The sequence below is a fragment of the Primulina tabacum genome, chromosome 9 (assembly GCF_025594145.1).
Source record: "Primulina tabacum isolate GXHZ01 chromosome 9, ASM2559414v2, whole genome shotgun sequence".
In the NCBI taxonomy this organism is placed as follows: Eukaryota; Viridiplantae; Streptophyta; class Magnoliopsida; order Lamiales; family Gesneriaceae; genus Primulina; species Primulina tabacum.
The window spans coordinates 34018283-34133445 of record NC_134558.1 but is presented as its reverse complement, the minus strand read 5'-3'; the positions used below and the strand labels follow the sequence as shown (position 1 = coordinate 34133445).

At 33.8% G+C, this 115163-nt stretch overlaps 10 protein-coding genes, 1 long non-coding RNA gene and 1 pseudogene across 17 annotated transcripts in view; 5 read left to right on the top strand and 7 right to left on the bottom strand.

Moving 5' to 3' along the window:
* Positions 1-1129: 1129 nt before the first annotated feature.
* Positions 1130-2886, top strand: LOC142555392 (uncharacterized). Its single transcript, XM_075666238.1, has one exon. It carries the CDS (start codon positions 1371-1373, stop codon positions 2670-2672), a length of 1302 nt encoding a protein of 433 aa, XP_075522353.1. The 5' UTR covers positions 1130-1370; the 3' UTR covers positions 2673-2886.
* Positions 2887-3318: 432 nt separating this feature from the next.
* Positions 3319-6189, bottom strand: LOC142555391 (nudix hydrolase 25-like). Its single transcript, XM_075666237.1, has 6 exons — positions 5934-6189; positions 5077-5127; positions 4270-4362; positions 4031-4125; positions 3715-3826; positions 3319-3634 (listed from the first exon to the last, which is right to left on the bottom strand). Exons 1-6 carry the CDS (start codon positions 5997-5999, stop codon positions 3533-3535), a joined length of 519 nt encoding a protein of 172 aa, XP_075522352.1. The 5' UTR covers positions 6000-6189; the 3' UTR covers positions 3319-3532.
* A 6811-nt stretch (positions 6190-13000) lies between these two features.
* Positions 13001-15594, bottom strand: LOC142556601 (uncharacterized). The gene is made up of 4 exons (XM_075668069.1): positions 15213-15594; positions 14810-15124; positions 14152-14234; positions 13001-13639 (listed from the first exon to the last, which is right to left on the bottom strand). Exons 1-4 carry the CDS (start codon positions 15418-15420, stop codon positions 13223-13225), a joined length of 1023 nt encoding a protein of 340 aa, XP_075524184.1. The 5' UTR covers positions 15421-15594; the 3' UTR covers positions 13001-13222.
* An 8376-nt stretch (positions 15595-23970) lies between these two features.
* On the bottom strand, positions 23971-29070 carry LOC142555390 (uncharacterized). The gene is made up of 3 exons (XR_012822393.1): positions 28539-29070; positions 24283-24547; positions 23971-24190 (listed from the first exon to the last, which is right to left on the bottom strand). It is a non-coding gene; the product is annotated as an uncharacterized LOC142555390 (long non-coding RNA).
* Positions 24556-28431, bottom strand: LOC142556380 (ABC transporter F family member 4-like; annotated as a pseudogene).
* Positions 29071-29215: 145 nt separating the features above from the next.
* On the top strand, positions 29216-34065 carry LOC142555389 (uncharacterized). 2 transcript variants are annotated; one of them, XM_075666235.1, is made up of 7 exons: positions 29218-29813; positions 30888-31151; positions 31990-32506; positions 32673-32872; positions 32989-33101; positions 33181-33321; positions 33784-34065. In XM_075666235.1, exons 1-7 carry the CDS (start codon positions 29283-29285, stop codon positions 33860-33862), a joined length of 1845 nt encoding a protein of 614 aa, XP_075522350.1. In that variant the 5' UTR covers positions 29218-29282; the 3' UTR covers positions 33863-34065. The 2 variants fall into 2 exon arrangements, with proteins under 2 accessions (XP_075522349.1, XP_075522350.1); XM_075666234.1 differs by lacking the exon at positions 33784-34065 and having other exon boundaries at positions 29216-29813; positions 33181-33769.
* A 1218-nt stretch (positions 34066-35283) lies between these two features.
* LOC142555387 (putative F-box protein At2g36090) lies at positions 35284-36718 on the top strand. 2 transcript variants are annotated; one of them, XM_075666233.1, is made up of 2 exons: positions 35285-35764; positions 35875-36718. In XM_075666233.1, exons 1-2 carry the CDS (start codon positions 35686-35688, stop codon positions 36714-36716), a joined length of 921 nt encoding a protein of 306 aa, XP_075522348.1. In that variant the 5' UTR covers positions 35285-35685; the 3' UTR covers positions 36717-36718. The 2 variants fall into 2 exon arrangements, with proteins under 2 accessions (XP_075522347.1, XP_075522348.1); XM_075666232.1 differs by having other exon boundaries at positions 35284-36718.
* LOC142555386 (DEAD-box ATP-dependent RNA helicase 45-like) lies at positions 36223-41733 on the bottom strand. 3 transcript variants are annotated; one of them, XR_012822391.1, is made up of 5 exons: positions 41591-41733; positions 37965-41400; positions 37723-37755; positions 37510-37544; positions 36223-36360 (listed from the first exon to the last, which is right to left on the bottom strand). XR_012822391.1 is itself a non-coding variant. In XM_075666231.1 (2 exons), exon 2 carries the CDS (start codon positions 41328-41330, stop codon positions 37992-37994), a length of 3339 nt encoding a protein of 1112 aa, XP_075522346.1. In that variant the 5' UTR covers positions 41331-41400; positions 41591-41733; the 3' UTR covers positions 37843-37991. The 3 variants fall into 3 exon arrangements, 1 of the variants encoding a protein (XP_075522346.1); XR_012822392.1 differs by lacking the exon at positions 37723-37755; XM_075666231.1 differs by lacking the exons at positions 36223-36360; positions 37510-37544; positions 37723-37755 and having other exon boundaries at positions 37843-41400.
* Positions 41734-48479: 6746 nt separating this feature from the next.
* LOC142555385 (sugar transport protein 10-like) lies at positions 48480-50516 on the top strand. The gene is made up of 2 exons (XM_075666230.1): positions 48480-48894; positions 48980-50516. Exons 1-2 carry the CDS (start codon positions 48759-48761, stop codon positions 50401-50403), a joined length of 1560 nt encoding a protein of 519 aa, XP_075522345.1. The 5' UTR covers positions 48480-48758; the 3' UTR covers positions 50404-50516.
* Positions 50517-58723: 8207 nt separating this feature from the next.
* LOC142555384 (ATP-dependent DNA helicase homolog RECG1, chloroplastic/mitochondrial) lies at positions 58724-73417 on the top strand. Of its 3 annotated transcripts, none has more exons than XM_075666228.1 (17): positions 58724-58929; positions 59475-59557; positions 59647-59743; positions 60910-61458; positions 61537-61649; positions 62965-63199; positions 63728-63891; positions 64872-64953; positions 66198-66287; positions 66917-67054; positions 69083-69154; positions 69240-69392; positions 69468-69611; positions 70509-70667; positions 70955-71038; positions 72205-72777; positions 73138-73417. In XM_075666228.1, the coding sequence occupies exons 1-17, from the start codon at positions 58891-58893 to the stop codon at positions 73228-73230; spliced, it is 2868 nt and encodes a 955-aa protein (XP_075522343.1). In that variant the 5' UTR covers positions 58724-58890; the 3' UTR covers positions 73231-73417. The 3 variants fall into 3 exon arrangements, with proteins under 3 accessions (XP_075522343.1, XP_075522342.1, XP_075522344.1); XM_075666227.1 differs by having other exon boundaries at positions 66917-67150; XM_075666229.1 differs by lacking the exons at positions 58724-58929; positions 59475-59557 and having other exon boundaries at positions 60917-61458; positions 66917-67150.
* A 31178-nt stretch (positions 73418-104595) lies between these two features.
* On the bottom strand, positions 104596-106742 carry LOC142555383 (uncharacterized). The gene is made up of 5 exons (XM_075666224.1): positions 106378-106742; positions 106173-106260; positions 105973-106052; positions 105712-105768; positions 104596-105039 (listed from the first exon to the last, which is right to left on the bottom strand). Exons 1-5 carry the CDS (start codon positions 106477-106479, stop codon positions 104857-104859), a joined length of 510 nt encoding a protein of 169 aa, XP_075522339.1. The 5' UTR covers positions 106480-106742; the 3' UTR covers positions 104596-104856.
* A 2203-nt stretch (positions 106743-108945) lies between these two features.
* The window catches only part of LOC142555382 (uncharacterized), a 6759-nt gene continuing 541 nt past the window's right edge, over positions 108946-115163 (bottom strand). Inside the window, exon 2 of the mRNA XM_075666223.1 lies at positions 108946-109567. Within this exon, the coding sequence (XP_075522338.1) occupies positions 109121-109567 (447 nt within the window). The 3' untranslated portion in view covers positions 108946-109120. The remainder of the gene's footprint in view (positions 109568-115163) is intronic.

Genomic DNA, 115163 nt, shown 5'->3' with positions numbered 1-115163 from the left:
GAAGCTCCGCACGTTCATTTTTCCCTATTTTATGCCCCATGGAAGTGAGTTGGGCAAATAGAGTATTTAGTGTATTAATATGGTCGGTCATCGATGAAGATTCTGCCAATCCGAGTATAAAGTCTTATCTTTAGGAAAATCATGTTGTGTAGTGACTTGACCTCGTATATCTTTGTCATAGTATCCCAGATAACTTTTGTTGTTTTTATCTCAGAGATACTTGACAATACTTCGTCTGCTATAGTCAAATGTAAATTAGCAACAACATTATCATTCATCTCATTCCACTTTCCATCGTCCGTAATTTCCACCGCTCTATCTCCAATAGCCACCAAGCAATTCTCCTTTTTTAAAATTGCTTGTATCTTTATTTTTCACAGCATAAAATTGCTTCCGTTGAACTTTGCTATCTCGTACCTGCCCGCCATTATGTCTACAACAATTTTAGTAGACTGGACAAAATAATCCTGCCTTAATAAAAAAGCTGAAAAAAAATCTTTATGATGTGGAAGATCAGTCTAGGCTGCAACCACAGAGCATACTCAGAATTTTAAGAAATTTTAAACCAAGGCTCTTATACCACTTGTTGGTCCCACGTGCGAAATTTGAGATAATAAAGCCCGAAAATAAAGAATAAACTGGACACCGAGATTTACGTGGAAAACCCCTAAAAATTATTAGGATAAAAACCACGGACAAGATGAAAAGAATTCCACTATAATATTTTACGGTGTACAACTCATTCACTGTGTTTCCAAAGAGAACACAAACTGTCTTAATACAGGAGAACAAAACACATCACAAATATTATAAACTAAGCACTCAAATGCTTATAAGATGAGAAAAAACTCGAAGAAAAGATGATTTCAGAATGAAGGAGGGAGCTCTATTTATAGAGCCCCTTGTCCATTAAACGCGTCTTCAGTTTTCTGAATTATTAATCAAACCTACATTTTTATTCAACCAATCATATTTTCTTTTGTCAAACCTGTGTGCTGCAATTAATGCATAATTGTCGACAAAAATATATCAAAATTGTATACAACATGTGGAAGTCTTTATTGATAAACATGAAGATTGACACGATTGAAGAAATCATTGCAATATATATACACATATACATACACTTACGTGCCATGAAATTTCCAATGCAACCGAATTGTTGTACAAGTTCCTACATTTCCGTGGATAACTTCAGCATATCAAAACAAATCACAGCAGAATTTTTCACGTCTCTTTTTGCTTGTTAACAAGCAATATAATAATCACGTTAATTTCGCTGTATAACGTTTCGACTTGAATCATCGAACCACGTCAAAGATAATTTACTCGGTGGAAGGAAAAAATTCATATATTTCCTAGATTCAGACATGCCATCCACGGATTCTTCATCTTTTCTCGATTATAATCTGAAACACCCGAGTGATCATGGCCATCTTGAGAGGTTACTGCAATCCGCCAGTCCATTCCTTCGGGAAGAGCTCGAAACAGTCGACGCCAACCTCCCTCGTCTGATATCGGTGTTGCGTGCCGCCGGAGCTGGCGAGTGCTGGCACAAGCACGGCAGCTTCCTCCACCACCTACTCGGCGTTTACCGCATACTCAAGCTGTGGGGCGCCCCTGATTCAGTCTGCCTTTGTGGTCTGTTCCATTCCGCCTACTCGAACTCGTACGTAAACCTTGCTATATTCCCCCCTTCCTCTGCTGGCAGAGACACCGTTCGGGGTCACGTTGGCGACGCCGCGGAGCGACTGATTCATCTTTTCTGCATTGTTCCCCGTCAGGAACTGATTCATGACTTTCTCCTCTTCAAATACACTGATTCGGAACTCGTCGAACACCTTAAACTGTCTGAGATCTCTCTCAAAAAGATTAACGAAGGAGAAGAAGTAGAGGAAGAAGAGTGCTGGAGGGTGAAACTGCAGTCCCTTTTGCCTGCACAAGGCATAAATGTGAAGCACATCAAAACAGGTGAAGATGTGTTGGTGTCAAGGAGAGTGGTTGCCGTATTTCTTCTGATGACAATAGCAGATTTCAGCGAACAATTGTTCAGTTTCCAGGATATGCTATTCGAAAATTCGGACGGCCGGCTCGAGTTCACTGGCAACAATACTGTCCTATCTTTGTGGCCAGCTGATGGGAAGCCTGGACTGTGGATGAATTCCACATCAAGAATGGCTGCAATTTACACCCTGATTGTCCGGGAAGAAGAAATGATCAAACAAATGAGTGGCTCTAAATATGAATCTTCACCTAGAGATGAGGACTTGGAACTTGTAATTCCACCAGTTTTTGAGGGCTGTACAAGAATTCTCGACGCAAGTGAGCAGATTGTTGCGAGAGATTTGTACTGGGAAGCCATCTGCAGTGATGGGAAAATGGAACTTGAGAAAGTGGAGGAGTTGCTGTTGGGATGCGTGGAGAAGAACCCTTTTGTAGGTGAAGCTCATATAGTCTTAGGACAGGTTTATTTGGGGATGAAGCGGTTCGAGGCTGCTGAGGCCGCGGCCCAGAGAGGGCTGCGATTGATTGTAGAGTGGGGAAGTCCATGGGATAAGAGGATATCCTGGCAGGGATGGATAGCTTGGGGACGAGTGCTGCTGATGAAGGCTAAGGAGAATGCGTGGCCGGACAATCCTTGGGGGATTCTCAACTTGGGACTTGTCAAGTGAAATTTGCCCATCCATCCAAGTGTCTAAGCCAACAAATTAAGATGTTTTTAGTGACTTGTTAAAAGATTTGTGCTTTTTGGTGAGTTTGGTTTTGAATTACTTGTTTATCACAAGTTAAATAAGTTTCTAATCAGTTACCTCTCTATATTTTTGTATATGCTGTGGCTTATAAAGTTGGCAACTTGTGAGAAATCATAACGTGGTTTCGTGTTCATTCTACGCTTAAATTTAAAAGTTCACACTATTTCACATGACTTCTCATTCAATTCAATATGAGATCTCTGGCAACTTCACGTGAAGGAGTCACGAGTAGACGTCGACAAAATAAGTTTTACCCAAAAGTAACTTTTTTTGGCAATAACGAAATTGCCAAAGTCCTACCATGTATGGCATTCTGCATAATTGCTTCAAGGAAAGGTCTCCCGAATTGTACATTCCTTTTATGATTTATTGACCTTTTTTACTCGTTTCCCGCAACTCCCTTAGCTGGTCACTCTCGGTGACTTCATGACAGCAAGAAGAAAAAAGCAATGATAACAAGATAGAGTGAGTATTAAAATTGTCCACTGGCAAAGAAAGATTTTCAAAACATTTGTTGTTTGCTCAAATATGATCTGGGAAATTTAATAAGAAAGCGACTCTTCGATTTGATCGTCCAACAAAAACGAAGTGACATTCCACTAGGAACAACAACCAAATCTCGACGTTTGAGTCACATTTACATTTACAAGCCAATTACATGATAAAAAAAAAACATCAAAAGAAGAACTGATAAATTACACATTTTTTACGTATTAAAGCCAAACTTAATTTACCTTGAAAAAGGAAGAAAAAAGGTGCAAATCATAGATACTATTTGTTCACCACTTAGTTGAATAGCATTTTGTAGCTCTTCCTGCACTGAGGTGAGGCTGGAAGGTTTTCATGACTTCCTCATATGTTGGTCTCTTGTAATCTACTGCCTGAAACAGGCATAGTATACACATAAATTCGTTAAACTCCGCTTACATATTTGATTCCTAATAAAATGGGTAATGATTACCTGCTCGACTACTTCCTCAGGGAGAGCCCATTTCCATTCTGAGAATTCAGGGTCGGTTTCACCAGTTGCTAAGTTAATCTCACTCTCATCACCTCCAAATCTCATAAGAAACCTGTGGAATCGTCAAAGTATAGCCGGTGCTAAAAATATTCACTTGGAGTTAGTGGAAAGTCTTTGATTAGCTTCTGACCAGAGTCTTAGATATCAAACTTGTTGTATAGTAAAAGCCACAGGCTTCAATAGAAATATATATCCCAGCAAATAAGAAATGTATACTCGATTTTTTCGTACTTATTGATGCAAAGCATACACTGACCATTTTTGAGCCTGCCCATGCCATTCTCCGCCCCAAAGACGATTCACTTTGGCTTTCACAGCAGGTGGGAAGTCGTATGTCAACCATTCTGGAACCTGAAAATTCATAAATCCAAATATGCATGAATATATTGGTTGTGTAATGCTGATTGTAAATCTATGTATTCGTGGTATATATTTTTTTGAAGGAGTATTCGTCAACGTTTTCTGGTGAAAAGAAACTAAATTAGACAGACAGACCTCTGCTATTATTTCAGCAGAAACTACTCCTGTTTCTTCCTTTAATTCTCTAATTGCAGCAGACTTTGGGTCCTCACCTTCTTCAATACCACCCTGAACAAAAAGATCATAGAGGCATAAAATCTTGAAGACATATATCTAGAATGACACATTAGATGCAAGCGTCTATTTCATCTATTCATTTTCAAAACAATCATAGTTATTAGAGGCGGAGAGCATAATAAAGCGCATTGGTAGTATGGTACTTCTTAGGCGCAACAGAATCTATTCATATATTCGTTTTTAAAACAATCATAGTTATTAGAGGCAGAGAGCATAATAAAGCGCATTGGTAGTATGGTACTTCTTAGGCGCAAGGTTCAAGACACGGCACTCTGTACACTCCTTATCAAAAAGATGCGCGCGGAGCATATTATTTTAAGATTGAATTTTAAACCCATGCTTGATAATAAAACAGATACTCTTTACTCCATAAAGGATCTCATTTCGCTTTGGGATACCTATTCTTACGTTAAGCCTTTGATGCGTACCAATGTGTGTGATTCACAACCAAGGCACAAGCTTCGTGGGAGGGTTGAGCCTCGATTTGTGTCTAGGCAACTATGAATAAATCAACCTATTATCATAAGTCGGACTCTTTCCATGCAAATAGCAAGCGAAACACTACAACCGTTGAACATAAAATAATCAACTACAAAGAGTGGAGTTGGATATCAAATCCAAAGTAAAACATCACCAATTGAGGACGAATGAGATGTATGACATAGAAACAACGGATCATAATCTATCAAACAAACAATGCAGCACCTGAGGCATCTGCCATGCTCCCGGAACATTCAATCTAGAAGCCACGAACACCTGAAAACCATTAACAAATGTTTTAGCAACTAGCTCACTACATTTTCCCGACAGAGAACACAGTCTTAACAGATACAACACTAAATCTGAGGATTATAATGCCCGATAGCAGATCCGGGCTAGAAGGAAAGAACTTGATAATATACTAGTAAATACAGTACTATAATTGATACTCGGTTGGTTGCATTATATCATCTACTATCTATTTTAGTTAATTACTGCATACAAATTGTTTCCTAATTGTCCTTGAGTGGCATGATTCATATGTATACTCTAGTTCAAAAAGCTACTATTGTAAAAACCAAAATCATATTAAATTCACGATTCCCATTTAAATTCATCCCTCGAACTAAACAAAGAAGAGAGAGAACAAGCACTCCAGCATATTACAGTGAGTTAACACACACACACACACACACAAAACATTAAAAGGCGCTCTTCTGAAACTTCAGAAATATAGTAAGTGGTGAACAAAAGCGAAACCTATGCAAGATGGCTTTTCCATCGCTATCAAAGAATTAACTAGAAGCAGTAAAAGGTTGACTTTTGTTAATTAGAGGAAAAATAATACAAATCCTTGCTTGAAAATTGTTCAATGAGAAACATATATATACATATAAAAGATTCGCCACCCTTCGATTACACTGACTAATCGAACAAAACCCAGAAAAAAGAAATCATTTATCATCACAGAAACGAAACAAAAAATCCAACAAGATCAGAATAAAAACCAACACACAACAAACCAAATCGATAAACCAATTTCTTTTCCTCTCGAAAAACCAACGAACGCCCGAGTTTCTTACCATATTATCATCATTGATGAGACAGACTCCGACGTTGGGGCGGTAACCCGGAGGCAGACCCTCCATTGATTTTGCTAGTTCTTTTTTTATTTTCTTTTGAAAAATGAAATTGGTTTGAACTTTGAACGATAGAATTTTGTTGGGGGGGTGAATGCAAAACCAAATCACTATCAGAATATAACTTTTAGCTGAAAGTCAAACACATTCATATGTATGTATGAGTTGGGATGAGGTGATGATGACGAGGTGCGTGTGTTTGTGTGTTGTCTCTCTCTTATCGTGCGCCTCCAAGTCCAAACCTTTGGCATTTTCTACAGTAATGTCTGATGAGGAGGGGCCCTGGCCTATCCATTCGTACAGATGGATTACTCGGTTGTGAATAAAAAATATTATTTCCAGTGATTTATATATTCAATATTTGAAATATAATAAAATAAGATTATTCTTGCCATATTTTCTGTTTTTATTTATATTTTAATTGAAAATAATTAAATAAAATATAGAAGAGAAAATGGGAAATATTGTTAATGATAGGTCAATCTTACATTGAGGGTGATATTCAATTATATTTATTCAGTTCTCATAAGTGAGATATAAAAAAATTTATGCACCTCATGTGTAAGAATAAATATTAATTATTGAATTAGTAAATATCTCGAGCGATCGTCTCAAAAATCTATTTTCGTGAGATGAATCGATTTGATCTATGTTTAAAGTGAAAAGTAATACATTTGACATAAAAATAATAAATTTTTATAAATAGAGTCAAGTAAGAGATTTGTCTCTAAAAAACAGACCGTGAGACAATCTCATATGATTTTTTGTGTTGTTGAATATATATATATTTTAGGCCAATACCCCGAAGATGGTTGAACTCGATTTCATGAAAGGTATGTATAACAAGATATTGTTGTGAATTAAATCATGTCAACGTCGTGAATTTTTTTTATTATTATTTTTGGTGAGTCAAAATGTCGAGTTATCTCCTTGTATTGTATTTTTTTTCCCATCATAGAAAATTGGATATAATATATTTCTTTACAATAAACCTTAATAAAATTATGGATTCTTAAACTTGATCAATGATGTGATAGAATAAAATTATTAAAAATTAAATAGGGATGATTTAATTTTTTTAAAACTTTAAAGAGTATGTCTCATGTGATGCGTTCTTATAGATCTATGTCTGTATGACGAATCGATTTGGACCATATCTGTAGTGAAATGTAATACATTTAACATAAAAAACTTTATTTTTTTTCCAGTGACAAGTCGAGTTTCAGGGCACGTTTGGTTAAAACGATGAGATTATTGAATTATTATTAAACAAATAAAGTGTATGATTAAGAAATTTGATTATTAGTATTTGGGTTTGGCATGGGTTTATTCACCCTACTTTAGTGAAACGTAGTCCATTTGGCAGGAGATTGAGAGTGTGTATATAAAAACACACCGTGGGTTTATGTAAAAACATACCAAACGCTGGTTTAGCTTAGGGGAAAAAAAAGACCACAATCACTTTGAATTTGTTGGTGTACCGTTTTCTTGTATATAAAGAACAACGTAAGTTTAAAAATCGTGTTTTGACGATCAAAACTCCCTTAAGCGTCAGTATGATTTAAGTCATTCATATGATGTTTAAAATAATTTATCTTTGCGTATTTAACACGTCGGCTCCAACTATTCCGGATTTTAAACGGTACGACGAATAGATATACTAAATCTTCATATTTCTAATTAGGTTCGCGACCAGAAATTGTATCATTTGTATAGATCGCACTAGAGATCTATACGAAATTTGTTTCGAGAATAGATCGTTGAAATCTAAAATTTCGACAGTCTACGGCAATAGCAAGACGACGATACAGTGGAAGATGGTCGACTGAATCCTTAGAAGGAGGTGGTCGAATTTTGTGAGGAGAGAGTTTTGTGGGAAAAAAAATGATATTAAAGTTTTGTTATTTCATATACCTTTTAATAAAAATATTTATAAATTTTAATTATTAATTCAATCATTACTCTTCTGAATCGAAATACTATATTTCATTATTCAAAAACACTCATCTATATATTTCTTATTCTTGAAAATATCATCCATAATTAAATTATTAGAAATTTTTTATAGTACAATATATACACACACACGTATATACATATACAAATGTATATATTTATGGTTAAAATTAAATAATTTTATTTAATTACTCAATTAATTATTAATTAATATATTCTATAATCTTATAGAATGTTTAATAAGAATTTTTACTTTGTAGTCAATACTACTATTTGTTATTCAATTATTATATTCTAAATTTACTAATAAAAAAACTGTGAACTTATTATAATACGTATCGATAACCAGACATTATCGTTGTATAGAGGGTATAAATCTCGTTCACATAATAAAATTTGAAAATTTCAAATGACAAAATTTCAGCTGATCCATTTTTGCCATCTGTCAGTTTTGTAAACCTCTTCGCTAAAACAAACGGTTTCACTGTATCACTTAATTAGGAGTTAATCTAGCTTGCACAACTTCCATTAAACAAAATCAATTTATAAACTATTTTTATAAGCAATTGTTTTGATCGCCATCAAACTACAGTCGCAAAATTTAACTCCTTTAATTTTATTATATCAATGAGAACACATAATCCAATACTTGTGTGAATTTTAATGATTCAGAAATACAAGTAGTAGTTGGTTCACGACTTCATGTGATTCAGAGCAATATTGGTTCCTATTCGGATTACTCCAATTAGTCACTTTTTTCATCAACCCCTTGATAAAAATGTCAGAACTGAAGTTTGATTGCACCCATCAGATTATGATAAAAGTTTATAGGATGATCACCTCATGATCCCCAAGTTATCACTGATAGTGCATGCAAGAACCTTCAGTCATTGTTAGTGTACAGTACGATCTTTTCAACTCATATATACTAATCGAATCTGTAACCATTGGTATATCGAGAGCTGCAAACTAATTCAATAACGATGTGATGTATCTTTGAGTAATAATAGTGATATTATATGTGCAATTGAGGAAACCTCTTTCCAAAATGCATGTCTTACCGTGCCAGAGATTTTTTAAATTATTAACTTATCATACCACATATAATATCTTCACCCATAGGTGATAGGTGAATACTCGACAACGATATATGTATTTCGAAACTTGACCCAACTTCGCCACCCGATAATCCTCAATAAAGTCGGTAAACAGATCAAAGTGCATTCTAGTACGCAAAGTCTCCACGTTTTCCCCGTCAAAGGACTAATGATGTAGAACCATAATCACGAACTTTTCCACTCGACAAATGGTACAAATAAATTAAATAATATAATTGGATAAAATCCTAAAATATTATTACATAAATTTTTTTTTACATACAAGTCAATAAAGCCTAAACTACAAATCAGCTCGTCGGGTCAAATAAAAAAGTTAAGTTAGCAATTTCCCAACCCATTTTATTTTCAGGCTGGACCACGCTACCAAATAGGACTCATCTTACTAACTTGTTTTTTTGACAGTTTTATCTCTTAGCAGGCGAAGATCCACTGAAAATACTTTTTCTTTGGTGAAAATACTTGTTTATTTATTTTGATAACAAACATATATAGGAAAATTTTAGGTGTATATTTAGGTTACATCAATCTTAAATTTTACACTTCATATTACAAAACTAACATTTTATTTTTTATTTCCTATTATCCGAAAAAATATCATCTCGAGTGTAATCTTAAATACATGTCTAATATCAATATATATATATATATATATATATATATGTGTGTGTATATATATATATATTATATAATGGACATGATAGAGATGAAGATATGCATTACATGATTGTGGAAAGTGGGAGAAAAATTTAAATATTTTCAAGTGGGGAAAAGTTATGGCATAGAAAAAGGAGGGGTTGACTTTTGAACCCTTCGAGAGTGGAACGAAGCATCTAACATTATAATTAATAATGCTATATTTAGTTATTTAAATAATATTATGTACAATTCAGGTGCCTCCAGTTCTGAAAATTATACTTTTGCTTGATTTCTTATTTGTTTCGGTTGTCACACTATTATTATATATATATATATATATAATATATTTAAAATTATAATTGGTATTTGATAAACTTCGAACAATTTAATTTAGCAAAATAAATATAGATATCTAAAGATTTTTTTGAATGGTACTTAAAAAAATAATAAGAAAAGAGTAAAATTAAATGATAAATGGTAGAAAAATTTAGAGCAAAATTTTTTATATAATCATTACAATATAAATAATTTTAAATATAAATAAATAAATAGATAAAAAATGTGTGTAAATAGTTTCCATGAATTGGTTGGGCTTTTGGGCTTTGAATGACAAGAGCCCAAACAAACACTGCTTTACATACTTCAACATCAAATATATTTTCATACCTAAGATACTAGACACCTGGAATAATATTCTCAACGATGAAAATTGTATTTATTTTTTGAAGGCATAAAGTACACCAACAATTCAGCACATATGTGTGAAACAGTGATATTATACAACTCTTTATCAAAATTTGTAACTGAAGATAATAACACAACACAAATATTTTAAATCACATGATATCTCAAATGTCATGGTTTCTCCGTAAAAATATTAATGTTTTCTAACAATCATATTCTCGATAGTTGCATTTCTTGAGATCCATATGAATCAAACACATGAACTTGACTCTCATATCAATTGGAAGATTAAATGTTTGTCATTGTATTAAAAGTTTTAGCTGATGATAACGGTGCAACTCAAATATTTTAAACTGATTATCAGGTCAAACGCCGCGTTTATGTCGCTTTCTCAACAAGAAAATTATTGACTCACAGTAAACATAAATTTAAAATGATATGTTATTTTAAATAAATTTGAAATATTGACAATTTTTTTCCTTTAAAATAACATTTAAGTTATATAAAACCAACATGAGACGGTATGGTAGAGTCAATTTTGTGAGACGAAACTCTATCTCAACCCAATCATGAAAAAATATTATTTTATATGTTAAAAGTTTTAATTTTCACTTTTAATATGAATCAAGTTGATCCTTCTGATGAAAATAAAATCATGAAATCATCTTACAATATATCTAATAAGTTAAAAGAGTAAATATGAGTTATCTTAAAAAAAATGAGAAGAAAATAATTCATTACCGAGGGAAGAGAATAGCGATGATATCATGAGTCGGGTTTAAAATAGGTTAGTCCGGAATCCGGTCAATCGGGTGCAGGGCGGTTTAATGAAATTTAAACCTGCCTTATATTTATATCTATATTTATATGTTATATATATTAATAATATATATATTTTTATTATATTGAATAATGAATGCTTTGGTCCTTAAATTTTGTTAAAATATTTTAATATTTACTAAATATTTTAATTGGGTAGTGATTAAAATTTTAAAAATAATACTATTTTAAGCGAATCCAACCCATATTTGATCCGTGAGGTTCTGGAATGGGACGAGTCTTGAATTTAGCCAAATCCAATTCAGATCTGTCTCGTTGCCATCTCTAGAATAAGAAATGAAGATTATTTAAGGAAAAATAGAAAAAAAATGTCACTGTTGAGAATTTTTTACTTAATAATAATGTTTTCATAATCGGATCGGGAATCGAACTGATTTATCTTGAAAAATGATTCAATCGGTTCGACGATCAGAACGAAAAACCATATATCATATAAAATAATAATAATATAATATCATAAATAATATATTTAAATTATAAAGATTTTAAATGTTTATATAAATAATAAAAATATATATTTATAAACATACTGTTGGGTGCAATAATTGTCCATACTTGGTAGAGCGATCAAACCGTGATGCTTGAGCTGCTGTGCGGTTTAAAAGATTTGAGTTGCACCATTACTACTAGCTATAGCTTTTGGTAAAGCGACAAACACTCAGTCCTACAATTGACATCAGAGCCAAGATCATAGGTTCGATTCCCATTGATTTCACGGAGTGCAAATATTGGGAGGGAGATTGTTGGGTGCAATAATTGTCCCTACTTGGTAGAGCGATCGAACCGTGGTGCTTGAGCTGCTGTGTGGTTTAAAAGATTTGAGTCGCACCATTACTACTAGCTATAGCTTTTGGTAAAGCAACAAGCGCTCGGTCCTACAATTGGTATCAGAGCCAAGATCATGGGTTCGATTCTCATTGATTGCGAGGAATACAATTATTGGGAGGGAGATTGTTGGGTGCAATAATTGTCAATGCTTGGTAGAGCGATCGAACTGTAGTGCTTGGGCTGCTATGCGGTTTAAAAGATTTGAGTTGTATCATTACTACTAGCTATAACTTTTGGTAAAGCGGCAAGCGCTCGGTCCTACATATACATATAAGATGTATATAAATATACAAATTTTTTTAACTAAAATTTTAAAAATAAGTAACTATATACATATAATCAAAATATTAATTATAAATATATATTTTTTTAAAAAATAAATTAAATAAATTATATCATTAATAAAATAATATTTTTAACTCTAATCCCAAATAATCGCTTATATATATAACAAAATATTAAATTTAATATTTAAAAATGTAATTTTCAAAAAAAGTAAAAAAAAATCAGAAAACGATTCAACCGGCTCATAGTTGGTTCAACCGGTTTTGGATTGAGTTTGACCGGTTTTGACAGTTAAAATGATTTTCTGTGTCTTTTAGACCGGATTTGTCATCAGTTCCGATCGAACTTGTCGGTCTCCGGTTCTTAAAACACTACTTAATACTAGTGTCTTTAGTAAGTGCGTGCATATATATTAAATAATTTTAGCGTTAAATAATTTTTGGGTAAAAAATATAAAGATTATTTTAAAATATTTTTTCAACAAATGAATTTTTTCAATAATTTCTATGTTACAAAAATAAATTTTCACCCATGTGAAATTATTTTTTTGGGGCAAATTTTGGATTGTTCCAAAAATACAAGTAAATCTACCATTTTTATTATATTATCATAATTTAAATTTCAAACGGGTAATAAATGCACTGGTCAGTTCATTTATTTCAAAGACGATCAAGTGCTGTTATTTGTACATTCTACATATTGCCCTTACAACATAGCACAAACCCAAACAACAACATAGCCAAAATGTCACATCTTTTCTAACTACTCTCCAAACTGTTTATGCCTTGACTCAGAACATGACCGGCCAATCCAAAACATCGACCCGTTATCTAAAACAACATTTCAAAGGACACGAACATCAGATAAAAATCGAAAACCCCGTTATTAATTTTTCGGCGGAAGGAACTCGTAAAACTCGTTAGGAGCGAATGCCATCCCTATGCTCGAACCATCGTTATAAATTTCTTCCTCATCGTTAATCTCTTCCTCGGTGGTGCGTAGGGTGCTCGAACCATGGCTCTTAATCGGAAACAGCAGGAGAGTTTGGTTCCTAATCTCATCATCTTTGGGAGGCAATAATAAGCTGATATTTATTAGGTTCAAGGGCTTTTCATTTTCTTGACCTGGATTAGTATCTTCTGAAATAACAACATTTTTATTTATAACATTATCAGTACTGTTGTTAGAAGGGATGCAAGAAGATAGGTCCAATTGCCAGCAAGTTTGTTCATTCTTTGCCCGTTGCTGCAATCCCCTCTGATCCAATCTTGTCCATTCTGCTGCATGCAAAGACACAGAATCCTGAAAAGGGTACAAAATTAAATTCAATGTATTATAAAAAATAAAAAAGCTGAGTGAATTTTACACTTTGTCCCACACATTCTAACCCTTTTAAATAGCAACAGACCCAACAGAAAGCATACAATGTAGCTTTTTAGACCTATTCTTTCCTCCATCGTACAAACCCCACTTTTCTTTTCTTTTCTGTATTTTTCTTTCGTTTTGGCATTCATTCGTTTGACCTTCGTACAATTTAATAATCTCATAATAATGCTTCTGGTCTTGTCTTGTAAGTACGCAGTACCCTTTTCTTAACCAAGTCAGAAGTTGAGTTTTGTGCAATCTTATTGATAAAATATTACAATAGACATGCTAGATATATCCTAAGGTACAGGTGCGATTGAGCTGTCTGGATCAAGGTTACCTATCATATCATATAATTAGTCAAATAAAAAGGAAACAAACTAAAAATTTACTTTAAAATATTTGGAAATTCTGCTAATTTTTAATGATAAATGTGTTATATAGTGTACCTGGGAGGGCGTGCCGCTGTCGTTTGAGAAGGTACTGCATTGCTTTTTAACATGGTGCAATTCAGTATTTTCTCGGCTGCATCCTGCAAACAAATTAAGTTGGTACTGATTAATTGTTTTTTTTAATTAAAAAATGGCTATCTATATATTAAATGTCATCAATAATTTTATTATCATGGAAATTTCCTCTATAATGAATATTGATATACTGAATATGAGCTTACATGCAGTTTCACTGATAATTCGATGCTAGAACAATGAGGTAGATAATAGAGAACGTGATAACGTGTAATGCGGAGTCCATAACCAATATATAAATTACACTTTTGACTCTATACATTGATGACCAACAATCTATCAGATACATTAAAATTCATTAACCAAAACTTTAACCAATCAATTTAAGTTTTGAGCTTCACTATATCGTATAATTATTTACATATAAGATCGTATAATCGAAATTGACCGAACTTTCTAGTTTTACAACCAATGACCCAAAAACAGTTAACATGAGTTTATATATTTTTCTAGTGAATCCCATATGACCCAAATAATCGAAGGCAGAGTTAGGATTAGGACAGTGCACTTACGGTAACAAGAACCTATACTAAAGATATAGGTAAAAACCCACAAAAAGGTAACAATATGCAGGATTTACCTGTTTGTTGGACTTCGATGGCATCAGCATGATGTGACATTTTACCGGCATGCAACTCAAGCTGACGTCGTTTCTTTTGCCTCTCCCTGGCTTTATGATTTTGAAACCAGTAAAATACATTCTTGCCTTCGATTTTACCAAATCTTCTCAACTTTGCTGCGATATGTTGTATCTGTTGAGCCGATGGAGTTCTGATCCCGCGCCTGTAGAGTTCTTCAAGCGCCTGCAGTTGCTCCGGCGTCGGGTTCCATCTCGGGCTCACCAATGGAACCCTATTGATTTCCCTTTTCATCCCATAGTCGCTCAGCTCGCAACCTAAGATTAAATTATTATATTCTAAATGAATCATGCATGTTTAAGAATTGTTAAAATTATATGAAAAATAACTCTAAACTTTGCATACTTATGGGTTGGCTCCAGGCAATGATATTTGTGTTGTTGGTGCAACAACAAGAACTTGGCAGCGCAGAAAATACACAATTCATCGTCGTGGTGGCGGCGGCGGCGGCGGCGGCGGTTATTGGTCTTGGAATTAGAGGTCGCAGCTTCCGCCCGATCGATACCTTTAAATCTTTGACATGTTCATGATCATCACAATCTACCATCCACATGTTACGTGTCGTTCTTGTAAATTTGTGGGAGGTTTAGGTGCTAAAATGAATAGGATGGGTTGGTTAAAACTATGCGTGTAACTCTATATATATATACTCTATATATATATATATATATAGAGGTTGCTATTAAAGTTAGATCTTCAAGGCCAACATTTATGGACAGTAGGGCCTAATTTCTGAAATCGAGAGATAAAGACATAATAAGTTAACAGAGACGAAGAACGCAGATTGAGAAAACGAGAGGGAGTGATTTTCTTGGTTTTATAATAAAGAAAACAGTTGGGGGGAAAAACTATAAGAATTTATACAATCATTTAGTGAGAGTCATCTCCATAGTTAATTAATATGTTTCAATTACCATAACCTCTATAAATCTCATCATATGACAGAGAAATAATACGATTCGTTCATCTTCTAACAAATCAATCCATCGTAATCTCAACACTCTCGCGCTTTAACACGCAAGTTCAACTTTATATAATACGGGTTTTATTAATTAGTATTTTTTTTTCCCACTTTTCGAACGAAAACAGTTGACCAAAGTTGGTGTAACGGTTATAGAGAGGGGGGAAGGGAAAGGACTAAGCAAGGGGGACAAAGAATTGAATAGAAATGAAGATGGGGGGAGGCGTGAAATCGTGGGAGAATTTGTGTGAGTTAAAAAAGCGACGTGACAATGATGAGATGGTGTCATGGCGACATTCATTGTCTGTTGGAATTGGTAATTTATTTACCTTTTTACACTCAAAGTGACTGCTCACTCTCGAACAAGGCCCCTACGTAGTACTATCACACACCCCTTTCTATATTCTTCTCATTCCATTCTGCCCTTTCTCTGTCCCTCGCCTCTCTCTTCATACAATCAAAATTACAGTACGGACACCCAATTATGATCTTGGTCTCCAACTTTTTCACCTTTTTGATTTGTCAATAAAACTGTGGGGGAATATCACGATATTCGGTCTATTCACTACTTCGGTTTTGTCAAATTTCTGTATTATGTTTTTTTTTTTTCCTGTTGTTATTTTAATCATTTTTTACGAACATAATATTGATGTGATGTTTATGCGATATTGGAACCAACGTATTTGGTTTATGCTCATCCCGATGGACTCATTTTTTTCATCGGATCCGGGTAGAGACCAAAGATCACCATGGATAGAAATAAATGGATTCCAAAGATTTTGAGCAAATCCAGGGGTCTTCGATCTTAAGATCAAAGAGTTCTTTCAGTTTCTAGTAAGAATGAATGTATTTCTATTATTATGAAATTTATAAATGAAATAGTTATCCGTGTTTGGCGAAGTGGGTGAACGCACTCGTGATAATTTCTTAAATGAATTTGGGATAAAATCCCATGCTATTATCTTAGGTTTTAACCAAATAGTGCTAACTTTTTGCTCAAGTCTCGAACTCGATGTTCTAAAAGGCAATAGACCAAAGACTACTCATCGCCTAGTGTCTAGACGATTTTTAATTTTCATATGAATATAATTTTTTCTTGTTTATCTCCATATTTTTCCAATGATTCATCCATATTGAATTCAAACTCAAAATGAATGTCATATTCATTATCTCTATCGATATAAATTGATTAAAAAATATGCAGAGAAGTTTTAAAAGTAAAAATTCTATATATTAAATTAGGTGGCCGTCTAAGCGGATTTTGAACTGCCTGAGCAGGCGATTTTTTTAAAAACACACAAAGATATCGCATTTCTAAAAATAAGGCAGTGGACCGTTGTCCGATGCCTAGACAATCACCTTTTAATACACTGCTCGAACCATCTAACTTTGTTTACGACTTCGGTTGTTGTAAAAAAAAAAAAACTTAGAAATCTATGAAATTAACCCCTGAAATGTGGACATACAAACAAGAGTACTTAACTCAGCGAAGAAATTGATGGTTTCGGTCTGCATTTTAAAATATTTTAGTTAAATATTACTAACAACTATAGCTTTGGACAAACTGACAAGCGTTTTATCATATAGTGATATGTACGGAACAATCGAAAATACTAGTTGATTCAAAGATCTCACACAATTGCCATAAAACTTTGGTAATGTTTTGAATATTTCAATCTAGGTATGTTATTAGACCGGATCAGATCAGATTAAACTAATTCCAGATTTCCAGACGATGAAAGTTAACTAATATTTGTATGATATCAGAAATGGTCTGATATTAATTTATCGGATCGTGAGTGTAACTCAATCCATAACTGAGATCGAATGAAGCTGGATTGAAATCAGATTAGATCAGACTAAGACCAAACTATAATCAATATTTTTTAAAATCATTATTGAAATCAGACTATGATCCATTTTTAAGCAACTCAATCTGATTTATTATTAGTGTTGAATTCGATTCAACTCGTGTGACGCATTGGATTCCATCGACACACGAAATTGTGTCTACTTGAGAGAATTAACGAGTCATTATTTATTACAACATTGATGTTTCACACGGATGCGACGAATTCTGTTTCTCGAGTGAAACTGTTCGACCATTTAATCGTATTTTTTCTGACCCCAACAAACTCGATTTACATTATTACATTATTGTACAATTTCCCCCGTGCATTTATAAACTCCGAGTGACTCTACAAAAAATAGCCACCCACAGGTGTATGATTAATGGTAGTTGGATATGGTTGTAATCATAGTCTCAATTTATTACAAATTAGTAAATATATATGCTCATGTAGGACCGACATAAAGTTTTTCGTTTTACCAAAATCTATAGCAGCATGTTGTGATAATCGTGCAATTCAAATTTTTAAAAACTCTGTAATAACCTAAATAACACCACGTGCAGAGATGATTATTACTGAGGGTGAGAGTAAACTGAATCGAACCGAACAACTGGTGTGGATTGGATTTTAGTTGAACACAGTTTGGATTGAATTTAAATTTAACAAAATCTAAAAAATGGGTTTTGTTGGGTGCAATAATTGTCCTTGTTTGGTAGAACGATCAAACCGTGGTACTTGAGCTGCTGTGCGGATTAAAAGATTTGAGTTGCATCATTACCACCAGCTATAGCTTTTGGTAAAGCGGCAAGCGCTCGGTCTTACAATTGGTATCAGAGCTAAAGTCATGAGTTCGATTCCCATTGATTGCAAGGAGTGCAATTATTGCGATCGAACCGTGGTGCTTGAGCTGCTGTGAACTTTAAAAGATTTGAGTTGTACCATTACCACCAGCTATAGTTTTTGGTAAAACGGTAAGCGCTACATGTTTGGTTCAAAGTTAGAATTTCGAATTATTCAAATTAAAGTTGAATGGATATAGAAGGTACATATCTCTCATCTTTAGAAAGGTGATGGACGTGGTTAATTTTTTTTTAAAGATGACAAATTTAATGTCGAGGATTTATCTTCGATTTTCGTTATCACCATTCTAACCGAATACAATCTAATCTAAATGGGAAACTAAATCTGTAGTGTCATTATAATATTAAAATTTTTAATATCTATACATGCATTAAAATTTATCTTTTTTTAATAATAGCTACTTTAGAAAGAAAATTTAAAATATGTTTAAATTTTCAAAAATTGAAATTAATTATATATCCGAACCGAACTAAAACCAAGCTTCGGTTCGGTTCGGTTTTTAATTATCAATTGTTTGGTTTTGTTTAAAATTTTGACAAACCAATAATTTTAGTTTGATTCGAGTTTTTAAGATAAATCGAACTCATCCGACTTTACTCGCTCCTAAATTTATTACACTGTAAAATGCACGTCATGGATGTAAAAAATAGCTTTTTCCATAATTCTATCGTACTGAGCATTTTTTTTTAAAATAGAGATTATATAAAAAATAATAACTTTACAGATAAGTAAGAATGTAAACAGTTATTTATGTTATACGAAAATAGTTTAAAATATATTTTTTATAATTACTTATTTTGTAAACAACACATGTATTTCATAATTAAGTAGGTCTTTTGTGAGACGGTCTTACAAATCTTTATTTATGAGACGAGTCAACCTTACCGATATTCACAGTAAAAAGTAATACTCTTATCATAAAAAGTAATATTTTTTCATCGATGACCCAAATAAGATATCTGTCTCACAAAATACGACCTGTGAGACCGTCTCACACAAATTTTTGACTTCATTAATTACTTATTTTTATATAAATTGACGAGCTATAAATATATAAATTTGCGTAGATTTCATATTTGATAGCCTAAATCAGACTTACTATATGCATGGTTAAGATTCGCAATCTTAATTAGGAAAAGTGAACATGAAATAATAGCAGCATTGAAAATATGAATCAAAATTATATATCCAACCAATAAATTCAGTGGGGAATTGTATTTATGTGGCAATATTATTGAAGAATTATTATTTCTGACACAAATTTATTATTATCAAATCATCTCCACTCGTGCATCAACTTTTATTCGGCTGATGTCCTCATCATCATTTATATATTTGAACTAATTTTTAGACCTACCTCCAATATCAGCCACTAAAATTAAATAAAACTATCCTTTCCGCATTTAAATGCGAAATACATTAAATATTTATACACGCAATGCTTTAATTAATATTCGATTGATCATATACCATATTGTATACTTTATACGGAAAATTACAATTTAACTCGACGTGTAGTGTTTGGTTTTAATCCAGTAACTTGGGATTTTTTTATTTTGGTTTATTGTTTGGGCTAAAAGACAATAACGAATATTGTTTATCTGATATAGATGTTTTTCTATGTAACTCAAATAGCGAGAATAAACTTATATTACACACATCAAAATAAATCTAAACAAAACAAACGAGAAAAATAAGGAAAAAGACATAATAATTCAAAATGAGAGGAAAAAAGCTTCTTGTTTCTTTTATTTTTGTTTAGATATATTTAATTTGTAAAATATATGTTTTACTCTCGCTATATCAGTCATGTATGAGACTATTTGTTCCAAATAAGCAATAGTGATATATTTAGTGGTTTTGGATGAATAAAGACCAAAAAGATTATAAATCATTAAATGAAGCCAAACATCGACAAGTTACATGAATAAAACAAAAAACATACCAACTTACATTACCAAACCTGTAATTTTCCCTTCTAATTTCTATATACAAATGCCTTATTTAAACACAGAAGGTTGTAATTTACATGTTTTTCATTTTTCGTCACGTTGTTGGTCAATTTGTGACATTAGTTCTTTAATTTGAAATTTATGATCATTGTCATTTTTCATTAAAGTACTGACGTGATATCGAAAATTATGACATACGGATGAACATTGACGATAGGTCCGCTGCCATGTCAGGAGCACTCTAGGGAAAAAAGATTGAAAAATTGACTGGGTAACGTTACCAAGAAATAAAAACCGTGCAAATTAGGGGACAAAAAATTGTAACATATTCCCAAATATAATTCTTTTTTTTTTTTTTTTGCGTAGGCATATAAAACAAACAGATAACCAGAAGTAACACGCGTTTGAAGACAATTAATATTAGTTTTTGATTGCTTTATGAGTTTGAATTATATTGAGAAGAAGGACGTTCCAGGAATCATGGCCGGGTCAAAATGACATCGTCATGCATGTGACTGAACCCATAATATCAGGAGACATAGCTTATATTACACTTAATTATGCCTCTCTGTTTTGTCAAAATCTCACTTTAGCTTAATTCTTTGTAAGTTTGTGAACAAAAATGACTGAGAATGAAAGAAAGGGAAGGAGAGAAACAAGAAATATTGCTATGTTTTTTCTGGGGTTTTTATTATTTAACACAGAATTTTATTTATCATCATTTGCAGAAGAGGGCAGTTTAAGATGGCCGCCACCGGCGATGAGAACCCGCCGCTTCTTTAGCACGGCGGAGCGCAATGCAAGAGCCTCAAGTACTCCATCAGATATGTTTTACGAAGAGAAGAGATTTTCACACACAGGCCCTAACCCTCTTCACAACTGATCAGTGACAAAATGATAAGAATCTTTGATGCCATGCAAGCTTTATAATTAATTAATCATTATTTTCTTTTTGCGTTTGTTTAATTTAATTTCTGAAATTTTAGAATTAATTGCTACACGGTTACTGGTTTACTGCATGTCGTTTATCTACTCAATTACTCGTTTCTTTTCAAGCATCTTCAAGTGTTAAAGATACCGCGAACCCTACTAATTAAGAAGGCCACCAACTTCTCATGCATTTGTAAGATTTTCTAGCGGACAGTTTTAAATAATTCAATATATACTTCTATGGACGTGCATTTTTTTTTATCGTATATATTTGTCACTCGGCGATTTTGGTTATCTATGTTGTCGAATTTCAACGTTTTCGAGTTTAGAAATTATTCATACCTGAAGTTGATATGATATCGATGTGCTTTCGATATGACGCTGACATGTGTAATATCACAACAACACTCTCGATACAAAAAATGACAAAAATTGAAAGATAATACCTGACTTTGGCTGAAATTTGATAATACAGATGACCAAAATCACAAAGAACTAAAATTTGCCATTTTTATTATCTACTAAAGTTATCGATTCTATATGTTTGTAGAACATTATATCTTTCGAAAAAATGATATATGCCAAAATGTATCTTAAATCGAGTAAAATAGAGTAACATGAACTGCTATATTGTCATGACAGACCCATTAACCCACGGGAGAAATTCTATATATGATTATGTGACAGTATTGGTTATATTTTATCAGATAAAAAGTAATGTGGCTATAAGTTATCCAATAAAAGTAAAAAACAATTAAGATCAAAGAGTGAGGTAATTAATCAACATGGATAATTCATTAATTAGAAACTAAAAATATACGTGTTTGAGTGAAAGTTCATAGCTCGTGGGAAATTGCCTCGACCTAGCGCGGCTCCCGAGTTTTTCATTACCAATTTTCGAGTAAGTTTCTCGTAAAATGGTTTTACGGATCCATATTTGTGAGATGAGTCGAAATGATCCATATTTATAGTAAAGATAATACTTTTAACATAAAAAATAATATTTTTTCATAAGCCAGATCATGTTGGATATTCATATCACAAAATTGACTCGTGAGATAATCTCATATGAATTTTTGTGTTTCTTTATTCATACGTTGAATAAGGAGTAAATTAAATTACATTTTGGTACACAAACTATTGATAAATCGACAAAATTGGTATATGAACTATTGCAAATCAGGGATATAAAAATCGGCCAAAATCCCGAACCATCCTAAATCCCATCCATTCCCGCCCGAAAATACCCCCGTGGCGGTTTTCCCAAACCGAGTTGTCAGGATTTTTCTCGCCACAATCAATGTCGGGAGAGAGACCGGGCATATAATTTCCACACGATGGTATTCCCGTCCCAATCCAAATTTTTAACATACATATTAATAAAAAAAATTTAATACTGTTTTTAAGTTTTAAATATTTTTGACGCTTTTCTACCTCAACAAAGTTCCCGGATGACACCACCATTGTTCTTCTTCATTATTTGATAATTTTGTCGAGTATGAGATTATGAGAAAAAATATTCTCAGTTCTTATCGAGATGAGGATCGGGTTAGTAGGGTTACGAAACAGGTACCTATCCCGATCCACCCCTATTATAAATGACTATCCGGCACATCATCAAACTAAAAACTCAAATTCGAGCTTAATATAAATTGCTCAAGTCAAATTATTGTTATTAAATAGATTAAAATTTAAAAAATAAATTAAATTTATATTATAATAAATAAGTATCATACTTTGTGTAAAAATGTTAGGATTATGAACTAATAAATTATGTATTCAATCATAATATATTTTAAAAATATTTATAAATATATAATGAAATGATATATTTTTTCTCTATCCATATTTTAGTATTATGGTTATATATCAATAAAATTAAATTAAAACTCAATAAATAAATCATATACACCACTAATTAGTTTTTTAAATGGTTTTCAACTTTCATGTTGAACATTTTTCTGATTTTTTAATGAATCAATACCATATGTAAAAAATCTAAAATGGAGATTGTTGTTGTTTCATTGTCAGATAACAATATCTATGGGTTTCAAAGACAAATATTTATTTAATTATATTTCAATTATATATGTGATTTATTTGTTGACTTGTAATTTTATTAATATATAAATATAATAATATAACATTGAAAATAAAAATAATATTATTTTCTTAAATATGTATAAATATTTTTAAAATATATTATATTTGGCCATATTTTTATCTATTAATAATATTGTACTATACAATAATTTTAATACAAAGACTATAATAACTTATCATAATATATTTTTTAAACGTTCTTTTTTTTTTTACAAAAAAATAATCAATAAAATGATTCTCACAAGGAAACCCCAAAAAACTCAAAATCCATACTATTATATAAAGAATCTCTCAAGCCGATATCTTTTGTTTACCAAATTATCCTTACACCAACATTTTTTCTCAAAATTGTCATTGTAATTTATTTTCAATATCAGCTCTCTCAAATTTGCACTACGACCTCTCATTAATTTCTACGATTATAAAAAAACCGTACATGCACGTACCACATGCGTGGGTGCACTAGTATCAATAAAAATTTTCAATCCTCTTTGGGGCATAACACATGTACAGCCTAAGTGTTTTTCTGATTATCTCAAGTCCCACTATAAACACCAATCATCTTCATAGTTTTCAACTGATGAAACATGAAATCAGAAGACAACTTTCTATACCAAAAAATCCAAAATCACAATCTCTTGTTGCAGCTAATGAAGACGAGGAATCCTACAGTTCAAAAAACGAACATTTTCAACTACTTTATCCACCGATGTCAAAAGAAAATTTAGCATGTGAAGTTGCTCACAGAGATTTGTAACTCTCAGAGATTTGTAACTCTAGCAAATTTGTGGAGTTCTCAATTAGTTGAAGCACAAGGAACACACCTCTTTTGTCTCAATAAACTTTAAATGGTGATCGGTTAATGGATTCCATCCCCGACCATTACCGATACTCAAATACCGACAATAGAAGAGACAGTGAGTTCAAATTTACAAAGCAAATTACAGTAAATCATTTACTAGAAAATATGTCAGGCAATATCTTACTTCTGTGAAGTATATATGCCCAAAAAGCCTCTGAAACCTGGGAACACCACCAAGAAATTTATTAAGGTTGCACCCTGCCAGAACTACGTTCAAATTGCTCAGCAACAGATACAGCAGCCACATTTTGGGTGTTAGCAAGACATATATCCTTGTCTCACCTTCTAATATCAAGTATTTAAATTTTGGACAGACAGCTCTAAGCCATCAAAGTACAACAATGTCAGACTCTCGAGAAGATGAAAACTTGAAATCAGAAGAGGGGATTAAGACTCGGTGAACATTAATTGAAGTATTTCAAACACAAAAATCCTTTAAAGTTTTGAAGGAGTTGGGTGTAGATGTAAGCTAGCTAATACAGAAATTATACAGAAAATATCATGCCGATAATCTTTTATAAAAAATATACCTATGATATGCACCAAATCAATCATCAACCTCTGCATGCTCTGATTTCCTTGATAAGTTCCTCCTTGTACTCCTAAAACGTGCCTGGGAAAAACTCAGCAGTTCCATTCTCCACCACCCATATTTCACTTCTTTCTTCATCTTCACAAACACATGATATAAGCCGAGAGTCGTGACTGACTAGGACAACACCGCCAGTGAACTCATCGAGTGCATCTGCTAATGCATCAATACTTTGCATATCCAAATGAATAGTTGGCTCATCTAAAAGCAGAATATGAGGCGTAGACATGGATATGGAAGTGAAAACCACACGGACTTTCTGCCCCCCTGATAGTTTAACAATCGGGGTTAGATGGTTGTGGCTGGGAAGTCTGAACTTTCCAAGCGTCGCACGAACAGCGTCCTGTTTGCCGAGTCCCTCTTGATCGGGATGGAGGCGAAGAAGATACTGAACTGGTGTTTCATCCATTGTCCAGAGATCCACAAAATGCTGGGAGTATCGACCAATCCTCAATTTTTTTACTCCTCCTCACTTCACCTGTTGTTGGAACCAAATCCCCAGCAAGAAGGTTGAGCAGGGTAGATTTCCCAGCTCCATTGGGCCCTAGAATTGCCACACGAGTCCCCATATCAATACCAGCACCCACATTGGAGAGCTTGAAATCTTCTCGATTTGGATAGCTGAAAGTGACTTCAATTAGCTGCAACAGTGGTGGTGTCAGCTCAGTGGGTTCAGGAAAATGAAACTCCAGTGTAATCTCCATTTCTGAGGGGCTTCAGGAAGAGGCTCATCTTAGTCAATCTTGCTTTCACCCTTGTTCTTAGAAGCTTCCTTGGAAGCGGCAAATTTGGCTTTATCTTTTACCTATTCTTGCTGAATCCGACTCCCAGGTCTCTTAGCAGCTCTAATGGTTAGAGTAGATGTCCTGAAAGCCAAATGTTGGCTAGAGAATTTATTAGCTCAAGTGTAATAAACAATCTTTATTTTAATATAATTTACTTTTTAATGGTTTCATTTTAATTTATCTGTACACTCTTGCAATCAGCATAGATAAAATCCTTGATTATGCTTTAATACAAATGAATCGTAATTCGATGTTGAAACTCATTTGTAAACACTGCATATTCTAAATTCGTTCCTAGTCGATTCAGCCGCCTAAAATAAGGATAAAGGCCGCTTGAACTCGAGACTAGCATCTGTGATGTTGTGTACTGTGTTTCTTGTTAAGGGCATAGAGATGCCCAAACATGCAGATGGATAGTCATATGATGATTATACCGAACAATCCTCCCTCGGAATTTCCAAGTGGTTATCATTCATCGAGAGGATAAGTCCGTGGTTATGATTGTACACCATTAGTCCTTACGACCCGGGACAACACTGAGGTTCTATATGCTAGGGCTGTGCTTTGACTCATTTGCCGGCTCCAGGAGAGTCATCAGGTGGCGATTGCGACACATATAGGAGCCAATGCATTGTAGTCGGGGATTCACCGCTCACCTACGGGTGTGGATATCCTGTGTGATATTATGAAATAATAGTGCATGAATCTCTTGCCAGAGTATGAGATGTACGTTAGAGAAGGAGTTCTCAAATACTACACGCGTTGCCACTATTATAGTTATCACATAGTTATCGAATTATTATGCAACCCTCGATAAACCAATGATTGCAGATTCGATCGGCATATATGAGATGAAGGGACCGTACTGTACGTAATCATAATCGACTGATTCTTGCAGGCACTATCAGTGATACCTAGGGGATCATGGGGCGATGCTACTAAATGCTCTTACCATGATCCGATAGGTGCAATCAGAAATGAGTTCTGACATTCTTAATCAAGGTGTTGATGAAAAGAATGTGGCTAACTAGGGTAAGCCCGAATAAGAATAAATGTTATTCTGAATCACAAAGAGTTGTGAACCCACGGCTAGCTGTATCCTTGAATCATTGACGGTCACACAAGCACTGGATCGTTTGTTCTCGTTGAGAGAATAAATTCAAGGAGTTGAATTTATATTATGATATAGTAAATTCAAGGAGTTGAATTTATGATAACTAAAATTTGAGAAAATAAATTCAAGGAATTGAATTTATGAGATAGTAAATTCAAGAAGTTGAATTTATGAAATTTTGAGAGAATAAATTCAAGGAGTTGAATTTATAAAATTTGATAATTTAATTTATTAAACTCAAAAGTTGGGTTCATTAAATATTAAATTTTGGAGGTGATAAATTTAAAGAGTTGAATTTATAATTTAAATAATAAATTCAAATGTTGAATTTATAATAAATTTAATTAATTAAGCTCAAAATTTGAGTTGATTAAATATTAAATTAAAATTGGTGGGAAGTATATTTAATGAGCTTGTAGGAGTACAAGTCCAACATACTTAATAATTAAAGTTTAATGGACTTTGATTAAATTAATTAAACTAATTGGACTAGCCCGATTAATCAATCAAGCCCATTAATGTTAATTATATGTATTAGGTCATGTGTTAATTATAAATAAGTGAGAAGTCAAAAACCCTAGCCACCACAACCTCACAATTTTCAAAAAATTGGTCTCTCTCCTCCTCAAAATTTTTGGCCCTCTCCTTTTGGAAAAAGGGTTGAGCTGTCTCTCTTAATTTTCTCTCCAACGTTAAAATTTATTCCAAATTTTCTAGTGCAATTTGGAAGATGATCAAACAATCTAGTCGTGGACCCGATTAAAAGAAAAAGAAAGGAGTCTCTTGAAGAAAGTTCGTAGGGATTCATCAAGAGCTAGACCCGTCATAACGGATTAGTTGGAGCCTATTAATTTAATCACCAAAAGGTATAAAATTATTACGCCCTCTGAATGTTGATTCAATAAATCATACGAGTACTCAAACAAATATATTTTGATTGTCAAAATAAAATAAAAATTTTTAAACTTCCGTTGCATTTTGGGCACGAGAAAACTGAGATCCAACATTAACCTGTTTGTCATAAACCTCAAACTTCTTGTTCATAACCACTTTCAAAAGCTTCAAAATTTCCACGATAAAAATGGAGTTTCAAGCCATAAAGATGAATGATTTCACCGCAGCATTCTTAAAAAGTTCTTTCCCACGACCAGCATCAGAGAAGTTATCAATAGTTATATCTTTAACATTGGTGTCTGCATCATCATCACCATCAAGTACAGAAGCTCGACTGCCAATCACAACAGTGTAAAGGCATCATGATCATCATTAAGGGCCTCATGTTTAGCAAATTCAGTAGCCTGAGCAGCAATCACGTCCTTCTTTTCTCGTTTCTTCAAATCTTTTTCAGCAAAATCGAGTCTTGTAGAAGTTCTATTTTGTCTACTTGGCTGTTTATTTGTCTCATTGAGCTCCAGCTGCTCCTCATCATCTTCCTCCTCCGAGGAAGGAAGATCGATGTCATCGGTGTAAGTACATAAAACAAACGAGGTTTTAAGTATATCGATTTCATAAAAAGCATGCAAATTTCATAAAAGTTAACCATTCAAATTTCATAATGACCAATATCGAAAATGACCAATATAGGAAATTTATGAAATAGTTAACCATTCAAATTTCATAAAACAAACGAGGTTTCAAGTATATAAAACAAAAAAATTTACCTCGCAAGAATCGAGTTTGGTTGGAAAGTTATGCCTTTGGTTTGGGCAAAACCGTGAAGAGAATCAGAGCGATGAACAGAGATCGATTTTCTTGTTGGGGCAATACATCGGGCCTATTTTGAGTGTTGTTTAAGTCCAACAATAAAATAATAATAATTTAAATTTGAAATTGAAAGTAAACCAAATAAGAATTATTTTTTAATATATAAAAATGTATACGATTTTACCGATTTTTTAAAATTCAACAAATGACTAAACCGAATTGTGGGGAAAAGCGATGACCGCAATGAGAGCGGCACAGACGAGCGGCCACGGCAGGGGGATGATCGACAACGCCGACACGGAAGAGCGGCACGAACAAGCGGGGGGCGGTGGATGTTTTAAGTCGGAGATGAGGGACAACATGGTAAATTCATTAATTAGAAACTTAAATATATAATTAACTTGATATATAATTAATTAGTACAAAATTAATTTTTTAAAGTTTAATTGCTAAAAATGAAGTTTATATGACAGGAAAACATTTCTGGGAATCAAAACGTGGGATTACGAGATAAAAATCTTCATGCATTTTGGAACCTTGTAGGCAGATATTTTCTTAGTTTTTGGCTAGAATTTATGATATGTAAATGTAGGGTTCTAATTAATCCATTTACAAAAAATCTTATCTTGTCAACTTCTTGCTTGAGTGCTCTAAAATCTTTGAAATGGTTCCAGAGCGCCAAAACCATTTGCATATCATCAATGGCAGCTTCTTCATCCACGACGACGCTCCAAACCCTGAAATTCCATTCATTTACCAAAGTCAAAACACTTCATCACTCAAACACCAAGTTCCCGTTTTCTTCGACGAAATTCCCGCCATCCCTTTCAGTTTCGTGCTCCATAGCTTCAGGGTTCAATGAAGTGGTGGCGGATGAAGAAGTGGAGAAGATCAAGAGATTGCAGAACGGTTCCGACATACGTGGGGTGGCCTTGGAAGGCGAGAAGGGGAGGACAGTCGACCTCACGCCACCTGCTATGGAGGCCATAGGGGAGAGCTTCGGGGAGTGGCTGACCGCTCAGCTTGAGAGGAGCGAGTGCGGAGAAGCCGCGTTGGCCGTTAGGGTGTCTGTCGGGCGGGATCCGAGAATATCGGGGGCCGCGTTGAGTGTGGGTTTGTTCGCCGGACTTGGTAGGGCGGGATGTGCAATATTTGACATGGGACTTGCGACCACGCCGGCTTGCTTCATGAGCACCGTGCTGCCTCCATTTCTCTACGATGCTTCCATAATGGTTAGGCATTGGATAGAGATTCTTTCTTTTTCTTTTTCTTTTTCACATGCACTCGATATATTTCACATAAATCCACCGTAATTTTCTATCATTTGATTGCCCCATATATGAGACAAAATGATTGAGATACTAAAATAATATTGTTTGATGAATTATTCAATTGGCTAATACAAGAAATATCGGATTAATATAAATAAAGAATTGGACGAAATTATATTTATGTCATATAATTTCGATCAATTCACATTTTTAGTCTACTGATTTATTATTTTTTTTCTATTTTAATCATTTTTCATCATGTTGATAAAATGACACCTGAAAATGATGATTTATCTTGGGACATTGCCGACATCTAACACTCAAATAAAAATAACTAAAATTGAGTTGAGACTTGAGAGTGTGATAGTTGACTAATTAACATATAAAAAGACCAAAATGAAAATAATATAAAATACATGATCAAAAGTATAATTTTTCCTAATGTCGAGACAACCAAATCACGTCGAGTAGATCTCTTGTGAGACGGTCTCACGAATCTTTATCTGTGAGACGGGTTATCGATATTCAAAATAAAAAATAATACTCTTAGTAAAAAGTAGGCAAAAACTTGTGTGAGACGGTCTCAAGGGTCGTATTTTATGAGACAGATATCTTATTTTGATCATTCATGAAAAAATATTACTTTTTATGCTAAGAGTATTAATTTTTATTGTGAATATCGGTAGGGTTGACTCGTTTCACAGATAAAGATTCGTGAGACCGTCTCACAAAAATCTATTCTTAGAATAAAAAGTAATATTTTTCATGGATGATCCAAATAAGAGATCTCACATAAGTTTTTGCCAATCACGTCATAAAATTTTTCTTTTATGACCCTTCTTATATCTCATAATAAAAATTTATCAAGGCAATGAAATTTCCATTTCTTCACGATTTATTAGAGTTCTTAATCATATGAAAATCTTTTAATTTCAATTGACTTTCGCAATTCTCCAGTCCATGAGTTGCAATATTTCTTTATTTATGAGAAAGAAACAAATAAAATCAACTATTAATTGTCAATTGTATGCACAGATGACAGCATCCCACTTGCCATACACACGAAATGGATTGAAATTCTTCACCAAGAAAGGAGGCCTCACATCGCCACAAGTGGAGGAGATATGCGACGGGGCTGCCCGGAAATATGCGAACCGATCCGCCAAAGTGTCGACGTTGCTTCGGATCCTGCCCACGAGAGTCGATTTCATGAGTACGTACGCGAACCATCTGCGAGAAATCATCAAGCAAAAGGTCAATCATCCCTTGCATTATGACACTCCTCTTCAAGGATTTAAGGTACGTACGTGAGTGTCTCTTGTCTTGTATAATTTTCAAAAAAAATAATGTCACGATTATTTCATTTTAATTACTACACAGATTAATTATTTTTAATGTTCATATAATTTTAAGTTAGGGTTCTGAAAATATTTAATCTTTTTTTTTTGGATTTCTGAGTTATATATATTATATGTAAAGATCAAATTTTAATTTGTTCTCATTTAAGCCCTTTTAGTATTTCACCAACTTAATTTAATTCACATTCTGTTTTATAATTATAATAATTCTACATGTTTATTATATTAATATCCATTCGTAGTAATTTATAATCAATTTTTTCGGATATTGTTATATGGATTATTTTAATTTTTTGTTATTTCTACTGAAATATATATTAATATAGACTTTTCCAATTTAAGTATAAAACATGTTAGTTATTATAAAAAAAATGAATCAAGTTAATTATTTCTTTTATTTTATTTAAAAAAACACAATAAATAAAGATAAAACAAAGATTAAAGAAGTTTTCATCCATTTTATTTAATTTTTTTAAAATAAAAATTTTGTTTGTCTCCTATATTTTTGTTTTTTTATTATGTTAAATTTCAATTTCAGTACGAGTACTATACATTTAGAATTTTGACAATTTAAGTTTTATGGAAGGTGCAGATTCGACAGTAAGATCGACTTCAGCGTCACGTCAGAAAAATGACTAATATTGTTAAAAAAAAAAAGGACACTAAGAATAAAATTGGACCAAAATCGTAAAATGTTTAGACCTAAAATACAATTTCACAACAAAATCTCAATGGACACTTAGCTTGTTTATGCTGATCGAAGATACTAACAAATGCAGATAATTGTAAACGCTGGAAATGGATCAGGAGGCTTCTTCACATGGGATGTCCTCGACAAGCTTGGAGCAGACACATTTGGCTCACTTCATCTCACCCCAGATGGAATGTTCCCAAATCACATTCCTAATCCAGAGGACAAAACGGCCATGGCCTTAACACGAGCTGCAGTGATCGAAAACAACGCTGATCTCGGGGTTGTCTTTGATACAGACGTTGATCGTAGCGGTGTGGTTGACAGAGAAGGAAATCCCGTCAATGGAGACAAGCTTATTGCTCTTATGTCCTCCATTGTGCTGAAGGAGCACCCGAGCACGACTATCGTGACCGATGCACGTACAAGCATGGCGTTGACACGGTTTATCACGGAAAGAGGAGGGCTTCATTGCTTGTATAGAGTTGGCTATAGGAATGTGATTGATAAGGGGGTTCAGCTTAATAAGGATGGAATTGAGACTCATCTTATGATGGAAACTTCAGGCCATGGTGCCCTTAAGGAGAATCATTTTCTTGATGATGGTAAATCTTTGATTCTTTTACATCCATGGGATTTATGTTGATAAAACGAAGATCATCTTCTTGAGAATCAAGAACAAGTCGTTTTGTCATATTTTCTCTGATAAATTACATTGACAAGACTTCTATTGTGGGTTGTTGATTTCATATCGAGCCTGTCTGTGTTCAGGTGCTTATATGGTCGTAAAAATTATCATTGAAATGGTTATAATGAAGCTTGAAGGATCAAATAAAGGCATTGGGAGTTTAATAGAAGATTTGGAAGAGCCATTGGAATCAGTGGAGTTGAGAATAAACATTGTTACAGAGCCTAGGTACGCCAAGGCAAAAGGTTCTGAGGTCATTGAGGTGTTCAGGAACTACGTTGAGGTATGTAAATGCATTTGGTCCCTCTTAATTCCTTGGAAATAGCTAGCAACTCCACGAAAGCAATAATAACGACGACGACAATCACGGTCAATAATGACAACAAATATATGATCTAGGAAGGAAGGTTAGAAGGTTTTGCACTGGATTCTTGTGGAGACTGTTGGGTGAGTGAAGGGTGCCTCGTGGACTCCAACGACACTCCGCTTCCGATTGATGCCCATATGTACAGGTATATATATATCCATTCAAACTACCAATCTCAAATAACAACACGAAAAGCATACTTGTTCTCACTTGGATATATATAGGGCCAAAGTTTCGGATTCAGGAGGAGAAGAAAGTGGTTGGATACACCTCAGACAGAGCATTCACAACCCAAATATAGCTGTTAATTTGCAGTCCATGATCCCGGGAGGTTGCCAGTCCATGACCAAAACTCTGAGAGATAAGTATGAATACCACTACTCTATCATAAATACTTGGATAAAACATGTGAACACGAGGATATCATTCGAGGAAGGGGGACAACACTAGGCCAGCATGGTAGTATGGTTTGTCTTCCATTATAGACTGGATTGATATGCATACTCTGAATACTGATAAAACAGATTAAACCAATCCGAAACAGACCGCCGTGAGCGAAAAGGGTGGAATAACATTGGGATTTTCATATTGGTTTTACGATAAAATGTGAAGTGACTAGTAAGTTCAAGAGGCTAGCTCTCCCAACTGTGATCTAGTTTTCTTGATTTTGGTTCAAAAATTTCCAGATAAAAGTAACTTTCTCAGAATATAAGATCTAGTCTCGTAGAATATATTAATGAATTCCATTTTTTTTAATCCAAACTCAACTTTTTATAGATATTTTATTTCTCATAGCGTCTCACTTATTTTTTTGCCTGTATTGGCAGGTTTCTTGTAGACAGTGGGTTACACAAATTTCTTGACATTTCTCAAATTGACAAGTACGCGAGAGATGGGAAGATATGAAGACATGAAGAGGAGATGCGAATAAAAGGAAAATACACATGTATATATATCACAAGTTTGCATTAAGATTTTCTTTTATAGTTTCATTATTTCGCAAATATAGAATAACATGTTAGATATTGAGTTGTAGAATTTATATCTCTTTTGTAAACTTTTCGCATGTCGATAAAATCCTTCCTGTTCAATAATTCTTTTATATTGCACTTGGATCGATTGATTTGATTTGGAAGGAAAAAATTGATGGAAAAGTTTCTAACGTCACACATCTCGGACGTATTTGAAATTGCATAATTTGATATGGAATGAATTTGAAATTTACTTCAATTTTATCTATTCTAACAAGTCAACGAATTTGAAATCAATAGATCTGAATTTCGATTATTATCTTCGTTTGAAAAAAAATTTCAGGAGCCTTATGATCAACAATGGTTATTAGTATGACATAGTGCTCCTCAATTTCGTTTTGGGATTTCTGAGAGTGGGGCATCAAAGAGGAATGAATACAAGTAAATTCAGTTTTATCTAAAATAAATAAAAAAAATTCGATTTTCGTTTCGGTTTCCTATTTTCCTGTTCTCTGGGCTGATTTAAACCGAAGCTTAAACTTTCTTAAATAAAAAAGAGAAATTATTTTTTTCCCTTTTCTAAAAAATATCAAGTAAAATTCTAAAAAAATTAGATTTTTTTTTAATGATAGTTAGGATTTCCACTCATTTGCATAACATCAGTTGATTTTAAATCACTAAACAATAAACATAGTCAAATCTACCAACCTGTCTAAGTCTATTTTGGTATCTTCCCCAAACTTATCCCCAAAAATTGGACGGTTTAGGTAGTGTGGGCTATCCGCACTTGGGCGTGCCAAACATAATGCGAGGACTACTTCTTAGTCATATATCACACATTGATGGCAATTAATGGATCAAAGGGGCTATTTTCTCCTACTATAAAAACCATAACTAGATAAATAAATAGTAAATTATGAGTAGGCAGATAAAATGTGATTCAAATATTGTGAATAAGGTTCGAACCATGTATCGATCGAGCATGATTGAATAAGGTTCGAACCATGCATCGATCGAGCATGACTCGAGTCGAGTCGAATCCATAAGTGGAACATTTTTTCAGGAAAAATAAGATATTGAACAGCTTTATCTTGTATTATTTGAAATAATGATTTAGAAATAGTATTTGCATGGACATAACATATATACGAGCTCAGAATTATTTAAATACTATTCGATATGGATACCTAATTTTTATTTTTACATATAATGTAATTTGCACGAACGCATACAAAGTTTGTTTAGTTGGGATGATGAGATTTGATAGATAAATAATATCATAATTATTATTAAAATATTTGTGTAACACAATGAAATATTATTCATGAACAGCAAGATGTTTGATTTAATTGTATTATTAATCTCATCAAACCAATCAAACAAAATAGATAATAAAAATGACATGCAGATTTTCACAAATATAATGATTCGTACAATAAAAAATATTAATTTCTCAAGACCTAAACTTTTTTATTTATTTATTGTAACTGAATATTAAATGCTCTCGCAAAACCCCGAATATTAGTCACCCTAATATGATTTTCAGCAGCCGCGCCAGAATTCAATATGCAAGTTTTCGGCCAAACCTCTAAGTTCATTTAATTTACTTGATCCCTACACTTGATAAAACCAATCCCAAGTCCCAAAGTTGTTCCAAATGCAGATATCTATAGCTCTATCATAACATGAAGAAGTCGGATCGGAATTGCTTCAAGGGGGTGAACAGGGACGCTTTAATAGAAATCATGTCTAGACTTGATGGGTTCACCCTCGCATCCGTGGCCTCTACTTGTAACGACCTCCGGGAAGCAGCCGGAGAAGAAGTCTTATGGAAAGAGTTCTGTTACAACACGTGGCCCTCGACATCAGCCATAAAAACAGCAAGTTTCAAGTGTTTGTACACCGATGCTTTTCCATTGATTTTGTACGAGGAAGGGAGAAGTGAAGTATCTCAACAACAAATGACTTCTGAGAGCACACCGCCAGATTCGTCTTTATGGTCATCTCCTAGTGGTTTCACTTCACTAGTGGACATATATTACAAGGGCCATTGCATTTTCTCTAAAGTTGTAGATGGCATGACCGCGAGGAATGAATCTGAGACTTCCGAGTGTTTTAAAAGGTTTTTGTGCTACCCCTTTTCACTGGACTTGCTGGGCATTGGACGTTTCGAAACATCTGATCGTGTTTTTTATCAAAATTTAGGTATCATGGAGGACGACACAACGAACTCACTATTAGCTGCTTTCACCGGATACAATAGAAGAGGAGGCATATGCTCTGACATTGCACAAAATATACAGCTAAGCTGGATTCTGTGGAATGCAAGGACAGGAAGAGCTGTAAACATATCGAGCTGGAAACCCCGATCCATCTGCAGGAATAACCCTTTTGTTCATGAAGATTTTTCTCTTTGTTTCGGTTGTATTGTACCTGCAAAGGACAGTTCAATAACGCACAAACTAACCGAATTCGAGATAACGGTAAAATGCAAGCTGCTGATAGAACAAGGATGCATAACATGGAAGGAAATTAGCCTAATAATGAAGGACATTGATGGGTCACATCTCAATGGCCAGCAAAGTATGAAAGCATTCAATCGTGCTCTCATTTGCTCCCGCAGTATCAACCATAGCAGAGTGGAAAAGGGATATCAGCATTTTCAAAACCAGAAAATACTACATAGATTAAAGATTGACCGAGAGGAACTGATATCTAATTTACTGTCCGCAACGGTAGCCATTGCATCACTCCTTGGCATTTGCTACGCTTGTGGCACACTATTGTAGCCTATTTTAAGTTTGTTAACAAAAGAACTAGGCTTCAACTGTACACCAAATCCCAAGAACCAGAAATTTGCAGCATACAACTAAATCTGTCATTTGAGATCTTGTTTCTGCCTACTATTAATGGCAATTATTTGGTTAAGGTCACGACTTAATCCGTATAGCTGAATTTAATCTTTGGTTACGTGATGAATATAAATCCATTTGTGAAAATACAAGTCTTCAATGTTTTCTAGTTGTTCATTGAAATAAAAATAGTGAAATTTAACTTTTGTAGCAAATCATAGGTCTGACAACAACAAAAAACGATGGCTTTGGTAGAAAACACACCTCTTCAACTTTCACTTGTACCTTCAAATATGTAATCTTTAAAGAGACTTGCCTCAACTTTGAAAAAGATATAAATGGTAACGCAACGCAAGAGCTTTATAACCAGTACCTAAAGAAACTATATTGAAGTTTCTAGCCAACAAAATGTTTCAAGCCAGACGGGTCTTATCATATCAATTTTCAAGAATTTGAGTATTTTACAGGTTGCAATAAATTCACATGCTTCAATCTTCGTCTACAACTCTTTTTGGCGGTTTGAACTTCTTCGAATGGAATTTACCAATTCAAACTGGGATATAATTCCATATGAACTGTAATATCCTTCTAATGGAACTACCAATTCAAACTGTAATATAATTCAATTCAAACGGTAATATCTTGGAATACGTATGTCACGATATCACATTCTTAAACACGCATAAATAATGTTTCCACAATATACCAACTAAGCTGGGAGATAATTTACCTGTTGCACCAGCAATGACTAACCATTCGGAGTACCTACACAGTAGTAAGCCAGCAAAGTAAAAATTTTGAGATTGGATAATTGATTAGAAGTGTCATCAACATTGCATTTACTGCTTTGAAAATGCGATCAAGGCCGGTGAAACTTAACCACAGACCCCCAATAAGGTTCCATTTTCCAATAAGAAACAAAAAAAATATCAAAGTTTCTTACCAGAAAACAGACTGATTAGATTCAGCAGTCAACCTATCGATGCCATGAAATTCAATTGCATAAGAAACTACGGCCAAGTTTTTTATTCTTAAAAGGGGAGAAAGCCAAAATACCAGAAAATAAGGAATTCTCACAGTAAAGAATCTATTAAAATTCTGTAATAGGAGCTAAAGTACAAGTGGCGACCAATGACACCAATCAGCCTCAATTCAAAAAGCCCAATGGAAAAAAGAAAATCTGACCAGCATCTGGGCCAGCAAAACATGCCCTTAGACGACAGAATACCGGCCCGGTTGTGCTGATCCTGGAAGCGATAATGCATGAGAAGTGATATCCTCCAAGGCACGCTTGAGTTCTGCTTTTGCCCTCTTGACAGATTGTTCAGTGGGGCCTTCAATGAACAAGTAGAGTTTTCTATTCCCTGGTCCAGCAACCCTGCCTGGAGGAAAGTATTGTCCTCTGGTGGTAATAGCGGCCCCGGTCCAGTCAGAGATTGGGCCGAGAGTTTCCTTGTGTGTCACCTTCCATCGAGCATTTTGAGGAAAATCATTTATCTCCAACTCTGCTTCATAGTGTTCAGGCATGGCATCAGCATGAATCTTTGCCAGGTTATGCTGTAAATTCATGGCAGCTGCCAGAGCTGCTGCCCTAGCTGCCGCATCATTGCTGGTAACGGGAAGTCCAGGCCCGTGGACCGCTGCAGATACGCCAGGAATAGCCAAACCAAGAACACCAGGCAAAGAAACAGGCAATCCACTATTTGGAATGAGCTGAGCTCCTGAGACAGGTGTTGGGGCTGGAGCAGTATTTGCTTTGGTAGCAGCGGCAAAAGCAGCAGCCTGGGCGAGGACAGCTTGGTGAGAAATGTCGCCACCTGCTTTTCTCACTCCTTCATCTTCATCTTCTGAGTCTGATTTATCTTCCTCAAACCCATATTCTTTAGCCTGTGCTTTCTTCGCAGCCTTCCTAACTTCATCCTCCTCTTCATTGAATTTAAAACCGCTACCACCATAACCAGTTCCATGGGCTTGCTCAAGCCCCTGATTAACCTTTGCCATAAACCCATTCGCAAGGGCCTTAAGATCATCAGGAACACTCTGTTCAGATAATTCTAGGGCTTTTACAAGATCTGGTGCATATCTTGCATCTTCCTCAGATATAAACGTGATAGCACAACCTCTTCTACCAGCCCGTCCTGTTCTACCAACACGATGAACATAGTCTTCGTAATGATTAGGAACATCAAAGTTAATAACTAGTTCAAGCTCCTTCACATCTAAACCTCTAGCAGCAATACTTGTAGCAACCAATAAATTGCACACATTGCTTTTAAAATCTGCAATAGTGGATTCGCGATCTGTCTGATCCTTTGCCCCATGAAGTGAGAGACATGGATACCCAGATCTAATCAAATCTTTGAACAAAGCATCACATTTGTCTTGTGTATGGACAAATATTAACATCTTTCCTTTCTCGTACCATTCTCCAAGTAATTCTAGCAGTCTAAGGAACCTATCACTTTCAGGTCTCACCTCAACAAGTTGGGTTATATCCTTGTTCACAACACTTCTCCCACCTACCTGTATTTCAACAGGTTTATTCAACACTTTGCGTGCCAAAATTTCAACTTGACGTGGGAAAGTGGCAGAAAAGAGCACAGTTTGCCGATCTGGTCGTGTATTTTGGACAATTCTAGTAATCTGAGGTTCAAAACCCATATCAAACATTCGATCAGCTTCATCCATGACCAAGTAAGTGACACGACGCAAATTTGTAATCTTACCACCACTGGTGCATAGAATGTCGATCATTCTACCAGGAGTACAAACAACAATCTCAGCGCCTCGTTTCAAGTCACTAATTTGCTGGGCTACCCCAGAACCTCCATATACAGGCACACAGCTGAGAGCCATCACCTTCGCAAACTTCCTGATATCACTGTGGATTTGTTGTACAAGCTCTCTTGTGGGAGCCATAATGAGACCGATTGGGCCATCTCCAGGCATCAATGGAGATTGGTCCTTGATATGTCTCAACATGGGCAGAACAAATGCTAGCGTTTTGCCAGAGCCTGTTTTAGCAATACCAATGCAGTCTCGACCACTCATTATGATAGGCAAGGCCTGAGCTTGAATAGGCATTGGCTTGTCATAATTCATTTTCTTAATGGTATCCAGTATTTTAGTCGATAACCCTGTTTGATGCCAAGTTTTAACTGGTTTTGGGACATCCTTCCCATGTATCTTCAGTTCCAGTTCTTTACTATATGCTGTGCCCTCTTCGGAAGTCACCCTATTAATTTCCTTCACTTCAATGTAAAAATTCTTCCGAAAGGAAGGATAATCAATTTTTGAATGGTCAACTATAGAGAGCTTCTCGACTTTAGTCTTCTTCACCCGTTTCATGAATTCTTCATCATTTTCATCTTCTTGAGGATCTTCATCATATTTGAGATCTCCATAATCTGAATCAGAATCTTCTCCAGGAATTATTCTTCCCATAGTTTTAGTCGTACCTTTTTTAGATTGAACAGAGTTTTGTTTTCCAGTTGTTTGAGCCACATCAGGATCCAAGTTGTTGGAAGACTCCACTGCATTGTGTAGCCTCTCAACTTCTGGCAACACCATAGAATTCATAAAAGCATCTAACGGATCAATTTCATCATCCTCATCAACATGATCATTATCACTCAGCAATGCAGGTGTGGACACATTATCATTATCAGTGGACTTCCCATTGGAATCCTCAATAACAAGTTTGACAGTTTCATCTTCATCCATTGCTGTTTTTTCCTCAGGGGCGGCTTCTTCATCATCAGATTCCCCTTCAAGGGTCCATGATTTTCCAGACGAGGGTTCGTCAGTATTGACTGATCCTCCAAGTGTTTGCACCTCAAGTTCCTCCTTTCTTCTTAATTCCTGCCATTCCTGTACTCTCCTTCTTCGTTTCTCCATCTCCTCATCCAGTCTCTTCTGTTCTTCAGCGAGATCTTCTTCCCGAGAGTTTCCTTTAATGATTTCCAGCTCTTCACGGCTTTCTTTCCGTTGGCCATTCTCTTGACTATCATCCCTATGTCGGTTCTGCTTGTTACTCGCTTCATCTCTCTTTTTGTAATCTTCCTCTTTCCTGCGCCGTTTTCCATGGTCCCTATCATCATCGCTACTGCTGTACAACCTAGACATTTCATAGATATTATCCTTTTCATTGTATTTGTCCCTCTCCCTTTTCCTCTCCCTCCCCCTTCTCTCCCTCTCCTTCTCACTTTCTCTTTCCCTCTCTCGTGCCCTGTCTCTATCCCTATCCCTAACTTTCTCCCTCTCTCTGTCTAACTCCAACTCTTCGACTTCCTTTTCTCTGCCTCTGGACTTGCCTCGAGCTCTTGCATCGTCACGACTCCTTCTCTTCGTCCTCTCATGGTCCTTCTCACGGTGCCTATCCTTGTGCGTTTCTCTGTCCCTGTACTTACTTATATCACTCTTTTCTTTCTCGTGCCGGCCCCTATTCTTGTCTTTCTCAGAACTTCGATCTTCTCTATCACGGTTATTTTTCTTCGTTTCTTCCTTTTCAGAAGCATCTCTCCTCGATTTACGTGGTTTCGCCTCTTCCATTGGATCGATCCTCAAACAACTTGTCAATTCCTGACTTCAAATTCGAGTCTTCAACGCAAAACACAGGATCCTGTAAAACATTTATCACTCGGACATTAAAAAATCCACTTTACAAGACACACAAAAACAAAGAATTGAGTGCTAAATAAATCGTAAGGCGTGAGTTTGATAGTGTGGGTCAGTGCGTGAATCAAGTATTATTGAGACCAAAACATAGTGTCTCTCCAGTACTAAGAATTCGATGTACAAGGAACCCAAACCTGATTTAGCCTTCTTTATGGAGAAATTTTGGAAACCCTAGAACCGTGTCGTTGGATTGAGAAGGCTCTTTCCCCTTTTGTTCGATTGGGGCTCATATCCGAGATTTTGGGTATGTTCTCTCCTTTTATCTACTTTTCTATTTCCCTCTGTACCGTATTTAATAAATAAATAAAACTTTCGGATTTGGTAGAATACGTGAACATGGTTTTAAACACAGTATTTTTATAAGAATGTTCAGTTGTCAATTTAATGAAATGTATTTTCGACCATAATTGATCAATGAAAAATATATTAGTTTTTATGTCACGTGTATTACTTTTCAGCATATGTATATATCGGATTTACTCATATTATGAATATAGATTTGTGAGATCATCTCATGAACAAAAATCAATATCACGTGAGACATGCTCAAGTTCAAATGTTCACATGCTTGATTTTTCCATCAATATTTTTCTCGATCGAGTTTATTTTACGCGACTTGTCTATTGCGCATTTATATCCTTTAACTGTCGCAGGTCGAGAAATTGTCAACTTAATCCATCAATTTGATGCAGTGGCCCGAAAAATCTAGCTCATTTTGACATTTATAGTTTACCCAACTGACTAGTTTGCATGCTAGTGTTATAAGTCCTAAGGTTTATCCATTGCATATGAAGGGGAGCGATCAGGGATTCCTCATCAACAATATATATGTGTGGTTTTGATACGGTTATCATTCACTGTAAACACAAGCTGAGATAATATCTATTTATTGAATGTACATGAGATCACCTTAACTGATACTAATATAGGTGCTTATATTGAGTTCTCGTCTTGTAACCTAATAAATAAAATATATATGATGGTATAGAGCAAATTTATTTTCAATAGCTATTGAAAGTTTTGAAAAAATTTGTAGGTGGGAAGTTGAAGATAAGATTGGAGGATAAACGTGAATGGAAAATTAATCTTGAAAATTTGAAATACAAATTGTTGTGCGAGGAGGTTGAGAGAAGAATAAGGGATAGAGGGAGGGCCAATGTTTTGTAGTTGGTTTCTTATTTTGGGGAAAAAAAAAAAAGTCAAAAGTTAATAATTTTTCTTCAATTTTGAATATATTTTTTCTTCTTATGTAAGGTAATAATGGGCAAAAATGGAATAAATAAATGGCTTCACCAAAAACGTTTTTGTGATTATCATTTAATTTATTTTAAAACGAAGATCGTACTATAATGAGCAGGTCTCTGTGAGACGGTCTCATAAATCTTTATTTGTGAGATAGGTCAATCCTACCGATATTCACAATAAAAAGTAGTACTCTTAACATAAAAAGTAATAATTTTTCATGGACGACCCAAATAAGAGATCCGTCTCACAAAATACGATCCGTGAGACCGTCTCACACAAGTTTTTACATACCATAATTATGAAAAAAATAAAATCAATAAAATGTGTCAGGTGTGGTTGAACCTACAACTTTCTATTTAGAAAACAAACGTTTTATTCAATAAACTACTGATATTTAACGTTAGAAATTTGACATTTTATAATATGTTAGTGTATAACTACTCGAGAATATTAAAAAAAGTTCCACCAAAATTATTCACTTCTCTCCCTTTGTTAATAGTATAGATACTAGTGATCTTTGACATGAGTTTGTTTAGCTTTTTTTATAATATGTTAGTGTATAACTACTCGAGAATATTAAAAAAAGTTCCACCAAAATTATTCACTTCTCTCCCTTTGTTGATAGTATAGATACTAGTGATCTTTGACATGAGTTTGTTTAGCTTTTTTTATAATTATAAAAGTGAGTGTTATACAATATGTTTATTTTTTAGTGTGGTTTGTGAACAGTTACATCAGTTTGAGAGTTTGATCATTGCTTATTTTCCGAGAAAAGAAGATCACGACCCACAAGCATTCTAGTAACAGTTACATCAGTTTGAGAGTTTGATCATTGCTTATTCTCCGAGAAAAGAAGATCACGACCCACAAGCATTCTAGTACCTCCACGTGACATTGTTTCGTTAGGCTTCCGACCGTTGTTATGCGCATCGAAAATTAGCGAGTGTAGATGATATATTTAAAAAAAAAACTAGCATTTCTAAGATCAAAATCTTTGACTTCGAAACCTTAGTGTACTCCCCAAAATCAAAATTGTCAATTTGGAAACATGATCCGACGTTATGAGAGTCTCATAAAATATAAAATATTGAATGCATTTTTTCATAAAGTTTATTAATTATGCTTTTACATAAAAAAAAATTGTAGGACATAGATACACCTGCCCCGTATGCAATATTATAAAAAATATTTTAGTAAATTTTTATTTAAAAACCAAAATAACTAATTTGATCATTTTGACATAACTCCTCACAGAAAGATTATGTCGAAAAATCAAAATTTTTCCAACCAAATAGAATTAATTTTTTTTTTGGGGTCAAAATTGCGACTTTTTAAAGATACTTTAGTCATCTATGTTTTGGAGAAAAATAGTAAATATTGTCCACTTTTGATGTCTTTTGGCTTGAAATTATTTGAACGGGTTGCGGTGATTGAAACTATTTTCTTTAATTTTTAATATGAAACTTTCTTGAATATATATTTTAGTAAGTCTTAAAATAATAACAATAAACTAAAAATTCTCTTGATCTATGAATGGTATATTTTTTAAACTCTCGTGAAATTTCTAATAATTTTTAGAGTGTTTTAATTAATATGGCAAATTATATTAGTACCTCTTGTAAAAATTAAAAAATTGTAAAAAATATCATTTTGTAAAATTAATTTAATTTAAAATCTAGTGTTTTTAAAATCAGGAAATAATTCTTTACAAATCGGGTAAATGTGCTTGAGTTTTTTTAAAACATGAGTTAGTTGTGTTTTATTTTTATAAAATAGATGATATATTAGAATATTAATATTTTGGGAAAATAGTTATTTTTGTCTACTAATTTATTCAATTGTCCGTTAAGTTTTCAAAGTTCGATTTTGGTACAGTAACTTTTAATATTTTGGACATCAGGATGTAAACGAATCAAATCGAGCCGAACATTATGATGAGGCTATCAGCTGGAGCTCGATTCAAGCTTCTATCATGAGGTTCGAGCACTACTCGTTTTGATAGTTGCCATGTTTTATTACATCCAGATTTCTACTTGTGGTGTAAATGTAACTTAGAGAAAAGGAGAATAAATTCGGGGCAATTTAAAATATAACCCTAAGCAAATTTTAATTTTAAATATTAGCATTTTAGAATTCAAAATTTGATAAATAACATCAACTTAAAAAAATTAATTAATTAATTAAAAAACAAAAGAAGCATACAAAACAGAAATGGGAGAAAGGAAATGAGTTCTTATTCCGTCCATTCTTCTCATCCTTCTCACAACGATTCTTCTTTTCTTCATCTTTCACTCATTGGTCTTCTCTTCAATTTTTTTCTTCCTTTACATTAAGCAAAAGAATATTGTAGTAATTTGTTTTCCTAAAAAAGTTTCAATTTTTCTCAACATTGTCAAAGATTTTAAATCAGGTGTAAGTTCTAATGTCATCTCAATTTTTTTTATCGATTTATTGGTTTTTATTACAATGTATATATTGTAAATATAATTTTTCATATATTTCATTCTTAATTGTTCGGTCGCCCAAACATTATGGGTTCAGTCGCCTAATTCTGTCTGTTTTCAGCCGCTCAATTTGTTTTCAGCCGCCCACTTTGATATGTTATGTCATCTGATTATGTTAAATCATTTAATTTTTATGACATCTTTATTGCTTATTTTGTATATGAATGACGATCATCCAAATTTTGATTAATTCTAATGGAGAGTGGAAGAATGATGAGCAAGGAACTATGAGTTGTGCTCACCTTATTAACTTGTATAGGAATGACGATCATCCAGGTTTTGTATAGGAATGACGATCATCCAGATTTTGCATTAGTAGCTTGTCATCTAGCAAATTTTGGTATCTATGAGTTGTGCTCACCTTATTACCTTGTGCATAAGTGGCGTCAAGCCTACTCGGGTACCATTTACCCCATGCCTCATTCAAGAAAATGGAAGATTTCCGATTATATTTCTAATTTAGAAATGCTAGCTCCTAACTTCAAGCCAAAATGGGGGCGACCAAATAAACGAAGAAGACCATCTATTGGAGAGTTTGGACGACAACGGAAAAGTAAATGCAACTTATGCAATGATGTTGGACATTATAAGACGAAATGTACTCGTAAAACCACTTGATGTACTAGAAAATATTGTTTTTTGAAAGTGTATGGTTGGATGTTTTTTTTTTTAAATGCAATTGAACATTAATGATATAGTATGAATGAATTGAAGATATTTTATTGAATTGAAGATATTTTATACTATTCAATCTATAAAAGGTGATCAAATTAATTTGTGGACTATTTACTATATTATAGTATATTATAATCGTGTAAGTATAAAATATAAAAGTGGCGTAAAATAATTCAAAGAACGACTGAGAGAGACTGAGTGATATATGATTATTATAATAGAAAATACGAGCAAATTCACGTTTGGGGTCTATTTACTCTATTTTAGTATAGTATAATGAAGTGATAATGTAAAATATAAAAATAATGTCATAATATAAAGAGCGACTGAGTGATATATGAGTACTCTAATAGAACCACTTGATGTACTAGAAAATATTGTTTTTTTGGAAGTGGAAGGTTGGATGTTTTTTTTTTTAAATGTAATTGAATATTAATGATTTAGTATGAATGAATCGAAGATATTTTGTAATATTCAATGTATAAAAGGTGATCAAATTAATGTTTTGTGGACTATTTGCTATATTATAGAATATTATAATCGTGTGAGTATAAAATATAAAAGTGACGTAAAATAATTCAAAAAGCGACTGAGTGATATATGATTCTTATAATAGAAAATACGAGCAACTTCACGTTTGGGGTCTATTTACTCTATTTTAGTATAGTATAATGGAGTGATAGTGTAAAATATAAAAATAATGTCATAATACAAAGAGTGATTGAGAACGACTGAGTGATATATGAGTGTTCTAATAGAACCACTTGATATACTAGAAAATATTGTTTTTTTTTTATTTCACACTATTTTTCATTTTATAATCTCTTAACCATAAAAATATATCATAATATATTAAGTAGCATATAAAACATGAACTTGCTCACTATTTTTTAATATATAATCCAGTCGCCATTCGATCGCCCTCAGTCATTTTTGTCTTATTTCACACTATGTTTAATTTCATAATTTCTTATACATGAAAACATATCATAATATAGTAAATAGGATATAAAACACGAATTTGCTCACTTTGTTTTTACCATATCACTCAATCGTCATTTGGTCGCCCTCAATCGCTTTTTAGTTTATTTCACACTATTTTTCATTTTATATTCTCTCACCCATAAAAATATATCATAATTTATTAAGTAGCATGTAAAACATGAACTTACTCACTATTTTTTACTATATAACTCAGTCGTCATTCGGTCGCTCCCAGTCGCCATTCGATCGCCCTCAGTCATTTTTGTCTTATTTCACACTATTTTTAATTTCATAATTTCTTATACATGAAAACATACCATAATATAGTAAATAAGATATAAAATACGAATTTGCTCACTTTGTTTTTACCATCTCACTCAATCGTCATTCGGTCGCCCTCAATCGCTTTTTAGCTTATTTCACACAATTCTTCCACATTCTACATTTACATCAATATCACATTTTCTTTTTATATCTTCTCATTAATATTATAATTCACAACACTACTCTCCACATCTCCAAAATGCACATCACTGTCATTAAATTTTTTTCTATCAACTCCAATATCACGAATCTCAATTACTTCCACATGCAAAACAGGTCTAGTACGCGAATTACCAAATGATAGATATGTTCCCAAGGATCGTGAATTTCGTATATAGATTGGGCATAGTTTACAAGAATCTACTTCTGGTAAATAACTCAATGTCAATTCAACATCTGATTTAGCCAGACCAAGTGTCTCGTATATTTCATTCATGACACATTCTATGGTCAAATTACTACCATCAATGGAAATAGATGTCCATTCTTTAGATTCGGAGAACCATGTACAAGTTTCTTGTTCATCATTCTTCCACTCTCCATTAGAATTAATCAAAATCTGGATGATCGTCATTCCTATACAAAATAAGCAATAAAGATGTCATAAAATTTAAATGATTTAACATATAATCGGATGACATAACATATCAAAGTGGGCGACTGAAAACAGAATTAAGCGACTGAACTCATAATGTTTGGGCGACCGAACAATTAAGAATGAAATATATGAAAAATTATATTTACAATATCTATATTGTAATAAAAATCAGTAAATCGATAAAAAAAATTGAGATGGTATTATAACTTACACCTGATTTAAAATCTTTGACAATGTTGAGAAAAATTGAAAGTTTTTTTAGGAAAACAAATGACTACAATATTCTCTTGTTTAATGTAGAGGAAAAAAAAATTGAGAAGAAGACCAATGAGTGAAGGATGAAGAAAAGAAGAATTGTTTTGAGAAGGATGAGAAGAATGGAGGGAAGAAAACATTAGTTTAGGATTAAAAAAAAGGATTTGAAAATATTTAAAACGAGAGTAGAATAGATATTTCAAAAGTGAGCGTTAGTTTTTTAAATATGATAATGTTGAGTGTTATCCGCCTAAATTTCCCGCCACTCGAAAGCTAATGTGTGGATACATATTGGCTATTTATAATATGGAATATGGATGATGCTGATTAAAACAAACAGAGAAAACCACGTCTGTCCTCTCTCTTTTCACGGTCGACCTTGCGTTTATCCATTTGCATTACCTCTTTTGCTCTCTATTTATAAGTATACTTCAACCTCCATCGTAAGCACTTCGTGTAGGTCCGAAATAGGAACTTCTGAAAATCAAAACAGAAAAAAAAGAAGAATAAAAAGATTCGGAGGTCTCTCTGCAAGAAAATATATACATACATATATTTATTAGGAGAAAAATGTACGCAGAAAAATTGTACAGTTGTTCAGAGAGCCTCTCTATCTGTTAAAAATTCTCTTTTTTAGTTAAGGTTTCATTAGCAATTTGCATGTCATTGATCAGAGGTGTAAATACGAAGAAAAATTAGTGAGCCGAATAAGTAAAGATGGCAGTGGGAGGTATTGAAATCGGGTCTGGAAGCGGGGCGAATTATGAAGCCCGTGTGACGCCTTTCGTGGTCGTTGCCTGCTTGGTTGCAGCCACCGGTGGCCTGATTTTCGGTTACGACATTGGTATCTCAGGTTCGTCTCGTTTGTGTATATATTTGTTGAAATATTTTGGGAAAATTCTGAAAATGATCATATTAATTGTGGGATGGATTTGCAGGAGGAGTTACATCGATGGATGAGTTCTTGCAGAAGTTTTTCCCGGAAGTGTACACGAGGGAACACTCTCCAGGGAACTACAACCAGTACTGCAGTTTTGAGAATCACTTGCTTACCTTATTCACTTCTTCGCTGTACTTAGCTGCACTCATCGCTTCCTTCTTCGCCTCCGTGACAACCCGAGCATTTGGCCGCAAAATCTCGATGACCGTAGGAGGTCTGGTCTTCCTCTCCGGCGCCATACTCAATGGTGCAGCTGTCAATGTCGAGATGCTCATCATCGGCCGTATATTGCTAGGTGTCGGCATTGGTTACGCTAACCAGTCAGTCCCTGTTTACCTCTCAGAAATGGCACCTCCCAAACTGAGAGGAGCCCTCAATATTGGCTTCCAGATGGCCACAACCATCGGCATTTTTGCGGCAAATCTTGTTAACTACGTGACTGCGAAGATGAAGCACAATGGATGGCGGGTTTCTCTTGCTTTGGCTGCTTTTCCTGCTGTGATCATGACGATTGGTGCTCTTTGCTTGCCTGATACTCCTAATTCCCTCATCGAAAGGGGCAAGAAAGAGGAGGCACGCGAAATGTTGCAGAAGATTCGTGGCACGGCCAACGTAGACCTGGAGTACAGTGATTTGGTGGAAGCAAGTGAAGCGTCGAAGCGCGTGGAACAACCATGGAAGCAAATAACGGAAAGAAAATACAGGCCACAATTAATAATCACTTGCTTGATTCCCTTCTTCCAGCAGATCACCGGAATCAACGTCATTATGTTCTACGCCCCTGTTCTTTTCAAGACACTGGGATTCGGGAACGATGCCTCGCTCATGTCCGCAGTTGTGACAGGCCTTGTAAATGTGTTCGCCACGATGGTATCAATCTTCACAGTCGACAAGTTTGGGAGAAGGTTTTTGTTCTTGGAAGGTGGAATTCAAATGATCATCTGTCAAATCGCCGTTGGATCTATGATCGCCTCTGTTTTCGGAGTTTCGGGAGACGGGTCTTTCAGCAAAGGAATGGGGAACCTGACATTGGGGTTGATATGTGTTTATGTGGCCGGTTTTGCTTGGTCTTGGGGACCATTGGGATGGCTTGTTCCCAGTGAAATCTTTCCCCTAGAAATCCGATCGGCAGGCCAATCGATCAACGTGTCTATCAACATGTTCTTCACATTTATCATCGGACAGCTTTTCTTGACAATGCTGTGTCACTTGAAGTTCGGTCTCTTCTACTTCTTTGCTGGATGGGTGGTGCTGATGACGATTTTCGTGTACCTGTTCGTGCCGGAGACGAAGAACGTGCCCATCGAAGAAATGAATAGAGTTTGGAAGGCTCATTGGTTCTGGGGAAAATACATCCCAGATAACGCAGTGGGCCTTGAGCACCACCTTCCTAGCACTAGTTATAATAATCAGAACGTATAGATTAAAATAAGATTTAGTATGTTTGTTAGCAAATAAACAACAAATAGTCTTGTATTTGTTTGTTCATATAAGATGTATCTTTTGTACATCGATAACATTTTGATTTCGCTTCATTTTCAGGTGTATTTACATGTTTCGTCTTTTGGAAATAAGTCATACAGAGTTTTTCCTTTACAACTTTTACATCCATGCACGATGATAAAGACAAATAAATATCATTTCTTCTTTTTTGCTTTATATATATATCTATACTATCTATGCTTCTATATTATTATATTATTATTAATTTTAAGACTCTTGATGTAACTACCATAGAGAATCCGAATTATTACTATATTATATATATTCTAAACAAACGTCGATAAGCACATTGAACTATCCATATGGCTGAGAGCCCTCACAACCCACTATTTCTTTAATCAATTTAATTTATATTTACCTGGGATGCCTTTGCCCATAAGAAATCCCGAACCTGGACCAATAGGGAAATCCCACTTCATCCTTTTCCGTGTTCGAGAATCCTCTCCCTTCTTCCACCGAAGCATTTTGTCGATTACTATGCCCTTCCTCGTCGAGCGAAATAGGAGCAGCCTATGTCACGCCCAGGGATCGGGGTTAGTTGACACCGGCGTTGTCTCACAATCACACAATTGCAAAATAACAAGCCTCGTAGTAAATCAAATAACCAGTCTTTTCCATAACAAATAGTCGTCTTTACAATGCGATGGAAATAAAATGCGGAAGCGGAATACATGAAAATAAAATTAAAAAACAGAATAAATTCGACTGGTCTCAAATTGGGTTGTTTCATCACCATCCCCAAAAGTAATCTTGCTCTTCACCCTCGATTTGTTCCTCATTCTTATCTGAGTGGGAATGTAAGGGGTGAGTATTTTGGGAAATACTCAGTAAATGGGGGCCGATCGTGCATAACAAATATCGAGGATATACATACAATTAAATTATCGTAATTTCGAATATTAAGCATGTGAAATCAAATACTAACAAAATGCGAATATAGCACTGAAAATCATCTTATTTTATATGGTTTTACTGATCAGTCCCCTATATGTTACTCATCTAAGGGGCGAGGCCAAAGGAACGGTTATTATAACCCACCGCATCAGGGCCTGAACAAAGTATATCAAAGCTCGGAATTTTCTTTACCATTTTCTAAATCAAATCATTACAGTGCATTTCAAATAATTCAACATGCTTTCAAATATTATAATTGATATCGGACAACGAATGATTCAAGGGATTTCATACCAAATGGAAACGAATATATCATGACGATCGAATTTTCAAGGTTAAATTTAATTTATTTCGAAATATATTATGCTCACTTAAAGAGAAAATAAGTGAGCCAAATCCTTTATATAATAATTTATATATTCAAAAGTCCAGTATAAAAAAATAATCAAATAAGTGAACCATATTTATTAAAAGAGTATAAATATCAAGGACCACTTAAATAAATAAATGTGCAATTTTATTTAATAATATCAAAAACAAAAGAAAACAAAAGAGAAAACTCACTTACTGTTTTCGTTGGGATTGAAACGATAGAAGGTGCGCCAAAATAATTCCGCTCGGACAAGGTTGCGACAAGGTTTCGAATTAGGCTGCTGTAATGCCTCGATTTGACCGAAAAAGGCTGCTATCACCTTCGAAATGGATAGGATCGTGGTCTGAGAAATGGATAGCAATTTGTTTCGAACCGTTGCGGAATTCTCGGGATTTTGGATAGCTTGTTTGATCAAGCTCCTCGGCTATTTCTGGACCAACTTCGGGCAGCAACTGAGCTCGAAAGGATGAGCAGGAACTCGGCCGATACAGGTGTATTAACAATGGCAGCAACTGGACTTCGAAACGCTACTATAATGCTTCGAATTTGGCTAGGAAATTGGGCCAAGAAATCTGTTTTCCAGCAGCTACACTTTCGAATTTCAGTAGTTACGGGGAGGGAGTTTGCAATGTGTAAGGTGGAATTACTACCACTTAGATTCTTCTTATATAAGGGCTTGAATGATTAGCTACAAGGTAAGTCTTATATCACTCCGTTACTGTTGATAATTGCTTAGTCAAAGGGTGGTTACGTTCTTCTCTTCCAAGTTGAATGTGGCATCTTCTCGGTTCAAGTTACACGTCCGAGACTCACGCTGCAATGGAGTGATTTCTGGTTTTCCTTAAGTTGCAAGGTAATCGGTTGAATGAATCTCCTCCCAGATTTGTGCCTTCATTTCTTCCTTCCATATTGTTGCACGGCTTTCACATTCTCCCCTCTTTAATGTAAGTTTCGTCCTCGAGACTTGGATTAACTTGTCCTTCGAAAAGGTAGGGATATTGGTCTCTTATTTTCTCTTCGAGTTCCCACGTGGCTTCTCTTTCGGTATGATTAGACCATTGTATTTTGACGTATGGAATCGTTCGTCGCCTTAGTACTTGGTCCTTTGTATCCACGATTCTGATCGGGACTTCCTTATAAGTAAGTCCTTCATTCAAGTCTCCCTCGACTAAGAGTGGTTCAGCTTCAAGGATGTGGCTTGGATCCGAAACATATTTTCTTAGTTGTGAAACATGGAAGACATTATGGATTCTAGACATACTCGGTGGGAGTGCCAGTCTATAAGCAAGTGTTCCCACTTTCTCCAGAATTTCAAAAGGTCCAACATATATAGGGTTCAATTTCCCGGGTTTGTTGAATCGAACCACACCTTTCATTGGTGATACCTTCACGTATGCTTTATCTCCCGTTATGAATTCCACTGGTCTTCTTTTCAAATCAGCCCAACTTTTCTGTCGGTCTTGAGCCATTTTAAGTCTCTCCTTGATTATAGCGATTTTACCCACTGTTTCTTGGATCAACTCGGGTCCAGTGATGGCTTGTTCCCCTACTTCATCCCAATATAGTGGCGACCGGCATTTTCGCCCATACAGAGCTTCATACGGCGCCATTCCGATGCTGCTATGATAACTGTTATTGTAAGAGAACTCGATTAAAGACAGATGATCACTCCAATTACCACTAAAGTCTAGTGCACATGCTCTCAGCATATCTTCTAGAGTTTGAATTGTCCTCTCTGTCTGGCCATCGGTCTGAGGATGATAGACCGTACTGAGAGTAACCTTAGTTCCCATGGCTTGTTGAAAGCTCTTCCAAAAACGAGATACAAACCTCGGGTCTCTGTCTGACAATATGCTGGCTGGAACCCCATGTAATCGTACGATGTTATTCATGTACAATGTGGCTAGCTTGTCCAAATTGTAGTTCATGCGGACAGGTAAGAAATGCGCAGATTTTGTGAGTCTATCTACGATTACCCAGATGATGTCATGGCTTTGTCTAGACTTTGGTAACCCGACCACAAAGTCCATGGAGATATGTTCCCATTTTCATTCTGGAATCTCTAGAGGTTGAAGAAGTTCTTCAGGTCTTTGGTGTTCTGCTTTGACTTGTTGGCACACAAGACATTTGGAAACAAATATCGCAATATCCTTTTTCATTCCACTCCACCAGAAATTCTTCTTCAGGTCTCTGTACATCTTGGTACTGCCAGGATGGACTGAAAATTTCGACTTATGTGCTTCAGACATTACTTCTTGCCGAAGGTTATCGATGTTTGGTACGCACAATCGTCCTTTCATCCACAAGATTCCTTTGTTATCCATCTCGAAATCTGGTGATTTTCCTTCTTTACATTGCTCTTTCAGTTTCACCAAAGTGGAATCTCTATCTTGACTTATCTTGATTGTCTCTAGAAGGCATGGTTGTGCTGAAAGTGATGCCAGGATTACCTTACTCGTATTCTTTCGACTTAAAGCATCTGCTACCTTGTTCGCTTTGCCTGGATGGTAGCTTATCGTCAGGTCGTAATCCTTCAATAGTTCAATCCACCGTCTTTGCCTCATATTTAATTCCTTTTAAGTGAACAAGTATTTGAGGCTCTGGTGGTCCGTGAAAATTTCGCACTTGGAGCCATAAAGATAATGTCTCCATATCTTCAGAGCAAAGACGACTGCTGCAAGTTCGAGATCATGTGTTGGGTAATTCTGTTCATACGGCTTCAACTGTCTCGACGCGTATGCAATCACCCTTCCTTCTTGCATGAGCACACATCCTAAACCTCCTTTAGATGCATCACTGTAGATGGTGAAGTCCTTGCCTTCCATAGGTAATACCAATACTGGCGTAGAGGTAAGCTTATTATTCAAAGTATCGAAGCTTTTCTCACAAGCTTCACTCCATTGAAATTTAGAGTTCTTTTGTGTGAGCTTGGTGAGAGGTATGGCTATTGAAGAGAATCCTTCGACAAATTTTCGGTAATAACCCGCTAATCCCAAGAAGCTTCGAATTTCTGTCACGGGGTTAACATCAACATTAGGCTTGGTACCTCTATTCAATGGCTCGGGGCAATTAGAAATTCGATGCCATAGTTTCCCACAATTGAAGCATGCTCCAGTCTGTCTGTGGCATTCTCCAAAATGACGGCTATTACATTTGGGACACATCTTTGGTTCTTGGTAAGTTGGGTGGGACGAAGCATCTTTGAATGACCCACTGGACTGATTTGGTCTCTTGAATGGTGGTTTCCCTTGAGATGACTGTCCAGTAAGAGGTCGCTTATTCTTGTTCTCGTTCTCCCGACGCTTGATATCCGTCTCGGCTCTTATTGCTGCTCCCATTAAGTCAGCAAAGCTCGTAGGTTGATAAACTGCTAAGGATGACTGGATACGGCTGCTCAAACCTTTCTTGTATCTATGCATCTTCAGAACTTCATCTGCATGATTGTCGGGGCATAAGTTCCAAGGTCATTGAATCGGAAGGTGTAATCTACCACTGACATGTGGGGCATAAACAAATATATGAATTTAATATATTGATATTGATTGTATGCAACCACCACTCCTCAAGAGCATGAGTTCAAACTTTTGGAAAAAAAATCTTGATGTTATAATTTTTTGTATGCAACCACCACTCCTCAAGATCAAGAGCATGAGTTCAAACTTATGGAAAAAAAATCTTCCACCCAACCCTGATGTTATAATTTTTTTAAAAAAAATATCATAATATTTCTTCTTTTGGATTTAAAAGATTTGGAAAAAAAAGCGTATGTTTCCGAATATTTTATCATTAGTTTTCGTACGATAATAACATGTCAAAATAATTTTCAATATATCGACTTGTCTCAAATACACAAATTATTTTTTTTACCATTTGTAATAAATATAGACTAATTTTTATATTTAATAATATTTTTTCTTATTTGTTTTATAGAAAATTTTCTTTTGTTACGTACCATATAACATTTCATTTTAGACTGATAAAATTCGTGACACCAGATTTTACTTAGTTTGTAACGAAAAAGTTATTCTCTTTTTTTACTAATATACCATATTAACTAGATATTAGAAAAATGTGAAACAATTTTTTGAATAAATTAAATCAAGACGAAATAAAATAAATATTTTCTTATGCTTGTAAATTTATGATACCATGAAAATTAATATTTTTTAGATAAAAAAAATATTTTTCAAAAATGAAAAGAATTACTTAAAAAGGCAAAATAGTCTCTACAAAATTTTATCAAAATAAAACCAAAAAATAATAACACAATTTGACCTAATCCAAATTCAAACCTAAGTATTTTTCCAACACAATACCCTTATCACTACACTATTACATATTTGCATAAATAATTATATAAATATTATAGTTTTTCATGTTTGAGTCGTTACATTGAAAATTTTTCATATTTAGATCAAATCAAGTTATTCATATTTAGGTCAAAAATTTCAAATTTGGACCGAGTTATTCATATTGGAATCGATGTTTATATTTCGATCGAATTTTATATATTGCACATAAAGTATGGGAATGAAGTTTGTGACGAAATTTTATGTCTAAGTTAATTTCAGAGTATAATTTTTATTTCGATTAATATCTTTATTGACAAAATAATAAAATTAATCGACTCTCTTTTTTTCCCCATTTAGAACGTAATTGAGTGCGTGTTACCTCGTTTACCCTTTGTAATGTTATGGCGTTTGGAGGCGGATTTGTGATGATAAATCAAATGGGAGTGGCCGCCGGCGAGAGTGTAATTCCAGCCCAGAAATAGGCTCGAAATATCCACTTCCACCGCAAATTAACCACGCCATCTGAGGCACAAAACCCGTACTATGATGCCATTTTTACTGTCGAGGGCTGAGAATCAGAGGGCAAACAGCAGAAAACCTGCTGCTATTTCCAGAGCCACAAACAGCTATGCGTTTAAGCTCTTCCCATTTGCATCCATCTAGCCCCTCGTATTTTTTTTACTATATCGAACTGGGAACATGAAAATTGAATGGAATCAGGTTTCAGAGAGTCGATTGGTGAGAAGAAAAGTGTTCGCCTTGCCGGAAGCTGCGGGTGAGGCAGCGGCGGCGCTTGGCTTGGAAACCCTAATTGAAGTTGAGACGAAGGGGTTCTTGTGCTGGAGTTGTATTTATGGAGGAATTTGGCCGAAGATGGTTGATTTCATTGAGCCGCTAAATATATTTTATTACTCAGTTTATTATTTTATAATCATATTGATACACAATTTATGTGTACTTACAATTAAGTTTGTATTATTAAAATAAATTGTATTTTAAAATGTATATGATAGTTAAAATAGTATATATTTTATTTAAAATGAAATTGGTATGTAAAATTCATTTTCGTACGTGGCCACAAATTAATACACGAGCTATTATAAATTAGTTTTTTTTGACACACAATATGTTTCATATTAATTTTTTGTGTTCGATACTTTTTTTTGTAAAAAACATATATTATTTTATTAAGATTAAGATATTATACTTATAGATTGGATATGATGTACTGAGATAATTTGAATTTTTAAATAAATTAAAGATAATTTTGAAAAAAATTAAAAATAGATATATATACAAAAATATTAATAAACCGACACCTTCCAAATTAGCTAACAAATATTATGAAAAGTAAAACTATAAAAAAAAACTTTGATGTTATAGTGACATACGAAAATTAGTTAATATGATTTTATCAAGAGTATGTCTCTTGTGAGATGGTCTCACCAATCTTTATCTGTGAGACGGGTCAATCATACCGATATTCACAATAAAAATTAATATTCTTAGCATAAAAAGTAATACTTTTTCATGTAGACCCAAATAAGAGATCTGTCTCAAAAAATATGACCCGTGAGATTGTCTCACATAAGTTTTTGTCTATTTTCAAATTTAATAATATAGTATAAATGATTTATCTAGTTGATATATGACCCCACTAAAAAATTATTTTATTATTAAATAAATACAAAAATTCATATATAACGGTTGAATGATAATTTTGTGAGATTTATACTCTATAGAAAAAACTTGTGTGAAACGGTCTTACGGATCGTATTTTGTGAGACGGATATCTTATTTGAGTCATCCATTAAAAAATATTACTTTTATGCTAAGAGTATTACTTTTTATTGTGAATATTGGTATGATTGATCCGTTTCACAGATAAATATTCGTGAGACCGTCTAGAACTATTCATATTCTATTTGGGTCAGTCGTGAAAAATATTTTTTAGACAAAAAATTATTACTTTTTATTTTAAATATTAATATAGTTGACCCGTTTCATAAGAAACATACTCTTAAATAAAATTGTTTTTTAAGCCTAATTTATAAAGTTGTTACTTTAATTGAATTTAACAATGACAATAAGGACTCAAATTTGTTCTACAAACATAACCCCAAATCAAATATCTCAATGGAAACAAATATTTCCATCAAATCTCAACATGACATATCCATTTATTTGTTTTTTCCCTTTCATAAATTTTTTAAATTAAAATTACTAATTTTTTTAAATACCAATTTTGAATTTATTAAATAAATTCAAATTAAAAGTAAAATAAAATTATAGTTTGCAAAAAGAAGAAGTAAAATTCTCATTTAAAAAAGAAAATTTGAAGCCACCAAAATTAACCACACTTTAGCCACAAAAATATATTAGTTACTCTGTACACGTATCGCGTGTATAGTCTTTTTTATCATTATCGATGAACTAAAGTGAAATTTGACAAATTATGGAGAGATTAAATTGATATTTGAATTGTTTTAAAAAAATAAAAATAAAGATAAATTAGAAAAAAAATTGTGTCTTTTTTTTTAAAAAAATTATGTTCTTTTTAAATATTTATTATTATATCTTCAATTTTAATAAAATAAAATAGAACATATAGAATAGATATTATAGAATTGTAATATATAAAATAGAACATATAGAATAGATATTATAGAATTGTAATATATATCCAGAAGCCAATACTGACAGAAGAGTTGGCATTTCGGTTATCGGTTTCATGAACTAGCTTCGCTCTTCTCCTACCATGGCTTTTGGCTTACAAGTGACTCCAATTTAGGGCTTCAAAGGTTCGATGTCCAGGCAGATCTTTCTCCCGTCCTAGCCTTGTTGTGTATGGCAGCTACAGCCTCGCCTGTGCATTTTTCTGGCATGGTACGGATTCGTTGGTCCCTGTTTTTACTCTTTTTTTCTCTTTTGGGTGTTATTTAAAAGTTGAAACCAATGTTACGTGAATCACCGTTGTTCCAGAGATAAACTGTAAATTGCGATGAGTTTTGTCGATACTAAGAGTGGTCATAAGAAATCCATTAATGAGTAGGAAGGGGTACCAGGTGGGAACTGCTTCATGTAATTCAAAATAAACTCAAGCTCATCTTAATTTCTAATAATTGAACTCATAAAAAACACTAATTTGTATGATTTTTTTTTTTGAAACGGCCTCTTACATGGACTAAGATTACATTTTACATAATCTTTAGGCGCTTGATTGGTTTATTTTTTCTTGCGTGATGACATTTGCAACCGTACTGTTTGAAATATGCTATTGAAATAAATTACTAGCCCAACTCGCTTATACTTGTTTCATGGTGTTTATGTCCTTACATGCATATTTAAGAGTCATTTATGTTGCACTCGGGGCATTTTTCAAGATTATCAATTAGAGCATGACAATAGGCAACTTGAACTTTCTTTCGCAGGGTTTTAGTGGGAAGTGTTTGAGATATACTGTATGTTTTGAAGCTGACAGAGCTTGCAGGAATATTTTTGGCAGAAGGCTAAGGTGTAGTGTTCTTTGCTTAAATTGCTTCTTTTTCTTTTTTTCCTTTATTTTGCAAAATATTGTTTTATACTCTCTCCAATTTCATGTAGGTTTGGTAATTTTCTTCCGCCAAAGATTTTAACATTATGCTTCCAATCCAAGCACAACTTTCCAGAGAATTTGGAGGGTGTGGATGGGTATGAAAAGGCAAGTGTCTCGGATCATGCACTTGTTTGGTTTTGTGTGGCAGTAGATATTGTTGTTGTTACAAGGCTGGTGTAGTGGTGTATTTTGTTAGTGTGCTGACTTTTCTTTTATATTTTGTTTAACCCAGTTTATCTCCCTTTTTTGTTTTTTATTCTTTGATCATTCTTTTGATGAATACCATTCTCATGCAGTTTATCTTGTATACAGGTAATCTGTCTTCCTAATTTTTTTTAAGCTTGTTGATAATGTTCCTGCTACATACTGCACCATTCACAAATGAAGTGAAGTAAATTTGCTTTACCCACTATTTACTTATTATGCAAAGAATCTATCTAGTTTCTTGGAGGTTATACCATTTGCTTTTCTGCCTCTTGTTATTTTTTCACCCTAATACTTGAATGATAATCTTTCTGTTGTTTCCTTTGCCCTCATCTCTGACATTCGACAATCTTAACTTTGTTTCATTGAGAAACATCTTCTCTTTTTCATTTACTGTTAATATCCACTGTGGTGCTGTTAATGTAGCCATAATAGTGTTTACAGTTTTAATTGTTGTGAGGTCTTAATGGGAAATGGTGAAGTGTAATGCTTTTTAGCTATTTGTCGGTTAATGAATTCTATGTTTTGTAGCTTTTTAAAGGCAGAGTTTTACTTATGGTATCTTAATGGAACTGATGAAGTTTTATCTTAATAGTGTGTGGAGTATCAGTTATAATGATATCTTTAATGGAACCATTGAATTTTTTTGTCAGTCTCTGTTTAAGAATTGTGTTTTGGATCTGTTTTTTCCTTTGTTTTGTTTGAAGCTGTCTCGTGTCATGAACTCTAGTCTTTCAATTTGTTGGGTATTATTAGATTCAACGTTCATCCTTGTTATATCCACTTAATTTTCGTGATCAGCAAACCCTGGTACTAATTGTACACCGAACTTACATTGTGATATCCCAGAATAATGTAAATGGAAAACAACCCTGCCAATATTCCTTGTTGGTGTTCATATTCAAATGATATATTTTGTATGCTGTCTTATTTAGTCAAGGTTTTAGTTTTACTTGGCAGAGCACTTTGTTCCTGGGTTCTTAAGATTTAATATTTTATGCACGTCACTTATCTGCGTATCTTTTCTATGTTAGGGGTTTTCATGCTAACAACTTTTTCCCTTGTAGGAATCAGTTTTGATGGGTTATAAAGCTCTTGATGATTTGATTGCAAATGAAAGCTTTCACGAGAAGTTTCTTGAAAATCTCAAAGGCGATAATTATTGTTTTGATCCCGCTTTGGTACACAAGCAATTCCCTTCTATAACTGTTGGTTACTTCCCAACTGTGGAGTTGTATGATGGAGCACCATGTTCTTCTGATACCACGGAATCTGAGGTACCTCAAATTCCTGAGGGATGTAATCCTAGTGGTGTTGATGCAAATTGGGTGGCTCAAGCTCCAAGTTCTTTATATGAAGAGATTTTAAATATCAATGCCCCTTATTCCCTGGAAGAAAAATTCGATGAATCTACTTTGTATTCACAGTCACCATATAGAAAGGTCGAAACAAGAAACGGTTTACAGCTGACCACAGAGGAACCTTGCAGCAGTGCTGGATCTGAGGCACCACAAGCTACTCTATCTGTCTCACAGATTCTTGATAAACATATCAGCTGCGTGCCTGGACTAAACAAACGGCAGCTCAGTCAGCTGGAAAAATGTGGATTTTACACGGTGCGTTATATGAATATATCGAGACTTGGTTTAGACTTTAGAGATTGAAGCCTGATGGATCTACTTGTTTATTTGCAGTTGAGGAAACTACTACACCATTTTCCTCGTACCTATGCCGATTTACAGAATGCTGAGGTGGAAATTGATGATGGGATGTACTTTATTTTTGTTGGGCAAGTCATTTCCTCAAGGTCAGACTGTCAACATTTATTTATGCTTGAGATCAAGCATAATCACCTTGGATTCAGCTATTTTTACTTTTGTGATTTTATGTGAGCATTCTTGCTGATAGTGGCAGAGCCAATATGATTTGATGAATGCCACCTCTTTTTGTTATGTGCGTGAGTTTGGGATCTAGTTATAGGGCCTGAAAGCGCACGATCGTTTAGATCCGTGATTTCATGATGCTTTGCTAACCTAAGCAATCCCGAGTGGATAGCTTTGTTTTAAAATTCCTAATCAACTGAACAAGATAAATAATTCAAATGCAAAGGATAAACTGATAGAGCATCTAGGGAGGATTGTGATTATCTGCCAGCTTCTTCTTGAACCTTCCAAGCTTGTTCTTTTGACATACGATGTCTCCTGAAGTTGCTGGACCCTTGCCTGGGCTGGTGTCTTGTTGGGCTGGGCTTGACGCAACGCTTTCCCCTCCACTTTGAGGACATTTAGTGTTAGTCCTAAGTTTTTGAGTTATACCAAGAATAGTACACCAATCAATCTTCTAAGACGAATCAGTTGATTCAGCGGCTACTCATGGGTTGTGAGAAAATGCTAAGGAACTAACAAGGTGAATTGAAATGGTTATTTGTAAAGAATACTTTTAGCACTTAGTTTGTGAATCTAAAAAGTATTGCAGGTGCATCGTTCACTCTAAGTTGGACCTATATGAATATAAAATGCCTGCTCTGTTATTTCATTTATCAACGTTAGGTTCGAGCTTATCTAGTAAAATTGGGTTTTCTTAGTTATTGGAGATGCAAGAATGATGATTGTGAGAGAAGTTGCTAAAATGATGCAAAGAGGCATGTGAATCTTACATTAGCAGTGCATGAAATAAATAAAAAAAATTTCCTGCATCCTGCAAAAGTCTTGCAAAATTGATTCAACCAGAGAGCAGCGATGGGACTGATAAATCAGAAAAAGGTTGTTTTAGATCGTACAATTTCCTGTTGCTTTTTAGCACTGCTTTGTTTCATTCAAAAAATGGCACATTAACTTTAGTTGGTGCATATCAGTTAACAAGTATTTAGTTGGTAAAATTAACAATGGAAGTTAACTGCCGTTAGAGTTTGAAAATACCACAATTCTTAATTGTTTTGTTCCTTTACCGGTATCACATTATATAAATGTGTCATTGTGAACTGCATGTTCCTCGTCGCTTTCTTTCTTTATTTTTTTCCACCACTATTATGCAGTTAATTTACAGAGTTTTTCTTCTAGAGTTTCTCATTTGTAGAGATAAACATCTGACTTGCATTTTAACTCTATGGCCTTTTTCACCAGGGGAATTCGGGCCAGTTACTCATTTGCATTTTTGGAGGTGGTTGTAGCTTGCGAGGTTGCAGATGTTGAACCAAATTCTGAGAGCATGGGTGCTGAAGTTGAGAATAGCACGAAAAGAACAATTTATTTGCATTTGAAGAAATTTTTTCGTGGTACCCGCTTCACCTGCCCACCTTTCCTTAGAAGTCTTCAGGATAAACATAGGGAGGGAGACATGGTGTGCGTTAGTGGTAAGGTGGGGTATTATGAGTAGTAATTTTTTATTTTTAAACAGTGTGAGATTATTCTTCTGCCATGTTCTTTGTTCGAGTAATCCCTTCCTCTGGGCAGGAGTTTCACGGTTTAATGCTGAAAGTTGAGGGCTTGAGAAAGTTTAGCTTTCATTTTTATAGTAAAGACTTGTGGGAATTGATGACTTGTTAAGTTTTGGATGTTTGATATAAAATAGTTTCTGATGATTGAGATATCCAAATATACTTTGAATGTGTCTTCATGTTAATCTACGAGAGTCAATTGATAAAAAATGGAGGGAGAACAAGTTACACACGCTCAATGTGTTTTCAGCGTTCTCTAATTTCTTGACTATTTTAATATCGTGCCCGGGGTCTTTGCTGGTCGCTTTTTCCCCTGCTTCCTCTTTGATTTTTCTGTTAAACCTACTTTCTATTGTGTTTTGTTTCAGTGTGGGACAGTTTGGTAATGATTTTATTGTTCACAACTATTGTGTGCACATAATTTACTCAGAAATGTTCATTTTTGAAAGGTTCGGTCGGGGAATAGTAAAGATCACTTTGAAATGAGAGAGTACAATATTGATGTTCTTAAGGATGAAGGAGATTCATCTGTGTGCACAAAAGGGAGACCTTACCCTATATATCCTTCTAAAAAGGGTCTCAACCCTGAGTATCTAAGAGATATTATATCAAGGTCTGCTTCTTGAACCTCTAAGATCTTATTTTACATTTTGGTTTCAAGATAATTATTTCTCAATTGAAATTTGTAATATATGCTGGAAAAAGTCACAATTTTAATATTAGGCACGACCTTTCATAGCTGCAATGATAAATCGAACAATTTTATCTTCTACGAACCATAGTTTATGATATGATTTATCACATCTCACGCCTATGCCACGTAAGCACGATTACAACTACTAAAAATGACTTTTGTAATGTATTGAGCTTGTTTAAATAGTATGAAGTGTTGATACCTTGATGCTCTCATCTCGTTAGGCAAATGGATATCATAAAATGAAACCAATGATATTTTGCTAATGAATCATTAATAAATACCCTTTCATGCACCTTTTTCATCAGCGTCCTTTTTGTGTATAATCACATAGTTTAGTTATAGCTATGAACTCAACCAAAATTCCACAGAATAGTAAATCTAAAAGACTCCAACAGTCGACCGCCTCAAGTGTTTTAAGTTCCTTGTAGAGAACTTCTGAATTATGGAGCATCTAAATTTGTTTTCATACTCAATCACGAATATGCTCCTAGCAGAAGCAGTAATTCCCACCCCTCGTTTAGTTTAAACAGCATGCATTGTATTTTGATCATATGATATCACTGATATGTTGAATTCAAAATGTAATTTTGAATAAACAAGTTGAAGTTGAAATTGTGTTATTTATGTGAACTCAAAGAAGAGCAGATATCATACAATCAGTGGTGTAGTAAAAGTTTGTTGGATTCTTATATCTTTAGTTGAATTCTGAATAGCATGAATGTTTTCCTGCATTTAGTGGGCATATTACTTATGCAATGCCTCCTCCTGTTACTGCTTCCAAATCTGTAAATTTGATCTATTAATCTATTTTTCACTTTTCTACTTCCAAACTGATGATTTGCCTGATGAGAAGCATGTAGTTTTCCCTAACCTACCTCTCTTTTACATTTTTTCAGAGCTTTGAAGACATTGCCAGTCAATCTCGATCCTCTCCCTAAAGATGTTACTCAGGAGTTTGGACTTCTCTGTCTTTCTGATGTGTGTAAACTGGCTTTTTCAATTGAGCTATGATTGTCCATCAGTATTTTAGTTTCTTTTTTTTTCTTTTAATTGTCCATGGGAGGGCTAACATTTCTATGACTTAATGCACACAATAATTTGTAGTTAGCTGAGTATATGCCGTTAGATGTTACTGCCAACCCACCACTTGGGCGTAGGATTGGATTGGAAAGAAGAATAAGCAAAACAGAGAAACACAGTTTGCGTTGATGATTCACACCTGATGACATAATCTGAGCCTTCATATAGTTTTTATGTTATTTTCATTCATTTTGTTTCTTTCTATGGTATCGATTAGCTGGCAAATCATTTTATTTTATCTTTCTATATCTATTTTTGTTCTTAAATATTACTAATAGGTGTTTCACATTCGGAAATTTTTCTTGCTTTCTTCTCAGCATTGCTTGCCAGACCTGTTTTCTTTGCCCGGGGATGGAAACTTCGCCCGTGTGTGCCGGCCCGAACGGGGACGGGTTTGGGCCATTTATCGGAAATGAGTTTGGGTTCGGGGAAAACTCAAATTCCCTGTAGTGGGCATGAGGCCCCCGAATTATATATATATTAAAGGATGAGGAATCCCCGATTTGAAAAAGCGGAGATTGCGGCAAGGATGCGGAAGGGTTTTGATTAGCCGCCCCATTGCCATCTCTCACGTGCATGCTTTTATACACACACACACACGGATAAGGAATCCCTGATTTGAAAAAACGGAGATTGCGGCAAGGATAGGGACTGGTTCTGGATTAGCCTCCCCATTGCCATCCCTCATGTGCATGCTTTGGTCTGTCCCTTTAACATATAAAAATTTAGCAGTGTCGGAAAGAAATAAATGAACACCTCATGAAGTGAAAATGTTTCATTACTTGACCCTGCCTATCATATTTAACCCTTGAACTTTGACTTTACATACTGTATTGTCTTTGAACTCGATCAATAATTTTCTAATACGTGAAAATCGGCATTATGATCTGCTACTTAGTGCAACCATGCTCGATATGCTTTGGCTCAATTTATTTTTGTTGTTGTGAGAATCAGCATTATGACCTGCTGGTTAGACATTAGTGCAACCATGCTAGATATGCTTTGGCTCATTTTTTTTTGTTTCATTGCGCTCCCTAGTCGTCCGCTTTTCTCTTCAAACTGTCTCATAAATACACTTCATGTTATATTTTTTTAATGTCTGATAAATGGTGGAGAATTGAGTTCTTTTGGCAACGATGCAGGCATATATTGGAATTCACCAGCCAGATGATTTCAACGAGGCAGATTTAGCTCGCAGAAGGCTTATATTTGATGAGTTTTTTTACCTTCAGGTGTTGGGGACAAGTTTTTTTTATCCAGTGCTCCATATTTTTTGGTTACGAGGCAAATTTTGATCACTTACATTGTTGGGAAATGTTCATGTGGTTAATTAAAGCAAAGCCTATGCTGCCATGCCTGTCCTGTGATGCAATTTGGTTTATGTTTCCATGCCATTGTAGCCTAAAGGATCTCCAGTCTTTTCTTTACATCAGATTATTTTTTCCATTCTGTTTAGTAGGATAGGCATCCAAGATTTCACTTTAAACAGTTCAATATTTTTCATTGTTTTTTGAGTTTCGTCCTTGTCAGTCACACAAAAACTATTTATTCTGCCTTTCAATTATGAACTCATAGATCCACACTTTACTGCCCTCCTGTTTTTGTTGTTCTAGTTGGTTCTCTTCCTCAATGTGAATCTATGAGAAATTGTACTTGCAAAGAAACTCTAAATATTCAGTTGTCGGACATCTATATAACTCACTCATATTTTAGCATTACTTGACTTAGATGTCAACCTCTCCAACCCTCGGAATCAGATTTGAAATGTAATTTAGTCAGGTGAAATATGTGTCCAATAACATTTCCATGGCGCCTTGTTAATCAGGTCATAATAATATGTTCCTTCTCATTGTTCTTTCAGATGGCAAGGTTATTCCAAATGCTTGAATCTGTTGGTACTACTTCGGAAAAAGATGGTCTGCTTGAGAGGTACATGAAGCCTGAACTCAACGCAACATTTATGGAGGACTGGTGCAGTATCACCAAAACCTTCATGAAGGTTCTTCCTTATACACTTACCCCCAGTCAGTTGCGAGCTACTTCAGAAATAATCTGGGATCTAAAACGACCAGTTCCAATGAATAGGCTCTTGCAGGTCTTGGAAGTGCCTTGTCTCAATTCATAAATTACGCTTTTATTTTCTGATTACAAGTTCCTAAAATTTTGTATCTTGTTCACAACATCAAACCTGCTTTTAAGGTATATTGGAAATCCAAACATCTGCAGGAGTTTAAAATCCCTCTATTGGGGTAGCATTGTTGCTATTGAGTTTCCTTTCATTAAATTAATTTCCTTATTTAAAAAAAAAACAATTTCTTTCCCCTAAATTACTTTTAGAAGGCTTGATTAGTGAATTAGTGCAGTGGTGGAGTTATAGGTTTTCCAATGCATAGGTCTTGTCAACTGTGTGCCCGGGTAAATATAAATCAAAAAAGTTCTTTAAAGACAATTTATCAGTTGATAATTGTTGATAATCATGTTGCTTCAGAGGTTTGCGATGTGCTCGGCTGTAAGATGCATCCAGTGACAACATTAATTTTTGAAGCTAGAAGTAATGCCTCTTTCATTTCAGAGTAGGTAGCTTAACGTAGGTGCAAATTGTTCTTTATTCTGCTTGAATTCCGGCTTTATAATGTCTTGATGGCAGAAAGCATGTTCAAGATAATATTCACATGTACACTGCGTGATTCCCCTACCTTTTGTATTAATCCATTCGTTATCCAATATGTATGTATGCTGCAGTGTGTGGATCCGTATGGTTTTTCAAATGGGAAAAGTAATGTGTGTGATGCAAGAGTTAATATGTTCCATCGGTCACCACTAAATGGCTGGTTTAGAGTGACACAAATTAAAAGGTGATTGTACAGTGTAAATTATTTTCTCCAGGTATATTTTCAATAAACATCCAAATTTAATTTTCTGTAAGTTTAAGTCACAAGGAATTTGGGGAAAGAGTTTGAATCTAAATGGCTATCACTGGATTGAGCAGTATCATAAATGTCCGTATCTCTTTTCAGTATTCTATGGTCTTTAAGGAAAGAAGTATTCTCATTAACGAAAATATGGCATTACTTGTGGATTTCTTACATGGAAAGTAGGAGCGTTCACTTTGGGAAGTGGGGTTCAAAGTACCAAAACCCATAATTCTAAATACTTTGAATAAGCGAAAAACAAGGTTCTAATGCACCAGCCAAATTTGAAACTGTGAAAATTGGAAACGAAAGAGGCTAGCTTCCTTATGAAGTAGGTAAAATTGTTTGTAGATGTTTTAAAATTTTTATAATAACTAATATTTACCATTTGGAAGCTAATTTTAGTGTTCTATGTTTTTCAAGATATATGATTTTGGGAGCAATTAGTCCCGAACATGTCATTTAAGGGTGTACATTAGATCAATTTGGACAAATTCGATTTTGATTGAAATTTTTTTACAGACTGAAACCAAACTGAAATATGCGGTTTGTTTTAGTTCTAAACCGTCAATCTTTATTTTTGTTCTGTTTTCTTTTCCAATATTTATATATTTCAAGTCAAAAAGTTGAATCTTATTAAATAAATTTGACATATTTTCTTCAAAAAATGAGATAATAAATTATGTTGTACAAAATAAAGTAAGAGTTCAGTTTTGGTTCCGGTTTGATCTGGATTTGTTTGGTTTTGGTGTGGACTCAGCTAAGTTTTGGTTTAAATTGCAGAAAAATATTTGTGGTTTGGTCTTCTTTTGATCCTTAGATTGAACCTCTAAACCGTGAATTGAGCTTAACATTTTGGTTTCTTTTCAAAACTGAATCAAAAACTTTTTTTTTTTTTTTGGTTTCAGATTTTTTCGGTTGTGGTAATCATGGTATTGCATTGTTTTCTCGGTTTCCGGCTTTTATGTGCACCTCTACTTGAGATTTTTTAAATTGTACAAATCATTCCATCTAATACGTTCTCTAACATTCACCTTATTATAAGGTACTTGATGCTTTATTTTGTTCTTCACTGAGTCTGTTTATTCTTTTTTTTTTACTTTTCCCATGTCCAGGGTGATGTTGGATGTGGGAAGACTGTGGTGGCATTTCTAGCATGCATGGAAGTAATTGGTTCCGGATACCAGGTCATTTGTTTGTACTTCTTCATTATGTTTTAAGTTTTTTGTATATTCGAAGAATCAATATATTGATTTGTTGCTTTATCTCCAGGCAGCTTTTATGGTCCCAACTGAGCTGCTTGCTGTCCAGCATTATGAGCACCTTCTTGGCTTGCTAGAGAGAATAGAAGAGGCTCATGAAAAGCCTTCTGTTGCTCTGTTGGTTGGCTCAACCCCAGCCAAAGAAGCAAAAATTATTCGAAAGGTAGGTTTCCACAAGTTGTTCAGAGTTACTCCTATTGCCTTGTTGATTTGATTTTTTGCTATAATTATTTGATAGGGTCTTCAACTGGGAGATATCTCTTTGGTAATTGGAACTCATACCTTAATAGCTGAAAAGGTGGGATTCTCAGCCTTGCGCATCGCTGTTGTAGATGAGCAACATCGTTTTGGTGTTGTCCAAAGAGGACGCTTCAATAGCAAGGTAACATTTGATACATTCACTTGAATGTTCACTTAGATGCTTTACAGACAAGCTGTATATAATTTAGAGTACATCCAGGCTGAGTTAGGATGAATATTTTGTAGTGTGGTTGTAGCAAGCTTGTTCCGCATCCTCTCTCAGCTTGCCTAGATTTAATGACAACAAGATGCAACTTGTGTTGTATCCAAAATGGAGTTATGGTAAGGTGATTGTATTGCACAAGATCAACTCTCAAATTTCCGCAAAACTTATGGCTCTTATAAAGGAAATTTGTTTATCCACAAGAATCGACTCAACTGTCGAAGCCACAATAAGGAATTCAGTGGCTTTATTGTTTTATGGGATTGGGGAAGGATAATACAGGTGGTCTTTCTGAAACGGAACAATGGCAGTAGTATTGACAGCCAGATTAAGCTTTTTTACATTATTTTTCACGTTGATCTTTGGGTGGGAGTTTTTTGACTTTGTCTTAAAGATTTCAATTCTACCAGCTTTTCATAACCAATAATCATACGTTTCACATATCCACATAACTGAATAGAAAGTTACCTTTTTGAACATCCATTCTAACCCTACAGAAATCAGCATTCTTATTTCTAGGCGCCAACAGCCAATGAAACTCTACTAGATGGGATGATCATTCGTCAGTCAGCAACTTTTATTTTCCATCTTAATAACTTTACTTTTAACTTTCTGCTTGGACAGAAATTATTGATAGGTGCAATTATATTTCTGAATATTAGATGCATCACAAGCAATCTACTTTCATATTTTCTGAAGCTGAAGTTTCAAAGTTAGCCTACGCAATTGTGTTGGCACTTTCGAATTTTATCATGTAAAAATGTTATGCCTGTTGTCATATTATACTCGTGTTGGATAAAATTCACCATTTTGCAGTTATATTTCAACACAATCACTGCCCAACTGGGCTCATCTAGTTTGAAGGAGACTCTGAAAAATGATGTTGTCATGGCTCCACACGTGCTGGCATTGTCTGCCACACCAATACCAAGGTCGCTTGCTCTGGCTTTATATGGTGACATGTCCCTTACTCAAGTATGTACTTTTACTTTGGTTTAACCAACAAACATTTGCTAATATTTCATAATGTTTATACAAAATTTCAGATCTTTTTCTCTTAACTACTTTTACTTGTTCTTTATTATGGCCTATCTGATTTTCTATAATGCATTAAGAAACTTTTGCCTGAATCAATTATTCTTCATTTTGATATTATAGTATTGAACGAATATATTTTTGTTGTGGTTATTTGGTGAAGTTTTTTATTTTCTCATGCTATACTTTATGTTATCTTGCACATTTTGGTGTACTTGAAATGACAGATTACGGATTTGCCTCCGGGAAGATTGCCAGTCAACACATACATTATTGAAGGAAATGAACTCGGATTTGAGAAGGCCTACCAGGTATTTTTTCAGTGTAACGACAATGTACTCTTCATTGTTTACTTTAAACTGATGTCATTTCTTTAGAATTTTAGCAAAAAACTTACCTCTTGGGAGTACTCTGCTGTTTTAATTAGGTGTATAATTATCGAAATAAATAAATAAACAGATAAGATGGAAGAGACTCTTGCCTCCTATACACTTCTGGGAGCATTTTGTATTGATTTGTAAAAAATTGGAAGGTCGTCTACACACATGCCCCTCAATTTAAATTCGCTTATATCCATTTGCAGTAGTAAGAAAGCTCTCTATGTGCATTAGTGCTAAAATGTGCAGCTGTTAATTGTTAATAGTGCTTAACACATAATAAAAAATCAGGTTTCAGGTTAATGCATTAGAGCAGGCCCATGCATCCAAGGTGTTATAAAGAAGTCATACTATTTTCTTGCACTGTGGGTAGACCTGACCATGATTTCCTTCAAACTATAAATCGAAACTAAAACTGATCAAACAGGATCAGAATCAATGACTTGTGGTTTGATTTGGTTTGATTCCGATATTTCATATTAGAAGTAAGAAAAACTGAAACTTAAATTAATATTAAGTTTAAAGGTTTTAAAGTATGTATAAACTTAATTAACGTAATTTAAGCTACTGGATTTATACAAATTAAATTGAACCTTAATTTTTTTAATAAAAATTTAACATTCATTTTATTTTGTAATATAGTTGTTAAATAAATAAATTTAATTAGTTTGATTACTTCATGAGTCGTGCTATGTTTCTTTTTACTGGTAAAATTTAAAGGAATAATTTGAGTTCAAATTAGTTCAAAAAACTACCAAATAGAATCTATATATTAGGAACCGGAACTGAAACCATATCCAAGCGGTTTGTTCCTAGTTCAACTTTCCATTGAATCAAAAACCGTCATTTTATTGCACTTTTAATTAGTAAGAAAAGCGGGAATGATCGTTATTAGATGCATTGTCCAGATATAAAAAAAATTATCTGTCTGGAATGCTGAAAGTTGTACAAACCCGACCTACGTATGGTGTTTTCTTAAGAAGGATATGTGCTTGACTCTTGAGAACGAAGAGGTAGACATTACAAGTGATTTCCCATTTATAAAAAAAAAGAAACTATTGGCTTCATGCTTTAGATATTGAGTGCTTGAACTTTTGCAGATGATGTTGGACGAATTAGAAGAAGGTGGGAAAGTATATCTTGTCTATCCAGTGATTGAGCAGTCTGAACAACTGCCTCAGCTTCGGGCTGCCTCAGCTGATCTTGAAACTATTTCTAACAAGTTTACTGGCTTTAGTTGTGGATTGTTACATGGAAGAATGAAAGGTGATGAGAAAGATGAAGCTTTGAGGCGTTTCCGGTCTGGTGCAACTAATATATTACTTTCTACACAAGTGATTGAGATTGGAGTGGATGTTCCAGATGCATCGATGATGGTGGTCATGAATGCTGAGAGATTTGGAATTGCTCAATTACATCAACTTCGAGGTCGAGTTGGGCGGGGAGAGAGGAAATCCAAGTGCATATTATTAGCATCTACAACCTCTAGCTTAAAGCGGTTGAAAGTGCTTGAGAAATCATCAGATGGATTCTACCTTGCCAATATGGATCTTATTCTTCGTGGTCCTGGTGATTTGCTTGGTAAGAAACAATCTGGACATTTGCCGGAGTTTCCTATCGCTAGGTTAGAGATTGATGGAAATATTCTCCAGGAAGCTCACCTTGCTGCAGTGGTGGGTACAAATTTTTGTCAACTGTTCACTTGGTTCTATGTTTACGTTCCGCGTAAATAGTTTCACCACCCTATATACTGCAATGAATGCCTAAATTTATTATATTACATGCTTTCACTCCTCATTTGCCTCAAGGATGGCTTAGAAGCCTCTTTTGGGTCATACATTAGGGGATATCTTGAGGTTTTACACAAACATCTCAAGGCGTGTTGATGTAATACACATTCATCTGTTACTGCAATCTCAGTTTTTGTTTGCTGCAAACACCAGATGGTGAACTCTGGTTCGGTTATTATTTGGACAGCCTGGTCTCTGAATTTGAATCTACCATAATGGTTCCACTATTTTTTGTGGTTGCAGAAAGTTTTGGGAAAGTCCCATGATTTGGAGAAGTTTCCAGATCTCAAAGCCGAGCTTAGCATGCGACAGCCGCTGTGCCCTCTCGGAGACTAAGCTCAATCCCTAAGATCAAAGGGTCGGATGTACGTATTAGTTGGATTTTGTACGTCAGAGCTTCAGCTGTTCAATTTGGTAGTGAAGAACGATGTCTGAAGAGATGTTCTGCACATTTTAAACCAAGTGCGTGCTATTCAGTCAACATCATTTTTTCATATTTTAAAATGTATGTATAATTTAAAAATTATATAGATAATCACATTCGAGTATTGTAAGGGCATACACAATAACAAAAATATATTTCAAAATAAATATCTCACCAACCAAATATTTATGAGTTTCACTGTCACTTTAATAATTCAATTTATTTTCTTATTTAAATAAAATGATTTATATTTTTTTAATAATTATTCTTAACTTTAATTAACGTAATATTATAATTTTATTTAAAAATTAAATTAGAAAGTTTTAGAAAATTTTGGAGAATTTAACAAATCAATAGAAGAATATTGATATGTTTTTTATCCATTCCAAATAAAAATTGGGTGTAGATAAATTTTTTCAGTATAAAAGTTGGTGTAGAAGATTGAGAATATGGAGTTTAGATCGTATAAAATGAGGTATTTATATATTTTTTTAAATATACAAATTAACACATAATTAACTAATAAAAAACAATAAAAAATTTAGAAAAATTATGAGTGGACGTGGTATGTTGCAGGATGCAGCACACGCAGGCAGAGCCGTACTTGTGGTTCACAGGGCTTGAGACGATATGTTGAAAAAAAATCTTATTGTGATAAATAACCGTAAATTTAGTTTGAAAATAAAAAATAATCAAACAATAGATATAAGGAAAATATAATTTACGAATTATATATTTATCTCTTTGCGATTTTTTTCTTCGTGCGCCACAACATCAACATGGCTCTAACGTAATTTAGTGTCATATGAACAATTATATTAGAAAAAGATTGAAATTGGCAAACATTGTACTGTATGTTACTAAAATTGAAATTTATCAACATAAACTATCAAAATAACAAAATGATAAATATAATGAATCAATATTGTAAAAATATATCATTTGTTTTAAATAATGAATATAAGATTTTATTCAAGAAAACAGAAAATAAAGATATGTAAAATAGATAAGTATTACAATTTTTTGTGTTTTATTTTTTTAAATGAGTCCAATTACATAAATTCAAGAAAAGAGGTCAAATAATCAATAAGTAAAGTATAAAATTTTAACACATGAGTTGACACAAGATAAAATAATAAATATATTGGACAAACATTATCATTTTATGTATACAAAATTTTTAAAAATTTAATTAATGAGCCATGTAGCTTTATTGTTTGGGCTCTACATAATTTGATTAAATCCCCAATGAGCACAATCATCATATTTAATCATATTTTCAATGAGTCAATGTCCAATTTTTTTAAAAAAATGTCCAATGCACATACTATTTAGGTGCATGCCTCGACAACATGAGACCAATGATTTTTTTTTTTTGGCCCATGTGAGAGCCGGGCCCTGAGGCGATGGCCTCTCTCGCCTCACAGGAGGTACGGCCCTGCACGCAGGTTCCTCATTTACTGCAGGTTCCTAACAAATGAGGGTAGCTCTTTTGTCAGACGGTCTCACGAATCTTTATATGTGAGATAGGTCAACTCTACCGATATTACAATATAAAATAATACTCTTAGCATAAAAAGTAATATTTTTCATGGATGACCCAAATAAGATATGCGTATCACAAAATACGACCCGTGAGACCGACTAACACAAGTTTTTGTCAATAAATGATACATACAATAATATTTTTGTAATCGGATTTGTGGTTGAACCAATCTATTTTGAAATAACGGTTCAATCATACAGTCGGATTGAAACATTGTTATATTATATAAAATAATAATATAATATAAATATTATGTTAAATTTTAAACATCTTACCTCAAAATGCACTCATCAATTCAGGTCCGGGTCAAATAAACACGATCCGATTGCCCACCCCTACCTAAAACTGAAGTAGAAGTTGAATTCCAAAACCCCAAGCTTCAATTGAGTTGTGTCGACCCATTCGACACCTCTATTTACTCTAGAATCAACGCGATACCCAGCCCGAAAGAGTAATTATTTGATAATTTAATGAAAAATTAACTTTGACCCTATAATTAATTGAGTTCTGGCTATAATAAAATTAGTAAAATAAGACGTAGTTTTTTTGCTTGACAGTATGGGCTTTTTCTAGTCCAATATTCAATAGCACCACATAAGGCCCAGCTAGCCGAAATCTCGAGGAATCACTCTTGCTTTGTTTTGGGCCCGGATTGACTACTTCAGATTAAACACACACACACACACACACATATATATATATATATATATTCTGAGTTAATTATAAATAAATATAGTAAATCATTCAATTTTATAAATAATTCATATTTGTCTTCATTAGAAATTTTTGAAAATCAACACTTATAGATTTGATTGAAATATTTGGATAATATATTTCTATATAATTATCTTTCTTTCACTTCAATACGACGATTGGTCCCGAACCCGATAACACATTTCAAACTTAAGTCATCGACACCTGAACGATAAATTTGAACCTAGAATATCCGAGGAAAACAAAAGTTCAATGTTTATTTTTTAAAGCCGCATTTTTTAAATAAAACCGAAATTTTATTTCAAGGACTTTATATTTCTAAATTTAAAATCGAGAAACTATCTAAATTTAAAAGAATTTTGGGTATTTATAATATATTTATTTAGCTTGAAATTTGAGAAAGAAAGAAAAAAAGTGCCATTGAAAACAACCTTTTCCATACATTTTCTTGATGAACTAATATTCTAAATATAATTATTATTCCAGTCGCCTTTGTTTATTATAAGCGAAGCGATTATAAAAAAAGAACTACTAGCTAGCTTAAGAGTTCTATATACCAGTAAAAGATGAACACATGTTGCTTATGTTATTATTAGTATTTAATTTGATCAAATAATATTAAAAAATTAATAAAAAAATATTTTCAACTACAAATTTTGAAATTAATACCTCAATTTTGTTGACGATCTTATCGATTTTTATGCGTGAGACATGTCAAACATGCTCGTATTTGTAATAAAAAAGTAATATTTTTGGTAGAAAAAGTAATATTTTTTTTATGAATAATCAAATAAAATATATTTCTCACAAAATTGACTTATCGTCTCACAAAAATTTTCATATTTTTTTAGAATTGCCAACCAACCTAATTAAAACCTAGCTAGTCCGCCTAGTTTCTTAGAAATTAACAATTTAATTCTTTATAAATAAATAATAATTTTGTAAATTATTTCATAATATTTGGAATAAATAAAATGTGTGAAATTCGTAATTATAATATTCGTTTTTATTGATTGACTACAAAATTTTCCATACTCCAAGCTCTGATATTCTATTTTTGTGAATTTTATTATCAGGATAAGACTGACGCACATGAAAAATATACCCTCTAGTCTTTTCATTTGGCTTTTATATATAATAAAATAAAATTTTAAAAAGTAAAAAGTCGAATTCCTTTCACTCTTTATCGTGCCTTTTTATAAATTAAAAAAGAAAGAAAAGATTGCAATATTCGTCTTCTCTTTATAGAGCAGTGGATACTTTTGATGTAAATTCACCTTTATAATTATTAAACAAAAAGTTTAAAAAATTTCATTAAATAAAGTTAATTTCAAATCATAGGCTCCCGCATGATTAATATATTAGTTACAAGAGTAGTTCTGCTGTGAGACGGTCTCACGAATTTTTATCCGTGAGACGGGTCAACCCTACCTATATTCACAATAAAAAGTAATATTATTAGTATAAAACGTAATATTTTTCATAGATGACCCAAATAAGATATCTGTCTCACAAAATACGACTTGTGAAATCGTCTCACACAAATTTTTGCTTAGTTATAATATTTAAACATCACCAGCCTCCACTAATGAAAACAGTATAATTTAAATAAACTATTAAATAAGCCTACACAATATCATAGTAATTTAGTAAATAAGGTATAAAAAGAATTAATTTTCAAAATTGATTCTAAATTACATATTCTTTGCGCCATATATCTATCTATATATAATTAATTAAATGTAAATCTCCTAAAATATCCAATTTTTTTATGTGTTAGTGAAACATTTTTTAAAATTCCACAAATATTTTCGATTTTGCTTTTTTACACAAAATTTATTTATTAAAAACTTAGCTAAACTTCCCACCCTTTCAAATTCAATTTTTCATCCCTAAAAAAATAAATAAAAATAACCCATTGCCTCAAATCTCTAGGTGTCGAGTTTATCGTTAACAAACTTAATATATAAGGTGTGAGTCTTCACCACTTAAAGAAAATCGCCAAATTCAATGTGCCAAAAATAAAATAAAGAAAGTTGGTGCAATTATTCAAACTCGATGATGCAATCGAGTAGGTGTGAATTTCTAATCGAAGATTAAAGACAAAGAAGGAAAAATACAAATATATTACTCTCAATATTTATGATGATACAACTACTTGCCGTAAACTCCAAGACTTTTGATGCAATCACGATCATCATCTTAAATAATTGAAATTGCTACTAAACATCATAATGCATAAAAAAATAGAGAAAAAATTGCAAAATTTTTACAACAATTGAAGAGAATATAAAAGAATTCCCATCTCATACATGTAAAATAAACTGATTTGGTTACATGATTAATGGAAAACAAAAGAGAGAAGAAGCAAGGAGAAGAAGAAGAAGAAGAAGAAACACGAGGGGATTGTTTCTTGATTCTTTAATGGATAGTGATGAAGACTGGTCTTGGTGGGGTGGCTTTCTGTAGTAGAAAGGAAACCAAGGCACCATAGGCTCCGGTGGCGGTGGGGCGACACCGTAGTAGTATGGTGACGGAGGAGTGAAAGGGTAGTATCCGGTTGGAGCTGGAGGAGTCGTCGAGAATGGAGGGGAGAAAGAGGCCGGAGGGGTGGTCGACACCGGGGGCGTTGTGCCCACGGTGGGATTATCTCCAGGGCCGGTGGGCGGTGGATTACATGGATACGGGCATACTTGAGACGTCGTGGTGATGGGATGATCAAGGATTGTGAAGAAAAGCACGAGGGAGAGTAGTTTTTGGAGCTTGGTGGCCATGTTGGAAGAAATGATGGGGGAGTGAAGATCGACTAAGTGAAATATATTTTAAAGTGGGAATTGTTTGGTTCGGTTTGGTTTAGTGGAGGATTTGAAATAATTTTGGCTAAGGGATGATTTAGGAAGATAGTAATGGGACTTTTCCGAGAGATGATAAAAAATGCGTGCAACTTTCTAAAATTTGAGAATTAACAATCTGAAAATAAGATTGAATTTTTTGATATAACATGACACCGCTAGTCCAATTGACAAAAACTTATGTGAGACGGTCTCACGGGTCGTATTTTGTGAGACAAATCTCTTATTTGGATCATACATGAATATGCTAAGAGTATTAATTTTTATTGTAAATATCAGTAGAGTTGACTCGTTTCACAGATAAACATTCGTAAGACCGTCTCACAAAAAACCTCTTTCGTCCCATTTTTAGAATCCCCTACTTGTCATGACTCAAAAAGTGGCATAGTTGGTAGGGTAGAGAAGTAAAGCAATGGTATCGGAAAACCTGTTTTGAGGGTATTTAGGTGAATAAAAGGGGACAAGATTATTATGTAATAATGCAAAAAATAGTTGATAATAGCCAATTTAGACTCGAAATTATGATAGTTTTGTGAATAAAAAAAATTTTGTTTCACTTGTCCAATTTTAGGTTTTGGACTATTAAGTTTGGTTTTGGCACATTTCCTTTTAATTTTCAATTATTTTAGTCTAATTGCTGACATGTTATGTGATAAGTCAACGATTTGCGATATCACGTTAACATTTTCGTTAACATGTCAGTATTTTTCATTGTTAAATAAGTAGTTTGGCCAAATAACCTAAATTAAAAGTTAGTGTCCTTAAACATATTTTGAAAATTTAATAGACCAAAACTAAAATCGAACAAGTTAGTGGACAAAAAATCTATTTTTTATTTTTTATTTTAAAATTTAAAATTTTTCAGTATGTAATTTGCATTCTTTCCATTTTTAATATATTATCATTCGATTGACGGTTTTAGTTTACTAATTTGTATTTTTTTCGACTTAGTTATTTTGAGTGCTGACACGACGTTGAAAATGATGTCGTATCATGAAAATTTCTAGCATAGCGATATACATTTTTTATGTGCCCGATGTCATGCTATCACTTCGGTTAAAAATGATTAATAGTAGATTAAGATTGTGAATTGATCTATAACAAAACAAAAATTATAAATGTGTAACTTTCATGCTAAAAACATCGAGTACTTGAAATAGAACATGATTAAAAAAAACATGAAATAAAAAAGCAAAACAATTAGATTAGGTAAACCAAAATTAGCTAGACCACCGGTAGCTTCCAAACAATAAAAATATGAAATATTGTATTAAAATGTACAAAAATTTCAAAAGATGCTAACTTATGTTATGATATACGTATATCATAATTTTTTATTTTTATAATATTTAGATAAGACTATATCTTTATTTATTTATTTCAATTAAAATTCAAACAAATATTATCATCATCACAAGAAAATATTGTATATATTTTTGGTCTTAAATTTTGATTCTTTGCTTTTTAGTCCGATAAATTTGTTTTTTTGCCAATTTTTTTCATTTTTTTTAACGTAGTGCTAACATTTGTAGTGTCACATCAGCACTCGTAATGAAAATGATTAAATTACAAAAAATCGAAAGCTATATGACTTAGACTTAAATTCGACGACATAGATGACAAAAATATCAAACATATAAAACTTAAAATAAAATTTACCCTAATAAGTATTATATTTTTAAATTTTTGCAGTTGGGGAGTCGTGTTTACCAAATTTCTAACTCAGTATTAGCTCATATCGGTAAACTAGAAATTAATTGAGTCATGTTTCGCGTGGATGTGTGGAATTTTGAAGGGCTACTTTTCAAACAATAAGCGAGACAATAATTTAATACACAAATAATTTAGTGAGTCAAATTACGTGCACCCAATAATAATAACAATAAATCAACTTTTTTATTATGTTCGTGAAGTGTAGACAAGTAGAAGTTGCACCGATAAAGTAGTCGATAAATTTCTTTTTCATCCCTTCATTTTCAAGATCGAACCAAATCGCCCCCCTCAACTTTTTTATCTTGTCAATATCATCCTTATTCCTTAAAATGACAATATGTGAAAATTATGATTGAGTAACGTATCAATTTATATGATCTGTTAGGATCAAACACTTACAATTGTTAGTTAATGTGCAATTTTATTTCTTTATAATTATTACAGCAAAAATTGCACCTACTTGAATTCTAATGGGCCGGCTGTTAGTTCCATGAGTTCGGGGAGGTGCCTGCTGATATTGTCTTATATCTCTTAGAGATCGATCATACTGTTTTACTACCGTCGACCGTATCCCCCAATAAATATAATATTACCCTTTAAGATCTGAAGTCACTCTTTTACGGCTCATCTAGACAACCAGATCAAGCAGCGCAATGTTAGCAACATGACACACAAAACTTTATAGAAGATCATCTATCTTAATACTACTCTCACTCGTACACGTTTAACCCAATATTCCCCTAAAGAAAGTATAGAAATATTCTTATTGGGAGACTTGAAATCATGATCTTACTTTGATACCAATTATTAAGATTAAATCGTTTAACATTAGGCCAAAAGCTCTTGTTGTTAGCCAAAACACCACTTTATTTTCTTATACTTGTAGCAACATAGAGTGCATCTATTTTTGTGCTAATGGGTCAGACTGTTAGGATCATGAGTTCGGTGAGGTCTATGTCTATCTGCTAGTGATATCTCTTATTCTTTAGAGACCAGTCTTACCATTTTCCTACAGTCGATCATGCCCATAAAAGAGGTAATATTACACTTTAAGATCTGGACTCACTTTTCACGGCTCATCTAGACAATCAGATCAAGCACTACAACATTAGCAGAAAAACCTATTTTGATTTTAGTTTGTTATATAGTCCAATTACATTGTAATCCGACATGTTTAATTTTTTTGGTAATTTTGATATGATTTTCGTCAGAAAAAATGTTCGGCGGAAATTTGATGATTTGATTTTCGACTTCGATTCTACTGCTTAAATGCTAAAGTTTCGTCCTTGTTGAGTAGAAAAGTGAACACATAATGCAATAATCGATAAAGAATTTTAATTTTACCTTTCATACATACCTCATAATACACATTTAAATCGCATATATCGACATGAATTAATTCTAGAGGCATTCGAGATTCGTTCAAGAAAAATAAACTGTTCATATTCACTGGTATTGAAATTTTACAAAAAAATATCTTTATCACCATGTGTTTATATATATAATATATATAGATAATGATCGCTCGCTCGCTCGATCTCTCTCATGATGTTTTCAGTTTCTTTTGTGAGAACGGCGTTAATTTAATTAACATTCAAAAAATTTAAAAAAATTATGATTTTAATCTTTTAAATAGACATGTTTTTTGTTTTAGTCGTGAAAATTGTTAAATTTTAGTTTTCATATAGTAACTCGATTTTTTTTAAATCAAAAACCATTAAATCCACCAAAAATTATTTATTTAACACCGACACTTTCCTACGTGACTCATGTAACAAAAATAAAACTAATATTACACACATTAAAATATTCATAAACAAAAATAAAGGGAAACGATAAACTTTTTTCTTCTCATTTTGAAGTATTTTTTCCTATTTTTATCAAATTAATTTTAATCTGAGTGGTATGTGCTTTACTCTTTATATATGTCACGTATGATATAATCGATGTCAAATAAATCATATTTAATATTTAATGGTTTCAGACAAAAAAAATGATAAAAAAATAATTCCAATTTATTGTATAAAAATCAAAATTTTGACAAGTTATACGATTAAAAGTCAATATATAACAACTTATAAGACTAAAATTGTAATATTCTCGAAAAAATAGTTTTGCAACAATTTTTTACCAGTTTCATTTTGTACCATATACAAGTAACTGCCAAGCATATTTAAAAAAAAAATGTATATATGAAAATTGAGTATTAGATATATATAAGAAAATGGGGCAAGTGAAATGCATCTCCTTCATTTGCGACCGTCCAATGAAGCCATGCTGGCTTTGATATAGAATTCGTAGAAATAGAAATTTCTTTACAAACTTTTATCGGGTCCCATCTTTTGCCGAAATCGATGTTGATCTCATCTTTTGCTATACTGACACGCAGAATTAATTCAGGGATTACAAGTTTGTTATCACGTATAATAGCAATTGAGAAGGACTCACGAAATTTTTTTTTGAATTAAGTTAAATATGTTCATATTTATAATAATAAATAATATTTTTGATATAAAAAATATTATTTTTCATGGATGACTCAGATAGTAGAAATGTCTCCACAAAAATTCCGTGTTTCACAAAAACAAAATTTATATATTCTAACCAGCTAATTAACATCTTCTCGGTTCAATTTTTGGTCTTTACGTTTATTTTTTTTTGCGATTTTAGTTATCTATGTTGTCGAATTTTAGTACTAATCGGCTATATTTGTTTTTGTTTTTTCTTTTGTAATTTTTTCATTTTTGTTAGGGGACGCTGATGTGACATCAATGCGGTTCTGATATAGAACTGATGTATATAATTTTTCATCATCATTTTCGATAAAAAAAATACTAAAATTGTCAAAAATTGAAATATATAAGATTATTAGTGAAATTTGATGATATGCGTTATAAAATCATAAAGATACAAGCATACCAAACCAAAAAGTTAAATTTCTATTATATGTATATGTATTGAGAAGATAATGTTGAAGAGATGCTTAGAGACACCTCAACCTAACAAATGGTGGACCCAAAGAATAAAAAACTAATTCTAATATAGAATATAGAATAAAAGAAAACAAAAATTTGAAGAGTGCCAAGTGCCCAAGAAGTCCCAAAAAACAACACTTTATTTTTTTCTTAGGCAAATGAATTCTTTAAAAGGAAAGTTGGTAAAAAATCTCCGATCAAAATATTTCTTTGGGTTCACTCCCTACCCACAAAATTGTGGTACTATGTCATACAAAATGTGGTATACTTCATGTGGAAATGTGGTACACTTCATGTGGAAATGTGGTACTAAAAAAGTACCCAAGGACTGAACACAAAAAAAATCGACGGCTGGGGACTGAAGGCCAATTTCCCGTTCTTTAAAATTGAAATAATAATAATAATAAAGGAATCTAAACTAGAGACATAGCCCACAGCTAGCAAACTCACCAGAAGGACAAATGCCCTCCTTAAACATTGCTTTTCAATTAGACGTTAATGGTGGATGATACGTAACTTTCAATTTACGATGAATTTAATCATATAAATTTAACTATAAACTAAAAAAGTTCAACTAATTTCCCATCTTTTCTAGGGAAACAATAACTAAAGTGTGAAACAAATATAAAGAAAATTATCAACTATAACCCGAATAAAAATTAATATTGTTAACATAAAATGTAATATTATTTCATGAATCAGATTGAGTTTGAGATGATATGTTTTTACGGACAAACATAAATGATACATGGGCATATAATGGATAATGGACAGCTCTTTGTTGTAAAATTAGATAGTCGAATTGAATAATAACACTAACGCTTTGAAATATAAAGCGTAGAAATTTTTGAAATTACAATTATATTTATTCAACTTGTTCTCATTGATTAGAACATGACATAAACATTAATCAACAACATGAAGGAGAATAGAACAGGGATGGGTTATTGGAAATCATCATCAAACACTTGACCAAAATTACAATGAAAGATTATCTTCTTTTTTTTTGTTGGGTTCATTTTGGTGTCCCTTAATTTTCTCCAAATAATATGAATCTTTTACCGAAGTATTGTTAATGATTCACCAGGAACCTAGTAGCTAGCAAACCGACAGCGCTGCTGATCAAGAATGGAAGTATAGCGACACGGGAGCTCGGGTCGGAACTCGAATTATCAGCGTCGACCGGATATAGATTTCCAGGTGGGCCGCTTATGTATATGTAAGGAGGATTTTGCGGGTACTGGCCGCTAGGAGGAGGCGGGCAGTTACTGCTCGTCGGCGGCGGGGGCGGCTTCTTCTTCGGCGGCGGGGGTGGCGACGGAGGAGGAGGCGACGGCGGGGGTTGGTTACATGGGTTGTCGCAAGGACAGTTACCACACTTGTTCTCTAAATCAGGTGGGCTCTCATCAAGGATTCTTGAATTCTCGAGTCCTTTGATTTGGACCAAAACTGTGAGGAAGGTGAGAAAGATGGTGAATTGCAAGAGTGTAAGCTTAGCCATGGGAAGATTTGCGATTTGGGATTGGTTTTTTTTTTTTTAATATTTGGAGAGATCGAGTCGGATATATTTGGTCAGTCTTTAAGGGATGAAATAGTGTTATATGTGGAGTGGTATTATTTTCGTAGGGGGCGGAGGGTCAAGAAAAGGGAGAAGAAAGAGGAGAGCGTATTTACGTTTCTTGGGTGGGTGCATGAGAATTTGGAAAAAAGGTGGGCGGAAGTTTGGAGATATTATTGGCCCTTGCTCGATTATTCTAAAATTTATACTCTTTTATCTTTTAAGTTAATATGTCACGTCCTGAGATCGAGGTTAATCGACATCAAATTATTTTACAACCACATAATTGAAAACAACAAGTCTCATAGTACAGCATAAATCAAAACCATATTATAACTCATAATCAAACAAAAAAATAAATCGTCTATCCTCGAAAAAGAGTACTTGTTCTTGATTGTGATCTTGTTTAGTCCTCTATAGTCAATGCACAATCTCATACTCTTATTTTTTTCTTTACAAAGAATACTGATACTCCCCATAGGGACACACTTGGTCGAGCTTGTTTTTTGTCTAGCACTTCTTGGAGTTGTTCATTTAGTTCCCTGAGTTCGGCTTATGTCATTCTGTAAAGTGCCTTAAAAATTGGTATAGTACCGGGAACTAAATTGATTTTGAACTCAACATCGCGGTCTGGGACTGTTCCATAGAGTTCTTCTCAACAAATTTGGCGAAGAACATCTAAAACTGAAAAAATAATTGAAAATTACAGTTGAGTTACATTAAAATTTAACAACATACATATCAAAATAACAAAGCAACAAACAACAAAAGTTTCAATTTTTCCCTATTAAATTATATATCACACGATATTATTTGAATATTCAATTTTGTAAAAAAAAAATTACAATAACTAATGAAGTAAACTAATCACAACAATAGAAATTCAATAGCAAATTTAACATTAAAAAGGAAAAGAGAGTATATTAACTCAACGACTTTGAAAATTTTACTATATTAAATTTGTTCATAAAATTGTAAAAAGGTTAATCACAAGGCCAAACGACTTGTCAAGTGCTACAGCAGAAAACCTATCATTGTTATTTTGAAACTTACTGAAGATCAATCAAAGAAACATTAAATTTGTTGATATATAATAGACAACTAGGGTTACGGGTATGATATAGTGTGTAAACATTCGATTAATATAATAGTTTGTAAATCACGTTAGTTAAATAAATCGTACTGTACAAATCATGTGCAATAAATTCGTCTCATAATATGTTGATAAAAAAATCGAACCCACGATTGTTGATCAAATGATCACATATTCTATCGACTCAAATGAAACGGCATGACTCGTAACTTTGAACGTTTGGAGAAATGGCTTAATCGATAAGACAATCCACCATTCATTAGTCGATAGTCAACTATTAGGGTCCACGTATTAAAACTCTAGCGTTGTATATTTGTTATAATCTCTTCGAATCTTACGTTGTTGATTTAAGTGAAGAAACAACCACGGGATATACTAAAAAGATGAACTAATCTTATTAATTTGATCGAAGTTTTAGATTTTAAAATATAATAATGAATATGTCTCTTGTGAGACGGTCTCACGAATCTTTATCTGTGAGACGGGTCAACCCTATCGATATTGATAATAAAAAAAGTAATACTCTTAGCATAACAAGTAATACTTTTTCATTGATGACCCAAATAAGAGATCTGTCTCACAAAATACGATCTGTGAGACCGTCTCACACAAGTTTTTGCCAATAATAATAAGGTCATTTGATCCAGCGATCTTATTAATACTGAAAAATTCACTGAAAAATAACGATAATGAATTTTATCATCATTAAAAATTGAGTAAAAAGATTTCTTGAAATCTCTTTAAATGTAGTATATGGTACTTATTACTAGAATTCAATCTTTTATTATGTATTTATTTACTCATCATATGGAGACTATTTTAGATGTTTTTATTTGTCACGGCCCAGCTCACTTGGGATATTGTCCGCTTTGGCCCGAGGGCCTCACGGCTTTAAAACGCGTCACAAGGGGTTGCTACTCGCTCATTTAAATGCCCAGCATCTCTCCCGTTGTTTGGCGATGTGAGATTTCGCCTAAGGGCCCTCTCACCCCCCTTTCGGGACTCAGCGTCCTCGCTGAGGTTTGCCCCACCATCCCAAACCCACACGGAGTCACTCTGATACCAAATGTCACGGCCCAGCCCACTTGGGATATTGTCCGCTTTGGCCCGAGGGCCTCACGGCTTTAAAACGCGTCACAAGGGGTTGCTACTCGCTCATTTAAATGCCCAGCATCTCTCCCGTTGTTTGGCGATGTGAGATTTCGCCTAAGGGCCCTCTCACCCCCCTTTCGGGACTCAGCGTCCTCGCTGAGGTTTGCCCCACCATCCCAAACCCACACGGAGTCGCTCTGATACCAAATGTCACGGCCCAGCCCACTTGGGATATTGTCCGCTTTGGCCCGAGGGCCTCACGGCTTTAAAACGCGTCACAAGGGGTTGCTACTCGCTCATTTAAATGCCCAGCATCTCTCCCGTTGTTTGGCGATGTGAGATTTCGCCTAAGGGCCCTCTCACCCCCCTTTCGGGACTCAGCGTCCTCGCTGAGGTTTGCCCCACCATCCCAAACCCACACGGAGTCGCTCTGATACCAAATGTCACGGCCCAGCCCACTTGGGATATTGTCCGCTTTGGCCCGAGGGCCTCACGGCTTTAAAACGCGTCACAAGGGGTTGCTACTCGCTCATTTAAATGCCCAGCATCTCTCCCATTGTTTGGCGATGTGGGATTTCGCCTAAGGGCCCTCTTTTCTCCCCAACTTAAAAGATTTCGTCCTCGAAATCTCAAACATCTCTATATACATAACATTGACAAACATATAATATGTCACCAGTTATAGTACATATCAAAACTGAAATCAGTAAATAGATCATCATACATTGAATACAATGGAACAGATGGACTAGCATCAAATAAATGCGGATACGAATCTCGCATTTTGCTTTCCAATTCCCACGTCGACTCTTCCACACCATGTCGTGTCCATTGTACTCGAACTAGAGGAATCGATTTATTTCGCAATATCTTTTCCTTTAGATCCATAATACGAACAGGTTGTTCGACATAGGAAAGAGAAGGATCAAGTTCAACCTCATCAGGTGCAAGTACATGTGATAGATCCGGTTCATATTTCCTCAACATAGAAACATGAAATACATCATGAATAGCAGATAGAGCTGGTGGCAATGCCAATCGATACGCAAGATCACCAACTCGATCCAGAATCTCGTATGGACCAACATAACGAAGAGATAGTTTCCCTCGCATGCCAAATCGAACAGTGCCTCTAAAGGGAGATATTTTCAAAAATACTCTGTCACCTTTCTGGAATTCCAAGGGTCGTCTTCGTTTATTCGCATAATTCGTTTGACGATCCTGAGCAGCTTTCATCCGCTGCCGAATCAACTGAACCTTATCGTTCATTTCATGTATCATTTCAGGTCCAGTCAATTGTCTCTCACCAATTTCATCTCAGAATAACGGTGATCTACATAGTCTCCCATATAGAGCTTCAAACGGTGCCATATCGATACTCGTCTGAAAGCTATTATTATAAGAAAATTCAACCAATGGTAAGGCATCTTGCCATCCCATTCTGAAATCCATCACAATCGCACGTAACATATCCTCTAACGTTTGAATCGTACGCTCAGTTTGGCCATCAGTTTGAGGATGATAGGCAGTACTCATAGCCAAACGTGTACCCATTGTTTCCTGAAAACTACCCCAGAATTTAGAAGCAAACCTGGGATCACGATCAGATACAATTGAGACTGGCATACCATCCAGCCTCACAACATTCTCAATGTATAAATGAGTCATTCTCTTATAAGGATAAGTCCGCTCATACGGAATGAAATATGCAGATTTCGAAAGCCGATCAATAATAACCCAAATAGCATCACAGCCCTTGGGAGAACGTGGTAAATGAGTCACAAAATCCATAGCAATATGTTCCCAATTCCATTTCGGGATTTCAAGACTATGGAGCAATCCTCCCGGTTTCATTCTCTCGGCTTTCACTTGCTGACAGACCAAGCATTTAGAAATAAACTCAGCAATGTCCTTCTTCATACGTTTTCACCAGAATTGAGGTCTCAATGTCAAATACATCTTCCGACCTCCAGGGTGAATACTGTATTTGCTACAATGTGCTTCACGAAGAAGGGCATATTTCAAATCAGAATCATCAGGAACTACCAGCCGACCATTAAGTCGTAAAGAACCATCAGAAGAAATCTGAAATCCAGACTGATGTCCAGCAGATACAAGTTCTTTCGATTTTTGGATCTGAGCATCGCTTCGTTGGGTCTTTCGTATGTTCGATATCAAGTTCGGCTCAATTTGCAATGCTGAGACAGTGACAGAATTCCAATTCGAGTGAAAAGTCCAGCCAGAAGTACATATATCCTCATGTACCTTGGCGACACAAACAGAGGCTAAAACAGAATCATAAACTTTCCGACTAAGGGCATCCGCAGTAACATTCACCGATCCAGGGTGATATTGAATCTCACAATCAAAATCCTTCAGGAGATCCATCCACCTGCGTTGCCTCATATTCAAATCAGATTGAGAAAAGAGATATTTCAGACTCTTATGATCTGAATAGATAACAAACTTTTCCCCGTACAAATAATGGCGTCAGATCTTCAAAGCAAACACAATGGCGGCCAATTCAAGATCATGAACAAGATAACGTGTTTCATGAGATTTCAACTGACGAGACGCATAAGCAACCACTTTGCCATGTTGCATCAGAACACAGCCCAAACCTTTACCAGACGCATCTGTACACACTACAAATCCTCCGGTATCTGAAAGAATAGTAAGCACAGGTGCTGTGGTCAATCTCGTCTTCAATTCAAGAAAACTAGCTTCACATTCATCTGACCAAATGAATCGCTGATTCTTCTGTGTCAGTTGAGTAATAGGTTTAGCTATTTTTGAAAATCCTTCAATAAAGCGACGATAATATCCAGCTAAACCCATGAAGCTACGAATCTCAGGAACATTCGTAGGTCTCGGCCAATTAAATACGGCTTCAACCTTCGCAGGATCAACAGATATGCCATGTCTTGAAATGACGTGACCTAAAAATATCACTTTGTCCATCCAGAACTCGCATTTGGACAATTTAGCATATAAGTGACTAGTACGAAGAATTTGAAGCACCAGTCTCAAATGTTCAGCATGTTCCTTTTTCGATTTCGAATACACAAGAATATCATCAATAAATACAATAACGAATCGGTCAAGATAATCTCGGAAGACACGATTCATTAGATCCATAAACATAGCAGGAGCATTCGTGAGACCAAAAGGCATAACCAAAAATTCATACTGGCCATACCTCGTACGAAAAGCAGTTTTGGGCACATCTTCATCTCGAACTCGTACTTGATGGTACCCAGAACGAAGATCAATCTTCGAGTATACAAAATTACCTTGAAGCTGATCAAATAAATCATTGATACGAGGAAGTGGGTACTTGTTTTTCACAGTAGCCCGATTCAATTGCCTATAGTCGATACACATTCGCATAGTACCATCTTTCTTTCGAACAAATAAAACTGGAGCTCCCCAAGGTGATACACTCGGTCGAATATATCCCTTATCGAGAAGATCCTGTAATTGTTCTTTCAATTCTTTCAATTCCAATGGTGCCATGCGATAAGGAGCTTTCGAAATAGGCGCAGTTCCCGGTACAAGATCAATACTAAACTCAACTTCTCGATGATGAGGAAAATCAGGAATCTCATCGGGAAATACATCTGGGAATTCTTTCGCAACAGGAATCTCAGATAAAGAAGGTTCCTTTTTAGAAACATCAATAGCGTAGATAAGATAACCCTCATCTCCGCTAGTCAAAAGTCGAGACATTTTCAAGGAAGATACCAATGGAATTTTGGCTTGGGAACCCTTGCCATAAAAATTCCACTTGGGTTTATCAATTGGTCGAAATCGAACCACCCCATGACAACAATCAACAGTAGCTCGATTTGTCGTCAAGATATCCATGCCAACAATACAATCAAAGTCGTGCATTGGGAGGACAATCAAATTCAAGAACATCACATGATCCTCATATATTAATACACAATTATGCACAACTTGCTCAGACAAAATAATATTCCCTGCTGGCGTGGCTATCGATAGGGTATCATACAACGGGGTACACTCAATATCGTGATATGCAACAAATGCATGAGATATGAATGAATGAGATGCTCCCGTATCAAATAAAACGCGTGCAGGATAATCGCAAAGCGTGCAAATACCTGCAATCACGCCACCAGGAGCTTCTCTCGCCTGATCCTCGATCATGGCATACACTCTTACTTGAGGAGGAACTTGGGCACTCTGACCACCCGGTCCTCGATATCGTGGGACACTCGACTGCTGAAAAGATGGAACAGCAACAGCAGGTCTCATCATAGTACTAGGGCCACCTCTAAATCCTTGCTGGGGTTGAGCAGAAGTTGTACCCCTGTTCGGACATACTCGAGAGAAATGGCCTTCCTGCCCACACTGATAACAAATACCAAACATACCTCGACACTGCTCGATAATATGTTTACCTCCACAATGACTACAGTAGGGAGCAATCACAGGACTCCCTCGCTGTGATCCACTCGAACTCAAAGAAGACGAAGAAACAGTACCAGTCTTCTTGAACTTCTTACCTCTCGACCGCAAAGTAGGCTGCTGAGCTGACACTGAAGGTGGAGGAGTATACTGTGGACATCCTCGCCTAAGTCCAGCCTCGGCTGCCTTGGCTCGTTCAACTGCCTCCGCGTAGCTGGTAGGCAATCCAGAAACAACATAAGTACATATATCAGGATGTAATCCATTCACAAAACTGTTATATTTTGCCTTCGCATTCCCAGCTACGTGAGGTGCATACTTCAACAGAGTAGAAAACTTCGAAGCATATTCTGCAACAGTCATTGTTCCCTGCTGCAGATTATTAAATTCATTCTCTTGAGCAGTATAATAGGAAGGAGGGGAATACTACTCCAAAAACTGGGCCTTGAAGACATCCCATATGACTTCAATCCCGGCTTCTTTCAATCCAATCTCAGCGGCTCCCCACCAAGATTTTGCACGGTCTTTCAACTGATAGAGAGCAAGTTTCAGTCTCCGAGCCTTGGAATATTCAACAATATTAAACAAATGATCTATCCCTTAACCAAGCCTCTGCTCTTTCTGCAGTCTCAGAGCTAAAGAACCTCGGTGGTTTCAGATCCTGGAATCGAGCCATCACTATATCCATGGACAATCCTTCAAATTGCCCGACTATTCTCTCAGTACTGCTACTCGCAGTTTCATTTGTGTGATCCATCGACAAATCAGAGGATGAATATCACAAATCAATATCAATTTCACATCATCATCATCATCTCATATAATCAATCTCATCAATAACTTACTCAAACTAAATCAAGTAGGAGCAAGTAATACAAATAAATCAAACACATACGCACAATTCATTTGTGCCTATTCACGTGTACACAAGATTCAATCGAGCATTCCCAGCTAGGCTCTGATACCATCTAGTGTGGGGCCCTTAGCTCCTAATTGTTATTACAATGCAATCTGATTAGGGTTAACTAATTACAGCGAAAAACAAGTTTAAAATTTCTTTACAATGAGTCCGAAATATTTCTTCTATAATTTAAATACTAAAAATAGTATTTAATCTCACATCATAAACATGCCCACACGAAATCATAATTAATCATATACAAACAACTCATATCCTCGGGACATGCCCCGGTATATAAATACATATACATATATACTGGGAACAAGACATAAACATAAAACCTCAGCCCAAACTGTGGCTCCCTCCAGAAGTACCCTCTCCGGTCTCCTAATATCCTGGAGTACCTGCCATTGTCCACACACAAAGACAACAACAGCCCCCCTTGGGGGTGAGCAAAGCTCCGTATGGAACAACCAATCATATATACCACAGATATCTAAACAATGATATATGGTATGCAATGCATGTATGTCGTGGAGGTATCAGGTCAAATGCTCATCCACTGAGCACATGTCAGAATCAAACGAATCGTTATCAAATCAATGCTCGAGCTGGCACACCGGCCTCAATAAGGGATACTCGTATGATAGCGTCGACAAAGCGCTATCAAATCCCAAATCTCATATTCAATCATCGGGGCCACAATTGTCTATGCTTTACGGGTCATATAATACCAACATAGCAATTATGTTCACAAACCCCAGAATCCAATCAAATCATATCAGGGTATCCAAGGATCATAGCTCAACGTGTATGTCATGTATCGATGTATGCATCAAACGATGTGTGTTAACAAAACATTTATGTTATACATCGATATTCAAATCACAATGTCATGTATGCCACATAAACTCAACAAATAAGGCATATAGACACATATTCTCAATCCAATCAATCAAACCAATCCAACATATATCATATAATACAGATACATGTCGTATGTTACCCGGTCGCAACATACCTCAATTCTTCATTCCAGTTGATGTAGCCTGAAGATATCGGTATAATACTTTATCTACATCAATAACATACTCATTCCAATCAATAACATAATCCAAAATCATTAATATGAGTTTCAAATATCATTTGAAGCTTCAAAAATTCATATCAAATCAAAATCATATCATAATTCAATTCCGACTTCAAAACTTAGTTTCTTGTCAGTTATTCTACCGCATATATAACCGACAAATAATTCTTCAATCTCAATCAAATGATTAAAATTCTCTAATTATAATAAATTGGGAATAATTCAAAACAACATCACTATAATCATCTCTTCTTCGTTAAAATCACATACTATTCAACAATCTTTAATTCTGTATGATTTAACAATTTATCGGATTTATTCCAAAAATCGACGAATTTCAAACATCACCAAAAATATAAAATTTATACCTCAAATCGAAGATCTCGTGTCAACGATTCCATGACTAAAGTCGGTTCGTCGATTGGATACACCGATAAGTCGCACGATCGAAAAAAATAAAAAACTCATTTATCTCTCGTCTCTCTCTCACGCCTCTGTACAAAGAATTGTGATGGAAAATTGTGATGAGGTGGTGGATTCAATTACACCGCCTCAATTTTAAGATTTTTTTTTAATATTATATTATATTATATTAATAAAATAATATAATATAATATATACTATTTATCATTTTAATATCGGTATATCTCTTTGGATCAGTCAAACAATCAAATTTTTCAAAACTCAAAACATAAAACTTCTATATATTTGAGTTTTCTACGTTATATACAAATATCAAATCATTTGGACTTCATATGACCAAGATATGTCATATTTTATTCTTAAAAATTAATTCATTATTTTTAAACTTATTTACGAAAATGACATCAAAATAAATTGAATATTTTTCAACTTATTTACAAAAATGCCATGAATACTATTTTATTCTCGGGGTCTCACATTATTATTTTTTTGGCATAATTATAATTTTAGTTTTTTAAGTTGACATATTTTAGATTGAGTAGGTCTCTTGTGAGACGATCTCACAAATATCGGTGAGACGAGTCAATCATACCGATATTCACAATAAAATGTAATATTCTTAGCATATGGATGACACAAGTAAGAGATCCGTCTTATAAAATATGATCTGTGAGACCGTCTTACACAAGTTTTTGTCTTTTAGGTTTTAGTCATGGAACCCGTTAACATTTGGTTTTGATCTAATTATTTGGATTATTATTTTTTTTTTTTTGCATTTTTCACTAGAAGCCACTAAATTCATCATATATGACTTGTCACCAATGTTCTCTTCCATGGTTCATGTTACATGAATAAAGCATATATTATGAATATTAAAGTTTATCTAAATATAAATATAGGAAAAAATAAAGTAAAACGATGTCCAATAGTTCAAAATGAGATAAAAAAAAATTTGATAATTTCCCTTTAATTTTTTCTTAGATTAAATTTAATGTGTATAATATAATCATTATCCTCGCCACATGATCCATGTAGAGTACCATCATTATCAAATAAATAATATTCGGTGAAATTAGTACTTTCAACAAAAACAAAACAAAACCGAAAAATAATTCAAGTTACTTGATGAAAATCAAAATTTGATAAATCACATTATTAAAACTCAAAACAGACTAATTCACCCCCTAAAATTACAATTTTCCTTTCTTTCATTTAAACAATATTCATGGCACCGATTTGATTTCAATAATTGCGTCTCATTCAAGTATCCCGTCGGCTTTTTTAAAAAAATAAAGTAGATGGTAGAGTTTTGCAAAATTAAAACTAAACACTTCCATCAATGACGGACGCTGCTATATGCAGCTTGTTAGACTTTATTTGATTGTGGTGATGAGAGTCAAAACCAGTAGGTCGCGTTAGCTAAAATCAGAAGACTACATGAAAGCAGAAGCTCTAGTATCGCGTTAACAAAAGCAGTACTCTTCGAGTACTTATCGGCTTAGAAAAACCAGAAGCAGAACGTAGCTTTATAAGCAGAACTTAGTTTAAGCAGAAGTAACTTAACGCCTTTCACTTGATCGTTGCTATCTTAAATGTTACCGTTACTTTACCTAGTACAAGTATTAATTGCACCATTAATGATGTACGAAGTTGTTTAATACGCCTTATCAATTTTGGTATAAAGCAAAGACTGATTATTCTGAAGGTTTCTGCAGGAACCTTTTTAAGTATTAAAGCTGACTCTATCAGAAGTCAAAAGAAACCGTTTTTGTTTACGCTGCACTCAAGCTTTCTATATATAAGAAGATCATTTCTTTATAGGAAACAACGTTATTATCTTTATCATCACAAAGATTATTCCAACGTGAGTTTGAGCTATCATTAACTACTACTTATCTTCAAAAGCTCAACATACAGAAAACAGCACACGCCTTATTATCAATATCCGATCTTCTAAGATCATTTTGTGTTGTTACTGTCTCATAACTCTTTTCAAGCTAAAACAATTTACTGTATCATTGAGAAAAGTTTGTAAACTGGAAAAAAGTCTTTTTCAGAACTTTGTTTTATTCGTTTTTACGGAGTTGTGTAACTAAGAGTTTTAGTAGGCTAAGGGTAAGTCCTACGGAAGTGGGTGTGTACAAGTGTTGTACTGTAAAATCCAAAGTCTTTTAGTGATACCTTCTGGAAACTGAAGAAGGAGAGACGTAGAAGATTTTATCTTCGAACTTCCAGAAACAACCACTATTCTAATGTCTACTGTTTTATTATTTCTCATCGTACTCCATTGGATCGTTTTCGCACTTATTGTGATCTATTGGACTTACATTCGAACAAGACCAGCTATAATATCTAACAAGATTCTAGCACCCTTTGCAAAATCGTTAAACAAAGGAAAGAGTTTATTCACCCCCTCTAAACTCCTTATCGATCCCCAACACAGCCGCCGACAAAGCATCATACACTGCCAAAGGCAGCAAGCATTGTTTTTTTTAAAATTTTATTATTATTATTTATTAAATTTGGATGCCTATCTTATTAGTAAATTATGAATAATACATGCAAAAAAATTAGAGTTGAAACTCAAGTTCAATAATTTGAAAACAGATCGATTTAAATGGTTAGTTAGCCAACCAATTTTTTTTTAAAGAAAATTATTTTCTTTTGTAAAATATTAATTAAAATATCTTTTAGAAAAATTGAACTTACTTTAGTTTTTTTTAAAATTATTTATTTAAATATGTGTTGGTTTAGTTTTTGAAAAAAACTGTATTTGGGTATACATCCATTTATATTTTTTTTTATCATTATTAATAGTTTGAATATGAAAATTCAAAAATTTTCGTAAGAAAAATATTTGAATTTGTACATATTTTATTTATTTTAAACAAAATATTTATTTATTTAAATATCCATCCATTTATTTTTTTTTTTTAAAAAAAGAGTCAGTGTATGTGTCTCGAACAACTTATTTTTTATCTTTTAAAAATTAATGAATTTGAGCTCCAACTTCTATTTTTTGTAAATAGACTAATTTGAAAGCTAAATAACTTTAAAAAGGTAAACTGATCAACGATTTAGAAAATATTTATTTCAAATATTAACAAATTTATTTTTTGAAAATTTTGTACAGATTCAAAAATTTTTTCCTACGAAAAAATAATGTGATTTATCTTTCAAATTAGTCCACACACAAAAAATGAAAGTTGGAGCTCAATTTCATTAATTTTTAAAAATAAATAATAAGTGGATTGATACACACACAAATATTTTATTTTTAAAAAATAAATAAACTTATATTTAAATACATAAAAAATTTGTTTTAAAATAAAAAAGTACATCTTCATATTCCAACTATTTTTTTTAATCATACTACTATTAACACTTAAATAAAAAATAAGTGGATGGGTACATATATACAAAAATTACTTTTAAAAAAAAAACCGTATCCTATCAGGTTGTAACCATCGAATAACCCAGACAAAGAAGAGAAAGATGAATTTACATCAACATTTTTACCACTTTTATTTGACGGGAAGTGACTTTCTGTACAATTTATGGAGAAAGATATTTTATATACTTTGTGATTGTTTCTTGACGAAAATATATAGTTGGTGATAATATTGTAACTCAAAATTTTCAAATCATTTAGTATTTAAATTTCCATATTCAGATCACTGTTCCGGATATGATAATTATTTTGTTTAATAATTCACTTTCAATTATAACACCAACTTATAACTCATAAGCATCAATATGCGACTTAGCAAGTGATATCGATTGTGGTATCAGATGTTTATATTTTGTTAGAAATTATAGATGGTAGTAATGATATAATTCAAATATATTAAAACAATACGTACAACATACGAAATATATTTTGATTGTTCCCCGTACAGACAGATTTGTACTTTTAGCAAAAGCAAAAGTAATAGCTCGTAAGAGCATTACAACTGCGATCTTTTTAAAAACCACACTATAATCTAAGTGTCTCGTGTTATCCGGTATCCTAATAGGTGTATTATTATTGAACTCCAACCGTTTTTCTTTCAATAATTATACTAATTACAATATTTGATAATCGAACACGTATATCGATTCAGATACCAATTGTAGGATTAAATGTTTGCTACTTTATCAAAATTATTTACTAATACTCACTACTTTACCAAAAATTTTAAAACCGGACATTCAAACCTCACGCATTGACTGTTTCCGCAATAGAGATAATTATTTCATCCAACATATGTATTAACATTATTTCAAATTATGTTAGAAAACCACTCAAACCATAAATTTTGTTCACTCCTAACGCCAAATATTCTGGTCCACTTGGCACGTGGATGACCTTTTCCTTATCCCAAACAAGGAATATGTGGGAAAGGCTTCTCTGGAACGTGATAAAAGCAAATTTTATGGGAATCATTCTCGCAACGCAAGCATATTTAATTATTTTATTAGTATAATATATTAAACAAAATCTAATTTTATTTTAATGAAAAGTTGCAATTTTTTTGATATCTTTATAATTTTGGTCATTCGGATTGTCAAAAATTGATTCTTACAATTACAAAAAAAAAAAAAAGAGTACTCTTAATATTATATCTTTCATTTTTTCGGTAATTTTTATTTTCTTCTCATCGAGAATGATGATATGATAATTTACAAGTCAGCGTCACGTTTACGCTACGTCAATTCTGATGTTTAACAATATATATATGGTCAAAATTGTCAAAAATGAATATAGATAATCAAAATTATAATAGTTCTGTTTATGTTTTTTTTTCTCTGGACAATATTTTTTCCTATTTGAAACTGACGGGAATTCCTGGACACTCCCAACTTTTTGTAAAGTTTATAATAATTGACCTATCGAAGCAACAAGTCATGCAGTATATGCGCATCAATTACCTGGAAATGGGAAAATAATTGTTTAATAGGTTGTAATTTTTTCATTGACTAATTAATAATATATATCGTATATTTTTGTAAAAAAATTATTTATGGATAATTTTTTTATAATGCAAAATTTTAGATTTTACGTAAAATTGAGGCATTACTTGAGTGAAATCATTAAATTTGCTTACAAATTCAAAACTTGAAGTCTAGGAAAATAAATACCTGAAAACCGAGTAAAAATATGTAGGACCGAGCGCTTGCCGCTTTACCAAAAACTATAGCTAGTGGTAATTGTGCAACTCAAATATTTTAAACCGCACAGCAGCTCAAACATCACGGTTCGATCGCTCTTCAAGCAGGGACAATTATTGCTCCCAACAATCTCCCTCCCAATAATTGCACTTCTTGCAATCAATGGGAATTGAATCCGTGACCTTGGCTCTGATACCAATTGTAGGACCGAGCGCTTGCCGCTTTACCAAAAGCTATAGCTCGTGGTAATTGTGCAACTCAAATCTTTTAAACCGCACATCAGCTCAAGCACCACGGTTCGATCGCTCTTTAAGCATGGACAATTATTGTTCCCAACAATATATTTTTATCCAAAAGTCATTATAAATTATTTTTTGTCTATGAAAAACTTATTTTACCATTTTTCATGCTAAAAATCCCAAATTATTGAATTTTGACAATTTTTTTACTCAAATTGTTCTCGTGCAACTTTATTTAAAAACAAAGATGCTAAGTGTGATTATTACATGAATATGTAATTATGTATGTATATCTATGTATAGTCATGTGGTGTCAAATTCAAAAAAATTAAATAAACATTTATTGAAATAAATGACTTTCGGCATGAAATTAATATTTTCCAGCGACCTAACATCTTTGTAATTAATTTTGTTTTGTCTCATTTATTTTTAATCAAAAAAAATAATATTTACTTATATAACTAGATATATATGTCGATGTGGAAACATATATATATTAAATTGAATAACAAATGGAAAAAAAAGTTTAGAATCCGTCAACTATTCTTTTCTACAAAAATTTGGTCAACTAAACTGTTTGATTTTGGTACACTGATTTTTTATTTTCGACTATTTTGGTCCAATTATTGAAATGACACCAGAAATGCACACAGAAAAATACCAAAGTGACATCGAAATTTTTTGACTTGTCATATATCACATCAGCGATAAGATCAAAATAGCCGAATATTAAAAGTTATTGTACCAAAATCAAACTTTGAAAATTTAATTGACCAAAACCCAAAATTATAAAAAGATATTCCAAGTAAATTAATCTAGTAGAAATCCAAACATCATCGATAATTACAGGTAAAAATAAAATTAGAAAAAAGTAAGTTAAGGTCATTTTAGAGGAAAAATAGGAAAACATTAATAAATTCAGTTTTCGACAACAATAACTACAAAATGTTTTTCTTTATACATATTTAAGAAATAGTAGATCTCTTGTGAGACGGTCTCACGAATCTTTATCTGTGAAACGGGTCAATCCTACCGATATTCACAATAAAAAGTAATATTCTTAGCATAAAAAGTAATACTTTTTCATGGATGATCAAAATAAGATATATGTCTCACAAAATACGACACGTGAGATCGTCTCACACAGCTTTTGCCTTCAGGGAAATGGGGTTTTACATAGATTTCAAACTCGATATGGGGATATATGATAGGGATTTTACTACAAAATGTTCTATTTAGATAAAAATTTTAGGGTAAGAATTTTTGGATGTGAAACTATTTTCATTGGATTTTTAAATATTTTTTCCTAAAATATAAATTAACTAACGAATTTTTTTTCCCAAATTAAATTTCTATAATTTAAACCATTCCATCGACTCTTTATTTTGTAAGACACTATTTTTTTTTCAATCCCCTAGACGTATGACCGAGTCGATATTGGGGATATAAGTCCTAATTATATGAGAGGAACATATAATTTGACAGGTAATATTTATTTTCCTATATTAGTCAAGAGTGACATTAACATGTATCATATTGATAGAAACATCATCACATGGCAATATGGACAAGTGGACAGGCACTAATATTATTTATAATGTCTATTATCAATTTAAATTGAGAATTAATTGTGTAGAGAAAGAACATGCAACCTATTTTTAAAAGAGAAGTTTGTATTTATATATGAATTTGCTGACGTTGAGTTGAAAAACATAAGAAATTTTGATTTTGATGATAACAAATTTTTTTAAAATATATTTATTCGTGTGAAGTAGTTATCTCAAGTTGGAAGTTGAAACTCAAAATCAATCAAACTGAAAATCTGACGAGTTGCAGTCTTTCAATGATATATGACAGCTCGGTGACGCAAATGACAAGCTGCAAAAAAGACTGAATAAACAACTCAATTTTAGACAAGTCATATTTCACAATGATGAGTTGGTTCGAATTTTTTCTAGGAAAAATATTAGTCGCAAGGTTGAACTGATGGAAACAGAAACAATCAGCTTGAATGGAGAAATTTTGGTATTTTGGTCATATATCTTAGCTCATTTATTCAAACGAAACGATTCAATATGCATTTAAAAGATTCGATAATGATCTACAAACCATATATATAAGTTAAAATCTGAATCGGATTGGAAGAAGCTGATAAACCATGATAAAATTGCTCGTTCTGCAGAGAATGGAGAACAAGTTCCAGATTGCCAACAGTTTGATTCCATGTAAAAGATAAAAGAAAAAGCTACAACTTTCAGGTTCATCACTTTGCCCAGAAATCGACGAATCAATAGCTTTAAGAAAGGAAAGAAAATAGTTCGATTTGTACTAGCATGACAACAGTTCACATGGAACAGCTCAGATCAACCCAACAATTCATGCTCATAAAATACCAGATCACATCATCAGACAACAGAGTTGATCATCTCGATCTGATAACAACTCAATTTCAAAAAATGGTCAGAAACACGAAGTTGACTGTTGCAATATCAGAATTTATACACAATTTTTTCAAACGGTCATATTCTCGTATCTAACGTCTATATCATTATTGGAGGTCCTAAATACAACATATTGAAGATCAAATACAAGCTTTAGAAGTGGATTCAAAACATGAGTATCATACATGAAGACATTTGCTAGAATGAGAGTAAACTCAAACGTTACGATACATATGATATATACATACACTGTAAAATTAATCAGACACAATCATTCACACATATACATGAGAGTTGAACTTCAAAATTTAGATAAGTGAATTTTCATACAAACTTTTATTTTCAAAAGTTTTTATTAAGAGAGACATAATTATAATTTCAATTTCAAAAATTGAAAACTTTTATTTTAAAATTTTAAAAAAAAAAACTATTGCATTCTCTAATATTTCTACATAACACAATCCACTAGAATTTATAATGCATAGTCGCAAAGTTTTTATCAAGAGAGACATAATTATAAATTATAAATAAAATTTGTGCGGTGTAAAAGGTAAAAAGTACACTTAAATTACTGTAATCTTCTTGGCTAAAGGTCGTGTCTCCATCAAGGATATTAGATATCCTCTTTGATAAGTAAGTTAAACTGGAAAAGAAAGTGATCGAATAAAGAGAAATTGTTTGGCAATAGCTTTGGGAACCTTGAACTCTTTACTCTCAATGACCCACTTTGAATCTTCTCTTCCCTTTATGCAAATTTTAAAATTAGATTCTAAAAGTGTAGAACCAAAGTGTACTGAGTTTGTAATTTTATAAAAAAATTATAGTCGAAGATATTAATACAATTTAAATATTTTAAACCATACAACAGCTCAAAATCATGTATCGATCACATTTTTGACAACGGTAATTGCCGCACAGTCCTAATACAAGGAAATCAAACGCATGATGTTTGATACCCATAACTTAGTATTATTATAAGAGTAGGTCTCTTGTGAGACGGTTTCATGAATCTTTATCTGTAAGACGTGTCAACTCTATCGATATTCACAATAAAAATTAATACTCTTAGCATAAAAATTAATATTTTTTCATGCATAACTCAATAAGAGGTGTGTATCACAAAATACGACCCGTGAGACCGTCTTACACAAGTTTTTGCCTTATTATAATATTTATAATATGTAAGGTATTATAAAAATAGTATATAATAAACAACATTCAAATTGATTGAAATTTAACAATACAGATTACTAAATATATAATCTCCTCCTAATTTTTTTTATAATTCTAATTTATCAATAGATAAGCGCAATATTATGGTTAGTCATTTTATATTAATTATTTTGTTAGTATTATGATTCTATGAAGCGTGTGATGAATTATATATGTAAATGATTAGTAACAAACACATTAGGTCACTAACTTCAACACCTACGCCCCGCCCTTGTCGACACAAAATTATATTTATATAAGGTAAAAATTTTTGTAAGACGGTCTCACGGGTTGTATTTTGTGAGATATATATCTTATTTTAGTCATCCATAAAAAAATATTACTTTTTATGTTAAGAGTATTATTTTTTATTGTGAATATCGGTAAGGTTGACCCGTCTCACATATAAAGATTCGTGAGACCGTCTCACAAGAGATCTACTCTTTATATAATTTGATTTTTACAATGATTGACAATTTATATATTCAAATTATACTTATATCAATAATTTTTTTCAAAAATTGTTATTGTGACTTATTTTCAATATTACAATTTTCAAATTACATTTAACTCATCTTAAATTTCTATTATTATGATATGATAATTATTTTACTATAAATCAAATTAATTTTAAAAAAATATTATATATGCACATACGGGTGCACTAAATATAAATTATTTTTAAGGAAAATATTTGGTGTTAATGTAAAAATACGAGTAAGATTGACTCTCCCGGTTAGACAGACAAGCAGGGTTAGGTCGATGCTACATGTGAGGGCACTGCCCCCACATGATTTGGATGGACAAGATTCACATACATATGTGATTTTAAAAAAATTAGTGGACCCCATGTATGTGTGGCTAAATTTGGACCCTTGATTCTATCATGGGGTAGTGCCCGTACATGTAGGATGAAATGAACCGACAAGCAGGCCCCATAAATGAGTTGGGCCGGGTCATTATTCAAATAGAATTTCAAGCCAATGCATATTGAACTTTGGGCCTACGCAGATATTTTGATATGAGTTTCGTTAATAATGAAACGACTTAATTTTAGAATTCTCTAGCTATATGACGTTCTGTATGTATATTTTTCATACATCTAAAGAATTATAAAATAATAGAGAAAATCGTATTTTTAACATATATATTTGTTTTTTCTTTTGTGATATTAAATTTCAATCATAATCTCATGTTTTCCGATCTTGTCAATTTCACTCATTTCATTTGGAGTGTTAGACATGTCATCATACACGTCGTGAAAATACAAAAAAGAAAAAAAAATGACATACTAATATTTAAATTTGATAACATACATGTACAAAATTACAAAATATATAAGACCAAAAACGCAGTTTTGCCAACATATTTTAAAATAATTAAAACCACAACAAAATCTCTCCCTTGTGTACTTCACAAAATCACATGTGAAACGATCTCACAGATCAATTTTTTCATACAATTTTTTTATTTAGTTCACCAATAAAAAATTATTAATTCTTATTGTTCATATATGTAATCATGAATAAAGATCACAAGACACCTTCTCAGTATACTTTAAGAAGTATTTGTTGGGATTTTCGATTTCTTTTTGAGAAAATAATGAAAGAAATAGCTTTGTATTGTTTTATTATGAAAAACTGGGAAATATCGGCCCTGTTTTCCCCCTTTGCAAAGATATGTGATAATAATCCTCTTTTATCGTCAATTCATCGTTTAAATATCACACACACACACACACACACATACATACATCATACATGCATAAGTGAGTTCTGGAATTTGCTATACGATCATATTTGACACAAATACCAGAAGCATACACCAAATGTTGGAACATCACTTGGCCAAATCTAAAAATTCCCATTTGAGCACGATAACCTTGCGTTAAGATCGATACAGTACAAAGCAAAGGGCTGTATTCTATTGTCATCTTTACTGCATGTAAGATTACATATGTTCCATCAGCGAACAACGGAATATACATTTTTCTATCGGCAGCGCACCCTATAGGACTATTTGACCGCTACATGTACTTACAATCTGAAAAAAAAAAGAAAAAAAAAAAAAACGTGCAATCAACTAAGTTGCAAAGCCGGGCTGTTCAAATTTTGAGTGCACTCCGCATCCTTTTTTTCGCGGTTTCTGCGTAATTTGTCTCGCCATGGAGCCACTGAGGTTCACACACAGGTTTTTTAGTATTTTGAGTATTGTATTCGTGAATCCCAAATCCACGAGCCATATCCCAGAACATACTTTGCAGCTCCTTTGGACTGTAAATCTTTTCCTGCATCCAACAACACTTTCAAAATGAGTAACAAGCCAAAGAATTACACTTCGTTTGTACAGCAGCATTTGAAGCAATATACAGGATGAATGTGAACTAAGCCTTTATGTTCATCGTATCTATTTTGCTGTAAAACATAAATTCTGCCAGCCCAGCTTATGAAATACACTAAATCACTATCAACTCATTCTATTTATGGGTCTACTTTGAAAGTAGCGAAAATTTACGGAACAAAAAACAACTCTTGGTTTATCATCTCAAACATTTCTGTACGGAGTTGACTTCTCAGACGTTTTTTGGGCGAAACTAAATTGATGAGAATGAAAAACAGTGACATTACTCATAAACATTTTTAAAGAAAACAAAAATTCAAAATAACTCAACTTCAGGCACAACTAGCAAACCAATTTTTCAAATGATTTTGGTTTGATAGATAACAAGCCCAGATAAATTGCATCATTAGGAACCATTTGGTAAGTAGAATGGGATGAACGATGGATGCTAATCAAAGGGATAAGAAATCGAAAGATATGGATAGGCAACATGAATAATCTCATTAAAACATTGATTAGTACCGGAATAGATGGCAAACATAAAAATTGTATCTGGTTTTTGACCAGAGATAAAGTCAAGAAACGATTTTGAATCGCTATAAAAAGTTCGTAAACGTACCTCCTTTCTAGCATCATTTATAAGGGACACCATTTCTTGGAGAAAATCAGAAAATCCCTGGAAAATGAAGTGTAGGAGACGAACTGTTAAAACAATGCTGAAACACAAAATCAAGGTGATGCTGGAAATTCATAAAACCATTCCAACTGAGGATCAAAATCCCCCAAATATGATTTATCTTGGATTACACTCAATCTTATAAATATTGATACAAAAATGGATAGTGGAAATACTGAAGAGCGAGCAAGAATGCACGCCTACCTCTACTTCAACTTCTTCTTCAACATCAAGGCCATACAATCCTGCATCATACAGTCTTCTTCTTTTCCTATCTGATAGGACTGCTCTATCATAAACCAGTTCGGTGTTAGATAAATAAAGATTATCTCACAAAACAGAAGGGAAATCCAAAACATCCCTTTTGATCTATGGGGAAAACATCCAGGAAACGTATTAGTTACCTGAATATGCTTCTTGGATTTTCTGAAATTTCTGTTTGGCCTCGCCCAGAAGCGAAGGGTTTCGAGCCCACTTGTCTGGATGCCATTGCTGAATCAAATTCAGCACAACAAAATTTCACAGTCCATTAGTTGTTCGCCGTCTAAAATCGAAACAAAAAAATATTCCCTTAAAACATTATATGAAAATTCAGGCCACAAGACATACCATAGCGAGCTTAAGGTAAGCACGTCTGATTTCTTCATCTGACGAATACACGCAAACACCAAGAACTCGATAAAGAGAAGGCGACCCTCTTCTGAACTCCATATCAGGAATCAAATCAAACCCAACAGGTGGAAAATCTTCGATTCACGGAATGGAATTCAAGATCCTACAACTGGGTTTCAAAGTTCAAGGCTTCGTTTTATTATAGTGGAAGGCTGACTTAAAGAATTTACAGCATTCACGACAATGGAGGAATTCAGCTTGTTGATGGCGAAGTCCTGAGGAGCTGAAACAGTGCTGAAACATATAAAGATGAGGAAGTATCTGTTGATTTCTGGAGAAAACATGTTGTGCACCTAGAATGTTCTAAATTCTCGCATCTCACACGCCTCTTATTAAAAAGTATAATTATTATAAAATATATGTTATTCATTTACTAAATAATGTTTTGGAAAATTTATATATAAATTATTGTTATTAAATTCAATTAGATATAGAATTTATCTTTTAAGAACAATTTATTAATAAAAATTGTAAAAAATTAAAATTATATTATAATAAATAAGTAGCATTTTATTAATAAACTCGTACGAGCCGGTCTCACGAGTCATATTTTGTGAGACAGATCTCTTATTTGAGTCATTCATAAAAAACTATCACTTTTTATGCTTAAGAATATTATCTTTTATTGTGAATATCGGTAGGGTTGACTCGTCTCACAGATAAAGATTCGTGAGACCGTCTCACAAAAGACCTACTCATATATATATATAAACTAGGAATGATCACGTGCGATGCACGTGGGTGATTAATAATAAAAAATATAATAACGAGATTTAGATAGATAATTAATAATGAAAAATATAATAACGAGATTTAGATAATTAATAATTTTTAAAATTGTTTGAATAACATCTTGTTTATTAGTATTTATTAATCTAAATATATCAAAACACAATAAATAAAAATACACCATGATGATAAATCAAATATATTCACTTATTTATATAACATTTTTCAATTTACATGATTATAACATAATGACAGCTCTCTCAAATTAACAAATATATTTTTCATTCAAATATCATTCGCAATGAAAAACAATAAAAATAAATTAAGAGAATAGTAAATTTTACTAAAACCAAAATCACAATGTATATAAATGGAGTGTATACAGTGATTGTCAAATAAAATTATCTTAGTTAACTAAATTATAATAATTATGTTAAAATAAAACCCCTAAACTTGTTATTAAGTTAAATATCGATTGTGTTTTTGCTAACTTTTAACACCTTGCAAATTTTGTTTAACTTTTTCCTTTTATAAAATAGATATTACACATCAACTCAAATATTTTAAATGGTATAGTAGCTCAATTATCATGATTCGATTGATGTATCCAACAAGGACAATTATTGCACTCCAACAATATCAATAATCACACTAATTGCAATCTACGAGAATCGATCTCATGACTTTGACTCTTATATATACCAATTGTAAGATCATGTATTTGCTACTTTACCAAAAGTTATCACCGGGGTAAAGATGCAACATTAACTAAAATCTTTTAAAATAGTAAAACACCTCAAACGTCTCATTTGGATTGTTATACCTTATATAAACAATTATTGCACCTAACAAATATGATATAGTTGTTATTTTACATTTTAGAAATCATTTTCTAAATCAAATTTATTTTCACTAATCAAATAATTTCATCGAACGCAAAGTAGTTTTAATTACTAATAATAATTAAAACACATAGGGTGACCTTAAAAATATTATTATCTAAAATATTATCATAATACATTATGAATCATAAATGAAATCACTAAATTATTGAGTAACTATTTATTTAATTATTACTTAAATCAATTTATAAAATAAAAGAAAAGATATGAATATTAAATATTCATTAGCAACCACGAAGAAATACATTAATTTTAGTAATAGATTTTAGTTAGCAACAAAGAAAAATTATGGGTAAATTGATAAATTCAATATGAATTAATATCCAAAGGCATTTAAGATAGACAATAAATTATAAAAGAGCTCATAAAAAATTATTGATTTAATTTGCTACATTAAATGAATAAGGGTAGATTGAAAAATTCACAATTAGAAGTCATATATTTATATGTATGTTAGATATACCTCTTATTTTGTGAGACATATATCTTATTTGAGTCATCCATAAAAAAATGTTACTTTTTATGCTAAGCGTATTACTTTTTATTGTGAATATCAGTAGGGTTGACCGTCTCACAGATAAAGATTCGTAAGATCGTCTTACAAAAAAACTTTCTCTGTAAAATTTAAGAATAAATGCACAATTTTTTTTACTATCAAGAATAAGCATTGAAGAAAATTCGTCGATGTCTTTAGTTTTTTTTGTTAGCTTTTTCTCAAATTGTCAAATATTTAAAAGTCATCTTTTATCAAAAAGTTTAATAAAAATTGATCAACCGTATATCGCCCGTTTTTCCCCATGCTTTCGCCCGAATCAAAGCTTTTTCTTCACATTCTGATCAACAGTTCAACACTTTTTCCCAATTTCCATAACACTTATTTAACATAGGAGAAATGAAACATATTTTTCACATGATGACGAGAATTATACATCAAACCACATTGAATATCCTGGAGCTGTGAGCTTATTTTTGGATCCAAGATTACAGCTTTATTTCAAAAGACTAGTACAAACAACAAAGCAGGTAGTAGGATACATGACCATGTTCCCTCATGAAACTGAGGTTTCCACGGTTTGTCCGGTTCGGAAATTGAGAGGTGGGAAGGTTGGTAGCGCTGGACCAGAAGACTCTTTCTCAGGTGCCTGAGCTAGACTTTTTTGAGACGCGGCTCCAGGATTTGTTCCTGCAACGCCATCTTTTGATTTTGCTTTACTCCCATACATCTCATTGGTTGGCTTTGACTTCTTTGCTTCATTATCTTTAGGCTCGTTTCCTTTGCCTTCGTCTTTTGGCTTAGACAACCCAGCCTTTTGCTTGAGCTCATCGAGCTTCTCCACGATCTTCTGTTTCGCGGTAGCATTTCTCGGGCGTGCTTCTGCAGGTGCTGGGAAGAAAAGAGAGGTAAAACAAAGAGTTACGGCAGTTAAATGCATCATTTCCCTCCTAGAGGAGACAGTGGAACGCTCCTGCAAAAGTGGGTGCTCCCTTTCTTTCATCTGCAGTTAGAGGAAAAGATTGCATCATCTCCTAACATCATTAACACCGGGGACATGGGCAAATAGTAACATAATATTATTTCCCAATTGACTCGAATGCTCTATGCCTCTATCTAACTTTTTGAATAAACAAGAAGTTATCTGACATGAAATGACTCGTGTCCTTGAATTTGAGCCAGTATTGCCCGCTGAAAAGGCCAAATTGAGAACTTTAATCGAGCAGCAACTAACAAACAAAATAAGAAAAGAAGGAACAAAAATGCATGTAAAGGCTAATAATCTCCATATGTTACATGTGTAGAACTGAATGAAACAGCCATGAACAGTAACTAAAAAACAGAACATATAATCTAGATAATCATAAAAAAATTTTGACCCATCATCCAAGGACATGTCCCATGATAAGAAAAATTATTTTCCCATCATAAGAATCGTACATGTAAAACTAAAGAGTAGACGTTCCCGTTTGTGCACCGATGCAGTAAAAGATTTTGATGAAATGATTATGTATAGCTGCATCCAATTATCCTTTTATAATTTATATGAGTAAATCTCTAGCATGAATTTACTGTGAAAATAACAAGAAGTAAGCAAAAGAGACCATCAAGTGCAGGAAAAAAGAAAGTAGAAACACAACAGAGTACTACAGAAAGCTGAGTAAGATGGTTGTTCGCATGGCACGTAAAGCAATAGCCACATGAATATATAACAAATAAGTGCAGTAGAGTAACAGGTTAATTAAAGGATTACCGAAAGGCCAAAAGAAAGAGCAGACATAGCTAAGAGTTTATGTCAGCAGATGACTATAGCTATTTAATTCAGTAAAGTTGTTCAGAAGGAGGATTATTGATTTTTGAACTAGTCAGTGCAGATTTTGGCTAGACATTTATCAGTGAAATATAAATGACAGAAAACTAGTGGTACGACAATCAACCGAACATCATGATGAATAGCAGGCAGAGGACAGCATGAATTTCTGAAATTGTATCATATGGCATTTGAAATACAGCAATAAAAAGGTAAGGTGATTTGAAGAATTGAAGCACGATGATGCCCCATAAAACAGCGAAATTGAATAAAACTTCAATTCTTCTCAATCTATCATTTCTCAGAAAATCTACTTGAAGAAGCCCAAATAGTTTTGGCTTAGAATCTACTTGAAGAAGCCCAAATAGTCTTTGCAAAGAACACCACTCATCAACATCTTGTGTTGTTATTGAGGTTACTAGGTAGTTGAGTGAAAATCTACAGAGGGAAGGAAGTATTGAAATTTTTTGTAAACTGTTGTTACGAGCTATCTATGTAATCAGGACAGATTTTAGACCAAATCTATTTGAACTTCCTAGGTAGAACTTTGAGCTTGAGTCTGCATGATGAAGATCAAGACTAAGCTCCAGAATTACAAACAATAATAGGATGAAAGAAACTCAGATAGACGAGAGGATTCAATAATTTTCACTAGGACGTTCCTTCTCATATGTGAAAAGATTGGGGTAGAAAGGTTAAATCAGACCATTGAACCATGATGAAAATCTTCTATCACTTAGTTTTCAGCCTGAAATTTGCGATTTTCGATTGCATTATTTTCAAATAGCATATAAACAAGTTTTCTGACTTAAACATTAAGAATAGAATATTTTGAGCCCAACATTAATCACGGAACAGCCCCGCGTGTGTTTGGGTCCTGATACCAGCGACTACATCAAGCATCCAGTAGATTGAACAGAATACTTTATCACAAGTTAATGAAACCTTTCTATACACTTTTTTACTTTGTCAGGACCAACAACCTTTTTGCAAATGTAATCTATTTTACTTTCATTTTCATTTCACTTCTCCGTCACATGTCCGTTGTTGTATTCAAGACAGCAAAACCATTAAAACAAAGAGGTTTGTACAAATTTCATTGACCTTTGAAGTCTTTCAAATTCAAGAAATCATAAATAGAGCATGTCAATGGTATAAAGGAATGTAGTTTAAATTTATGATATTTTCGAAGCTAAATTGCAACTTATCTATCATTTACATGTTTAAAATTTGAGGAATAATGATTGATTAAATGATAGTGCATATTTTAATTTAATATTTGTTTACTTTTGATTTCTATTTTTCAAAACTTAAATTTAATATAATAGTATCATAGTTCAAACCTCAAATAATATCCAGAAATCTCCATTTTAAAAAAAATACTGGTTTCAAATTCATAATTTAACTAACTGAGAATAAAATTTTAAAACTCAAACTCAAATATTTATGTTCGGGAGAAAATATAATTTGATAGATGAAAAACATATTAAATTTCTGTAAAATTTCAATCCCTTCCAATGTTGGGTTAATGGCAGTTAATCATATCCAATAACTAAAGTTTTCGACAAAACCTGGTACCAGCCATTCAAAGGGGAAATTTAAAACAAAAGAAAGATTTTCTCTAGTTTTGCTGCTTGCATTGAGACAATTGGGTCTCACTCTCCACTTATAACGTAGATTATTTCCATAAGGAAAAAGAAAAAAAAAAGGAATTCTGGGGTGGGTTGCACAATGGGTTACTCAAAAGTAAACCCTTCAACCATTTTAGTTCACAAGTAAGAGATGCCATAGAACGATATTCGGCCTCGGCGGAAGAGCGAGCGACAGTATGTTGTTTCTTAGTTTTCCATGAAATTGTGAATGTCCCAAAAACACAAACCAACCAGTGGGAGAACGCCTGGTAAGAGGACATGCTGCCCAATCCGAGTCACACCAACCTGTCAAAGACAAGTCACTATCGGAACGTAATAGAATGCCTTGGCCCGGAGATTTCTTTAAATAACGAACAATTCGTAATGCAGCATCCCAACTTAAAGGGGATGTTAATCGCTGTGAGCAAACAAAAATTATGCTTGTTGCTGTTTATTTCAGTAAATTGAATGTTTTGTGGGATGAAGTCGATAAACATGAGCCTTTGATTTCTTGCAAGTGTGGTAAATGTACTTGTCAGGTTGGTAAACAACATGAAAAACGGCGCGCCGATGATAGGCTGCACCAATTTCTTCTTGGCCTGTGTTCCGATTATTATGCCCAATTGAGGACGACTCTTTTGTCACAAGATCCTCTCCCTACATTGAATCGGGCATTCCAACAAATCGCTCAAGATGAGCGGGTTCGGGGGATCACACGCTCCACTAAAGAGAAACCCGATGTTGTAGGTTTTGCTGCACGTATGGATACTAGATTCAAACCGCGTATTGATAGAACGAAGAAGGCAGCCTTGATTTGTTCTCACTGTCACAAATCAGGTCATGATATTGCTACATGCCTTGACATCCATGGTACTCCAGATTGGTACTTGGAAAAATATGGATCTAATCTTGAGGGAAAAGGCAACTTGAAGGGCAAACCAACCACTCCGTCAACAAAAATTTCAGCAGGTCGTGGTCGTAACGTAGTACGTGCTAATGCTGCCACACACGATGTTAATCATAGTGCACCTCCTGAAAAGTCGATCTCCGCTCCTGTTGTGCAAACCCTTCCGAGCTTTACTGCCGAAAAATGGGCTGCATTATCGGCCACGTTTGGTTCCTCTTCTACTTCTTCTAACAGGCTGCATGGTAAGTTGGGAATGAATGATTGGATAATTGATATCGGCTGCTCTCATCATGTTACCGGTGATGAATCTTGTTTATCGAATATTAAAGCGGTTTCTCCATGTCCCGTGGGTCTTCCGGATGGTCAAACGGTGGATGCTACTAAGGAGGGTGTAGTGAGACTAACGGACACAATAGTGCTCCAACATGTTCTTTTTGTTCCTAAACTACACTGCAATTTAATTTCAGTATCACAATTGAACGATGATCTAAATTGTTTTGTCCAATTTAATTCTAACTTTTGTGCTATACAGGACCAACGTTCGAGGGAGGTGATTGGCACGGGTGAGCGACGGGATGGACTTTACTACCTCCGGCATGGATTAAAAGTACAAATGGTTTCAACTGCTAGTTCGAAGTCTTTGGAGCTCTGGCATCGTCGTTTGGGTCATCCCTCCGAGAAAGTAGTGAAGTTACTTCTTTTTTTCCATGATTCTAGGGGACATTTGGATACCGGATGTGAAGTCTGTCATCGTGCTAAACATCCTAGAAATAGTTTTCCTTTAAGTGAAATAAGTCCACTCGGATTTTTGAGTTGATACATTGTTATTTATGGGGTCCATACGATGAACGCTCCTCTTGTGGCGCTCGCTATTTTTTAACCTTGGTTGATGATTATTCTCGTGCTGTGTGGGTTGATTTATTAATTGATAAACGAGAAGTTTTTCAGATGTTTATGTCCTTTCTTGCAATGATTGAACGACAATTCTCTCAAAAGTTGAAAATTGTACGTAGTGACAATGGAACAGAGTTTAACTGCATGAAAGATTATTTTGTGGCGAATGGAATTTTATTTCAAACTTCTTGTGTGGGTACTCCTCAACAAAATGGAAGAGTTGAAAGGAAACATAAACATATTTTGAATGTTGCTCGTGCATTGCGATTTCAAGGAGGCTTGCCGATTTTCTTTTGGGGGGAATGTGTTTTGGCCGCTGTCCACCTGATAAATCGGACTCCGTCCACGGTTATTCACAACAAGACTCCTTATGAAATTCTTTTTGGTTGTGCACCTTCTTTCGACGACTTGCGCATCGTTGGTTGTTTAGTTTTCTCTCATAATCAACGAGCTAAAAGTGATAAGTTTGCAAGTCGAAGTTGTAAATGCGTTTTTGTGGGATATCCATTTGGTAAGAAGGGATGGAGTTTATTCGATCTTGAAACAAAGGAATAAACCCCGTAACAAAGATCAATATGAGACCTCATGATCCTGGGGAAAGTTTTGGCTGCAAGCTTACGTTGTTGTCTGGCTATAACAGTGATTTGAGACCATTTTGGACAGCCTCAATGATACAGAGATGACAAGATTTGTATAAGTCCGTTCATTCAGCTTAAAAAATCAACAAACAATTACTACTTCCACCCCCATCAAGAGAGAAAAAGAAAAAAGAAATTTATTAGCAATTTTTTTAAAAAGAAATCAATTTTCGTCATCCTAAATTTTCTTGACGCCAACTGTCACTCGGTCACGCACCATCCACAACATTCCCGAGTATGTGCCCGCTGTTTACCGCCACAGTTAGTGCCAGCAGCAGTCACAAGGAAGTCCTAAAGTAATGTCCTTTCTACAATAACTTTTTTACTTTCAAAAAATTGTTAGATCAATTTTTCATAATTTATTTTATTGTTGAGAACGAACAAAGTTACCACTGCGAAAATTACGAGATCGACCTACCTGGTCAGATCATGGGAGCTTCGGGCAACGCCTTCAAAAGTTATTCAGAATCCACACAACCTTTCATAAGGAGTAAGACAACTCTTTGAAAACAACGCATTGTTTCATAATGCGTTTTCACGAAAGAGTGCATTGTTTTATGAAAAGTGGCGTCCGTTCTGAATCAATGTTTCATTTCTATATATATGATATCATTAGTATATATGATGTCATTAGTTCAAGAAAAACATTTAAATTTTGATTTGATTTAGTCACCTAAAAATTCAGAAAATCTCTATTGTATACGAGAGAACACTGAAAC

Bases quoted from the DNA above. Each gene is read 5' to 3' on its own strand.
- LOC142555392 (XM_075666238.1), top strand. From the start codon at position 1,371: ATGCCATCCACGGATTCTTCATCTTTTCTCGATTATAATCTGAAACAC.
- LOC142555391 (XM_075666237.1), bottom strand. From the start codon at position 5,999: ATGGAGGGTCTGCCTCCGGGTTACCGCCCCAACGTCGGAGTCTGTCTC. The intron at 5,128-5,933 runs GTAAGAAACTCG...AATGGTTTTCAG, and splicing joins TCATCAATGATGATAATATG to GTGTTCGTGGCTTCTAGATT. The intron at 4,363-5,076 runs GTGCTGCATTGT...CTTTTTGTTCAG, and splicing joins GAGCATGGCAGATGCCTCAG to GGTGGTATTGAAGAAGGTGA.
- LOC142556601 (XM_075668069.1), bottom strand. From the start codon at position 15,420: ATGTGGATGGTAGATTGTGATGATCATGAACATGTCAAAGATTTAAAG. The intron at 14,235-14,809 runs GTAAATCCTGCA...ATTTGTTTGCAG, and splicing joins CATCGAAGTCCAACAAACAG to GATGCAGCCGAGAAAATACT. The intron at 13,640-14,151 runs GTACACTATATA...TACCCTTTTCAG, and splicing joins ACAGCGGCACGCCCTCCCAG to GATTCTGTGTCTTTGCATGC.
- LOC142555389 (XM_075666234.1), top strand. From the start codon at position 29,283: ATGGCAGCTTCTTCATCCACGACGACGCTCCAAACCCTGAAATTCCAT. The intron at 32,507-32,672 runs GTAAATCTTTGA...GTCTGTGTTCAG, and splicing joins GAATCATTTTCTTGATGATG to GTGCTTATATGGTCGTAAAA. The intron at 32,873-32,988 runs GTATGTAAATGC...TATATGATCTAG, and splicing joins TGTTCAGGAACTACGTTGAG to GAAGGAAGGTTAGAAGGTTT.
- LOC142555387 (XM_075666232.1), top strand. From the start codon at position 35,613: ATGAAGAAGTCGGATCGGAATTGCTTCAAGGGGGTGAACAGGGACGCT.
- LOC142555386 (XM_075666231.1), bottom strand. From the start codon at position 41,330: ATGGAAGAGGCGAAACCACGTAAATCGAGGAGAGATGCTTCTGAAAAG.
- LOC142555385 (XM_075666230.1), top strand. From the start codon at position 48,759: ATGGCAGTGGGAGGTATTGAAATCGGGTCTGGAAGCGGGGCGAATTAT. The intron at 48,895-48,979 runs GTTCGTCTCGTT...ATGGATTTGCAG, and splicing joins TTACGACATTGGTATCTCAG to GAGGAGTTACATCGATGGAT.
- LOC142555384 (XM_075666227.1), top strand. From the start codon at position 58,891: ATGGCAGCTACAGCCTCGCCTGTGCATTTTTCTGGCATG. The intron at 69,155-69,239 runs GTCATTTGTTTG...CTTTATCTCCAG, and splicing joins TAATTGGTTCCGGATACCAG to GCAGCTTTTATGGTCCCAAC. The intron at 71,039-72,204 runs GTATTTTTTCAG...GAACTTTTGCAG, and splicing joins GATTTGAGAAGGCCTACCAG to ATGATGTTGGACGAATTAGA.
- LOC142555383 (XM_075666224.1), bottom strand. From the start codon at position 106,479: ATGGAGTTCAGAAGAGGGTCGCCTTCTCTTTATCGAGTTCTTGGTGTT. The intron at 106,261-106,377 runs GTATGTCTTGTG...AATTTGATTCAG, and splicing joins CTTACCTTAAGCTCGCTATG to CAATGGCATCCAGACAAGTG. The intron at 105,040-105,711 runs GTACGTTTACGA...TGTTGGATGCAG, and splicing joins TAAATGATGCTAGAAAGGAG to GAAAAGATTTACAGTCCAAA.